General features: G+C 40.7%; 4 protein-coding genes across 4 annotated transcripts; 3 read left to right on the top strand and 1 right to left on the bottom strand.

Annotated features, from left to right (window-relative positions):
* Positions 1–6104: 6104 nt before the first annotated feature.
* On the bottom strand, positions 6105–13772 carry LOC123741790 (uncharacterized). Its single transcript, XM_045715999.2, has 2 exons — positions 13745–13772; positions 6105–8029 (listed from the first exon to the last, which is right to left on the bottom strand). Exons 1-2 carry the CDS (start codon positions 13770–13772, stop codon positions 6897–6899), a joined length of 1161 nt encoding a protein of 386 aa, XP_045571955.2. The 3' UTR covers positions 6105–6896.
* Positions 13773–28499: 14727 nt separating this feature from the next.
* On the top strand, positions 28500–37081 carry LOC106595160 (tripartite motif-containing protein 16). The gene is made up of 6 exons (XM_045715987.2): positions 28500–29216; positions 29649–29744; positions 34264–34497; positions 35821–35980; positions 36106–36165; positions 36397–37081. The coding sequence occupies exons 1-6, from the start codon at positions 28620–28622 to the stop codon at positions 36903–36905; spliced, it is 1656 nt and encodes a 551-aa protein (XP_045571943.1). The 5' UTR covers positions 28500–28619; the 3' UTR covers positions 36906–37081.
* Positions 37082–44966: 7885 nt separating this feature from the next.
* LOC145866970 (uncharacterized) lies at positions 44967–106430 on the top strand. Its single transcript, XM_082971024.1, has 2 exons — positions 44967–45012; positions 104252–106430. Exons 1-2 carry the CDS (start codon positions 44967–44969, stop codon positions 105238–105240), a joined length of 1035 nt encoding a protein of 344 aa, XP_082827150.1. The 3' UTR covers positions 105241–106430.
* A 24043-nt stretch (positions 106431–130473) lies between these two features.
* LOC123741793 (uncharacterized) lies at positions 130474–131527 on the top strand. Its single transcript, XM_082971025.1, has 2 exons — positions 130474–130477; positions 130572–131527. The coding sequence occupies exons 1-2, from the start codon at positions 130474–130476 to the stop codon at positions 131378–131380; spliced, it is 813 nt and encodes a 270-aa protein (XP_082827151.1). The 3' UTR covers positions 131381–131527.
* The last annotated feature ends 12652 nt before the right edge of the window (positions 131528–144179 follow it).

Below are 144179 nucleotides of genomic sequence, written 5' to 3' on the forward strand. Positions count from 1 at the left end.
CCAATACACACAAATCTAAGTATTTGAATCTAGGTTTCTCTGTAGACATGATCCATCCCACCAGATGGTGGAGGGGCACCTGTATCAGTGGTTTTGACCAGATAGACACCTGCAGACACACAGTGTAGTGCCTCCCATGTACTCTCCTAAGATTGGACTCTTCTATACCACGTATCACATGACTGTGTACAAAACTGCAAGGGGTATACAGTGCATTCATTAAGTATTCAGACCCCTTCACTTTTTAAACATTTAGTTACATTACAGCCTTATTCTAAAGTTGAATAATTTCATAATTGAATAATCAATACCCCATAATGCCATCACAATAACCCATAATGAGAAAACAAAATCATTTTTAAAAAACATTTTTCCAAATGTATTTACTTAAGTATTCAGACCCTTTGCTATGAGACTCGAAATTGAGCTCAGATGCATCCTGATTCAATTGATCTTCCTTGAAATGTTTCTACAACTTGATTGGAGTCCACTTGTGGTAAATTCAATTGATTAGACATGATTAGGAAAGGCACACAACTGTCTATATAAGATCCCACAGTTTACAGTGCATGTCAGAACAAAAACCGAGCCATGAGGTCAAAGGAATTGTCCATATTGCTCTGAGACAGGATTGTGTCGAGGCACAGATCTGGGAAAGGGTACCAAAAAATGTCTTCAGCATTGAAGGTCCCCAAGAACACAGTGGCCTCCATCATTCTTATATGGAAGAAGTTTGGAACCACCAAGATTCTTCCTAGAGCTGGCTGCCTGGCCAAACTGAGCAATCTGGGGAGAAGGGCCTTGGTCAAGGAGGTGACCAAGAACCCGATGTTCACTCCAGAGTTCCTCTGTGGAGATGGGAGAACCTTCCAGAAGGACAACCATCTCTGCAGCACTCCAGCAATCAGGCCTTAATGTAGCAATGATTAAATTGTCAAAATGTATTTCAATGGACAATTCAGTGAACTGTTCTGTGAAAGGTGTTGGCTAGAGATGACATGCAGGAGCTTGCAGGGATTTGTAGTCTTGCATGTCGTCTACTTTGATGCCAATTAGCATTTTAGATTCCAAGAGTAAAGAGACACAAATATATTGATAAAGTATTTGTATTTATTATGGATTCCCATTAGTTCCTGCCAAGTTAGGTCAGGGAGCGTGCCAGCCTGCCTGAACCGCCCCTGAATTAACAGGTATAAATGATGGATTATGAACTAACAGGTATAAATGATGGGTTATGAATTAACAGGTATAAATGATGGGTTATGAATTAACAGGTATAAATGATGGGTTATGAATTAACAGGTATAAATGATGGGTTATGAACTAACAGGTATAAATGATGGGTTATGAATTAACAGGTATAAATGATGGGTTATGAATGAACAGGTATAAATGATGGGTTATGAATTAACAGGTATAAATGATGGGTTATGAATTAACAGGTATAAATGATGGGTTATGAATTAACAGGTATAAATGATGGGTTATGAATTAACACATCCCCTGCGAGCCCAGGCATTTCAATACATTCAGGATTTCTTACGGTCCATGTGCAATGTATATGGTTATCTCTGTCTCTCTCTCCATCTCTTCTTTAACAAGCAGCCATGTTGTTGTCATTCCACTAGGGACCTGTTTTCAGCATTTTAAGTCTCCAGTCAATAACCAGTGCACTGGGATTATCCCTCTACACCCTTTACACATGTACTGCACTGGGATTATCCCTCAACACCCTTTACACATGTACTGCACTGGGATTATCCCTCTACACCCTTTACACATGTACTGTACTGGGATTATCCCTCAACACCCTTTACACATGTACTGCACTGGAAATATCCCTCTACACCCTTTACACATGTACTGCACTGGAATTATCCCTCAACACCCTTTACACATGTACTGCACTGGAAATATCCCTCTACACCCTTTACACATGTACTGCACTGGAATTATCCCTCAATACCCTTTACACATGTACTGCACTGGAATTATCCCTCAATACCCTTTACACATGTACTGCACTGGAATTATCCTTCTACACATGTACTGCACTGGAATTATCCTTCTACACATGTACTGTACTGGAAATATCCCTCAACACCCTTTACACATGTACTGCACTGGGATTATCCCTCAACACCCTTTACACATGTACTGCACTGGGATTATCCCTCTACACATGTACTGCACTGGAATTATCCCTCTACACCCTTTACACATGTACTGTACTGGAAATATCGCTCAACACCCTTTACACATGTACTGCACTGGGATTATCCCTCTACACCCTTTACACATGTACTGCACTGGGATTATCCCTCTACACCCTTTACACATGTACTGCACTGGAATTATCCTTCTACACATGTACTGCACTGGAATTATCCCTCAACACCCTTTACACATGTACTGCACAGGGATTATCCCTCTACACATGTACTGTACTGGGATTATCCCTCTACACCCTTTACACATGTAGTGCACTGGAATTATCCCTTTACACATGTACTGCACTGGAATTATCCTTTTACACATGTACTGCACTGGGATTATCCCTCTACACCCTTTACACATGTACTGTACTGGAATTATCCCTTTACAGTTAGAAGCACTTCCTTTAAGAGTGTGCTCCTAATCTCAGCTCGTTACCTGTATAAAAGACACCTGGGAGACAGAAATCTTTCTGATTGAGAGGGGGTCAAATACTTATTTCCCTCACTAAAATGCAAATCAATTTATAACATTTTTGACATGCATTTTTCTGGATTTTTTTTGTTGTTATTCTGTCTCTCACTGCTCAAATAAACCTACTATTAAAATTATAGACTGATTATTTCTTTGTAAGTGGGCAAATGTACAAAATCAGCAGGGGATCAAATACTTTTTCCCCCCACTGTACATCTACATGATGTATTGTTACACCATGTAGGAGCAGTATAGACCTAGTCTGTTCATTATATACATCTACATGATGTATTGTTACACCAAAAAAAAGGGAAATTATATTATTTTATACTAATACAATTGCTCAGAGAAAGAGATTTAGTTTAACATGTAATTCTCAAAAGGCAGGGGTCTGAATTATTGCTACCCATGTTTTCAATACTCCAGCACTCTCCCCTTGGGAGGATAATGACACTGAAATGTTTTATGAGATTAGAGAACACATTGGGTGGTATCTTAGACCATTCCTCCATACAGAATCTCTCCAGGTCCTTGATTTATTTAGTCTGTCTTGTGGACTGCCCTGTTCAATTCAAACCACAGGTTTTCAATGGAGTTCAAGTCTGAAGACTGAGATGGCCATAGAACATTTTTGATTTTGTGCCCAATTTACAGTTTCTTTGTTTTGCTGGAAGATCCACTTATGGCCAAGTTTCAGCCTCCTAGCAGAGAGGTAACCAGGTTTTGGGCTAAAATATCCTGGTAGTGGTTAAAGTTGATTTATTTTATACATTTTTGCTCATCTTTATCAAGGGTATTAATAACTAGGTGCTTATTTTGATATCTTGTTTTTTGACTGAGTCAGAAATACAGATGTGGAGTAGATGTAGAGTTTGTTTTAAATTCTCATAAAAATCTGAACTAATCAAACAACACTTGTTGCTCTTTATACGTGTTGATATAATATTCATATTTAATGGACAGAAAAAAACGTTTTCCTAAACTGCTTTATAATATTATAATTCAATGAAGAATAAAAATAGTTTTCCCTCCTCAACTGCGTTTCCTCCCTCCAGACAGCAGATGGCGATATGTGTCTTTCAGGCGATGTTTCTAGTGTGACGTATAATCTAGTGGACGGAACGCTTCTTCAACAACTGCAGCCACCTCGGTAGCTCGCTAGCCGACAAAGTCTGAACATTCAAGTTCTTTAGACACTTTCCTGGTTTAATTGTAACTGTGATTTAAACATACTTATGTGTAAACAACTAGCTACCCCATTTAATTTCATATTTACGTTGTAAGTCATCTAGCTGGCTGGTTAAGTTAGCACTAGCCTAGCTAGCTAACATCCCCGACCATGCGCTCACTAAGCTACTCTCCTCCTGCTAAAGAAGAGGACTGTTGGACGGAGAAAGAAGCTCTGGGGCTGAACATTGTCGTGAAAGAGGAGAAGGAAGAGGAGGATGTCACAATACAACAACAAGTAGAGGGTGAGGCTGTTACCGTGAAAGAAGAAGAGAAAGACGTTTCAGAGAAAGAAGAGAAAGACGCGTTCAGAGTGAAAGAGGAGGAGGATGTTACTGTGAAAGAAGAGGAGGAAGTGAAAGAAAATGAAGACGTTTTTGGAATGAAGGATGAAGAGGGGGAGATTACTGTCACATTAGAGGAGGACGAAGAAGAGAAGACTGGAGAACTGATTAACACCAGTAAATACAGTGAGTACTATCTTATAAAACAGGGACATTGATCTGATTAACACCAGTAAATACAGTGAGTACTATCTAATAAAACAGGGACATTGATCTGATTAACACCAGTAAATACAGTGAGTACTATCTAATAAAACAGGGACATTGATCTGATTAACACCAGTAAATACAGTGAGTACTATCTAATAAAACAGGGACATTGATCTGATTAACACCAGTAAATACAGTGAGGACTATCTAATAAAACAGGGACATTGATCTGATTAACACCAGTAAATACAGTGAGTACTATCTAATAAAACAGGGACATTGATCTGATTAACACCAGTAAATACAGTGAGTACTATCTTATAAAACAGGGACATTGATCTGATTAACACCAGTAAATACAGTGAGTACTATCTTATAAAACAGGGACATTGATCTGATTAACACCAGTAAATACAGTGAGTACTATCTAATAAAACAGGGACACAAACTCTGCAGTTGTTGAACTAATGTGTGATTTTTAAAAGGGCATTCTACACTTGAATATGTTTTTGTACGGTATGAATTGTTCATGACGTCCTCCAGTGATTTTGTAAAAAACTTTTCCCGTTGAAAAGTGATATAATAATAAATGAAAACAACGTAACTTTATTGACAACACCCAAATGGATACTGTCATTAACGCGGTTCTTCAATAATTACACATAATACTTAATACTGTAGCTGTTTAGTTACAGTCACATGTTAAACTATCATCAGCTGATACAGGAAATCATTTTCTGAATGACAGTCACATGACAAACATCGCATTTACATTTTAGTCATTTAGCAGACGCTCTTATCCAGAGCGACTTACAGTAGTGAATGCATACATTTCATTTTTTTTTTTTTTTCCGTACTGGTCCCCCGTGGGAATCGAACCCACAACCCTGGCGTTGCAAACACCATGCTCTACCATCTGAGCCACACGGGACACACGGCATGCAACAACAACCAAAGTGCTTTTTCATTCATTACTCTGGTAAAGACAGTTATGCCGTGCTCCACGTTGGATCCAACATCCCTAACAAATTGATGTTTATAATGCGTTATTGTCTGCTTGATTTACAGTAGGGTCTCGTTAGTCTGTTTGACACAGAGATACTTACCTCATAATGTGTAGAGAACTGTTCCTTGATGGATAGGCTACTGTACAACACACAGAGCTATTTTCCTTTATTCAGGACATTTAGAATGACAACACATTACAGAGTAGCCTAGTGGGATTATTCACAAAATGATCTGGTGATCAGGTTATGAAATGTCATTACAAAGACATTTTAGTTTCCATGTTTCACCTGAGATATTTAATATATAGTCCTAGGTCTATGTTATTGTTAGGTGAAGTTATGGGTCCTACAGTAGGTCTATGTTATTGTTAGGTGAAGTTATGGGTCCTACAGTAGGTATATGTTATTAGGTTAAGTTATGGGTCCTACAGTAGGTCTATGTTATTGTTAGGTGAAGTTATGGGTCCTACAGTAGGTCTATGTTGTTGTTAGGTGAAGTTATGGGTCCTACAGTAGGTCTATGTTGTTGTTAGGTGAAGTTATGGGTCCTACAGTAGGTCTATGTTGTTGTTAGGTGAAGTTATGGGTCCTACAGTAGGTCTATGTTGTTGTTAGGTGAAGTTATGGGTCCTACAGTAGGTCTATGTTGTTGTTAGGTGAAGTTATGGGTCCTACAGTAGGTCTATGTTGTTGTTAGGTGAAGTTATGGGTCCTACAGTAGGTCTATGTTGTTGTTAGGTGAAGTTATGGGTCCTACAGTAGGTCTATGTTGTTGTTAGGTGATGTTATGGGTCCTACAGTAGGTCTATGTTGTTGTTATGGGTCCTACAGTAGGTCTATATAAAGCCCTTCTTACATCAGCTGATATCTCAAAGTGCTGTACAGAAACCCAGCCTAAAACCCCAAACAGCAAGCAATGCAGGCGTAGAAGCACGGTGGCTAGGAAAAACTCCCTAGAAAGGCCAAAACCAAGGAAGAAACCAGGCTATGAGGGGTGGCCAGTCCTCTTCTGGCTGTGCCGGAAGGAGATTATAACTGAACATGGCCAAGATGTTCAAATGTTCATAGATGACCAGCAGGGTCAAATAATAATAATCACAGTGGTTGTCGAGGGTGCAACAGGTCAGCACCTCAGGAGTAAATGTCAGTTGGCTTTTCATAGCCGATCATTCAGAGTATCTCTACAACTTCCATTTCACGTAATCATCTACAAAGCTTCACCTTCTACAATATAAACATGGTGTCTACTGGCTACACGTATTTCTAAATAATAATATACAATCATACTTTTTTATCCTTTCTCTTTCTATAGAATCCTAAAACTCACTAGCTTCTAGAACTCTCGTCCCCTTGGAACGAGCCCAAACAAAACTCATCTCCAATACATTTATTGTATATATACAATACAGTGTGTTCTCTGGTGTAATGTCAGCTGACTAGATTGACCAAAACTCTTCCCACATTGATCACAGCTATAAGATTACTCCCCTGTGTGTGTTCTCTGGTGCACTGTCAGATTGCCAGATTGACAAAAACTCTTCCCACATTGACCACAACTATAAGGTTTCTCTCCTGTGTGTGTTCTCTGGTGTAATGTCAGCTGGCTAGATTGACCAAAACTCTTCCCACATTGACCACAGCTATAAGGTTTCTCTCCTGTGTGTATTCTCTGGTGTAAAGTCAGCTGGCTAGATGTAGTAAAACTCTTCCCACATTGATTACAGCTATAAGGTTTCTCTCCTGTGTGTATTCTCCGGTGTAAAGTCAGAGAGCCAGATGTAGTAAAACTATTCCCACACTGATCACAGCTGTAAGGTTTCTCTCCTGTGTGTATTCTCTGGTGTTGAGTCAGATGGCAAGATCGACCAAAACTCTTCCCACATTGATCACAGATATAAGATTTCTCTCCTGTGTGTGTTCTCTGGTGTAGATTCAGAGAGCCAGATGTAGTATAACTCATCCCACATTGATCACAGCTGTAAGGTTTCTCTCCTGTGTGTGTTCTCTGGTGCACTGTCAGCTGTCCAGAATGACCAAAACTCTTCCCACATTGACCACAGCTATAAGGTTTCTCTCCTGTGTGTATTCTCTGGTGCACTGTCAGCTCTCTAGATTGACCAAAACTCTTCCCACATTGATCACAGCTATAAGGTTTCTCTCCTGTGTGTATTCTCTGGTGTTGAGTCAGATGGCAAGATTGGCCAAAACTCTTCCCACATTGATCACAGCTATAAGGTTTCTCTCCTGTGTGTATTCTCTGGTGTTGAGTCAGATGGCAAGATTGACCAAAACTCTTCCCACATTGATCACAGCTATAAGGTTTCTCTCCTGTGTGTGTTCTCTGGTGTAGATTCAGAGAGCCAGATGAAGTAAAACTCTTCCCACATTGATCACAGCTGTAAGGTTTCTCTCCTGTGTGTGTTCTCTGATGAATTTTAATGCCTGATGAGGTGAATCTCTTCCCACAGTCAGAGCAGCAGTGAGTTCTCTTCCCTGTGGGTCTTTGCAGGTGTTTATTGAGGTGTTCTGATCTGGAGAGACTCTTCTCTGCCTCTTCAGCATCACGAGGTTGTTGAGGCTCCCCAGAGGATCCACGATAGTCACGTCTCTCTCCTGTGTGAACAACAAAGTCAGACAGATGATTAAAGGCCCACAACAGCGGAAATCCACTGTAAAAGGTGATGCCAACAGTGGAGCCATGATGTTGTACAACAATTGACGTCTGTAATGAATGTTAAAATTATTTGACAATTGTCTTAAAATGAGTAGGAATAGTCATATTTTGTCTTCTTTTCACATTAGTAGTGACATCGATGATTGTAGGCTAGAAATAAGTTATTCATGTTGTTGAAACTCTAAGCAGTGTGCCAGACGACTAATTGGTCTCCAATATAGGCCCCTTTCTGTGTTTGCTAAAATTGCAGCACGAGGGCAATTTGATTGCAGAAACTCCTCCCTGCTAATGAAGAAACCGATAGTTATGGATGTAGTATATCTGCCAGGAGCAAAAATGGTGAGCAAAGATTTTAGTTTTTCACAATGTATTCTGAATGTGAATGGGGGAGACTCAGGGGAGTAACCTCCATTTCCAGGTTGCTTATGAGTACATTTCACACTACTTTGGATTATAATTGTAAGGCTCATTTGAATGTCCTGTTTAATATAATATTTGCTACAGTATTATGAATTGTGTGTAATTATTGAAGAACCGTGTTAATGACAGTATCCATTTGGGTGTTGTCAATAAAGTTAAGATTTTATTTTTTATTTCACCTTTATTTAACCAGGTAGGCCAGTCGAGAACAAGTTCTCATTTACAACTGCGACCTGGCCAAGATAAAGCAAAGCAGTGCGACAAAAACACAACAGAGTTACACATGGGATAAACAAACGAACAGTCAATAACACAATAGAAAAATCTGGAGTACGGAGGAAAAGCAATAAATAGGCCATAGTAGCGAAGTAATTACAATTTAACACTGAAGTGATGGATGTGCAGATGATGATGTGCAAGTAGAAATACTGGTGTGCAAAAGAGCAGAGAAAGTAAATAAAAACATGGGGATGAGGTAGGCAGTTGGATGGGCTATTTACAGATGGGCTGTGTACAGCTGCAGCGATCGGTAAGCTGCTCAGATAGCTGATGCTTAAAGTTAGTGAGGGAGATATAAGTCTCCAACTTCAGAAATTTTTGCAATTCGTTCCAGTGATTGGCAGCAGAGAACTGGAAAGAAATGTGTCCAAAGTAGGTGTTGGCTTTGGGGATGACCAGTGAGATATACCTCCTGGAGCGCGTGCTATGGGTGGGTGTTGCTATGGTGACCAGTGAGCTGAGTTAAGGCGGCCTAGCAAAGACTTATAGATGACCTGGAGCCAGTGGGTTTGGCGACGAATATGTAGCGAGGGCTAGCCGACGAGAGCATACAGGTCCCAGTGGTGGGTGGTATATGGGGCTTTGGTGACAAAACGGATGGCACTGTGATAGACTGCATCCAGTTTGCTGAGTAGAGTGTTGGAGGCTATTTTGAAAATGACATCGCCAAAGTCAAGGATCGGTAGGATAGTCAGTTTTACGAGGGTATGTTTGGCAGCGTGAGTGAAAGAGGCTTTGTTGCGAAATAGGAAGCCAATTCTAGATTACATTTTGGATTGGAAATGCTTAATATTAGCCTGGAAGGAGAGTTTACAGTCTAGCAAGACACCTAGGTATTTATAGTTGTCCACATATTCTAAGTCAGAAACGTCCAGAGTAGTGATGCTGGACGGGCGGGTGCAGGCAGCGATCGGTAGAAGAGCATACATTTAGTTCTACTAGCGTTTAAGAGCAGTTGGAGGCCATGGAAGGAGTGTTGTATGGCATTGAAGCTCGTTTGGAGGTTTGCAAACACAGTGTAAACAGAATGGGCCAGATGTAAACAGAATGGTGTCTTCTGCGTAGAGGTTGATCAAAGAATCACCCGCAGCAAGAGCAACATCATTGGTATATACAGAGAAAAGAGTCGGTCCGAGAATTGAACCCGGTGGTACTCCCATAGAGACTGCCAGAGGTCCGGACAACAGGCCCTCCGATTTGACACACTGAACTCTGTCTGAGAAGTAGCTGGTGAACCAGGGGAGTCAGTCATTTGAGAAACCAAGGCTATTGAGTCTGCCGATAAGAATACGGTGATTGACAGAGTCGAAAGCCTTGGCCAGGTTGATGAAGACGGCTGCACAGTACTGTCTTTTATCGATGGCGGTTATGATATCATTTAGTACCTTGAGCGTGGCTGAGGTGCACCTGTGACTAGCTCGGAAACTGGATTGCACAGCGGAGTAGGTACGGTGGGATTCAAAATGGTCAGTGATCTGTTTGTTAACCTCTTATGGCTAGGGGGCAGTATTTTCACGGCTGGATAAAAAACGTACCCGATTTAATCTGATTATTAGTCCTGCCCAGAAACTAGAATATGCGTATAATTATTAGCTTTGGATAGAAAACACTCCAAAGTTTCTAAAACTGTTTGAATGGTGTCTGTGAGTATAACAGAACTCATTTGGCAGGCCAAAACGTGAGAAGATTCTGTACAGGAAGTACCCTGTCTGACCATTTCTTGAACTTGTTTGCCATCTCTATCCATTACAAATGATCTCTGCTCTAACGTGACACTTCCTACGGCTCACATGGTCTCTCAGAAGGCGGCAAAAAGCTGAATGACGTAATTCAAAGCCCTGGCTGAAACACAGGAGCGCTTTTGCTAAGTGGTCTATCAGAGGACAAAGGGCTTAGGCGCGAGCACTGGCCGCCCCCGCCTTTCTGTTTTTCCCTCTGTTTACAGTCACGCAGATTCCCGGTCGGAATATTATCGCTTTTCTATGAGATAAATTGCATAAAAATTGATTTTAAACAGCGGTTGACATGCTTCGAAGTACGGTAATGGAATATTTAGAATTTTTTTGTCACGAAATGCGCCATGCGCGCGACCCTGATTTACCATTCGGATAGTGTCTAGAACGCACGAACAAAACGCCGCTGTTGGACATAACGATGGATTATTTGGGACCAAACCAACATTTGTTATTGAAGTAGAAGTCCTGGGAGTGCATTCTGACGAAGAACAGGAAAGGTAAGACCATTTTTCTTATAGTAAATCTGATTTTGGTGAAGGCTAAACTTGCCGGGTGTCTAAATAGCTAGCCCTGTGATGGCCGGGCTATGTACTTAGAATATTGCAAAATGTGCTTTCACCAAAAAGCTATTTTAAAATCGGACATATCGAGTGCATAGAGGAGTTCTGTATCTATAATTCTTAAAATAATTGTAATGCTTTTTGTGAACGTTTATTGTGAGTAATTTAGTAAATTGTTAGTAAATTCCCCGGAAGTTTGCTAGTTCTGAACGTCACATGCTAATGTAAAAAGCTGGTTTTTGATATAAATATGAACTTTATTGAACAAAACATGCATGTATTGTATAACATAATGTCCTAGGTGTGTCATCTGATGAAGATCATCAAAGGTTAGTGCTGCATTTAGCTGTCTTCTGGGTTTTTGTGACATTATATGCTAGCTTGAAAAATGGGTGTCTGATTATTTCTGGCTGGGTACTCTGCTGACATAATCTAATGTTTTGCTTTCGCTGTAAAGCCTTTTTGAAATCGGACAGTGTGGTTAGATTAACGAGAGTCTTGTCTTTAAAATGGTGTAAAATAGTCATATGTTTGAAAAATGGAAGTTTTCGGATTTTAGAGGAATTTGTATTTCGCGCCACGCCCATCATTGGATATTGGAGCAGGTGTTCCGCTAGCGGAACGTCTAGATGTAAGAGGTTAACTTGACTTTCGAAGACTTTAGAAAGGCAGGGCAGGATGGATATAGGTCAGTAACAGTTTGGGTCTAGAGTGTCACCCCCTTTGAAGAGGGGGGATGACCGCGGAAGCGTTCCAATCTTTAGGAATCTCGGACGATACGAAAGAGAGGTTGAAAAGACTAGTAATAGGGGTTGCCACAATGGCGGCGGATAATTTTAGAAAGAGAGGGTCCAGATTATCAAGCCCAGCTGATTTGTACGGGTCCAAGTTTTGCAACTCTTTCAGAACATCAGCTATCTGAATTTCGGTGAAGGAGAAGCTGGGGAGGCTTGGGGAAGTAACTGCGGGGGGTGGGGAGCTGTTAGTGCAGTACGCCACAGGATGTTTTTGTGCTGGTCGAGTGGCAGTCAGGTCTGGAGTGAACCAAGGGCTATATCTGTTCTTAGTTCTACATTTTTTGAAAGGGGCATGCTTATTTAAGGTGGTGAGGAAATTATAATTAAAGAACAAGCAGGCATCCTCTACTGACGGGATGAGGTCAATATCCTTCCAGGAGACCAGGGCCAGGTTGATTAGGAAGGCCTGCTTGCAGAAGTGTTTTAGGGAGCGTTTGACAGTGATGAGGGGTGGTCGTTTGACCACGGACCCATAACGGATGCAGGCAATGAGGCATTGATCACTGAGATCCTGACTGAAAACAGCAGAGGTGTATTTGGAGGGCAAGTTGGTCAGGATAATATCTATGAGGGTGCCCATGTTTATGGATTTAGGGTTGTACCTGGTAGGTTCTTTGATTATCTGTGTGAGATTGAGGGCATCTAGCTTGGATTGTAGGATGGCCAGGGGTGTTAAGGATATGCCAGTTTAGGTCACCTAACAGAACGAATGCTGAAGATAGATGGGGGGCAATCAATTCACATATAGTGTCCAGGGTACAGCTGGGAGCTAATTTTTTTAATTAGAAGCTCGAACTGTTTGGGCATAGACCTGGAAAGTATGATAGAACTCTGCAGGCCATCTCTGCAGTAGATTGCAACTCCTCCCCCTTTGGCAGTTCTATCTTGACGGAAAATGTTGTAGCTGGGGATGGAAATTTCAGAATTTTTGGTGGCCTTCCAAAGCCAGGATTCAGACACGGCAAAGACATCAAGGTTGGTGGAGTGTGCTAAAGCAGTGAGTAAAACAAACTTAGGGAGGAGGCTTCTTATGTTAACATGCATGAAAACAAGGCTTCTACGGTTACAGAAGTCAACAAATGAGAGCGCCTGGGGGCACACAGGGCCTGGGTTAACCTCTTCATCACCCGAGGAACAGAGGAGTAGGATGAGGGTACGGCTAAAGGCTATCTGAACTGGTCGTCTAATGCGTTGTGAACAGAGAATAAAAGGAGCAGAATTCTGGGCGTGGTAGGATAGATTCAAGGCATAATGTACAGACAGGGGTATGGTAGGGTGCGGGTACAGTGGAGGTAAACCTAGGCGTTGAGTGATGATAAGAGAGGTTGCATCTCTGGAGGCACCAGTTACGCTAGGTGAGGTCACCGCATGTGTGGGAGGTCGGACAAAAGAGCTCTCTGAGGCATGTTGAGTGGGACTAGGGGCTCCGCAGTAAAATAAAACAATGATAACTACCCTAAACAACAGTATTCAAGGCATATTGACATTAGAGAGACAAAGCAAGGCATAAAGCAATCACAGGTGTTGATTGGGATAGCTAGCTAAGACAACAACGGGTAAGACAACAGTTAATCAGCTAAGACAACAACAACAGGTAAAGTGTCGATGAATGGGCAGAGAGGGTCAGTTAACTACACACAGGGCCTGAGTTCGAGGCTGGGGCCGACAGATAAACAAAACAGAGTACCGTGATTAATGAACAGTCCAGCAGGGATCAGCTATGTAGCCAAGTGATCATAGGGTCCAGTGAACAGCAATATATGAACCAGGGAAGCCGTTAGGTAGTCGTTACTATGCTAGCCGGGAGACGCGCCTGGCTTGAGGCTAACTGGTGCTAGCTTCGGGACAAGGGCGTCACCGACGTCTGGCAAAGGCCAGTTGAGGGCACATCGGACGGAATTACGTTGGCAGACCAGTCGTGATGGATCGTTGGGGCTCCATGTCAACAAAGGGTCCAGGCCAATTGGCAAAAGAGGTATTGTAGCTGGAGTAATTTTGTTTGCTAGCCGGGAGATGCACCTGGCTCAAGGCTAACTGGTGCTAGCTTCGGGACAAGGGTGTTAGCCACTATAGCCACTCCGGTGCAAAGGTCCAGAGCTTACGGCAGGAATCCGGTGATGTAGTGGCTTCTAGTTGTGTTAGTGAAGAGTCCAGGAGGCATCAGCTGTGTAGCCGAGTGATCATAGAGTCCACTGAGCAGGCCGGGAGATGGGCTGGGCCACTCGGTAGCAGCTAGCTAGCTGCGATTATCCGGTGTAATGGTCCGCTAGCAGTGGCTAACAAGGACTAAATAGCTAGTAGCTAATTAGCTGGTTAGCTTCTGATGGCTAGCTTCTGATGGAGGTTCTAGCTATAAGGTCTAAAAAAATAGCAGATCCGTATCACATTGGGTGAGGCGGGTTGCCAGAAGTAATATTTAATTTAAAAATGGAAAAAGAGATTGAAATATACATTTGAAGTCGGAAGTTTTCATAAACCTTAGCCAAATACATTTAAACTACATCTTTCACAATTCCTGACATTTAATCCTAGTAAATATTCCCTGTCTTAGCTCAGTTAGGTTCACCACTTTATTTTAAGAATGTGTAATGTCAGAATAATAGTAGAGAATTATTTATTTCAGGTTTTATTTCTTTCATCACATTCCCAGTGGGTGAGACGTAGGAAATACATTCAATTAGTATTTGGTAGCATTGCCTTTAAATTGTTTAACTTGGGTCAAACGTTTTGGGTAGCCTTCCACAAGCTTCCCACAATAAGTTGGGTGAATTTTGGCCCATTCCTCCTGACAGAGCTGGTGTAACTGAGTCAGGATGTAGGCCTTATAGCTCGCACACACTTTTTCAGTTCTGCCCACAAATTTTCTATAGGGTTGAGGTCAGGACTTTGTGATGGTCACTCCAATACCTTGACTTTGTTGTCCTTAAGCCATTTTGCCTCAACTTTGGAAGTATGCTTGGGGTCATTGTCCATTTGGAAGACCCATTTGTGACCAAGATTTAACTTCCTGACTGATGTCTTGAGATGTTGCTTCAATATATCCACATAATTCTCCTCCCTCATGATGCCATCTATTTTGTGAAGTGCACCAGTCCCTCCTGCAGCAAAGCACTACCACAAAATTGTTATACATTTTGTCAACGTTTATGAGTTCTTCTGTAAATTAATGTGCCCATTCACCGATAGTTATGGGGAGAAAACATTTTCTGAACGTCATGCACCAATGTAAAAATTGGGTTTTTGGATATAAATATGAACTTGATCGAACAAAAAATGCATGTATTGTGTAACATGATGTCCTAGGAGTGTCATCTGATAAAGATTGTCAAAGGTTAGTGCTTAATTTTAGCTGTATATCTGGTTTTGTGATGGCTATCCGTCTTTGGAAAATGGCTTTTTTTTGTTGCTAAGGTGCTATCCTACAATAATCTAATGTTTTGCTTTCACCGTAAAGCCTTTTTGAAATCGGACAATGTGGTTGGATTAACGAGTAGAGTATCTTTAAAATGCCGTATAATACTTGAATTTAAATTTTGAGAAATTTTTGGGGGGAATTTCGCGCCGTGCTATCTCACTGGTTGTTGTCCAACCAATCCCGTTAACCTCTCTAGGGTATGTGGGACGAAATCATCCCACCTACTCAACAGCCAGTGGAATCCCGTGGCGCGTTATTCAAATACCTTAGAAATGCTATTACTTCAATTTCTCAAACATATGACTATTTTACACCAATTTAAAGACAAGACTCTCGTTAATCTAACCACACTGTCCGATTTCAAAAAGGCTTTACAAAGAAAGCAAAACATTAGATTATGTCAGCAGAGTACCCAGCCAGAAATAATTAGACACCCATTTTTCAAGCTAGCATATAATGTCACATGAACCCAAACCACAGCTAAATGCAGCACTAACCTTTGATGATCTTCATCAGGTGACACTCCTAGGACATTATGTTATACAATACATGCATGTTTTGTTCAATCAAGTTCATATTTATATCAAAAACCAGCTTTTTATATTAGCATGTGACGTTCAGAACTAGCATACCCACCGCAAACTTCCGGTGAATTTACTAAATTACTCACGATAAACGTTCACAAAAAACATAACAATTATTTTAAGAATTATAGATACAAAACTCCTTTATGCAATCGCTATGTCCGATTTTAAAATAGCTTTTCGGCAAATGCACATTTTGCAATATTCTGAGTAGATAGCTCGCCGTCACGGGCTAGCTATTTTGACACCCACCAAGTTTGGCCCTCACCAAACTCAGATTTACTATTAGAAAAATGTGATTACCTTTGCTGTTCTTCGTCAGAATGCACTCCCAGGACTTCTACTTCAATAACAAATGTTGGTTTGGTTCAAAATAATCCATAGTTATATCCAAATAGCGGCGTTTTGTTCGTGCGTTCAAGACACTATCCAAGGGTGACGAAGGGTTACACGCCCGACGCGTTTCGTGACAAAAAAATTCTAAATATTCCATTACCGTACTTCGAAGCATGTCAACCGCTGTTTAAAATCAATTTTTATGCTATTTTTCTCGTAAAAAAGCGATAATATTCCGACCGGGAGTCGTTGTTTTCGTTCAAAGACGAAATAATAAAAACATGGGGTCGCCTCGTGCACGCGCCTCCAGTCTCTGTTCTCTGATCGACCACTATCAAAATGCGCTAATGTTTTTCAGCCAGGGCCTGCAATGCCACCATTCAGCTTTTTGCCGCCTTCTGAGTGCCTATGGGAGCCGTAGGAAGTGTCACGTAACAGCAGAGATCCCCTGTTTTGGATAGAGATGATCAAGAAGGCCAAGAAATGATCAGACAGGGTACTTCCTGTACAGAATCTTCTCAGGTTTTGGCCTGCCAAATGAGTTCTGTTATACTCACAGACACCATTCAAACAGTTTTAGAAACTTTAGGGTGTTTTCTATCCAAATCAAACAATTATATGCATATTCTAGTTACTAGGCAGGAGTAGTAACCAGATTAAATCGGGTACGTTTTTTATCCGGCCGTGCAAATACTGCCCCCTATCCCCAACAGGTTAAGCACCAGCTGTTAGAGCAGCTCACAGATCACTGCACCTGTACATAGCCCATCTATAATTTAGCCCAAACAACTACCGCTTCCCCTACTGTATTAATTTATTTATTTTGCTCCTTTGCACCCCATTATTTCTATTTCTACTTTGCACTTTCTTCCACTACAAATCTACCATTCCAGTGTTTTACTTGCTATATTGTATTTACTTCACCACCATGGCATTTGTTGCCTTACCTCCCTTATCTCACCTCATTTGCTCACATTGTATATAGACTTATTTTTCTACTGTATGTTTGTTTTACTCCATGTGTAACTCTGTGTTGTTGTATGTTGTCGAACTGCTTTGCTTTATCTTGGCCAGGTCGCAATTGTAAATGAGAACTTGTTCTCAACTAGTCTACCTGGTTAAATAAATGACTTGTTCTCAACTAGCCTACCTGGTTAATTAAAGGACTTGTTTTCAACTAGCCTACCTGGCTAATTAAAGGACTTGTTCTCAACTAGCCAACCTGGTTAATTAAAGGACTTGTTCTCAACTAGCCTACCTGGTTTAATAAAGGACTTGTTCTCAACTAGCCTACCTGGTTAAATAAAGGTGAAATAAATATAATGTCTCATCAGAGTAGGAGCTCTGACCTAGGAACAGATCCCACCTGTCCATCTAAAACTGATCTGAGACCAGCCTTCCTACTGAGACGCTTGATAAGAGTAGGAGCTCTGACCTAGGAACAGATCCCACCTGTCCATCTAAAACTGATCTGAGACCAGCCTTCCTACTGAGACGCTTGATAAGAGTAGGAGCTCTGACCTAGGAACAGATCCCACCTGTCCATCTAAAACTGATCTGAGACCAGCCTTCCTACTGAGACGGTTGATAAGAGTAGGAGCTCTGACCTAGGAACAGATCCCACCTGTCCATCTAAAACTGATCTGAGACCAGCCTTCCTACTGAGACGCTTGATAAATACAGCCTTCGGATGGGATTCCTTCTTCTACATGTCAGATGTTCTACAACAATAGATTTATGTCTGGATGAATGGCCGTGTTTGAGAGCATCAAAACTGATGTACCATGGGTAAATTGCGACTGACTGATGTACAAATAATATCGAGCAGTTATACACACGATGCAAGGTGATCAGTCAGTTGACTCAACTTTAAAAAATAAAAAAGTCGGCCGCCATGTCGAACGAACCCAATGTTAATCAACACAGTATGGACCCAACAGACCCATCAGAACAGGGTTTCCTGACCCTCTACTCAGGGACCAGAACCCAACGTTAATCAACACAGTATGGACCCAACAGACCCATCAGAACAGGGTTTCCTGACCCTCTACTCAGGGACCAGAACCCAACGTTAATCAACACAGTATGGACCCAACAGACCCATCAGAACAGGGTTTCCTGACCCTCTACTCAGGGACCAGAACCCAACGTTAATCAACACAGTATGGACCCAACAGACCCATCAGAACAGGGTTTCCTGACCCTCTACTCAGGGACCAGAACCAAATGTTAATCAACACAGTATGGACCCAACAGACTGGTTAAATAAAGGTGAAATAAAAAATAAATAAAATAAAAGATCAATGTCCCTGTTTTATTAGATAGTACTCACTGTATTTACTGGTGTTAATCAGATCAATGTCCCTGTTTTATTAGATAGTACTCACTGTATTTACTGGTGTTAATCAGATCAATGTCCCTGTTTTATAAGATAGTACTCACTGTATTTACTGGTGTTAATCAGATCAATGTCCCTGTTTTATTAGATATTACTCACTGTTTTTACTGGTGTTAATCAGATCAATGTCCCTGTTTTATTAGATAGTACTCACTGTATTTACTGGTGTTAATCAGTTCAACAGTCTTCTCTTCTTCGTCCTCCTCTAATGTGACAGTAATCTCCCCCTCTTCATCCTTCATTCCAAAAACGTCTTCATCTTCTTTCACTTCATCCTCCACTCCAAAAACTGCATCTTCCTCCTCTTCTTTCACAGTAATATCCTCCTCTTCTTTCACTGAAACGTCTTTCTCTTCTTCTTCTTTCACGGTAACAGCCTCACCCTCTACTTGTTTTTGTATTGTAACAGCCTCCTCCTCCTCTTTCACGAGAGCTTCTTTCTCCGTCCAACAGACCTCTTCTTTAGCAGGAGGAGAGTAACTTAGTGAGCGCATGGTCGGGGATGTTAGCTAGCTAGGCTAGTGCTAACTTAACCAGCCAGCTAGTTGACTTACAACGTAAATATTAAATGAAATGGGGTAGCTAGTTGTTTCCACATAAGTATGTTTAAATCACAGTGGCAATTAAACCACGAAATTGTCCAAACAGCTTGAATGTTCAGACTTTGTCGGCTAGCGAGCTACCGAGGTGGCTGCAGTTGCTGAAGAAGCGTCCCGTCCACTAGATTATACGTCACACTAGAAATATCGCCTGAAAGACACATATCGCCATCTGCTGTCTGGAGGGAGGAAACGCAGTTGAGGAGGGAAAACTATTTTTATTCTTCATTGAATTATAATATTATAAAGCAGTTTAGGGAAACGTTTTTTTCCTCTCCATTAAATATGAATATTATATCAACACGTATAAAGAGCAACAAGTGTTGTTTGATTAGTTCAGATTTTTTCTGAGAATTTAAAACAAACTCTACATCTACTCCACATCTGTATTTCTGATTCGGTCAAATAACTAGATATCAAAATAAGCACCTAGTTATTGATACCCTTGATAAAGATGAGCTAAAATTACTGTATGAAATAAATAAATTAACTTTACCCACTACCAGGATATTTTAGCCCAAAACCTGGTTACCTCTCTGCTAGGAGGCTGAAACTTGGCCATAAGTGGAACTTACAGCAAGACACATCAACATCCACAAAGAAATGGTCAATTGGGCACAAAATCAACATTTTCAATGGCCATCTCAGTCTTCGGACTTGAACTCCATTGAAAACCTGTGGTTTGAATTGAACAGGGCAGTCCATAAGACAGACTAAATTAAACAAAGACCTGGAGAGATTCTGTATGGAGGAATGGTCTAAGGTCCCACCCAATGTGTTCTCTAATCTCATAAAACATTTCAGTGTCGTTATCCTCCCAAGGGGAGGGTGCTGGAGTATTGAAAACATGGGTGGCAATAATTCAGACCCCTACATTTTGAGAATTACATGTTAAACTAAATCTCTTTCTCTGAGCAATTGTATTAGTATAAAATAATATAATTTCCCTTTATTTTTTGGTGTAACAATACATCATGTAGATGTATATAATTAACATTCTAGGTCTATACTGCTCCTACAAGGTGTAACAATACATCATGCAGATGTATATAATGAACAGACTAGGTCTATACTGCTCCTACATGGTGTAACAATACATCATGTAGATATATATAATGAACAGACTAGGTCTATACTGCTCCTACGTGGTGTAACAATACATCATGTAGATATATATAATGAACAGACCTAGGTCTATACTGCTCCTACATGGTGTAACAATACATCATGTAGATGTATATAATGAACAGACTAGGTCTATACTGCTCCTACATGGTGTAACAATACATCATGTAGATGTATATAATGAACAGACTAGGTCTATACTGCTCCTACATGGTGTAACAATACATCATGTAGATGTATATAATGAACAGACTAGGTCTATACTGCTCCTACATGGTGTAACAATACATCATGTAGATGTATATAATGAACAGACTAGGTCTATACTGCTCCTACATGGTGTAACAATACATCATGTAGATGTATATAATGAACAGACTAGGTCTATACTGCTCCTACATGGTGTAACAATACATCATGTAGATGTATATAATGAACAGACTAGGTCTATACTGCTGCTACATGGTGTAACAATACATCATGTAGATGTATATAATGAACAGACTAGGTCTATACTGCTCCTACATGGTGTAACAATACATCATGTAGATGTATATAATGAACAGACTAGGTCTATACTGCTCCTACATGGACTAACAATACATCATGTAGATGTATATAATGAACAGACTAGGTCTATACTGCTCCTACATGGTGGAACAATACATCATGTAGATGTATATAATGAACAGACTAGGTCTATACTGCTGCTACATGGTGTAACAATACATCATGTAGATGTATATAATGAACAGACTAGGTCTATACTGCTCCTACATGGTGTAACAATACATTTGTAAACAGTGTGCGGGCCTTCTTGTTCTTTAACAAAGCTTTTGTAAACAGTGTTTGTTGCATGCAGCAATTCAACCATGAAGGCCTGATTCATGAAGTCTCTGAACACACAGTCTCCTCTGAACAGTTGATGTTGAGATGTGTCTGTTACTTGAACTCTGTGAAGCATTTATTTGGGCTGCAATCTGAGGTGCAGTTAACTCTAATGAACGTATCTTCTGCAGCAGAGGGAACTCTGGGTCTTCCTTTCCTGTGGCGGTCCTCATGAGAGCAACCCATACCTTGTCACAACACAACTGATTGGCTCAAATGCATTAAGATGGAAAGAAATTCCACAAATTAACATTTAACACCTGTTAATTGAAATGAATTCCAGGTGACCACCTCATGAAGCTGGTTGAGAGAATGCCAAGAGTGTGCAAAGCTGTCATCAAGGCAAAGGGTGACTGCTTTAAAATATCTCAAATATAAAATACATTTTGATTTGTTTAATCCTTTTTTGCTTACTACATGATTCCATATGTGTTATTTCATAGTTTTGATGTCTTCACTAATACTCTACAATGTACAGAATAGTAAAAATAAAGAAAAACCATTGAATGAGTAGATGTGTATAAACTTTTGACTGGTACTGTATGTAAATGTGATATTTCAGTTGATGTTTTTGTTACATTTGAAACATTTATAAAAACCTGTTTTTGCTTTGTCATTATGGGGTATTGTGATGTCATTCTGGGGTATTGTGATGTCATTATGGGCTATTGTGATGTCATTATGGGCTATTGTGATGTCATTATGGGGTATTGTGTGTAGATTGAGGGTAAAATATTGATTTAATTCATTTTCGAATAACGGAGCAAAATGTGGAAAAAGTGAAGGGGTCTGAATACTTTCCGACTGCACTGTATATATAGGGGCAGTACTTAGTGACATCACTTCCTGAAACAGGAGGTACAAATATATAACATAGGTTCACAATATCAACATTCAATGTATCAAAATATATGACCAAGCTGGAAGTGTAAACGCCAGCTCAGCCACAATCCTAGAGGTTCACTGATGATCAACCTCCTCCTTCACATCTGACTCCTGATGATCAACCTCCTCCTTCACATCTGACTCCTGACGATCAACCTCCTCCTTCACATCTGACTGCTGATGATCAACCTCCTCCTTCACATCTGACTCCTGATGATCAACCTCCTCCTTCACATCTGACTCCTGATGATCAACCTCCTCCTTCACATCTGACCAGCTATCTATTTATCACTGTAAAAAACAAACTCCACATGCATTTGTAGGTAGCTAGCTAACAGCCATGGAGGAGGGTGAAAGGATAGCAGCCCCAACTGTCAGTGAGAGAGGAGGCTATTCTGGATAGGGCAGGTACTTTTGTGTAGTTCCTGTCCCTAGAAGTGAGGACGGAGATAATAGTAACATAATATTCCGTGTGGTGTAATTTGACTATAATGAAGTCTGTTTCTTGTGAGGTTTTCTGTCCTCAGATAAAGAGCTCTATGAAAGCCAGTCTACATATGAAGAGGTCCCAATGAAGAGCAGTGGTTCTCAGTCCTGGGGACTCAAAGAGGGGCACATTGTTGTTTTTGCCTTCACACTGCACAGCTGATTCAAATGATTCAAACTCATCATCAAGCTTCAAGTGGTATTTATGTATTCATTTGTGATGCCATCCTTGATATGATCCTGTTATTGTCACATGCTACACATGTACATATGTGTGCCCATGCATCTATCAATCCAATGTTATCATGATTTGTTATCAGGGATATTATACTTTAGTAATCCACAATGACCTGGTGATGTAACAGTCTAATAATTACATTGTCTTCCATATTCCTACAGATACCTTGTAACTGGAGATTCCTTCAAAACGATTGCCTACAGTTACCGTGTAGGGCACTGCAAGGTTGGGTGACCAAGGACCAGGAGGGGATCTGCAGCTCGCCGCCGTGTGCCAGAGGAGGAGTCTGCTGCTCTGCAGGATGTTTCAAGGATGGGGTCCAACAACGCAGCAAGAGAGGCAATCCGTGTGCAGGAGATCTTCACCTCCTACTTCTTCAAAGAGGGTGCTGTTCCCTGGCAACACCATAGACGTCACTATGCACAACCAAAAGCTCTTTTAAGAGCCATTCACATTGCAATAAGAGTATTCTTCTATTTACTGAGCTATGTCAACTGCAGTTATTCAATTCACAGTTTCTCTCCCTTTGATTTCTACTTCTCAGGTGAGGGTGCTGTTTAGGTAAGGGTGTGATGTCTGTGCAAAAACAAAACAGACTATTTTAAATCACCCATATTGAAAAAATGTAGAACAATTAGACACCCTATAACCCACACCTACACACTCATGAATCAATCTGATTGATGGATTGTGTTGTGCAGTAAGCAGGTTCAGGTGTATAACTGTGGCTCCTTCCACCTTCAAAGAATAGGCAAGAGGGCCAACCATGGAGAATAGTAAGACACTTCATTATTTCTATAACTACGCTGTATTGTTTGTCCTTGTTGGTCCGTTCATGTTTTTCAGCATAAAGTACTCTGCAGCCACTTAGTGTGGTGTGGACACCAGGTGAGGCCACACAGAGATTCCTGTTGAACACTGTCGCTTTAACTACCTTATTTTCTCAATAACAGTCTCTCCTTCACTTCATCCCTCTCTCCTCTTCTCCCTAAATCCTCTAGGTTATATCAGCTGTGTCGGTGAACCCCTCCTGCATCTGAACTGGCTACATAGAGGGCACAGCATGATCAGAGGTGAGAGGTCACTTGGTCAGGTCAACAGGAAGTATTATTAAAGAGATGCTTTACATTGAAATACAGATAGAGATGCAGTAGTCCCAGAGTTAATGATCCCAGGTCAGTTTATATTATACAGGAAGTATTAATAAAGAGATGCTTTACATTGAAATGCAGACAGAGATGCAGTAGTCCCAGAGTTAATGATCCAAGGTCAGTTTATATTATACAGGAAGTATTATTAAAGAGATGCTTTACATTGAAATACAGATAGAGATGCAGTAGTCCCAGAGTTAATGATCCCAGGTCAGTTTATATTATACAGGAAGTATTAATAAAGAGATGCTTTACATTGAAATACAGACAGAGATGCAGTAGTCCCAGAGTTAATGATCCAAGGTCAGTTTATATTATACAGGAAGTATTATTAAAGAGATGCTTTACATTGAAATACAGATAGAGATGCAGTAGTCCCAGAGTTAATGATCCAAGGTCAGTTTTACATTTCACCTCCTGATTGATGACTAACAATGTTAGAATAAAAAATAAAAACACAAGGTTTAAACATGCTCTCTCTCTCCATCTGTCTCTCGTCTGCAGGTATGTTTTGATGTGAGAGGATGCCAACCCCCAGTCCCATCATCACCACCTCACCTGCTTTTAAGAACCTTTGGGCCGACGAGAGACACTATTATGTAATTGTGATGAACTGAGAGAATATTTATGTAGCACTGTGATTCATTAATCATGTGCTGCCTTCCCTGCTCCTATGTGCTTACCTCTTTCCCTTTCTGTCTTTTACACCTCTCTCACCACCTCCTCTTTCTTCCTCTGTTTTTATAATGCACAACAGATGTGCATTGAAGTACAGATTGAACTTGTATTTATAACACTTGGATAATGAGCTTTTCAATAAAGCGTTTCACATTCTCTACTGGTTGAAATGAAGTGTAATGTGATGAAATACTCCACCTATCCTGTGTTTATCAGATCAATGGAGATGAAGAGCATTAGATGTTGAGATGAACCAGTGTTAGAGTATTTACATGATGCATAGGAAGTGTAGTGTTCTGTTTTTTAAATTATATTTCTGTATATATGAATTAACTAGTTAAATGCTGTTTCTAGTCTATTAGTTTATTAGTCTATTAGTATCAATCCCACTTTTCCAGCCTGCTGAAGGCGTGGTGGAGTGGTAAACACCACCCCCGGCTCTACCAGGGGCTTGAGGTGGTCTCCCACAGCTCTGATTATGTCATGTTCTGTGGCCTTGCTGTTCCATTTCTTGACTGCCCCTGTAACACAGAAATAAACACATTTAGTAATATACACTCCTCAAAAAAATAAAGGGAACACTTAAACAACACAATGTAACTCCAAGTCAATCACACTTCTGTGAAATCAAACTGTCCACTTAGGAAGCAACACTGATTGACAATAAATTTCACATGCTGTTGTGCAAATGGAATAGACAACAGATGGAAATTATAGGCAATTAGCAAGACACCCCCAATAAAGAAGTGGTTCTGCAGGTGGTGACCACAGACCACTTCTCAGTTCCTATGCTTCCTGGCTGATGTTTTGGTCACTTTTGAATGCTGGCGGTGCTTTCACTCTAGTGGTAGCATGAGACGGAGTCTACAACCCACACAAGTGGCTCAGGTAGTGCAGCTCATCCAGGATGGCACATCAATGCGAGCTGTGGCAAGAAGGTTTGCTGTGTCTGTCAGCGTAGTGTCCAGAGCATGGAGGCGCTACCAGGAGACAGGCCAGTACATCAGGAGACGTGGAGGAGGCCTTAGGACGGCAACAACTCAGCAGCAGGACCGCTACCTCCGCCTTTGTGCTAGGAGGAGCAGGAGGAGCACTGCAAGAGCCCTGCAAAATGACCTCCAGCAGGCCACAAATGTGCATGTGTCTGCTCAAACGGTCAGAAACAGACTCCATGAGGGTGGTATGAGCGCCCGACGTCCACAGGTGGGGGCTGTGCTTACAGCCCAACACCGTGCAGGACGTTTGGCATTTGCCAGAGAACACCAAGATTGGCAAATTCGCCACTGGCGCCCTATGCTCTTCACAGATGAAAGCAGGTTCACACTGAGCACATGTGACAGACATGACAGTCTGGAGACGCCGTGGAGAACGTTCTGCTGCCTGCAACATCCTCCAGCATGACCGGTTTGGCGGTGGGTCAGTCATGGTGTGGGATGGCATTTCTTTGGGGGGCTGCACAGCCCTCCATGTGCTCGCCAGAGGTAGCCTGACTGCCATTAGGTACCGAGATGAGATCCTCAGACCCCTTGTGAGACCATATGCTGGTGCGGTTGGCCCTGGGTTCCTCCTAATGCAAGACAATGCTAGACCTCATGTGGCTGGAGTGTGTCAGCAGTTCCTGCAAGAGGAAGGCATTGATGCTATGGACTGGCTCGCCCGTTCCCCAGACCTGAATCCAATTGAGCACATCTGGGACATCATGTCTCGTTCCATCCACCAACGCCACGTTGCACCACAGACTGTCCAGGAGTTGGCGGATGCTTTAGTCCAGGTCTGGGTGGAGATCCCTCAGGAGACCATCCGCCACCTCATCAGGAGCATGCCCAGGCGTTGTAGGGCGGTCATACAGGCACGTGGAGGCCACACACACTACTGAGCCTCATTTTGACTTGTTTTAAGGACATTACATCAAAGTTGGATCAGCCTGTAGTGTGGTTTTCCACTTTAATTTTGAGTGTGACTCCAAATCCAGACCTCCATGGGTTGATAAATTGGATTTCCATTGATTATTTTTGTGTGATTTTGTTGTCAGCACATTCATCTATGTAAAGAAAAAAGTATTTAATAAGATTATTTCATTCATTCAGATCTAGGATGTGTTATTTTAGTGTTCCCTTTATTTTTTTGAGCAGTGTATATTCTAGTCATGGTTCATCCTATATAACTACTGCTGTCCACTTCATATGTATATACTGTATTCTAGTCATGGTTCATCCTATATAACTACTGCTGTCCACTTCATATGTATATACTGTATTCTAGTGATGGTTCATCCTATATAACTACTGCTGTCTACTTCATATGTATATACTGTATTCTAGTCATGGTTCATCCTATATAACTACTGCTGTCCACTTCATATGTATATACTGTATTCTAGTCCTGGTTAATCCTATATAACTACTGCTGTCCACTTCATATGTATATACTGTATTCTAGTCATGGTTCATCCTATATAACTACTGCTGTCCACTTCATATGTATATACTGTATTCTAGTCATGGTTCATCCTATATAACTACTGCTGTCCACTTCATATGTATATACTGTATTCTAGTCATGGTTCATCCTATATAACTACTGCTGTCCACTTCATATGTATATACTGTATTCTAGTCCTGGTTCATCCTATATAACTACTGCTGTCCACTTCATATGTATATACTGTATTCTAGTCCTGGTTCATCCTATATAACTACTGCTGTCCACTTCATATGTATATACTGTATTCTAGTCCTGGTTCATCCTATATAACTACTGCTGTCCACTTCATATGTATATACTGTATTCTAGTCCTGGTTCATCCTATATAACTACTGCTGTCCACTTCATATGTATATACTGTATTCTAGTCATGGTTCATCCTATATAACTACTGCTGTCCACTTCATATGTATATACTGTATTCTAGTCCTGGTTCATCCTATATAACTACTGCTGTCTACTTCATATGTATATACTGTATTCCAGTCCTGGTTCATCCTATATAACTACTGCTGTCCACTTCATATGTATATACTGTATTCTAGTCCTGGTTCATCCTATATAACTACTGCTGTCCACTTCATATGTATATACTGTATTCTAGTCATGGTTCATCCTATATAACTACTGTTGTCCACTTCATATGTATATACTGTATTCTAGTCATGGTTCATCCTATATAACTACTACTGTACATCTACTATTCTTCAGATATACTACAGATGTACTCCAAATTGTCTATGCATCACATCACAGTACACAGTGTATATATATATATATATATATATATATATATATATCATTGCTTGTCCTAATATTTTCATTGACTTTTTAGATTTGCCCTCTGTGAGCTAGGAACACAAGCATTGTTAGATATTACTGCACTGTTGGAGCTGGGAACACAAGCATTGTTAGATATTACTGCACTGTTGGAGCCAGGAACACAAGCATTTCACTTCACCCACAATAACATCTGATAAATATGTGTATGAAACCAATAAAATAAAATGTGATTGTATTGTTGAAAGTGTTAGATAATTCTCAATCCGTGTTGTGTTTTGTCTAAGAACAGCCCTTAGCCGTGGTACTGTATAATAACCATATATCACACCTCCTCAGGACTTATTGATTTATAAGGCATTATAAAGGTCATTAAAATAATGATACATACGTACTTCATAGAAAACTGTTACCCTTCATATATTCTAACAACTCACATTTTAAGATTCATTATGTCATTTATTCCATGTTAAAGGCTCTAACATTGGAACAAAACTATTTGTCTCCCTCTTGATGTTGCATGCAGTTCCTCTCTCTCTTCCTGCATTCCTCTAACCCCTCCCTCCCTCTAACCCCACCCCTCTGGCAGAACCAGGAAGTCCATCCCCCTTCACAAACTCTCTTCTGAGGAAACGAAACTGATCTGAGTCTCTGTGTCGTCTGTCTGTGTGAGAGTGAACAACCGTCCAAATGGCTCAACAGGGAGTTCTGCTGGACCAGGACCAGTTCTGTTGTTCTGTCTGTCTGGATCTACTGAAGGAACCAGTCACCATCCCCTGTGGACACAGTTACTGTAGGAGCTGTATTGAGGGCTGCTGGGATCAGGATGTTCTGAAAGGGGTCTATAGCTGTCCTCAGTGCAGACAGACCTTCAGTCCGAGGCCTACGCTGAGTAAAAATAACATTTTGGCTGAGCTGGTGGAGAAACTGAAGAAGACAGGACTCCAGGCTGCTCCCCCTCCTGCTCTGTGCTATGTTGGACCTAGAGATGTGGCGTGTGATTTCTGCACTGGGACCAGAAAGCAGAAAGCCCTCATGTCCTGTCTGGTGTGTCTGGCCTCTTACTGTGAGACTCACCTCCAATCTCACTACGAATTTCCTGCTTTGAAGAGGCACAAGCTGGTCAAAGCCACCGCACAACTACAGGAGAAGATCTGCTCTCATCATGACAAACTGCTGGAGGTTTACTGTCGTACCGATCAGCAGTGTATCTGTTATCTGTGTACAATGGATGAACATAAAGGCCATGATACAGTGTCAGCTGCAGCAGAGAGGACTGAGAAACAGGTAAGACCAGAACAACTTGTTGGTGACTGTCTGATAAACAAAGAATTAAAGATACAGTAGGAACTAAGGCTGTTTGAATATGAGATCATTCAAATGAAATAGATCCTCAGCAGAACAAATATGAACACAAACCTTGAGTATATAGATATGTTAACCCAGATTCTCCAGATGTATCACCATTTTATAATGTCAAACACTATTATCATTCTGAATGCCCTTTTATGAGTCCAAAGTTCAGTCTCAACCCGTTGATACATGTAGTCCTACCATAAAAACTATAATCATTCACATAGCAACAAATAAATATCATTTAGTAAATGGACCATCCATTTTTTAGACCTTCCTCTCTATGGGCCCTATGTCACATTACTATACTATTGATCTACTGGACTAATAAAGCTTGATAGCTCATTGAAGAGTGATTCTCCACAGAGGCAGCTGGGGATGAGTCAGCAGAAGGTCCAGCAGAGATTCCAGGAGAGAGAGAAGGAGCTGAAGGAGCTCCAACAGGCTGTGGAGTCTCTCAAGGTGAGTATTGTTGACCAGAGGAGACACACCATTTCACCTGTCTCCTCCAGTCAGAGAGAGAGAGAGAGGTAGAGGGGCTCCTATCCAATCCCACTGACCCCACTGTTGGGAACAGGTTGTCACTGCTGAGGCAGTGAAGAAAGTAGAGGAGGATGGGTCAAGGCTGAGGGATCCTGAGAGGATCCCTGTGAGTAGTAGATCTGTGACAGCACAGAGGGATGGGCCAACGAGGGATATATGCTTCAGTAAGGTTGGCTTCTTAGTGTTCATAGCAAATGGGGTAGTGGGTTTTAATGAGTGTAGGGTTAGTTGGCCTGGTGCAGGAGCAGATAGGGTCAAAGTAGTGGAATGGGGTAGTGGGTTTTAATGAGTGTAGGGTTAGTTGGCCTGGTGCAGGAGCAGATAGGGTCAAAGTAGTGGAATGGGGGTAGTGGGTTTTAATGAGTGTAGGGTTAGTTGGCCTGGTGCAGGAGCAGATAGGGTCAAAGTAGTGGAATGGGGTAGTGGGTTTTAATGAGTGTAGGGTTAGTTGGCCTGGTGCAGGAGCAGATAGGGTCAAAGTAGTGGAATGGGGTAGTGGGTTTTAATGAGTGTAGGGTTAGTTAGAAGGGTGTTTTTTAGTATTATCATAATTTCCCCTTTTCCCATTTTGTATCCCAAAATATCATGGATTTATATTATAGTCCAGTTGAGGCAGGTGAGATGCCTTTGGATATACGACGTAATAAATTGTCATTAGCTTATTGGGTTGAAAGGCTGTGAGGTTGAGCATCCCACTGCTACTGTTCTAGATGACTGTTGGGAATATACTAGTAGACAAGGCAGTGGTTTTGGTTGGACAGTTGGAAAGCTTGCTGATGAGAGTAGTTTCAGGGAGTTGGAGGTTGGCCCTTTCTGTGGTGATAGGGGATGTTCCTCCATGGTTACTCCCAGATCCTGTTGTTGATCTAACCTTGGTAGACAAAAGGAAAGATTGGGTCAGAAGTCAGTGATAAAGGGAAACTGGTTGACAATTACATTGGTAGAAGTTGTTATGCTTTTTTACCTCTTTTCACAGATGGATCCAAGGGCCCAGATAGTGGGCCCACAGGAGCAGGTGTTTACCTTCCTGAATGTGATGTGCAGATATGTAGAAGACTAACAGATGAACTGTCAGTGTACTCAGTTGAACTGTTGGTGATAATAGTTGTCCTCCAGTGGGTGGAGGACGAACAACCTGTTAGAATTATAGTATCCTCAGATTCTCTGTCTGTATTGAATAGTTTATCATCTGGTAAATCTATTAGGAGTGACCTACTATTGGAGGTATTAATGTTATTATGGAGAATTGAGAGAATGGGTCTAGTAGTGAGATTATGCTGGGTCCCAGCACATTCAGGTGTGGAATGGAATGAAATTGTAGACTAGTTAGCTAAAATAACTTTAAAACAAGATATAATATATATTAATGTTCCACTGGGTAGAGGTGAGGACAAATGTGAGATCAGAGACATTTTGATAGATGTGTGGCAGAAGAGATGGGACTCTGAACACAAGGGACGGCATTTATATGTCCTCTAAAGAAAGGTCGGTGGACCAAGGTTCAAAGGTCAGATTAGGAAGGAAGAGGTGGTGTTTCCTCGATTGTGTTTAGGACATTGTACATTGAACTGGTCCTTCCATCTGGTTGGCGGCATGTGAATGGTTTGTGTCTGGAGGGTATTGTCAATGAAATGGTGGAGCATGTGTTGTTATATTGTTGTAAGGATGTTGAAGAGAGGGAAAGATTGAAGTGTAGGGTCATTGAGGTTGGATGGGGGGTTGGATGGGGGTTTGGAAGGGATTTGGGGGATGGGGGAGGGTCTATTAGAAGTTAGTAGGGATCTTTTTTATTTTCTCAGAAGTACTGAGTTAGGTAGGAGGATTTAGAAATGGTGTAAACCGTGATTGAACACACTCCAGCACAGTAGGTGGCGCCATGCTCCTTTAACGTTGGTTTGAGGACCGCCATTATACCATAGAAGAAGAAGAAGTTGGTAACGTGAGGTTTTGTCGTTCGTGAAGAGTGCAGCTATTCTTTTGCCTATTTTCCAAATGTATTTTGTCATGGTGGGAGGGTTTGTTTACCGGTTTCCGCTGTTTATCGGTTAGAGTTGAGGAGGGAGTAGGGTAGTTTGATGTCCTCAACCGAGTGGAGAAGAAACGCTGTCTCTTCAGGTGCGTTGTGGAGAATGGTGTGGAGGAATTATTGATCCTGGTCGGTGAACAGGTGGGAACATATACACTCTGTATCCAGAATGAACAAGGCGGTGGTTGTGGTAATGTAAAAGGTGAGTCTTGTTACCCGGCTAGTTACCAGTATGATTTATGTGAGGGGTTGTGTTGGTGCTGATTTCGACAAGAGTAGTGGTGTCTAATCTGCCTCCGTTTATTACCACTGAACAGATCCGTAAAGAGTTGGTTAGTTTTGCTAAATGTGGAAGTGTTTTTCTGAACGAAATTCAAGGTTAAACAGGGGAGGGGTGGTACACAGGGTTTGTTAGCACAGAGGAGCCCAGTGATATAATATTATATATATATAATATTACTATATGTCCCAGCTGTTTGCTGTGGTTTTGAAGTAATTCTCTTCCAGCCCACGTTAACCTTGTAGGTTTACCTCAGGTAACTGATTATTAACTATCCTTGTAGGTTTACCTCAGGTAACTTATTATTAACTATCCTTGTAGGTTTACCTCAGGTAACTTATTATTAACTATCCTTGTAGGTTTACCTCAGGTAACTTATTATTAACTATCCTTGTAGGTTTACCTCAGGTAACTTATTATTAACTATCCTTGTAGGTTTACCTCAGGTAACTTATTATTAACTATCCTTGTAGGTTTACCTCAGGTAACTTATTATTAACTAAACTTGTAGGTTTACCTCTGGTAACTTATTATTAACTATCCTTGTAGGTTTACCTCAGGTAACTTATTATTAACTAGGTTACAGCTACTTGGTGAGGAAGCTCACTGTTCACCTGGTTATTGATTGTAGTGACCTACAGGGATGGTTGGCGCAAAACTATCAAACGTTAAACATGTTCTGGTCATGGTTAACTGTATATATATATTTTTTTTATATATTAAAAGGTGTAAATTCTCAACAAATCGCATGTCCCTGTTCTCTTTTTCAAGATGTGTCCGATTTAAACAGTCAGAAGAAAGAATAAAAAGAAATAACCTTTTTTTATTTGTTTCTAAATGGCTGCTGGGTAATATGATAATCGTTGAAATCTGTTGGTTCGTAGACATCAAATAGAGAGAATGCTGCGCAGGTTCACTGAGTTGTAAACCTAATGGATAGGTGGAGATCATTGATTTGTAGCTCTGACTCAGTTGCTACCTCAGATTATGAGCCTATCAAGTGTGGTGAATGAGGTATGTAGTTCCCACAGAAGACCACAGGGAGGAGCAAGAGAGATATAAACCCATACAGTTTATCTCTTTAAATACCCTGAACCTAACAATCAATCTAATGTATTTATGAAGACCTTTTTACATCAGCAGATGTCACAAAGTGCTGTACAGAAACTCTAACCCTACGTATAACCTGTTTTATCCTGAACCCTAATTCTAGGGTAGGGTAGCCTAGAACCCCTTTAGAAACTATTATAGTAATAATATTATGTTAGTAAATACCATTATAGTACTAAATAGGTTCTATTGTTATTTTTTAAATAAAACCTATGTATAGTACTTAGCATTTAACTGTTTTTTGTTATTTTATTATATTTATTATTTAGAGGAGTCTGTCTAAATAATGAAAAGTTAAGTTATTGCCAGACTTTTTAATGAAACCTTTATTTAACCAGGCAGGTCAGTTAAGAACAAATTCTATTTACAATGACGGCCTCCTGGGGACCAGTGGGTTAACTGCCTTGTTCAGCGGCAGAACAACAGAGTTTTACCTTGTCAACTCTGAGGTCGTCCCATTGTCCTAAGAACAGGTTTTAGTGGTAAATTAAAAAGGGAGCCATTTTTTGGTGCCATTTATGGAAAACTGAATTGGGTTTGTGGCTGGATCAGCAGCTCTTCATCATGCGGCCGGAGAGACTCAATACAACAGGGGTCTCTGATTTCTATGCTGCAGTACTGAGGGCCTGGCAGCTGCTGAGACCCACACGAGAGGAGGGGGGGGTGGTGCCTGGGCCGTGGGTCTGGGAGGAACCACTGATCACTGGGTTTGGTGGACCTGGAGAGCAGGGTGGCAGCGTTCTGACTCAAAGCAGCACAGAGGCTACTGTACCGTACGGAGGTGGGCTTAGCGGGAGGGAAGGGGCATCAGAGGCAGGGGGTTGTGTATTAACTAACTGCTATCTCTCTCTGTCTCTCTCTCTCTGTCTCTCTCTCTCTCTCTGTCTCTCTCTCTCTGTCTCTCTCTGTCTGTCTCTCTCTCTCTCTCTCTCTGTCTCTCTGTCTCTCTCTCTCTCTCTCTCTGTCCCTCTCTCTCTCTCTCTCTCCTTCCTCTCTCTCTCTCTCTCTCTCTCTCTTAACAGCGCTCTGCACAGTCAGCAGTGGAGGACAGTGATCAGATCTTTACTGAGCTGATCCGCTCCATTGAGAGAAGGAGCTCTGAGGTGAAGGAGCTGATCAGAGCCCAAGAGAAGGATCAAGTGAGTGAAGCTGAAGGAGTCCTGGAGCAACTGAAGCAGGAGATAGCTGAGCTGAGGAAGAGAAGCACTGAGCTGGAGCAGCTCTCACACACAGAGGATCACATCCATTTCCTCCAGGTAACTAAACTGTCTTGTTACATGTGATATGAAATTAACTTCATGTGAAACTATTCATCTCAATCATTATGTTGTCCTCTCTATCCCTCTCTCTGTCTGTCTCTCTCTCTTCCTGTGTCTCTCTCTCTCCCTGTGTCTCTCTCTCTCCCTGTGTCTCTCTCTCTCCCTGTGTCTCTCTCTCTCCCTGTGTCTCTCTCTCTCCCTGTGTCTCTCTCTCTCCCTGTGTCTCTCTCTCTCCCTGTGTCTCTCTCTCTCCCTGTGTCTCTCTCACTCCCTGTGTCTCTCTCTCTCCCTCTCTGTATCTCTCTCTCTCTCTGTCCCTCCTCTCTCTCTCTGTATCTCTCTCTCTCTGTCCCTCTCTCTCTCTGTATCTCTCTCTCTCTGTATCTCTCTCTCTCTCTGTCCCTCCTCTCTTTCTCTGTGTCCCTCTCTCTCTCTCTCGCTCTCTCTCTCTCTGTGTCCCTCTCTCTCTCTCTGTCCCTCCTCTCTCTCTGTCCCTCTCTCTGTGTCCCCCCCTCGGTGTCCCCCTCTCTCTCTCTCTCTGTCCCCCTCTCTCTCTCTCTCTGTCCCCCTCTCTCTCTCTCTGTCCCCCTCTCTCTCTCTCCCTCTCTGTCCCCCCCTCTCTCTCTCCCTCTCTGTCCCCCTCTCTCTCTCTGTCCCCCTCTCTCTCTCCCTCTCTGTCCCCCCCTCTCTCTCTCTCTCTCTCTCTCTCTCTCTCTCTCTGTCCCCCTCTCTCTCTCTCTCTCTGTCCCCCTCTCTCTCTGTCCCCCTCTCTCTCTGTCCCCCTCTCTCTCTCTCTCTGTCCCCCTCTGTCTGTCCCCCTCTCTCTCTCTGTCCCTCTCTCTCTGTCTGTCCCCCCCTCTCTCTCTCTGTCCCTCTCTCTCTGTCCCTCTCTCTCTCTCTCTGTCCCTCTCTCTCTCTGTCCCCCTCTCTCTCTCTCTGTCCCTCCTCTCTCTCTCTCTCCCTCCTCTCTTTCCCTCTGTCCCTCTCTCTGTGTCCCCCCCTCTCTCTGTGTCCCCCCCTCTCTCTGTGTCCCTCTCTGTGTCCCTCTGTGTCTCTCTCTCTCTGTGTCTCTCTCTCTGTGTCCCTCTTTGTCTCTCTGTCCGTGTCCCCCTCTCTCTGGGTCTCGGTGTCCCTGTCTCTCTCTCTCTGTCTCTCTCACTCTCTCTGTGTCCCTCTCTCTCTCTCTCTCTCTCTCTGTGTCTCTCTCTCTGTGTCCCTCTCTCTCTCTGTCTCTCTCTGTCTCTCTCTGTCTCTCTCTCTCTCTGTGTCCCTCTCTCTCTCTGTCTCTCTCTCTCTCTCTGTCTCTCTCTCTCTCTCCAGAGTTATCAGTCTCTCTCCAGTATCAGTGTATCTTCAGACTTACCCAGCATCGTTGTCCGTCCTCTTCAGTACTTTGGAGATGTGAGTAAGACTGTGTCTGAACTGAGAGAGAAACTAGAAGACTTCCTTAAAGGAGAATGGACCAAGATCTCCACTACAGGTGTGTTGAAAACAATCAGAACATCAACTTTAGACCATTGAAAGTTCCCTACTAGTCATATACATGTGGAATATGGTATGATGATAACATTCCCTCTCTCTGTCAATGTGTTTGTGTGTCTGTAGTGAATATAGTGGAGGTTGTTCTGCCTCCAGAGACCAAGACCAGAGAACAGTTGTTACAATGTGAGTCTCTTTATTGTGAAGTAACTAACAGTCTCTTTTTACTGCCACTCCTAACAATCCCTCTAGAAATATATAGCAATAGTAGATCTAATCAAAGACTGGGTATCTATCTGACTCCTCATATTTCTCTGATTTGATCTCTGCTGTGCTCTAATCAAAGACAGGGTAGATACAGTATCTGACTTAACTTATTGTTCTGACACCCCTCATTGGTCTCTGCTCTTCTCCCAGATTCCTGTCAGCTCACACTGGACCCAAACACAGCAAACAGACGCCTCTCTCTGTCTGAAGGGAACAGAAAGGTGACCTATACACGCCAAGTCCAACCATATCCTGGTCATCCAGACAGATTCACCAACACGTTGCAGGTTCTGTGTAGAGAGGGTCTGACTGGGCGCTGTTACTGGGAGGTAGAGTGGAGTGGTAATGTTTATACAGCAGTCTCATATAAAGACATCAGCAGAACAGAGAGAGATAATATATTTGGATTCAATAACAAGTCCTGGAGTTTACAGTGCTATAGTGATGGTTATTATTTCAGACACAATAATGTTGTGACTAAAGTATCAGGCCCTCAGTCCTCCAGAGTAGGAGTGTACCTGGATCACAAGGCAGGTACTCTGTCCTTCTACAGTGTCTCTGACACAATGACCCTCCTCCACAGAGTCCAGACCACATTCACTCAGCCCCTCTATCCTGGGTTTAATCTCTTTGGTACTGCTGAGCTGGTTAAACTGTAGTAGGGTCCACATAGATACTAGTCGTGCTGGTGTAGTCTATAGCTGAGCTGGTTAAACTGTAGTAGGGTCCACATAGATACTAGTCATGCTGGTGTAGTCTATAGCTGAGCTGGTTAAACTGTAGTAGGGTCCACATAGATACTAGTCATGCTGGTGTAGTCTATAGCTGAGCTGGTTAAACTGTAGTAGGGTCCACATAGATACTAGTCATGCTGGTGTAGTCTATAGCTGAGCTGGTTAAACTGTAGTAGGGTCCACATAGATACTAGTCATGCTGGTGTAGTCTATAGCTGAGCTGGTTAAACTGTAGTAGGGTCCACATAGATACTAGTCATGCTGGTGTAGTCTATAGCTGAGCTGGTTAAACTGTAGTAGGGTCCACATAGATACTAGTCATGCTGGTGTAGTCTATAGCTGAGCTGGTTAAACTGTAGTAGGGTCCACATAGATACTAGTCATGCTGGTGTAGTCTATAGCTGAGCTGGTTAAACTGTAGTAGGGTCCACATAGATACTAGTCATGCAGGTGTAGTCTATAGCTGAGCTGGTTAAACTGTAGTAGGGTCCACATAGATACTAGTCATGCTGGTGTAGTCGATAGCTGAGCTGGTTAAACTGTAGTAGGGTCCACATAGATACTAGTCATGCTGATGTAGTCTATAGCTGAGCTGGTTAAACTGTAGTAGGATCCACATAGATACTAGTCATGCTGGTGTAGTCTATAGCTGAGCTGGTTAAACTGTAGTAGGGTCCACATAGATACTAGTCATGCTGGTGTAGTCTATAGCTGAGCTGGTTAAACTGTAGTAGGGTCCACATAGATACTAGTCATGCTGGTGTAGTCTATAGCTGAGCTGGTTAAACTGTAGTAGGGTCCACATAGATACTAGTCATGCTGGTGTAGTCTATAGCTGAGCTGGTTAAACTGTAGTAGGGTCCACATAGATACTAGTCATGCTGGTGTAGTCTATAGCTGAGCTGGTTAAACTGTAGTAGGGCCCACATAGATACTAGTCATGCTGGTGTAGTCTATAGCTGAGCTGGTTAAACTGTAGTAGGGTTCACATAGATACTAGTCATGCTGGTGTAGTCTATAGCTGAGCTGGTTAAACTGTAGTAGGGTCCACATAGATACTAGTCATGCTGGTGTAGTCTATAGCTGAGCTGGTTAAACTGTAGTAGGGTCCACGTAGATACTAGTCATGCTGGTGTAGTCTATAGCTGAGCTGGTTAAACTGTAGTAGGGTCCACATAGATACTAGTCATGCTGGTGTAGTCTATAGCTGAGCTGGTTAAACTGTAGTAGGGTCCATTTCCATGAATCATTATGTCTGGTGGTGATGTATATTGGTTGTCATTCAGAACCATTGATATGTTTTCTCAGTTAGTTCTCTGTCTCTATGTAATTCTCCTCAGTATCATTGATCAGCTCGGCCCTAATTGATGTTTCTCTGTCACCTGGAGCTGCATGGAAAATGGTCCAGGAACAAAAGGACAATTCAGGACTAGTCAGTCCACTACAAGCTGGTATCACTTACTTTCTACTAAACTATATGGACTGGTTTCCCAGACACAGATTAATCCTAGTCCTGGACTAAAAAGCGTGTTCAATGTAGATGTCCAGGAAACCGGCCCTAAATGTGTCATCTTTCATCCTCCCATACTGCTCAGTCCAGCAACATTAAACCTGTCCAGCAGGTGGTGCTATTGACCAAACAATAAAACCAGCAGATATCTGGACTTGCCACTCAGTATATCAGTAATGTTCAGAATAGGACTTTAATATCATTGGAGATTGATGGTCTTTTTAATCCACTATCCAGAGTCAGGAACAGATGAAGTTAGGTCTGCTACTGTTCAGTGATTAAATATGATTTATGGTGATGGGAAATAAAAAATCCAACACTAAACTTCATCTAGTAATAGTTTTCCTTTGTTATTTATTCCAAGGTGAGTCTTTAACTTGTAAATGGATTGTGTGGAGGTGAGCTAGTGGTGTGGCTGATAGAATAGAATGAAAAGGGAGGAAGAGGAAGAGGGGAGGAGTGAAGGGCTGTTCAACAAACCAGATGAGGAAGAGAAAGATATTCAGGGGAATTACTGGTCTCTGTTCCAAATGGTTCCCTATTCCCTACGTAGTGCACTACGGTGCTTCTGACCAGGTCTAAAGTAGTGTTCTACGTAGGGAATAGGGTGTAGATTTATTAGAATATCATGCTTTAGTGTTTGTCACAAAACAATATTAGATCTCCACCCACCCACACATTGTTATGTTGTCAAGTTGTTCCTCTGTGTTCCTGATTGAAAATCCATTAACAATGAATCACAAACTAATGATATTCCAGTTGTGTTTAGACATCTTCATGTCTGACGTCCCCCAGTTCTGTTCAGACCCATTGAACTGGGTCACATTGTAAATTGTACAATGTGTACAAGGGTACATATGAAGTTGTACTCTTGGCTGTAGTAGATGGCCTCTACTGTTTCCGTGTTGTCGATGTTGGTGCTTATGGGAAGTGATGGCGGGACCCTCCGGGACTCTGCCTTTGGCCAGGCACTTCAGGATGGCACCCTGGAGATTCCACCACCTGCATCACTCCCTGGGGCTGAAGACCTGGGACCTGTTCCTCACGTCGTCGTCGGCGACGAGGCCTTCCCTTTAAGACCCAACCTCATGAGGCCCTACGCTGGACGCCAGCTGCCATTGCCAAAGCCTGTAAGGATCTTTAACAAACGACTGTCCAGGGCAAGGTTAGTTGTTGAATGCGCCTTTGGGATTCTGGCAGCCCGGTGGAGAATGTATCGGAGAGTGCTTGGTCTCAGCCCCTCAAATGTCGATGCCTGCGTGAAGGCCACGTGTTCTCCACAACTACCTGCGGAGGTCATTCCAGGAGCCGCTCCGGATGGAGATGGGCACGCCAAATGGTCACCTACCTGATGTCACCAGGGCAGGTGCCAACAACGCCCCCAGACAGGCACTCCAGGTGAGGGAGAAGCTGGCCACCTACTTCTCATCGCCAGCAGGTGAAGTTCCATGGCAGTTTGCCGTGGAGGGAAACAGCTCTTTGAAGAGCCCAATAACACAAAGGTTATTTTAAGAACCATCCACCGTTGTCCATAAAATATCATTTTTTTCCCCAGATGACTTTATGTATCATTGTCTCTCTTCATTTGGAAGCTATATTTAAGTGACATTTGGGAGTAAAGACCACACCTTAAAACCCCTTCCCTCTCTCATTAACGTCAGTATTATACACACCTGGCATGGTACATCAGGTGAGCAGGACCACACCTTAACCCCTTCCCTCTCTCATTAACGTCAGTATTATACACACCTGGCATGGTACATCAGGTGAGCAGGACCACACCTTAACCCCTTCCCTCTCTCATTAACGTCAGTATTATACACACCTGGCATGGTACATCAGGTGAGCAGGACCACACCTTAACCCCTTCCCTCTCTCATTAACGTCAGTATTATACACACCTGGCATGGTACATCAGGTGAGCAGGACCACACCTTAACCCCTTCCCTCTCTCATTAACGTCAGTATTATACACACCTGGCATGGTACATCAGGTGAGCAGGACCACACCTTAACCCCTTCCCTCTCTCATTAACGTCAGTATTATACACACCTGGCATGGTACATCAGGTGAGCAGGACCACACCTTAACCCCTTCCCTCTCTCATTAACGTCAGTATTATACACACCTGGCATGGTACATCAGGTGAGCAGGACCACACCTTAAAACCCCTTCCCTCTCTCATTAACGTCAGTATTATACACACCTGGCATGGTACATCAGGTGAGCAGGACCACACCTTAACCCCTTCCCTCTCTCATTAACGTCAGTATTATACACACCTGGCATGGTACATCAGGTGAGCAGGACCACACCTTAAAACCCCTTCCCTCTCTCATTAACGTCAGTATTATACACACCTGGCATGGTACATCAGGTGAGCAGGACCACACCTTAACCCTTCCCTCTCTCATTAACGTCAGTATTATACACACCTGGCATGGTACATCAGGTGAGCAGGACCACACCTTAACCCCTTCCCTCTCTCATTAACGTCAGTATTATACACACCTGGCATGGTACATCAGGTGAGCAGGACCACACCTTAACCCCTTCCCTCTCTCATTAACATCAGTATTATACACACCTGGCATGGTACATCAGGTGAGCAGGACCACACCTTAACCCCTTCCCTCTCTCATTAACGTCAGTATTATACACACCTGGCATGGTACATCAGGTGAGCAGGACCACACCTTAACCCCTTCCCTCTCTCATTAACGTCAGTATTATACACACCTGGCATGGTACATCAGGTGAGCAGGACCACACCTTAACCCCTTCCCTCTCTCATTAACGTCAGTATTATACACACCTGGCATGGTACATCAGGTGAGCAGGACCACACCTTAACCCTTCCCTCTCTCATTAACGTCAGTATTATACACACCTGGCATGGTACATCAGGTGAGCAGGACCACACCTTAACCCCTTCCCTCTCTCATTAACGTCAGTATTATACACACCTGGCATGGTACATCAGGTGAGCAGGACCACACCTTAACCCCTTCCCTCTCTCATTAACGTCAGTATTATACACACCTGGCATGGTACATCAGGTGAGCAGGACCACACCTTAACCCCTTCCCTCTCTCATTAACGTCAGTATTATACACACCTGGCATGGTACATCAGGTGAGCAGGACCACACCTTAACCCCTTCCCTCTCTCATTAACGTCAGTATTATACACACCTGGCATGGTACATCAGGTGAGCAGGAGCACACCTTAACCCCTTCCCTCTCTCATTAACGTCAGTATTATACACACCTGGCATGGTACATCAGGTGAGCAGGAGCACACCTTAACCCCTTCCCTCTCTCATTAACGTCAGTATTATACACACCTGGCATGGTACATCAGGTGAGCAGGACCACACCTTAACCCTTCCCTCTCTCATTAACGTCAGTATTATACACACCTGGCATGGTACATCAGGTGAGCAGGACCACACCTTAAAACCCCTTCCCTCTCTCATTAACGTCAGTATTATACACACCTGGCATGGTACATCAGGTGAGCAGGAGCACTAATTAAGGTTATAGGACATACAGTTAGTATGATAACTAAGGGAAAGGGTAACCTAGGGTCCATACAAATAGTACAGTTTAACACCATGTTCACTGGCCTGACAAAATACAGGTGGGAAAAGAATGAATTAGGAAGAGAATGTGTTTTTACTTTCATCTTGTCTTAGATCTGCGAAGGTGTAGGGAAGAAATGAGCAGATTAAGTCTAAATGAGATATTAATAAACAACTGACTATGAAAACATAATTTAATAAGTATTCAAGTACAGGAAAGAACATGACCGGTAAGTGTAAAAAATGTTTAAAAAAATACAACTATTGAAAGAGGTGTGTGTGCGTGTAAACATTTCAAAAAGAGCATCTGTGAATTCTTCAGTGTTTGAGTTTCAATTCTGTCAATTCAGAAATCTATGTAACACTAATAATGAATGCTATCCCGAGACTTTATAAACTAATGACTATGAATTGACTGAATTTAAACGGAACGGACGTGTGTGAAAAGAAAGGTACAATGAGGGAGGTGAAAACAACAACCAGACAACTCCTCTCCTCTTCCTGTCCTTCCTGTGAGCTGCTCGGCTAAATGGACTCCATCTCTGGAAGGGAACAACAACCAGACAACTCCTCTCCTCTTCCTGTCCTTCCTGTGAGCTGCTCGGCTAAATGGACTCCATCTCTGGAAGGGAACAACAACCAGACAACTCCTCTCCTCTTCCTGTCCTTCCTGTGAGCTGCTCGGCTAAATGGACTCCATCTCTGGAAGGGAACAACAACCAGACAACTCCTCTCCTCTTCCTGTCCTTCCTGTGAGCTGCTCGGCTAAATGGACTCCATCTCTGGAAGGGAACAACAACCAGACAACTCCTCTCCTCTTCCTGTCCTTCCTGTGAGCTGCTCGGCTAAATGGACTCCATCTCTGGAAGGGAAGAGAAAAACAACACATACAAGCTTAACATAATAGAAAACCATAAAAGGTGAGATTTATGTTAACTAAATACTGCTTGTATAGTGTAGTTAGAGGCATAAATATTGGAACAGTGCAGTAAAGTTGGTAATACTTGCTGTTTACTCATGGAATTTGTATTTCAGAGATAAAGATGAATATGACAGGAAAATATTTAGACAGTAAACTGTTGTTTAGGGATATTTTCTAACCTAGAAACAACAGCTGTACATTTGCCTCATATTAATACTTTGATCTGAAATACCAATTAGCCTACATGAGTATACTGTAAAGAATGACCTACTTCACTGTGGCAACACTTATGACACTACCTGTGATGTGGAGAAGAAAAAAAACGTACCATTGAACTCGGCTTGGAAAAGCAGCTGATCCATTTTAACTTTGACTGCTGCTTTTCTTTGCTGAGGCAGCCTCTTCAGGGTTGTGGCACCAGGCTCATGGCAAAGAGAGTCTCTTCATCCTCCTTCCTGTGAGCATCAGGTTGGGCTGCATCCCTCTCGACGGCTTGGAGGAGCCTCTGCTGAAATGAGTTGAGTGGATCTGGAACCTTCGATGACGCCTGGTGTGACGTTGTTCCTCTTCGTTTCTCTCTCTGTTTGTCTCCACGGCCACATCCTGTTCAACGAGGTCCTCAGTGGTCACTTCCGTGAGGTTCATAATAATCTCAGGTGGTCCTAGATCCAGAGGTGCTTCCTCCATTTCATCGTCTTCCATGGCTGCACCGATGGTGGTCATACTCGTGGATGATGTAGACATTGTAGAGGGGTCTCGCTGCACCGATGGTGGTCATACTCGTGGATGATGTAGACATTGTAGAGGGGTCTCGCTGCACCGATGGTGGTGATACTCGTGGATGATGTAGACATTGTAGAGGGTCTCGCTGCACCGATGGTGGTCATACTTGTGGATGATGTAGACATTGTAGAGGGTCTCGCTGCACCGATGGTGGTGATACTTGTGGATGATGTAGACATTGTAGAGGGTCTCGCTGCAGCGATGGTGGTCATACTTGTGGATGATGTAGACATTGTAGAGGGGTCTCGCTGCACCGATGGTGGTCATACTTGTGGATGATGTAGACATTGTAGAGGGTCTCGCTGCAGCGGTGGAGGCGATGGTCGCAGTTGTAGGTGACATTGAGGGTCTTGATGCACCGGTGGGGACAACACTTGTGGATGATGTAGTAGAGGGTCTGGCTGTAAAATTGCCACTCGTTGCCCAAGGCACAATAAATGGATCCAGAAAAGAAAGAATGTGGCAGAAGCGCCAAGGCTGCTGGCCTGAAGCTGCTGACCCAGACCTCTTCTTCTCTTTCTCTGTCCTTCTCTCTCTCTGATACCTGTCCCTGAGTCCTCTCCACTTCCTCCTCCAGTCTTCTTCTACATAGACATGATAAGCCAAACCATTACCTAGCATACCTATAGTTATTAGATAGCTAGCATGGATATGTCACCTACTGTACACATAGACACACACACGGTTATCTGACCAAATTATCAGGGGTACAGTAGTATCTACCATTTCTAGGACTATTTATGACATACACACTCACTCTTTCAAACATGATTATTTGGTAAAGTTATCAGGGGTAGTAACTAGCATAATTTATTTGACTATTTATTTCACACACACACCTCATTGGCTAGGTTAGCAAGCTAGGTTAGCTAGCTAGCTAACTAGCCACATCTAGCACGTGCTCACTACTAAACTGACCTGGCAATCCTACTATTGTGGACACTTGTCTCCAAGCAGCATTTTTTGTGTTTATGTCCCTGTAGCTGTCAGCAGTTGTGTCAAAAAGACACGGTTTTGAGGATACTGCGAAAATGATTCTCTCCTCCATGTGTACAACCGCATGCGACCATCTGCAAAAGGTGCCTGCATCAGTATAGTTGCCTAGCTGCGCAAAATGTTACGTAGCAGTGATGCAATGACGCAGTCGGTGTGTTCGAAGCGTCAGTATAGTTGCGTAGCTGCGCAAAATGTTACGTAGCAGTGATGCAATGACGCAGTCGGTGTGTTCGAAGCGTAAGTGACCCGTTATACAAAATAAGAATTGTTCTTATCAGCCTGACTAGGGCTGGGCGATATATCGATATAAAAAAATATATCGATATATATTTTAAATGTGATATGAAATTAGACCATTTCGCATATATCGATATAGTTCAAATGTACGCTTTGATCCTTGCTCCAAGCAAGCTGCAGACCCGGAGCTCTCTGCGCTGCTCCCCGCGCCTCCTCTTTCATGCACAGAGGGCGGAGGGGCAGGAACAGACACTTCAACAAACATGGAGGAAGCAACAGCGTCTGCGGAGCGTTTTGACGAGGAATTGGTTAGTAAAAGAAAAAGCATTGGCTCAGTAATTTGGAGATGGTTCGGATTCAAAGTATCAGATGAGCAACAAAATCACGTTATATGTAGGCAGTGCCATAAAAAAAGTTACAGCCAGGGGTGGAAGCACTACCAATCTTTTTCACCACCTAAAACAGTGGCACAAACTGCAATACGAAGAGTGTGTGAAACTGCGCGCTGCAGAAGCCCCAGCCGCAAGCCGTCGACAACCCGAAAAAGCTCCAGCCCCGAAACAAAGCTCACTGCAAACTTCATTTTCCCGCAGTGAGCCTTTATGAAAAGAAAATTGGCAAGTGGTGTACTATAACTACAGCGGTGTCCTATCACATTGCTAAAGATATGGTCCCTGTTGCAACTGTGGAACAAGTCGGATTCAAAAAGCTACTGAAAACTATGGACCCGAGATATGAGCTTTCCAACTACTTTACACGAGAAGCACTGCCACAAATGTCCACTGAAGTCAGGCAGAGCCTTGCTGACCGGCTCGCTAACGGGACCCATTTTGGCGTTGACCAGCGATATGTGGGTCGAGCAGGACAATGTGAGCCTTACATGAAGCGTGACATGTTCACTTCATTCAACGACTGGGGGAGATGAAAACAGTCTCCAAAACAAGTTATTTCCCCCCAGGATCACACCGGTGAGCATATAGCTGAGGCCTCGCAGGACGCAAGCTGGGAAACTCCAAGAAAAGCATCCGGTTGCTATAACAACCACCAACGGGAGCGACGTCGTCAGAGCGGTGGAGCTGAACGATGAGGATGCAGTGCTTCGGTCAGACTACACTTGGCTATTGGGGAGTGCAGTGTTTTATTAAGGAGTATTCACATATTTTACTTTAAAGAAAAAAACATATTAAAATATTAGTTTTTTATTATTTTCCTTTGTGTCTGTCTGCAACTTGTTTTGTTTTATGCTGCTGTCTTGGCCAAAAATTGATTAATAAAACACAAAACATAAAGTGCTAAAAGTAAAATCACTTACAATACAGGATGGTAGATTTCAGAACCATATTTATTAGGTTATTGGATAAGAATTAGTGATGCATTGATGTGTTTACCACTTTAATGTTACAGCTGGTAAAGGTGAGGTAATTATGACTTTAAAATGCTGGTTAGCCTGTTGATATCATCAAGGTAACATATTTAGTTATTATGATAGACTATAGTTTTTTCTCTGGATTGAAGAGCCAACTGCAAAGTAACTAGAAACTAATGTTGACACGTAGGTAGGCCTAAACATTGTGGAGTTTTTAGTGGAGTAGAAATATGAAGTAGCATTAAATACTAAGCATAAATACTAAGAACAACAACAAGAACGAAACATCAGTAAATGTACATACAGTATAGTCATCATTTATAAATTATACACAAATAATAATACATAAAAATCACTTACAGGATTCAAATTCAGAAAATAAATGAATATAATATTTGATATTTATGATTAGGACTGGCGTTGATTTAAAAAAATAAACTATGAAACAAGAAAATATTAATGTAGAATATTTCTAAAGCTTGATTTTGGAAAGCACTTAGTTGTGTGAGTGTGTTAAAGTGAAAACAGAGTCAAATTTTCTCGCATAAGCACATTTGTTTAATAGTTTTTTTATGATTCTGACAGGACATGGCATGAATGACAAGCGCGTCACCCGGGCCATTTCTCTGTGCAAGAGAATTGTAAGCTGTTTTTGGTACAGCTGGAAGAAAAGGAGACATCTTGCTGAAGTCCAGATTCAGCTGGGTCTGCCAAGTCACCAACTCATAACCGAGTCTGCCACACGCTGGGGATCAAGGCAGCAGATGATAGAGAGAGTCCTGGAGCAGGAAGGAGCACTGGCCAAAGTCCTGTCTAATGACAAAAAGACCAGGCACCTTGTCCCTACCTGGCAGGACTTAGAGGTCCTAGAAGCAGTCCAAAAGGTCCTGAAACCTCTCCAGGACTTTACCGATGCTTTGTCAGGTGAGGAGTACGTCCCTCTATCATATGTAAAACCTGTGCTGCACCTTTTTAACCACAGTCTCCTGGCATGTGATAGCGAGCTTTGCAAATCGATCAAGACCAGCATTGTTGAGTACCTCAACCGCAAGTATTCTGACCCAGCCACTACTGACCTATTGGAGATGGCTTCATTTGTGGATCCACGCTTCAGGGCCACCTATATCCCAAGTGAAAAAGTTGATGCATTGAAGCACAGAGCTGTCTTGGAGGTGGAGACGCTACTGGCTGATCAGAGCAGCTGTCAACCGCCTCACCTACGTGTGCCAACTGTGCCTGAGCCTGCAGATGGAGAAGCAGCAGTGGCACCAAAAGCTAAGACACTGGCAAGCTTCTTCAAGCAGCGCACAGCCACCACCACTGCGCCACCAACCAAGAGGGAGGCTATTGAAAATGAACTGTCAAGTTACTTGCAGTCAGCAAGTGTGGAGAGTGACACTGATCCCCTCAAGTGGTGGAAGGATCATGAAGTTGTCTTTCCAGCTCTGAGCCACCTGGCAAAAAAAAGTATCTCTTGGTACCAGCTACCAGTTCACCCTCCGAAAGGGTTTTCAGCTGCAGTGGCAATATCGTGACCTGCCACAGAGCATCTCTGAAGCCGGATGCCGTTGACAGGCTGGTGTTTCTCGCACAAAATCTTTAAACGAAGGAGGACACGCTTGTCTTCTAATGTCTACCTCAAGACAGCATTACTGTTTATCAAAGTAAAAAAAAGAGGGGGAAAATGTTTATTGAGTTGATAGTCTGTTTGTTGTGCAACTGGTTGAGGCTGTTCAGATAAGAAATTGAGTTAACAAAAAGCAAATGGTAATCTCAGGCTGATGTTTAAAAAACATTTTCTCAAACTGAGCACTTTATTTTGTTCTTTATTTATATATAATTGCTGCCCTTACTAGGGTTTGTCATATTTTATTATTTTGTAATGTTCGTTATTTGCATCTGTGGATTTGTTAGAAAGGAGAAGAAATCTGTAATTTGATTTTAATAAGCCATTTAAAGTTGTCAAACTAAAAAAAAAGTGTACTTTTCTCATAAATATATATAATATTTATTTCAGAAAAAGATAGGCCTATTTTATTTTATAGGCTATTTTTTAATAAGATATTTGTATTTATTTAAATGTGCACCTTATGGAGCTTTGATTTTGAAAAAAAAAAGGTCGTCCTGTTGTTCTACAGTGTTTATGTTTACATGTTATTGTTATTTGAACAGCTGAGCATTTAATCTGAACCAGGTGAAGAGCCCTGTTTATTGTTTATTCATTTGATTTTTCAACTGTTCACTGAAATAGCCGCTTTCAATAAAACTACTTGAGACATGTCATATCTGGCTTTGACTTTGACTGAACATTTGCTCTCACTTTGCAGAAAAAATATCAGGATATAATCTTATATCGATATTCAGCCTAAATATATCACACACAGGAATACACACTGAGCCTGCACTTGCATGTTTTGCTCACCTCATTCTTAAAAAAAAACTAGGTTTGAGTTGTGGTATCCACTCAGATTAAAGGTGGGTTCATCTGCTCTGTTCCCCAAGTGTGGTCTCCCTCAGATCCCAAGTTAGAGGGATCCCTCGTGCACCATTTACCCAGGTCGTCAGGAGCCAGGTCATTTACCCAGGTCGTCAGGAGTCAGGTCATTTACCCAGGTCGTCAGGAGTCAGGTCATTTACCCAGGTCGTCAGGACCCAGGTCATTTACCCAGGTCGTCAGGAACCAGGTCATTTACCCAGGTCGTCAGGAGCCAGGTCATTTACCCTGGTCGTCAGGAGCCAGGTCATTTACCCAGGTTGTCAGGTCATTTACCCAGGTCATCAGGAGCCAGGTCATTTACCCAGGTCGTCAGGAGTCAGGTCATTTACCCAGGTCATCAGGAGTCAGGTCATTTACCCAGGTCGTCGGGTCATTTACCCAGGTCGTCAGGAGTCAGGTCATTTACCCAGGTCGTCAGGAGTCAGGTCATTTACCCAGGTCGTCAGGAGTCAGGTCATCAGGAGTCAGGTCATTTACCCAGGTCGTCAGGAGCCAGGTCATTTACCCAGGTCGTCAGGAGCCAGGTCATTTACCCAGGTCGTCAGGAGCCAGGTCATTTACCCAGGTCATCAGGAGTCAGGTCATTTACCCAGGTTGTCAGGTCATTTACCCAGGTCATCAGGAGCCAGGTCATTTACCCAGGTCATCAGGAGCCAGGTCATTTACCCAGGTCGTCAGGAGCCAGGTCATTTACCCAGGTCGTCAGGAGCCAGGTCATTTACCCAGGTCGTCAGGAGCCAGGCCATTTACCCAGGTCATCAGGAGCCAGGTCATCAGGAGTCAGGTCATTTACCCAGGTCGTCAGGAGCCAGGTCATTTACCCAGGTCGTCAGGAGCCAGGTCATTTACCCAGGTCGTCAGGAGCCAGGTCATTTACCCAGGTCATCAGGAGCCAGGTCATTTACCCAGGTCGTCAGGAGCCAGGTCATTTACCCAGGTCATCAGGAGCCAGGTCATTTACCCAGGTCGTCAGTCACCAAGTCAAGATTCACGTTCCCATCGCCAAATGTGGTTGTTAATTTCTTTAATATCAAATGAGACAAACTTATCACACATATCAGAGTTATAGTTAAACTAAATCTTCATTCACTTAATAATAAGGGAGCAGGTCAATACAACATACAATTATAAAGTGAATCAATTGAGTGCTCTACGATAATGATGGCTGGTCGACGAATCACTCCCAGATGATTCATTGAGAGCCATGAGACAAAAGTACCAAGGTCTTTTGCACCCCTTTCAACCTACATGACAAACAACAGATGTATAGAACGGGTCACAAGGTTAAGATTTGTATGAAAGATACTTATAATTCTCAGCAGACAGTATCTGCTGTAAAAACAGTACTCTTTGTGTAGAGACCAGGGTCTGGCCCTGAGGTCATCTCTCCCTGGTACCATATAGAACAGAAACATTAACTCATGTTCTGGAATGCGGTCTCTTTAGGTTTTATCACCCAAAAGACATTGTAAATCTCCTGTCAGTGTTTTCTCCCAGAGGCCCATCCTCAGTAGAACACAGACACAATAGTTCTAAGAACCTTCTATTCAGTTGCATAAAACAAACATTTGATGCAATAAAAGTACAATAACATAATCTTGCAATTTTGCTCTCAGTGTCCACTGAAAGTTGACTAGTAACAACAACTGGGACCTAAAAGACACCCACCATGAGACCCACTAAATCTGCCCAAGAAGAGGAAAACAAAAGAAAAACCCACACCAAACTTAAAGACAGGAAGTAAACCAAAAAGGTGGAGCAACTAAAGGTGTTGACTCTCCACATGTATCAAGACAACTGGAGCACTGGGCCAGACACTCTTAAATAGAACCTGGACCAGCTCAGGTGAAACACCTTCCCACTAACGAGATGGACAAGCCAGCACAGGTGTAACACATACTGACTAACGAGGTGACACCAATCAGTGCGTCCTACGTGCTACATTCCAAACCTCAAAACAAAAATAGAAAAACCAAAGACGGTAACACCTTAAGAGAATGCTTACCAACAACAGAAAAAAACTTCCTATTCACATTATAATCAACTACAATGCTTCACCAATATAAACATGGTGTCCACTGGCTGTCAACAATTCAAGACAATATATATACACTTCTAGAACTCTAGTCTTCCTAAAACTCACTAGCTTCTAGAACTCTCATCCCCTTGGAACGAGCCCAAACAAAACTCATCTCCAATAGGTAAAAACATGTAGTCAAAATAAATTGTGATCCATGGCAACTGGCTAAACACAAAACACTCAACTTTTTAACTGCCCACCCTTGAGACAATCAGCAACCAAGTTGTCCTCACCACGGACATGTCTGATTTCAAGAGGAAACTACTGCAATATCCATAGTAACTTTCCACCTCACTGCGGAGCTTCTCTCTCTTTTCAGGGTTCACTAGATAGGCATGTTGTTGGATCGGGGCCCAGTCCCCAATGTCATGCTCTAGTACATTTGGGTTGGCACATCTGAGAATGAACCCTGATATTCTAAAAGCAGGATAACAATGTCAATATAATAGTCAGTTGGTTACATAAATAATTATTACTAAATGTTCCATGAAATGTAAATATGAAATATTTGGTTGCATAGTCTTATTTTCAACAGCTTTTCAATTACATGTTGCTAGGTGGGATATCCCCAATGTCAAAACACAATTTTAACATGTCCAAATCTAAACATAAAATGTGCTATATACACAAACATCTGCCACAATAATCATATTACTTGTATTTTTTAAAACAAGCTCCTTATAAACTGCACAAGCACGAAAAACGCTGTTGTTTTGACAAGTAGCAATAAATCATTGATATCGATTAGGGGGGAAATCAGGTTGTACGTGCTGTTGAAACTAACACAACTAAAATAAACACATGGAAATGGGAGATATATTTTACCTCACTGATTAGAGGACAACCTGCAGAAGACAGTCAGCTACATTTTGGACTGATGCATTTAAATGTAGGGGTCGCTAAACAAAGGAACACAACACTTATTTGTCATAACTCATCGATATCATGTTGAAATCAATTGTGTGACAGAAGGGAGATGAGGTTGCGCGTCCTGTTAAAACTAACAGCTCAAAACCACACAGAATCTGGGAATAATGTGTATATCACTGGTTAGAGGACAACTTGTAGAAAACAGATCGCTACATTTTGAAGTGTTGCATTTTGATTCCAGTGGGTCACCAACGTGGTAAGTATAACACAGCTCTTTTTTTGTTAGTCACTTTTTGTTAAATCTCATAAATAGTAACTCTTTCAATTCAGAGCCTAGATTTTCCCCCTGAGGCTAATATCCATATCATGTTGAAATCAATAGAACAGGGGGCAAACGTTTAGGGTTCTACATTGTGACACTATTAAAATACTCCTTCTACAATGTTAAAACATTCTACATTGTGACATCACTAAAATACTCCTACTACAATGTTAAAACATTCTAAATTGTGACATCCTTAAAATACTCCTACTACAATGTTAAAACATTCTACATTGTGACATTATATCATTGATATCATGAAACAACTCCTTCATGTATTTTCTGATGTTTGATCAGATGTCTTTTACCGGAGAATCTCTTGTCACACTGATCACAGCTATAAGGTTTCTCTCCTGTGTGTGTTCTCTGGTGTCGAGTCAGACAGCCAGATGTAGTAAAACTCTTCCCACATTGACCAGAGCTTTAAGGTTTCTCTCCTGTGTCTTCTCTGGTGTCGAGTCAGAGAGCCAGATGCAGCAAAACTCTTCCCACATTGATCACAGCTATAAGATTTCTCTCCTGTGTGTGTTCTCTGGTGTAGAGTCAGATGGCTAGATGAAGTAAAACTCTTCCCACATTGAGTACAGCTATAAGGTTTCTCTCCTGTGTGGATTTTCTGGTGTGATATGAGGCTGGTTGAACTAGTAAAACTCTTCCCACATTGACCACAGCTAAAAGATTTCTCTCCTGTGTGGATTCTCTGATGAATTTTAATGCCTGATGAAGAGGTGAATTTCTTCCCACAGTCAGAGGAGCAGTGAATTCTCTTCCCTGTGGATCTCTGCAGGTGTTTCTTGAGGTGTTTTGATCTGGAGAGACAGCCAGATGTTGTAAAACTCTTCCCACATTGACCACAGCTAGAAGGTTTCTCTCCTGTGTGTCTTCTCTGGTGTCGAGTCAGATAGCCAGATGTAGTAAAACTCTTCCCACATTGACCACAACTATAAGATTTCTCTCCTGTGTGTGTTTTCTGGTGTAGAGTCAGAGAGCCAGATGCAGCAAAACTCTTCCCACATTGATCACAGCTATATTATTTCTCTCCTGTGTGTGTTCTCTGGTGTGATATCAGGCTGTCTGGCCGAGTAAAACTCTTCACACATTGATTACAGCTATAAGGTTTCTCTCCTGTGTGTACTCGCTGGTGTCTAGTCAGATGGCAAGATGAAATATAAGTCTTCCCACATTGATCACAACTATAAGATTTCTCTCCTGTGTGTATTCTCTGGTGTACAGTCAGGTAACTAGATTAAATAAAACTTTTCACACATTGATTACAACTAAAAGATTTCTCTCCTGTGTGTATCCTCTGGTGTGATAACAGGTTGCTTGACTGAGTAAAACTCTTCCCACATTGAGTACAGCTGTATAGTTTCTCTCCTGTGTGTGTTCTCTGGTGTAGAGTCAGAGAGAAAGATGTAGTAAAACTCCTCCCACATTGATCACAGCTGTAAGATTTCTCTCCAGTGTGAATTCTCAGGTGTACTTTTAGTGCTTTTAATCTTAAGTAACTCTTCCCACAATCAAAACAGTGGTGAGATTTCTCTCCTGTGTGTGTTCGCTGGTGTATTTTAAGTTCTGATGAAGATTTGCAATGTTTTCCACAGTCAGAGCAGCAGATAGATTTCTTCCCTGTGGGTCTCTGCTGGTGTTTCTTGAGGTGATAGAATCTGGACAGACTCTTCTCTGACTCGTTAGCATCATGATGTTGAGGATCCCCAGAGGATCCATGATAGTAACGTCTCTCTCCTGTGTGAACAAGTCAGACAGATAGTTAAAGGCTCACAACAGCAGAAATCCACTGAAAAAGGTGATGCCAACAGCGTAGCCATGATACTGTACAACAATTGACGTCTGTAATGAATGTTAAAATTACTTGACAATTGTCTTAAGACAGTCAAGTGAGCAACAATAGTCATATTTAGTCTTGTTTTCACATTAGTAGTAACTAGAAATAAGTAAAAGGTGTTGAACTCCTAAGCAGTGTGCCAGGCGACTTTTGTTCTCAAATATAGGCACCTTTCTGTGTTTGCTAAAATTGCGACAAGGGCGATGCACACACAATTTGATTGCAGAAACACCTCCCTGCTAATGCAGAAACCGCTAGTTATGGATGTAGTATATCTGCCTGGAGCAAAAATGGTGAGCAAGTGGCCTAAGCTGTGCCATTAGAGATTCTGGGTTCGAGTCCAAGCTCTGTTGCAGCCGGCCGCGACCGGGAGGCCCATGGGGCGATGCACAATTGGCCCACCGTCGTCCGGGTTAGGGGAGGGTTTGGCCGGCAGGGATATCCTTGTCTCATCGCGCACTAGCGACTCATGTGGCGGGCCGGGCGCAGTGCACACTGACCAGGTCGCCAGGTGTACGGTGTTTCCTCCGACACATTGGTGCTGCTGGCTTCCGGGTTGGATGGGCATTGTGTCAAGAACCAGCACGGCTAGGTTGGGTTGTGTTTCGGAGGACGCAGGGCTCTCGACCTTCGCCTCTCCAGAGTCCGTATGGGAGTTGCAGCGATGAGACAAGACTGTAAGTACCAATTGGGGAGAAAAAAGGGGTGAAAAAAAAAAATATATTTAAAAAATGGTGAGCAAAGATTAGTTTTCACAATGTATTCTGAATATTACAGCACTAGATCAGGAGTGCTACTCAAGGAAACTCACATTAAGCTCTGTGTCTATTCACTAATTCACCACCGTGGGGGAAAACTCAGGGGAGTTCTCATAGGCTGACAGCAAAAATAGCCTCCATTTCCAGGTTGATTATGATTATTATTATCATTTGACACTACTTTGGATTATAATTGTAAGGCTCGTTTGAATGTCCTGATTTAATATAATGTTTGTGTTATTGTCGAAAATGTACTACTTTATATTTAAAAACGACTTCAACCAGTAAAATGATCATTGGCTAGTTTTCCATCAGCCTGACATCAGCCTGACAATGAGGTTTTGTCCACTAAGTGTATGCCAAAATGGTCTATAATCTCACCTAACAATAACATAGACCTACTGTAGGACCCATAACTTCATCTAACAACAACATAGACCTAGGACTATAAATCATTTAATATTTTAGGTGAAACAAGGAGACTAAAATGTCTTTGTCATGACAATTCATAACCTGATCACCAGATAATTTTGTGAATAATCCCACTAGGCTACTCTGTAATGTGTTGTCATTCTAAATGTTCTGAATAAAGGAAAATAGCTCTGTGTGTTGTACAATAGCCTATCCATCAAGGAACAGTTCTCTACACATTATGAGCTAAGTATCTCCATTTCCAAATGGACTAACGAGACCCTACTGTAAATCAAGTAGACAATAACACATTATAAACATCAATTTGTTAGGGATGTTGGATCCAACGTGGAGCACGGCATAACTGTCTTTACCGGTGTAATGAATGAAGAACTACATTTGACTGGCATGCAGAAAATGATTTCCTGGATCAGCTGATGATAGTTGAACATGTGATTGTAACTAAAAGGCTACAGTATTAAGTATTATGCGTAATTATTTACGAACCGCATTAATGACAGTATCCATTTGGGTGTTGTCAATAAAGTTAAGGTGACTCTCGGTAAGAACCATTGGATTTAGTAAACTGAAATAATTTAGGATTTCTGTGCCCATGAAAACTGTTTTCCCAGCGTAACATAAGGAGACACTAAATGTCACGTAGTTAGAGAGCATTTCAGAGATCTGAATACAAAAAAACTGTCCGACAGCAAGATCCAGTATATAAGTTCATCATATTACAAGCCTAACGTTATGACTATAACTACTGTTCCCTGAAGGAGGGAAACTAGGTACAACATACTATTAAATCCTCATGTTATGACTATAACTACTGTTCCCTGAAGGAGGGAAACTAGGTACAACATACTCTTAAATCCACACGTTATGACTATAACTACTGTTCCCTGAAGGAGGGAAACTAGGTACAACATACTATTAAATCCACACGTTATGACTATAACTACTGTTCCCTGAAGGAGGGAAACTAGGTACAACATACTCTTAAATCCACACGTTATGACTATAACTACTGTTCCCTGAAGGAGGGAAACTAGGTACAATATACTATTAAATCCACACGTTATGACTATAACTACTGTTCCCTGAAGGAGGGAAACTAGGTACAACATACTATTAAATCCTCATGTTATGACTATAACTACTGTTCCCTGAAGGAGGGAAACTAGGTACAACATACTATTAACCTGTTGGGTCTAGGGGGCAGCATTTGCACGTCTGGATAAAAAAAATGTACCCGATTTAATCTGGTTACTAATCCTACCCAGTAACTAGAATATGCATATACTTATTATATATGGATAGAAAACACTCTAAAGTTTCCAAAACTGTTTGAATGGTGTCTGTGAGTATAACAGAACTCATTTGGCAGGCAAAACCCTGAGACATTTTCTGACAGGAAGTGGATACCTGATGTGTTGTATTGACTTTAAACCTATCCCATTGAAAAACACAGGGGTTTAGGAATATTTTGGCACTTCCTATTGCTTCCACTAGATGTCACCAGCCTTTACAAAGTGTTTTGAGTCTTCTGGAGGGAGATCTGACCGAACAAGAGCCATGGAACGGTGATGTCCCATTAGACACCTGGCGCGCTACTTCATGTTGGGTACCCTCGTTCCAATACGTTATAAAAGACTATGCATTCGTCCACCTTGAATATTATTCATGTTCTGGTTAAAAAAGGCCCTAATGATTTATGCTATACAACGTTTGACATGTTTGAACGAACGGAAATATATTTTTTCCCCTCGTTCATGACGAGAAGTCCGGCTGGCTTACATCATGTGCTAACGAGACGGAGATTTTTGGACATAAATGATGAGCTTTTTTGAACAAAACTACATTCGTTATGGACCTGTGATACCTGGAAGTGACATCTGATGAAGAGAATCAAAGGTAATGGATTATTTACATAGTATTTTCGATTTTAGATCTCCCCAACATGACGTCTAGTCTGTATCGCAACGCGTATTTTTCTGGGCACAGTGCTCAGATTATTGCAAAGTGTGATTTCCCAGTAAGGTTATTTTTAAATCTGGCAAGTTGATTGCGTTCAAAAGATGTAAATCTATAATTCTTTAAATGACAATATAATATTTTACCAATGTTTTCTAATTTTAATTATTTAATTTGTGACGCTGACTTGACTGCCGGTTATTGGAGGGAAACGATTTCCTCAACATCAATGCCATAGTAAAACGCTGTTTTTGGATATAAATATCAACTTGATAGAACTAAAAATGCATGCATTGTCTAACATAATGTCCTAGGAGTGTCATCTGATGGAGATTGTAAAAGGTTAGTGTATCATTTTAGCTGGTTTTATGGTTTTGGTGACCCTGTCTTTGACTTGACAAAACATTACACACAACTCTTGTAAATGTACTGTCCTAACATACTCTAAATTTATGCTTTCGCCGTAAAACCTTTTTGAAATCGTAAAACGTGGTTAGATTAAGGAGATGTTTATCTTTCAAATGGTGTAACATAGTTGTATTTTTGAAAAATTTGAATTTTGACATTTATTTGGATTCAAATTTGCCGCTCTTGAAATGCACCTGCTGTTGATGGAGTGCACCACGGGTGGCACGCTAGCGTCCCACCTAGCCCCAAGAGGTTAAATCCACACGTTATGACTATAACTGCTGTTCCCTGAAGGAGGGAAACTAGGTACAACATACTATTAAATCCACATGTTATGACTATAATTACTGTTCCCTGAAGGAGGGAAACTAGGTACAACATACTATTAAATCCACATGTTATGACTATAACTACTGTTCCCTGAAGGAGGGAAACTAGGTACAACATACTATTAAATCCACATGTTATGACTATAACTACTGTTCCCTGAAGGAGGGAAACAAGGTACAACATACTATTAAATCCACACCTCGCTGGAAGCCCCGCATTCCACAGGTGATGAGCGTGAGACTCGGATATATTCCTTAAATGATTTAATCCTTAAATTTAATACCTCACTTCACCGACCCAGGAAGTGGCGGAGCCAAACAGGTGTTGTAACTCGTTCATAACTGGCACGCAGATCGGTAGAAATGGTCAGATAAATTGGCACTTCAAACGGAAATGGAAAAAGTTTGCCTATTTTACCGGAAACTTCAGGAGCATAACGTCAGAATTAACGAAGGCCAGCAGCAGGTGGGGAATTGGTTATTTTCTTCTGGTTATATTGACCTCTGGCTTCCTCAAGTCATTTGTGTGTGTTAATTATTTAATCAAATACTTGAAGCATCAGTTCAGTTCAAGTTCTGCACATTCAGTTGATTTTATTAAACACATGGGGTGTGTCTATATGAACAAATACACGTCATAAAATTTCAACCAATCAATTGGTAGAAAGAATACAGTAGGTCATGCCAGTAGGTTACAGTAGGTTGTATCTCTCTAGGTCATGCCAGTAGGTTACAGTAGGTTGTAACTCTCTAGGTCATGCCAGTAGGTTACAGTAGGTTGTATCTCTCTAGGTCATGCCAGTAGGCTACAGTAGGTTGTAACTCTCTAGGTCATTCCAGTAGGTTACAGTAGGTTGTAACTCTCTAGGTCATGCCAGTAGGTTACAGTAGGTTGTAACTCTCTAGGTCATGCCAGTAGGTTACAGTAGGTTGTAACACTCTAGGTCATGCCAGTAGGTTACAGTAGGTTGTATCTCTCTAGGTCATGCCAGTAGGCTACAGTAGGTTGTATCTCTGTAGGTCATGCCAGTAGGCTACAGTAGGTTGTAACTCTCTAGGTCATGCCAGTAGGTTACAGTAGGTTGTATCTCTCTAGGTCATGCCAGTAGGTTACAGTAGGTTGTATCTCTCTAGGTCATGCCAGTAGGTTACAGTATGTTGTATCTCTCTAGGTCATGCCAGTAGGCTACAGTAGGTTGTATCTCTCTAGGTCATGCCAGTAGGTTACAGTTGGTTGTATCCAAGTGGAAACAATTATCAACCCAATGTGGAAAGTGTTGAATTTGGTCAACAACAAAATGAATGGCTTATTTGCTACGTGAGGTTTACTTGATCTAACAGAAGTTTCGTAATGATTAAGTTGTTACGTGGACACGTGACATACCGACAACTTTGATAAAAACACTATAGGAGTTGTCTTCAGATCGCTATGCATATTCATGCTAGTAGCTTAGCATCTCTCTCCATTGAATACAGGCGGTTGACGACAACAACCCTCATAGAATATAAACAATAGATTACAATAATAAGATGTATCCACCAATCCAAAGACAGGATAGGTGGGAGCGAGACAACCCACAGTGCAGCTTTGTGGACAACGACTCCCCTTGTCAGGACGGAGAGACATCTTGTCAGTATATCCATAATCTTTGGTGTAGCCAACCCAACTCTCACATGGCTCTATTGGGGGTCACGGTGTGTAGTAAAACATCACTACATTAAAATCACTACATGCCGTGGCCCCCAGTCTGCGGTCAGCAGATAGACCCTCCTCAAATATATATGTTAAGTCACTTTTTGATAACGGAACGGAGAAAACAAGGGGTAGCTTGTCTCTACGCCGTCTGATTCTAGACATATCAGTCATCATCCCAGGACCCTCCGTTGAAGAGGTATTGACGAGCCAACTCCGAATATCCAAAGTTAAAAACTAATTGAAGGCGGTACTTACTGGTGTTAATCAGATCTCCTATCTCCTCCTCTTCATCTTTCAATGTGACAGTAATCTCTCCTTCCTTCTTCACTCCAAACACTGCAACCTTCTCCTCTTTCACAGTAACATCCTCCTCTTTCCCTTCCTCATCTTCTTTCACATCATCCTCTTCTTTCACTCTGAACGCGTCTTTCTTTTCTTTCACTGAAACGTCTTTCTCTTATTCTTTCACAGTAACAGCCTCACCCTCTACTTCTTGTTTTACTGTAACATCCTCCTCTTCCTTCTCCTCTTTCACGACAATGTTCAGCCCCAGAGCTTCTTTCTCCGTCCAGCAGACCTCCTCTTCTTTAACAGGAGGGGAGTAGTTTAGGGAGCTCATGTTCGGGGATGTTAGCTAGCTAACTATCATTAGCGACTAGGCTAATGCTAACTTAACCAGCCAGCTACTATAGCTGACTAATAAACAATAACGTAATATTAAATTAAATAGGTTAACAAGTAGATACGACAGAAGTGTGTCTAAAACACAGTAGCTAATATAGACCGAAAGCGTATAAATAGCTTGAATCTTTCGGCTATTTTGGCTAGCAAGCTACCGAGGTGGTTGACGAGCTGTTTATGAAGAACCGTCCACTAGATTATACGTCACGCTGCAGCATCGCCTGAAAGACGCACATCGCCGTCTGCTGACTGGAGGGAAACGCTGTTCAGGATCACATTTTATTTTCAGACAAAGATTATTTTACATGGATTTAATTAAATAATACTATTATATTGAGACATACAAAGACAGGAATGTGGTGATTGATTAGTGAGAATAAAACATGTTTACCACAGAACATTTAAGGCAGTTTCATTCAGTCAAACAACATATAAATAAGAAGCCAGCTACTGTAGGTCTATACTGCTCCTACATGGTGTAACAATACATCATGTAGATGTATATAATGAACAGACTAGGTCTATACTGCTCCTACATGGTGTAACAATACATCATGTAGATGTATATAATGAACAGACTAGGTCTATACTGCTCCTACATGGTGTAACAATACAGCATGTAGATGTATATAATGAACAGACTAGGTCTATACTGCTCCTACATGGTGTAACAATACATCATGTAGATGAATATAATGAACAGACTAGGTCTATACTGCTCCTACATGGTGTAACAATACATCATGTAGATGAATATAATGAACAGACTAGGTCTATACTGCTCCTACATGGACTAACAATACATCATGTAGATGTATATAATGAACAGACTAGGTCTATACTGCTCCTACATGGTGTAACAATACATCATGTAGATGAATATAATGAACAGACTAGGTCTATACTGCTCCTACATGGTGTAACAATACAGTGCATTCAGAAAGTATTCAGACCCCTTCACTTTTTCCACATTTTGTTACATTACATCCTTATTCTAAAATGATTAACACTACCGTTCAAAAGGTTGGAGTCACTTAGAAATGTTCTTGTTTTTGAAAGAAAAACACTTTTTTTGTCCATTAAAATAACATCAAATTGATCTGAAATACAGTGTAGACATTGTTAATGTTGTAAATGACTATTGTAGCTGGAAACAGCTGATTGTTTATGGAATATCTACATAGGCGTATAGAGGCCCATTATCAGCAACCATCACTCCTGTGTTCCAATGGCACGTTGTGTTAGCTAATCCAAGTTTATCATTTTAAAAGGCTAATTGATCAGTAGAAAACCCTTTTGCAATTATGTTAGCACAGCTGAAAACTGTTGTGCTGATTTAACAAAGCTTTTGTAAACAGTGTTGTTGCATAACAATCAGGCAGTAGAACAACAATAATCATCACCCTCTTGACCAATCTTCCCTCCCCTTAACATTGGGTTGATTCAGACCCTGCCAGTGTACCAGGTGGACATTGGGTTGATTCAGACCCTGTCAGTGTACCAGGTGGACATTGGGTTTGATTCAGACCCTGTCAGTGTACCAGGTGGACATTGGGTTTGATTCAGACCCTGCCAGTGTACCAGGTGGACATTGGGTTTGATTCAGACCCTGTCAGTGTACCAGGTGGACATTCGGTTTGATTCAGACCCTGCCAGTGTACCAGGTGGACATTGGGTTTGATTCAGACCCTGCCAGCATGGCCAGAAATGTATTCCAAGGTCAGTAACTTATAACCACAGAACCACCCCAGACCTTTCATGGATGACTAAAAACACCTAAGTATTAGATTTACTGTCATGGTCTAGTATGTCATCGCCTCAGACACCAGTCACAATGCTGGCTGAGGTACGAGTAAAACATGACATATTATTTCCTAACCATTCACAATACTGGCTGAGGTACTAGTACAACATGACATATTATTTCCTAACCATTCACAATGCTGGCTGAGGTACTAGTAAAACATGACATATTATTTCATAATTGTCAAAAAATCCCCACTCCTTAATCAACTAGTCTCTCACTGTTTAACCGGAATAACGTGAGTTGTGACCTTCAGACTGTTAGACTGTTAGTCCATAATCAACTAGTCTCTCACTGAGACAGCTTTGATGGCCCAATAAAAAAAACAGTAAGTTTCTGCCAGCCAATGTGATAATTCCTGTACAGTACATGTGTAAAGGGTGTAGAGGGATAATCCCAGTACAGTACATGTGTAAAGGGTGTTGAGGGATAATCCCAGTGCAGTACATGTGTAAAGGGTGTTGAGGGATAATTCCAGTGCAGTACATGTGTAAAGGGTGTTGAGGGATAATCCCAGTACAGTACATGTGTAAAGGGTGTTGAGGGATAATCCCAGTGCAGTACATGTGTAAAGGGTGTTGAGGGATAATTCCAGTGCAGTACATGTGTAAAGGGTGTTGAGGGATAATCCCAGTACAGTACATGTGTAAAGGGTGTTGAGGGATAATCCCAGTGCAGTACATGTGTAAAGGGTGTTGAGGGATAATCCCAGTGCAGTACATGTGTAAAGGGTGTTGAGGGATAATCCCAGTGCAGTACATGTGTAAAGGGTGTTGAGGGATAATTCCAGTGCAGTACATGTGTAAAGGGTGTTGAGGGATTATTCCAGTGCAGTACATGTGTAAAGGGTGTTGAGGGATAATCCCAGTGCAGTACATGTGTAAAGGGTGTAGAGGGATAATTCCAGTGCAGTACATGTGTAAAGGGTGTAGAGGGATAATCCCAGTGCACTGGTTATTGACTGGAGACTTAAAATGCTGAAAACAGGTCCCTAGTGGAATGACAACAACATGGCTGCTTGTTAAAGAAGAGATGGAGAGAGAGACAGAGATAACCATATACATTGCACATGGACCGTAAGAAATCCTGAAGGTATTGAAATGTCTGGGCTCGCAGGGGATGTGTTAATTCATAACCCATCATATATACCTGTTAATTCATAACCCATCATTTATACCTGTTAGTTCATAACCCATCATTTATACCTGTTAGTTCATAACCCATCATTTATACCTGTTAATTCATAACCCATCATTTATACCTGTTAGTTCATAACCCATCATTTATACCTGTTAGTTCATAACCCATCATTTATACCTGTTAGTTCATAACCCATCATTTATACCTGTTAATTCATAACCCATCATTTATACCTGTTAGTTCATAACCCATCATTTATACCTGTTAATTCATAACCCATCATTTATACCTGTTAATTCATAACCCATCATTTATACCTGTTAATTCATAACCCATCATTTATACCTGTTAGTTCATAATCCATCATTTATACCTGTTAATTCAGGGGCGGTTCAGGCAGGCTGGCACGCTCCCTGACCTAACTTGGCAGGAACTAATGGGGATCCATAATAAACCCCAGGAAGAGTAGCTGCTGCCTTGACAGGAACTAATGGGGATCCATAATCAATACAAATACTTGTATCAATATATTTGTGTCTCTTTACTCTTGGATTCTAAAATGCTAATTAGCATCAAAGTAGACGACATGCAAGACTACAAATCCCTGCAACCTCCTGCATGTCATCTCTAGCCAACACCTTTCACAGAACAGTTCACTGAATTGTCCATTGAAATACATTTTGACACTTTAATCATTGCTACATTAAGGCCTGATTGGTGGAGTGCTGCAGAGATGGTTGTCCTTCTGGAAGGTTCTCCCATCTCCACAGAGGAACTCTGGAGCTCTGTCAGAGTGAACATCGGGTTCTTGTTCACCTCCCTGACCAAGGCCCTTCTCCCACGATTTCTCAGTTTGGCCGGGCGGCCAGCTCTAGGAAGAGTCTTGGTGGTTCCAAACTTCTTCCATTTAAGAATGATGGAGGCCACTGTGTTCAAGGGGACCTTCAATGCTGAAGATATTTTTTGGTTCCTTTCCCCAGATCTGTGCCTCGACACTATCCTGTCTCAGAGCTATATGGACAATTCCTTGACCTCATGGCTTGGTTTTTGCTCTGACATGCACTGTCAACTGTGGGACCTTATATAGACAGGTGTGTGCCTTTCCAAATCATGTCTAATCAATTGAATTTACCACAAGTCGACTCCAATCAAGTTGTAGAAACATCTCAAGGATGATCAATGGAATCAGGATGCATCTGAGCTCAATTTTGAGTCTCATTGCAAAGGGTCTGAATACTTAAGTTAATCAATTTGCAAAAATGTCAAACTGTTTTTGGTTTGTCATTATGGGGTATTTTGTGTAGATTGATGAGGGGGAAAAATTATACAATTTTAGAATAAGGCTGTAACGTAACAAAATGTTGAAAAAGTGAAGGGGTCGGAATACTTAATGAATGCTCTGTATATCACTGGCAGGGCTTTCTACCTCTGGCAGTGTTTTCTACCGCTGGGAGTGTTTTCTACCACTGGCAGTTTTGTACACAGTCATGTGATACGTGGTATAGAAAAGTCCAATCTTAGGAGAGTACATGGAGAGTACACGCACTATACAGTGTGTCTGCAGGTGTCTATCTGTCAAAACCACTGATACAGGAGCCCCTCCACCCTCTGGTGGGATGGATCATGTCTACAGAGAAACCTAGATTCAAATACTTAGATGTTTGTTTATTGGGTATATGTTGTGAAATAGTTAGATATTACTTGATAGATATTACTGCACTGTCGCAGCTAGAAACACAAGCATTTCGCTACACCCACAATAATATCTGCTAAACATGTGTATGTGACCAATAAAATGCGATTTGATTTGAAATAAACGTCCTATTTAACAAAGGTGCTTTTGGCTGGAGTCAAAATGACTCCAAAGGATTTGAATTAAAAGTCAATTTTGATAAAGAAACACTAAACCATGATTTATATATATTAAAAACAAGTTGTTTGACAAAGTCATTAAAAATTGGAATAATTGAATGAACCACATTTTGGCTATGATCAAAGATATGCCTCTGGGGTCAAAATGATCCATGTCAGAAGTATGGTTCAATGAAAATATGTAGTGGGTGTAAAGTTTGTATTAAATTCTCACTCATTAAAAACGAATCAATCAACACATGCTTCTCTTTGACCGATTTAATATAATATTAAACTTATATGAAATAAATGAAAAATAAACGTTTGGTTCCTCAACTGCGTTGCCCTCCAGTCAGCAGATGGCGATGTGCGTCTTTTAGGTTCAGGCGATGCTGCCAGTGTGACGTATAATCTAGTGGACGGGACGCTCCTTCAACAACAACAGCTAGTCAGACACCTCGGTAGCTTTCTAGCAAACATAGCTACAACATTCACGCTCTTTACACTGGTTTGGTGTATATTTGTCGCTGTGTATTAAACACACTTCTGTCGTATGTACTTGTTGGCCCATTTAATTATATATTTACGTTGTTTGTCAGCTAGCTGGTTTGCTAAGTTAGCTTAGAACTAAGCTAGTCGCTAATGCTAACTAACTAACATCTCGACCATGAGTTCTCTAAGCTACTCTCCTGCTAAAGAAGAGGAGGTCTGCTGGACGGAGAAAGAAACTCTCGTCAAAGAGGAGGAGGAAGAGAAAGATGTTACAATACAAAAACAAGAAGTAGAGGGTGAGGCTGTTACAGTGAAAGAAGAAGAAGACGCGTTCAGAGTGAAAGACGAGGAGGAAGAGAAAGAGGAGGCAGTTTTTGGAGTGAAAGAGGAGGAGGGGGAGATGACTGTTACATTGGAGGAAGAAGAGGAGGTTGGAGATCTGTTTAACACCAGTAAGTACCGTCTCTGCAGTCGTTGAACCAATATGCAGTAAAGGGGTTCTACACTTTAATGTTGTTCTGTAGGAATGGCTGAAGCTTCACTGTAACGTGTAGAACATCAAGAGTGGACCATCAACAAAACGTTAACAATTGATCAAATGCATCCAATGACAATGCCTGAAATACTGTAGTCCTCAATATCTCCTATTAGATTAGCCCAAGATGTTCTCTTAAAGGGGCAATCAGCAGTTGTTACATCCATTTTGGGACTTATACATTAATGATATGTACCCATTGTTTCTTGAAGAAATCACTTATAAATGCCTCATGAGCTTAGTTCAACTGTCATACCCCATCAGAACCCAAAATATAAGCTTTTATTCACTCCAATGTTTGTCAGTAAATATAAACAAACACTGTATATCCTCAAAACATGGTTAAAACTAGAATGTTGATATCATGAATGGTTACATTTCTCCAGCCCCATCCCTCAGCTTTTTACCGAAACGGGCAGGGAGTTCGCTTTGTTATTGTTTCTACTGCTGATTGCTGCCCCCGTTACTCCTCAAGGTCCAAGGACTGTATGTTATTTTCAGAGGTAGACTGGCTCTGGTAGCTAAAATAGTCAACTATTCCATCTAAATGTGAATCGATTCTCAATTAAGATACATTTCTAGAAGCATAAATTGATGTACTTTCATATCAATTCAGAATAATTTCACACAATATTTAAATATCACATCAAAATAATTTCACATAATACTTTCCGGACTAGTCTCCCAGTCCCTGCTGCTGAAAAACATCCCCACAGCATGATGCTGCCACCACCATGCTTCACCATAAGGATAGTGCCAGGTTTCCTCTAGACGTGACTCTTGGCAGTCAGGCCAATGAGTTCAATCTTGGTTTCATCAAGCCAGAGACTCTTGTTTCTCATGGTCTTAGAGTCTTAACCTCTCTAGTGTAGGGGGCAGTATTTGCACGGCCGGATAAAAAACGTACCTGATTTAATCTGGTTATTACTACTGCCCAGAAACTAGAATATGCATATAATTGTTTGATTTGGATAGAAAACACCCTAAAGTTTCTAAAACTGTTTGAATGGTGTCTGTGAGTATAACAGAACTCATATGGCAGACAAAAATCTGAGAAGATTCCAAACAGGAAGTACCCTCTCTGACCATTCCTTGGACTTCTTGGCTCTGTTTATTGAACATTTAGGATCTTTGCTGTAACGTGACACTTCCTACGGCTCCCATAGGTTCTCGGAAGGTGGCAGAACATTGAATGATGACTTTGCAGGCCATGGCTGAAAAACACTAGCGCATTTGGATAGTGGTCGCTCTGAGAACAATGAGACTGGGGGCGCGTGCACGAGCCGACACCATGTTTTTATTTTTTCGTCTTTGAACGAAAACAGGGTTTCCCGGTCGGAATATTATCGCTTTTTTTACGAGAAAAATGGCATAAAAATTGATTTTAAACAGCGGTTGACATGCTTCGAAGTACGGTAATGGAATATTTAGATTTTTTTTGTCACGAAACGCGTCGGGCGCGTCACCCTTCGTCACCCTTCGGATAGTGTCTTGAACGCACAAACAAAACAGAGGATATTTGAACATAACTATGGATTATTTTGAACCAAACCAACATTTGTTATTGAAGTAGAAGTCCTGGGAGTGCATTCTGACGAAGAACAGCAAAGGTAATCCAATTTTTCTTATAGTAAATCTGAGTTTGGTGAGGGCTAAACTTGGTGGGTGTCAAAATAGCTAGCCCGTGATGGCGAGCTATCTACTCAGAATATTGCAAAATGTGCTTTCACCGAAAAGCTATTTTAAAATCGGACATAGCGATTGCATAAAGGAGTTCTGTATCTATAATTCTTAAAATAATTGTTATGTTTTTTTGTGAACGTTTATCGTGAGTAATTTAGTAAATTCACCGGAAGTTTGCGGTGGGTATGCTAGTTCTGAACGTCACATGCTAATGTAAAAAGCTGGTTTTTGATATAAATATGAACTTGATTGAACAAAACATGCATGTATTGTATAACATAATGTCCTAGGAGTGTCATCTGATGAAGATCATCAAAGGTTAGTGCTGCATTTAGCTGTGGTTTGGGTTTATGTGACATTATATGCTAGTATGAAAAATGGGTGTCTGATTATTTCTGGCTGGGTACTCTGCTGGCATAATCTAATGTTTTGCTTTCGTTGTAAAGCCTTTTTGAAATCGGACAGTGTGGTTAGATTAACGAGAGTCTTGTCTTTAAAATGGTGTAAAATAGTCATATGTTTGAGAAATTGAAGTAATAGCATTTCTAATGTATTTGAATATCGCGCCACGGGATTCCACTGGCTGTTGAGTAGGTGGGACGATTTCGTCCCACATACCCTAGAGAGGTTAAGGTGCCTTTTGTCAAACTCCAAGCAGGCTGTCATATGCTTTATACTGAGGAGTGGCTTCTGTCTGGCCACTGTACCATAAAGGTCTGATTGGTGGAGTGCTGCAGAGATGGTTGTCCTTCTGGAAGGTTCTCCCATCTCCACAGAGGAACTCTGGAGCTCTGTCAGAGTAACCATCAGGTTTTTGGTCACCTCCCTGACCGAGGCCCTTCTCCCCTAATTGCTCAGTTTGGCCGGGTGACCAGCTCTAGGAAGAGTATTCCATTTAAGAATGATGGAGGCCACTGTGTTCTTGGGGACCCATCCCCAGATCTGTGCCTCGACACAATCCTGTCTCGGAGCTCTACAGACAATTCCTTCGACCTCATGGCTTGGTTTTTGCTCTGACATGCACTGTCAACTCTGGGACCTTATATAGACAGGTGGAAACAAGATGCACCTGAAAGCAATTTTGAGTCTCATAGCAAAGGGTCTGAATACTTCAGTAAATAAGGTATTTTTGTTTTTTACCTGTTTTCACTTTGTCATTATGGGCTATTGATGACACCCCTCTGAAATAAGAGCCTAACCATCAGAAAAAAACCTCTTCCTTAGCCTACTCCTCCCGCTGCTGCTTGCCTTCGTAAATGTTGATGTTATGCTCCTAACGTTTCTGGTGATGGTGATGCATTGTGCAGACCTCACTACCCTCTGGAGAGCCTTTCGGTTATGGGCGGAGCAGCTGCCATACCAGGCGGTGATACAGCCCGACAGGATGCTCTCGATTGTGCATCTGTAAAAGTTTGTGAGTGTTTTTGGTGACAAGCCGACCATTACACTGGATAATCGCAGCTAGCTAGCTGCTACCGAGTGGCCCAGCCTCGAAGCTAGCCTTGAGCCAGGCCCATCTCCCAGCCTGCTCAGTGGACCCTATGATCACTCGGCTACACAGCTGATTCCTCCCAGACTCTTCACTAAGACGACTAGAAGCCAATACATCACCGGATTCCTGCCGTAAGCTCTGGACCTTTGCACCAGATTGGCTATAGTGGCTAACGCCCTTGTCCCGAAGCTAGCACCAGTTAGCCTCGAGCCAGGTGCTTCTCCCGGCTAGCAAACAAAATTACTCCAGCTACAATAGCTATTTTGCCACTTGGCCTGTACCCTTTGTCAACACGGAGCTCCACCGATCCATCACGACTGGTCTGCCGACGTAATTCCGTCCGATGTGCCCTCAACCGGCCTTTGCCAGACGTCGGTGACGCCCTTGTCCCGAAGTTAGCTCCAGTTAGTCTCGAGCCAGGCGCATCTCCCGGCTAGCGTAGTAACGACTACCTAACTGCTTCCCTGTTTCATATATTCCTGTTCACTGGACCCTATGATCACTTGGCTACATAGCTGATGCCTGCTGGACTGTTCATTAATCACGGTACTCCATTTTGTTTGTTTTGTTTATCTGTCGGCCCCAGCCTCGAACTCAGGCCCTGTGTGTAGTTAACTGACCCTCTCTGCCCATTCATCACCATTTTACCTGTTGTTGTTGTCTTAGCTGATTAACTGTTGTCTTACCCGTTGTTGTCTTAGCTAGCTCTCCCAATAAACACTTGTGATTGCTTTTTGCCTCGCTTTATGTCTCTCTAATGTCAATATGCCTTGTATACTGTTGTTTAGGGTAGTTATCATTGTTTTATTTTACTGCGGAGCCCCTCGTCCCACTCAACATGCCTCAGAGAGCTCTTTTGTCCCACCTCCCACACATGCGGTGACCTCTGTGGTGGTTAATTTCTTTACTATCAAATGAGGAGAGACAAACTTCACACAAGTTAGAGTTATACTTAAACTAAATCTTTAATAATAAGATCTTTACAATAGCAATGACTTATCAACGATTCACCATTTTCTAATGATCCGTTGAGAGTGGCAAAACAAAAGTACAAATATCTTTTATAGCCAAGATACACCCCTTTCAACCTACATGACGAACAACAGATACATAGAATGGTCACAAGGTTAACATTTGTATGAAAGATATCTATAATACATAGCAGACAGCATCTGCTGTGTCAGCAGTTTTCATTGTAAAGACCAGTGTCTGGTCCTCCTACTCCAAACTGGAACCGTCTCTTCCTGGTACGGTATAGAATAGAACCATTAACTCATGTTCTCTGGAATGCTCTTTAGGTTTTATCACCCAAAGACATCGTAAATCTTCTGTCCGTGTTATCTCATAGAGGCCCATCCTCAGTAAAACACACACAATAGTTAACAAAATACTCTATTCTGTCAAATAAAACAACCATTATAATGCAATACAAGCATTATAACATAATCTTGCAATTTCCCTGACACCTCACCTAGCATAACTGGTGCCTCCAGAAATGCAACCTCTCTTATCGTCACTCAATGCCTAGGTTTACCTCCACTGTACTCGCACCCTACTATACCCGTCCGTACGTTATCCCTTGAATCTATCCTACCACGCCCAGAAATCTGCTCCTTTTATTCTCTGTTCAAAACGCACTAGATGACCAGTTCTGATAGCCTTTAACCATTCCCTCATCCTACTTCTCTGTTCCTCGGGTGATGTAGAGGTTAAGCCAGGCCCTGTGTGTCCCCAGGCGCTCTCATTTGTTGACTTCTGTAACCGTAAAAGCCTTGGTTTCATGCATGTTAACATCAGAAGCCTCCTCCCTAAGTTTGTTTTACTCACTGCTTTAGCACACTCCGCCAACCTTGATGTCCTTGCCGTGTCTGAATCCTGGCTTTGGAAGGCCACCAAAAATTCTGAAATTTCCATCCCCAACTACAACATTTTCCGTCAAGATAGAACTGCCAAAGGGGGAGGAATTGCAATCTACTGCAGAGATGGCCTGCAATGTTCTATCATACTTTCCAGGTCTAAGCCCAAACAGTTCGAGCTTCTAATTAAAAAAATGATTCTCTCCAGAAATAAGTCTCTCACTGTTGCCGCCTGTTACAGACCCCACTCAGCTCCCAGCTGTGTCCTGGACACCATATGTGAATTGATTGCCCCCCATCTATCTTCAGAGTTCATTCTGTTAGGTGACCTAAACTGGGATACCTGGTTGTTCTTTAAAAGTAATTTCCTCACCAGCTTAAATAAGCACGGCCCTTTCAAAAATGGTAAAACTAACAACAGATATAGCCCTTGGTTCACTCCAGACCTGACTGCCCTCGACCAGCACAAAAACATCCTGTTGCGTACTGCACTAGCATCGAATAGTCCCCGCGATATGCAACTTTTCAGAGAAGTCGGGAACCAATACACAGTCAGTTAGGAAAGCAAAAGCTAGCTTTTTCAAACAGAAATTTGCATCCTGTAGCTTTAACTCCAAAAATTTTGGGACACTGTAAAGTCCATGGAGAATAAGAGCACCTCATCCCAGCTGCCCACTGCACTGAGGCTAGGAAACACTGTCACCACCGATAAATCCACGATAATCGAGAATTTCAATAAGCATTTCTCTACGGCTGGCCATGCTTTCCTCCTGGCTACCCCAACCCCGGCCAACAGCTCCCCACCCCCCGAAGCTACTTCCCCAAGCCTCCCCAGCTTCTCCTTCACCCAAATCCAGATAGCAGATGTTCTGAAAGAGCTGCAAAACCTGGTCCCGTAAAAATCAGCTGAGATAGACAATCTGGACCCTCTCTTTCTAAAATGTTCCACTGCCATTGTGGCAACCCCTATTACTAGTCTGTTCAACCTCTCTTTCGTATCGTCCGAGATTCCTAAAGATTGTAACGCTTCCACGGTCATCCCCCTCTTCAAAGGGGGTGACACTCTAGACCCAAACTGTTACAGACCTATATCCATCCTGCCCTGCCTTTCTAAAGTCTTCAACATCCAAGTTAACAAACAGATCATTGACCATTTTGAATCTCACCGTACCTTCTCCGCTGTGCAATCCGGTTTCCGAGCTGGACACGGGTGCACCTCAGCCACACTCAAGGTACTAAACGATATCATAACCGCCATCGATAAAAGACAGTACTGTGCAGCCGTCTTCATCGACCTGGCCAAGGCTTTCGACTCTGTCAATCACTGTATTCTTATCGGCAGACTCAACAGCCTTGGTTTCTCAAATGACTGACTCGCCTGGTTCACCAACTACTTCTTAGATAGAGTTCAGTGTGTCAAATCAGAGGGCCTGTTGTCCAGACCTCTGGCAGTTTCTGTGGGGGTACCACAGGGTTCAATTCTCACACCGACTCTTTTCTCTGTATATACCAACGATGTTGCTCTTGCTGCGGGTGATTCCTTGATCCACCTCTACTCAGACGACACCATTCTGTATACATCTGGCCCTTCTTTGGACACTGTGTTAACCTCTTACATCTAGACGTTCCGCTAGCGGAACACCTGCTCCAATATCCAATGATAGGCGTGGCGCGAATTACAAATTCCTCAAAAATACAAAAACTTCAATTTTTCAAACATATGACTATTTTACACCATTTTAAAGACAAGACTCTCCTTTATCTAACCACACTGTCCGATTTCAAAAAGGCTTTACAGCGAAAGCAAAACATTAGATTATGTCAGCAGAGTACCCAGCCAGAAATAATCAGACACCCATTTTTCAAGCTAGCATATAAGGTCACAAAAAATAAAACCACAGCTAAATGCAGCACTAACCTTTGAAGATCTTCATCAGATGACACTCCTAGGACATTATGTTAAACAATACATGCATGTTTTGTTCAATCAAGTTCATATTTATATCAAAAACCAGCTTTTTACATTAGCATGTGACGTTCAGAACTAGCATTCCCACCGAAAACTTCCGGTGAATTTACTAAATTACTCACGATAAACGTTCACAAAAAACATAACAATTATTTTAAGAATTATATATACAGAACTCCTCTATGAACTCGCTATGTCCGATTTTAAAATAGCTTTTCGGTGAAAGCACATTTTGCAATATTCTAAGTTGATAGCCCGGCATCACAGGGCTAGCTATTTAGACACCCACCAAGTTTAGCCCTCACCAAAGTCAGATTTACTATAAGAAAAATGTTATTACCTTTGCTGTTCTTCGTCAGAATGCACTCCCAGGACTTCTACTTCAATAACAAATGTTGGTTTGGTTCAAAATAATCCATAGTTATATCCAAATAGCAGCGTTTTGTTTGTGCGTTCAAGACACTATCCAAGGGTGACGAAGGGTTACGCGCCCGACGCGTTTCGTGACAAAAAAAATTTAATATTCCATTACCGTACTTCGAAGCATGTCAACCGCTGTTTAAAATCAATTTTTATGCCATTTTTCTCGTAAAAAAAGCGATAATATTCTGACCGGGAGTGGTTGTTTTCGTTCAAAGAGAGAGAAAGTAAACATGGAGTCGACTCGTGCATGCGCCTCAGTCTCATAGTATTCTGACCGACCACTATCCAAACGCGCTAATGTTTTTCAGCCATGGCCTGCAAAGCCACCATTCAGCTTTTTGCCGCCTTCTGAGAGCCCATGGGAGCCGTAGGAAGTGTCACGTAACAGCAGAGATCCCCTGTTTTGGATAGAGATGATCAAGAAGGCCAAGAAATGGTCAGACATGGTACTTCCTGTACAGAATCTTCTCAGGTTTTGGCCTGCCAAATGAGTTCTGTTATACTCACAGACACCATTCAAACAGTTTTAGAAACTTTGGAGTGTTTTCTATCCAAAGCTAATAATTATATGCATATTCTAGTTTCTATAAATAAATAAAATCTTAACTTTATTGACAACACCCAAATGGATACTGTCATTAACGCAGTTCTTCAATAATTACACATAATTCTTAATGCTTTAGCAAACATTATATTAAACAGGACATTCAAATATCCTTACAATTTTTTATTTTTTTATTTATTTTTATTTCACCTTTATTTAACCAGGTAGGCAAGTTGAGAACAAGTTCTCATTTACAATTGCGACCTGGCCAAGATAAAGCAAAGCAGTTCGACAACATACAAAAACACAGAGTTACACTAGGAGTAAAACAACATACAATCAATGATACAGTACAAAAAAATAAGACTATATACAATGTGAGCAAATGATGTGAGATAAGGGAGGTAAAGGCAAAAAAGGCCATGGTGGCAAAGTAAATACAATATATCAAGTAAAACACTGGAATGGTAGATATGTTATTTGAAGAAAGTTCAAAGTTAAAATATAAATAATATGGTGCAAAGGAGCAAAATAAATAAATACAGTAGGGGAAGAGGTAGTAGTTTGGGCTAAATTATAGATGGGCTATGTACAGGTGCAGTGATCTGGGAGCTGCTCTGATAGCTGGTGCTTAAAGCTAGTGAGGGAGATAAGTGTTTCCAGTTTCAGAGATTTTTATAGTTCGTTCCAGTCATTGGCAGCAGAGAACTGGAAGGAGAGACGACCAAAGGAGGAGTTGGCTTTAGGGGTGACCAGAGAGATATACCTGCTTATAATCCAAGGTAGTGTGAAATGAACTCATAAGTCAAATTGCCCTCGTGCCACAATTTTAGCAAACACAGAATGGGGCCTATATTGGAGACCAAAAGTCGTCTGGCACACTGCTTAGAGTTTCAACAACATGAATAACTTATTTCTAGCCTACAATCATCGATGTTACTACTAATGTGAAAACAAGACAAAATATGACTATTCTTGCTCATTTTAAGACAAATGTCAAATAATTTTAACATGACATTACAGATGTCAATTGTTGTCCAACATCATGGCTCCGCTGTTGGCATCACCTTTTACAGTGGATTACCGCTGTTGTGGGCCTTTAATCATCTGTCTGACTTTGTTGTTCACACAGGAGAGATACGGGACTATCGTGGATCCTCTGGGGCGCCTCAACAACCTCTTGATGCTGAAGAGGCAGAGAAGAGCCTCTCCACATTAGAACACCTCAATAAACACCTGCAGAGATCCACAGGGAAGAGAACTCACTGCTGCTCTGACTGTGGGAAGAGATTCACCTCCCCATCAGGCATTAAAATTCATCAGAGAATCCACACAGGAGAGAAATCTTATAGCTGTACTCAATGTGGGAAGAGTTTTGGTCTATCTGGAAATCTGACTGCACACCAGAGAACACACACAGGAGAGAAATCTTATATCTGTGGTCAATGTGGGAAGAGGTTTGCGGCATCTTTCACTCTGACTCTACACCAGAGAACACACACAAGAGAGAAATCTTATAGCTGTGATCAATGTGGGAAGAGTTTTTGTCAATCTGGCCATCTGGTATCACACCAGAGAACACACACAGGAGAGAAACCTTATAGCTGTGATCAATGTGGGAAGAGTTTTTGTCAATCTGGCCATCTGGTATCACACCAGAGAACACACACAGGAGAGAAATCTTATAGCTGTGATCAATGTGGGAAGAGATACTTATATAAAAGTTATCTGATCAAACATCAGAAAATACATGAAGGAATTGTTTCATGATAGCAATGAATTAATGTCACAATGTAGAATGTTTTAACATTGTAGTAGGAATATTTTAATAGTGTCACAATGTAGAAACCTAAACGTTTGTCCCCTATTCTATTGATTTCAACATGATATGGATATCAGCCTTATGGAAAAATACAGGCTCTGAATTGAAAGAGTTACTATTTATGAGATTTAACAAAAAAGAGTTGTGTTACACTTACGTTGGTGACCCACTTGAATCAAAATGTATCTGGCTGTTTTCTACAAATTGTCCTCTAACCAGGGATGTACACATTATTCCCAGATTCTGTGTGGTTTTTGAGCTGTTAGTTTTAACAGGACGTGCAACCTCATCTCCCTCCTCTCTGCACAAAAGATATCTCCATGTGTTTTTTGTTTTGTTGTGTTAGTTTCAGGAGCAGATTCAACCTGATTTCCCCCCAAATGGATATAAGATTTGTGTTTTGCGTTTAGCCAGTGCGTTGCTATGGATCTTTATTTATTTTGACTGCACGTTTTTCCGTATTGGAGATGAGTTTTGTTTGGGCTCGTTCCAAGGGGACGAGAGTTCTAAAAGCTAGTGAGTTTTAGAAAGAGGAGAGTTCTAGAAGCTAGTGAGTTTTAGGAAGACGAGAGTTCTAGAAGCTAGTGAGTTTTAGGAAGACGAGAGTTCTAGAAGCTAGTGAGTTTTAGGAAGACGAGAGTTCTAGAATCTAGTGAGTTTTAGGAAGACGAGAGTTCTAGAAGCTAGTGGGATTTAGGAAGACGAGAGTTCTAGAAGCTAGTGAGTTTTAGGAAGACGAGAGTTCTAGAAGCTAGTGAGTTTTAGGAAGACGAGAGTTCTAGAAGCTAGTGGGATTTAGGATTCTATAGAAAGAAAAAGGAGAAACAAATAATACTATTGTAAATTATTATTTAGAAATACGTTTTTTTAATTGTTTTTAATTGTTGACATCCAGTAGACACCATGTTTATATTGGTGAAGGTGAAGCATTGTAGTTGATTATAATGTGAAATGGAAGTTGTTTTCTGTTGGTGGTGAGCAAACTTTTCCAACAAAAATATAGGATATATTTGTTGTCTTAAGGTGTTACAGGCTTTGGTTTTTCCATTTATGTTTTGAGGTTGGACTTTAGCACGTCTAGCTCGTTAGCACGTCTAGCTCGATAGCACGTCTAGCTCGTTAGCACGTCTCGCTCGTTAGCCCGTCTAGCCCGTTAGCCCGTCTAGCTCGTAGCACGTCTAGCTCGTTAGCCCGTCTAGCTCGTTAGCACGTAGGACGCACTGATTGGTGTCACCTCGTTAGTCAGTATGTGTTACACCTGTGCTGGCTTGTCCATCTCGTTAGTGGGAAGGTGTTTCACCTGAGCTGGTCCAGGTTCTATTTAAGAGTGTCTGGCCCAGTGCTCCAGTTGTCTTGATACATGTGGAGAGTCAACACCTTTAGTTGTTCCACCTTTTTGGTTTACTTCCTGTCTTTAAGTTTGGTGTGGGTTTTTCTTTTGTTTTCCTCTTCTTGGGCAGATTTAGTGGGTCTCATGGTGGGTATCTTTTAGGTCCCAGTTGTTGTTACTAGTCAACTTTCAGTGGACACTGAGAGAGCAAAACTGCAACATTGTTATAATACTTTTATTGCATCAAATGGTTGTTTTGTGCAACAGAATAGAGGGTTCTTAGAACTATTGTGTCTGTGTTCTACTGAGGATGGGCCTCTGGGAGAAAACACTGACAGGAGATTTACAATGTCTTTTGGGTGATAAAACCTAAAGAGACTGCATTCCAGAGCATGAGTTAATGTTTCTGTTCTATATGGTACCAGGGAGAGATGACCTCAGGGCCAGACCCTGGTCTCTCAATGAATCATCTGGGGGTGATTCGTCGACCAGCCATCATTATCGTAGGGCACCCAATCGATTCATTTTGTATGTGTGTTGTATTGATCTGCTCCCTTATTAATAAGTGAATAAAGATTTAGTTTAAGAATAACTCTGACTTGTGTGATAAGTTTCTCTTCTCATTTGATATTAAAGAAATTAACCACCACATTTGGCGATGTGAATCTTGACTTGGTGACCGCTCCTGACGACCTGGGTAAATGGTGCACCAGGGATCCCTATAACTTTGGTCATACCCAGTCAGCACATGACGTCCAAAGACGTCGAATTATGGTCGATATCAGGTCTGTCTGTTGTGGCCGCTATTTCACCCCAAAATAGTCATCCCAAATTGGTTTATATATGTATAACTATGTAAATGTCTCTCGGACCAGGTGACTTTTATCAATATACACTCTAAAAAGTAAAGGTTCCTGGAGTATCCTTTAGGGGTTCTTCAAACTGGAACTGTGGGGGAACCCCTAAAAGTTATTTGAAGAAACCCTTATCATGGTTCCTCAAAGAACCTTTTGGGGTTCATTTTTTAAACTCCCTGTCCACCCTCCCTCCTTATAAGAAATATTTTAATAATAATAATATTGACAATATGGATTTAAATAATGCATTGTTTATTTAGTGCCACCACAAATATGAATTAATATTTACAAAACAATTTACCAAACAAAACACATTACAATATTGCAACATTTCTGCAGACATGTCAGACCATAATATATAATACATTTCTTTGTATAGTGCTTTTCATGACATTTAAAATATATAAAATAATGATGTACAATAAAAACAACATTAAAGATGAATCATAGGTAAACTAACAGTATTGTAGACTTGATGCTAAATACAGATTTTTCAGCTTTAGTGTGTATACCCTGTCGTTCTCCACTAACATCAAGGCGGTGACCCGATCCTGTAGGTTCATGCTCTACAACATTCGCAGAGTACGACTCTGCCTCACACAGGAAGCGGCGCAGGTCCTAATCAGGCACTTGTCATCTCCCGTCTGGATTACTGCAACTCGCTGTTGGCTGGGCTCCCTGCCTGTGCCATTAAACCCCTACAACTCATCCAGAACGCCGCAGCCCGTCTGGTGTTCAACCTTCCCAAGTTCTCTCACGTCACCCCGCTCCTCCGCTCTCTCCACTGGCTTCCAGTTGGCTTCCAGTTGAAGCTCGCATCCGCTACAAGACCATGGTGATTGCCTACGGAGCTGTGAAGGGAACGGCACCTCCATACCTTCAGGCTCTGATCAGGCCCTACACCCAAACAAGGGCACTCCGTTCATCCACCTCTGGCCTGCTGGCCCCCCTACCTCTGAGGAAGCACAGTTCCCGCTCAGCCCAGTCAAAACTGTTCGCTGCTCTGGCACCCCAATGGTGGAACAAGCTCCCTCACGACGCCAGGACAGCGGAGTCAATCACCACCTTCTGGAGACACCTGAAACCCCACCTCTTTAAGGAATACCTGGGATAGGATAAAGTAATCCTTCTAACCCCCCCCCCCCCCCCCCTTAAAAGATTTAGATGCACTATTGTAAAGTGGTTGTTCCACTGGATATCATAAGGTGAATGCACCAATTTGTAAGTCGCTCTGGATAAGAGCGTCTGCTAAATGACTTAAATGTAAATGTAAATGTATATCATATCCACTTAGTTATGTTAGGAAGTTTTCCATCTTTATGACCGGCCCTGGTAACTTCACCCCAACTTCTCTGATCCCCAGAACACAGTAACTTAACAACATAAGTGTTTTTCTGACATTTTTGGGAAATTGAAGGGAAAATAAAAAATCCAGCCGTAGCAGAGCTCCAAGTCCCATGGGGACGTCCTCGAGGGCCTGGATGTTCTCCCCATCAAAGGCCAGCGGGATTTCACTCTCATGGTGAAATGGATTTCCACCGATGTGCAGTAAAGGAGTGAAGAGCGGTGAAATCTGTGTCAACAAAAGTAAGAAAAGATTAATACACATACAATTAACAAAGAACATAACAAATGTTCAGCTGTAGTTTTATATAAGCATGCACACCTATGTTTATGAAGAAACAGATGATTGGTGCATAGACATACCTTGTCACGGACATAAAGGCCACTCGGGTCCTCATTGAAGAGGTTGGGCAAGAGCAGAATCGCTGCTGTGGTCTCCAGTCCTAGTAAAGTAAAGCAATGATCTTACTACACTTGCTAATTTTATTACCAAATTCATTAGAGAAAGGGAAGGAATAAGAGCAGATACCTCTTCTGTATTGTCCTTCAGGGACTGTCAAAATAGCAGGATGATGTCCTCACCCCTGCCTCGCCTCTCTACCTCTGATAGTCCTTGAATTATCTTTTTGTCTATATCCATTCCATGGACTTGATTCATTTCTGAGAAGATCTCAAAAGATCATTTGCACACATTTGTATGCTAATAGATTTCAGTTTGTATTGACTGCTATGTAGGTTAAATGTACACTTCAAATGCAGCTGTCCTACAACATATCTGTACCTTCTTCTTGATCCCAATTGCATTGTGTCCATGTTCTGTCCTATAAGAATTTCAAAGGAAGAGAAAATGTGTCAAAGAATAGTCTTACAAGCATTAATATATATATATATATATCTATATATATATACTTTGTAATTTGTAAGTCGCTCTGGATAAGATCGTCTGCTAAATTACGTAATTGTAAATGTACTACATCAATATTTAAAGATAAATGTCATCGACATACAATGTAATGTAAAATAGAAGAACATATTGGAGAAAGCACTAGCCAATACAGTACTGCCATACAGTAACAGTACTGCCATACAGCCCTAATATCACATTTCAAGATATCTTTGTACACAAATTGTTCAATATTTTATCAGGCTGACTTGAAAGATTATATGCAACATTTTGCTGCGTGGCAATACTGTGTTTGGATTCTGAAGGGCATTTATACCAAAGAGGTAGTCTAGACACTGTATTAATACCATTATGCATTTGAATCCCATCTACAGCTACCATCAAGATATTAATTTCCCTCCACAAGGGGGCGGACATGTAACGTTTCCAAAATGGGATAGTATTGTACATGTAACGTTTCCCAAATGGGATAGTATTGTACATGTAACGTTTCCAAAATGGGGTAGTATTGGACATGTAACGTTTTCAAAATGGGATAGTATTGTACATGTAACGTTTCCAAAATAGGATAGTATTGTACATGTAACGTTTCCAAAATGGGATAGTATTGTCCATGTAACGTTTCCAAAATGGTATAGTATTGTACATGTAACGTTTCCAAAATGGGATAGTATTGTACATGTAACGTTTCCAAAATGGTATAGTATTGTACATGTAACGTTTCCAAAATGGGATAGTATTGTACATGTAACGTTTCCAAAATGGGATAGTATTGTACATGTAACGTTTCCAAAATGGGATAGTGTTGTACATGTAACGTTTCCAAAATGGGATAGTATTGTACATGTAACGTTTCCAAAATGGGATAGTATTGTCCATGTAACGTTTCCAAAATGGTATAGTATTGTACATGTAACGTTTCAAAAATGGGATAGTATTGTACATGTAATGTTTCCAAAATGGGATAGTATTGTACATGTAACGTTTCCAAAATGGGATAGTATTGTACATGTAATGTTTCCAAAATGGGATATTATTGTACATGTAACATTTCCAAAATGGGATAGTATTGTACATGTAACGTTTCCAAAATGGTATAGTATTGTACATGTAACGTTTCCAAAATGGGATAGTATTATCCATGTAACGTTTCCAAAATGGGATAGTATTGTACATGTAACGTTATGCCCCCTTGTGAGTTAATAGTATTGCATGCTGTAGCAGGCTATATAAAGAGGAAGACCTCCATTGACGATTCAGTTCGTTGTAACATCTCGTCTGGACAGGTCACCGTCCTTAGTTAGTTAGTTAACGAAGCTAACGTTAGTAGAAGCTGCTGCAGCTCCAATACAGTATGAGGTGAGACGGTGAACTGATGTTGAATTACACCTCTGTTGCTAGGCAGAACTTTAGTCACATGAGTTCTTCCTCACTTGACCTGACCTGACCTCAGCCTAAATTCCTCACTCCTCCCCACCTCACGGCTGTCCTGATGACTTGTTCCAGACTGTGGCCCTTCTCCTCCCCACCTCACGGCTGTCCTGTTGACTTGTTCCAGACTGTGGTCCTTCTCCTCCCCACCTCACGGCTGTCCTGTTGACTTGTTCCAGACTGTGGTCCTTCTCCTCCCCACCTCACGGCTGTCCTGTTGACTTGTTCCAGACTGTGGTCCTTCTCCTCCCCACCTCACGGCTGTCCTGTTGACTTGTTCCAGACTGTGGTCCTTCTCCTCCCCACCTCACGGCTGTCCTGTTGACTTGTTCCAGACTGTGGCCCTTCTCCTCCCCACCTCACGGCTGTCCTGTTGACTTGTTCCAGACTGTGGCCCTTCTCCTCCCCACCTCACGGCTGTCCTGTTGACTTGTTCCAGACTGTGGTCCTTCTCCTCCCCACCTCACGGCTGTCCTGTTGACTTGTTCCAGACTGTGGTCCTTCTCCTCCCCACCTCACGGCTGTCCTGTTGACTTGTTCCAGACTGTGGTCCTTCTCCTCCCCACCTCACGGCTGTCATGTTGACTTGTTCCAGACTGTGGCCCTTCTCCTTCCATAGGATCCCTGATGTCTAACAATAACACATTGTGACAGAATGTAAACGTTCTACATTCCCCTCAAACAGTGACATGAATAAGGATATTTCATATTTTCAAGTTCAGAACCCATCACCTGCTATGTAAAAGAGAGAAGAATGCACAATGGTCAATGCTATCTGGAATCCTTGGGACATCCCTATCCTAAACCCTAACCTTAACCCCTACCTTAACCATTTTAAATGTCAACTTCAACGGGCTAGGGACGTCCCAAGGATGTATCTCTACCTGAAAATACATGATCTAAGTGATTGATAGTTGGTATTCAGCAGTCATAAAGCCTTATTTACTTTAATGAACTACTAAAAATAGTGATTTTGTCAGACAGCAGCTCTACACTTTATTGACTGACTGATCCTTCCATCCCTCCTCAGCCTTCCTCTCCTCTGAAGACCCAGTGAGGGTGGAGCTCAGTCAGAGAGCTGTTGAGGGACTGGTTAGGAAGAACACTTCTACAGCCAGAGAGGTGAGAGGTCACACATGGTTTAGATGGTAAATATTTATGTCCCCTTAGCGGTTCATCACGTCAGCAAAAGGGAATATGTTCCATCATCTATGTTTATTTACATTAGTGCAAATTGTCCACTGATATTGGTGTAATTTCTCACCCCTTTTGGCTGTATGAAAGTTAATTTCCCCTCAGACACACATTTGTTCTTTGATATTATGAAGGTCATTTGTGTCAAATGTACCTTTCCCCACTCATTCACCCCATCTCTTTACATTGCTGATGCATAATCAGTGGCCTGACTGTGTCAAAGGCCCATCCTGGTAGATCTGAACCTAATGCAGCTTGGAGTGATCGGATGACAGAAGTCACATTTAGGTGCCAGGTGTAACTGAGGCCATAGATGCTCCATATCCATTACTTTGAGTGTTTTATATAATATGACTAAATGTGTTTCTGTGTTACAGGGGCAGTCAAGAAATGGAACAGCAAGGCCACAGAACATGACAAAAGCAGAGCTGTGGGAGACCACCTCAAGCCCCTGGTAGAGCCGGGGGTGGTGTTCAGCAGGCTGGAAAGGTGGGAATGATCCATTTGTTTGTTTCAGTTCTCAGTAGTTGAATCCTCTGATGTATTGTTGAGTTCAACATTTTTCATTTTCAACAAATGAACTGGGTTGGTTGAAAAGTGATACTAAACATGCATACCATTTGCACTATTTTGACAGTGGAAGATATATTGAATTTATACTAAGATGGACCAATATGTGTTGCTTTTGCACATATTTGTTCATTGGTTTTGCAAGAGTCTGTTGATTGATCGGTCATTGGGTTAATTTGTTTTACAATATGTTCAAATCAAATCAAGCTTTATTTATACAGCACATGTCAGACATGGATGCAACACAATGGCTTCACAGGAAAAAACTATGAACATAATCAGAAATATTTAGTACACATATGAGGATAAAAAACAATAATAACAACTGAAAAACTAATGAGCATTGTAAGGAAATGCCATTGATTAAAATATCAACAATATGATGCAATATCCAACCCAAAATATAACTTGTGTTTTTTAGGAGGGGCTCTGAAAGACACTATGGGGGTGTCCACTGGAAGTTGACTAGTAACAACAACTGGGACCTAAAAGACACCCACCATGAGACCCACTAAATCTGCCCAAGAAGAGACAAACAAAAGAAAAACCCACACCAAACTTAAAGACAGGAAGTAAACCAAAAAGGTGGAGCAACTAAAGGTGTTGACTCTCCACATGTATCAAGACAACTGGAGCACTGGGCCAGACACTCTTAAATAGAACCTGGACCAGCTCAGGTGAAACACCTTCCCACTAACGAGATGGACAAGCCAGCACAGGTGTAACACATACTGACTAACGAGGTGACACCAATCAGTGCGTCCTACGTGCTAACGAGCTAGACGTGCTAACGAGCTTGACGTGCTAACGAGCTTGACGTGCTAACGAGCTTGACGTGCTAACGAGCTTGACGTGCTAACGAGCTAGACGTGCTAACATCCAACCTCAAAACATAAATGGAAAAACCTCAAAACCAAAGCCTGTAACAACTTCCCCTTTAAGACAACAAATATATCCTATAGTTTGCTTACCAACAACAGAAAACAACTTCCATTTCACATTATAATCAACTACAATGCTTCACCTTCACCAATATAAACATGGTGTCTACTGGCTGTCAACAATTAAAAACAAGAAAAAAACACGTATTTCTAAATAATAATATACAATAGTATTATTTGTTTCTCCTTTTTCTTTCTATAGAATCCTAAAACTCACTAGCTTCTAGAACACTCGTCTTCCTAAATCCCACTAGCTTCTAGAACACTCGTCTTCCTAAAACTCACTAGCTTCTAGAACTCTCGTCTTCCTAAAACTCACTAGCTTCTAGAACTCTCGTCTTCCTAAAACTCACTAGCTTCTAGAACTCTCGTCTTCCTAAATCCCACTAGCTTCTAGAACTCTCGTCTTCCTAAAACTCACTGGCTTCTAGAACTCACTTCTTCCTAAAACTCACTAGCTTCTAGAACACTCGTCCCCTTGGAATGAGCCCAAACAAAACTCATCTCCAATACAGAAAAACGTGCAGTCAAAATACATTGTGATCCATGGCAACGCACTGTCTAAACACAAAACTTTTTAACTGCCCACCCTTGAGACAATCAGCAACCAAGTTGTCCTCACCACTGACATGTCTGATTTCAAGAGGAAACTCCTGCAATATCCATAGTAACTTTCCACCTCACTGCAGAGCTTCTCTCTCTTTTCAGGGTTCACTAGATAGGCATGTTGTTGGATCGGGGCCCAGTCCCCAATGTCATGCTCTAGTACATTTGGGTTGGCACATCTGAGAATGAACCCTGATATTTTAAAAGCAGGGCAACAATGTGAATATAATTGTACCAAAAATTGTCAGTTGGTTGCATGAATAAATATCATCAATAAATCGATTACTAAATCTGATCATGAAATGTAAATATGAAATATTTGGTTGCATAGTCATATTTTCAACGTCTTTTCAATGACATGTTGCTAGATGGGATATCCCCAATGTCAAAACACAGTTTTATCGTGTCCAAATCAATAACCAATATGCAGAAACAGTTTGTGATAAATTGAAAACCTAAACATAAAATGTGCTATATACACAAACATCTGCCACAATAATCATATTACTTGTATTTTTTAAACAAGCTCCTTATAAAACTGTACAAGCACCAAAAATGCTGTTGTTTTGACAAGTAGCAATAAATCACTGATATCGATTAGGGGGGAAATCAGGTTGTACGTGATGTTGAAACTAACAACTAAACAAAACACATGGAAATGGGAGATATATTTTACCTCACAGATTAGAGGACAACCTGCAGAAGACAGTCAGCTACATTTTGGAGTGAAACATTTAAATGTAGGGGTCGCTAAACAAAGGAACACAACATTTATGTCATCACTCATCGATATCATGTTGAAATCAATTTTGTGAGAGGAGGGAGATGAGGTTGCACGTCCTGTTAAACTAACAGCTCAAAATCCACATGGAATCTGGGAGTAATGTGTACATCCCTGGTTAGAGGACAATTTGTAGAAAACAGCTAGCTACATTTTGAAGTGTTGCATTTTGATTCCAGTGGGTCACCAACATGGTAAATGTAAAACTATTTTTGTGTTTGTCACTTTTTGTTAAATCACAAAAATAGTAACTCTTCCATTTCAGAGCCTGGATTTTCCCCCTGAGGCTAATATCCATATCATGTTGAAATCAATAGAACAGGGGACAAACATTTAGGGTTCTACATTGTGACATCATTAAAATACTCCTTCTACAATGTTAAAACATTCTACATTGTGACATTATATCATTGATATCATGAAACAACTCCTTCATGTATTTTCTGATGTTTGATCAGATGTCTTTTATCGGAGTATCTCTTGTTACATTGATCACAGCTATAAGGTTTTTCTCCCGTGTGTCTTCTCTGGTGCATCTTCAGTTCTCCAGATTGAACAAAACTCTTCCCACATTCATCACAGCTATAAGATTTCTCCCCTGTGTGTATTCTCTGGTGTGATATCAGGCTGCTTCGATGAGTAAAACTCTTCCCACATTGATCACAGCTAAAAGATTTCTCTCCTGTGCGTGTTCTCTGGTGTAATTTCAGGCTGGTTGAACGAGTAAAACTCTTCCCACATTCATCACAGCTATAAGATTTCTCTCCTGTGTGTGTTCTTTGGTGTACAATAAGATGGCTAGATGTATCAAAACTCTTCCCACATTGAGTACAGCAATAAGCTTTCTCTACTGTGTGGCTTCTCCGATGAATTTTAATGCCTGATGAGGTGAATCTCTTCCCACAGTCAGAGAGGTTAATTATCTTCCCTGTGGGTCTCTGCAGGTGTTTCTTGAGGTGTTCTGATCTGGAGAGACTCTTCTCTGCCTCGTCAGCATCATGAGGTTGTTGAGGCTCCCCAGAGGATCCACGATAGTCACGTCTCTCTCCTGTGTGAATGACAAAGTCATACAGATGGTTAAAGGCCCACAACAGCAGAAATCCACTGTAAAAGGTCATGCCAACAGCGTAGCCATGATGTTGTACAACAATTGACATCTGTAATGAATGTAATGATTACTTGACATTTGTCTTAAAATGAGCAACAATAGTCATATTTTGTCTTGTTTTCACATTAGTAGTAACATCTAAGATTGGAGGCCCTTTTCTATGTTTGCTGGTGAGAAAAGATTTTTGCTCAGGGGAGTAACCTCCATTACCAGGTTGCTAATGAGTTCATTTCACACTACTTTGGATTATAATTGTCAGGCTCGCTTGAATCTCCTGCTTAATATAATGTTTGTGTCGTCATCGCAAATCAACCGCTTTGTACTTAAAAAACACTTCAACCAGTAAAATGCTCTTTGGCTTTTCCATCAGCCTGACAATGAGGGTTTGTACACTGTTTGCCAAATTGGCCCATAACTTCACCTAACAACAACATAGACCTACTGTAGGACCCATAACTTCACCTAACAATAACATAGACCTACTGTAGGACCCATAACTTCACCTAACAATAACATAGACCTACTGTAGGATCCATAACTTCACCTAACAACAACATAGACCTACTGTAGGACCCATAACTTCACCTAACAATAACATAGACCTACTGTAGGACCCATAACTTCACCTAACAATAACATAGACCTACTGTAGGACCCATAACTACACCTAACAACAAATATAGGAAAATAGCTCTGTGTGTTGAACAATAGCCTATCCATCAAGGAACAGTTCTCTACACATTATGAGCTAAGTATCTCCGTTTCCAAACGGACTAACGAGACCCTACAGTAAATCAAGCAGACAATAACACATTATAAACATCAATTTGTTAGGGATGTTGGATCCAACGTGGAGCACGGCATAACTGTCTTTACCAGAGTAATGAATGAAGAAGCACTTTGGTTGTTGTTGCATGTCGTGATGTTTGTAATTTGACTGTCATTCAGAAAAGTATTTCCTGGATCTTCTGATAGTTGATCATGTGACTGTAACTAAACATCTACAGTATTAAGTATTATGTGTAATTATTGAAGAACTGCGTTAATGACAGTATCCATTTGAGTGTTGTCAATAAAGCTAAGATTAAAAAAAAAAAAAAATGTATTTCACCTTTATTTAACCAGGTAGGCTAGTTGAGAACAAGTTCTCATTTACAACTGCAACCTGGCCAAGATAAAGCAAAGCAGTGCGACAAAAACAACAGAGTTACACGTTGGATAAACAAACGAACAGTCAATAACACAATAGAAAAATCTATATATAGTGTGTGCAAATGGAGTACGGAGGTAAGGCAATAAATAGGCCATAGTAGTGAAGTAATTACAATTTAACACTGGAGTGATAGATGTTCAAGTAGAAATACTGGTGTGCAAAAGAGCAAAAAAACGTAAATAAAAACATGGGGATGAGGTAGGCAGTTGGATGGGCTATTTACAGATGGGCTATTTACAGATGGGCTGTGTACAGCTGCAGCGATCGGTAAGCTGCTCAGATAGCTGATGCTTAAAGTTAGTGAGGGAGATATATGTCTCCAACTTCAGCGATTTTTGCAATTCGTTGCAGTCATTGGCAGCAGAGAACTGGAAGGAAAGGCGGCCAAAGGAGGTGTTGGCTTTGGGGATGACCAGTGAGATATACCTCCTGGAGCGCGTGCTATGGGTGGGTGTTGCTATGGTGACCAGTGAGCTGAGTGAAGTCGGCCTAGCAAAGACTTATAGATGACCTGGAGCCAGTGGGTTTGGCGACGAATATGTATACCAGGTCGATTAGAAAGGCCTGCTCGCAGAAGTGTTCTAGGGAGCATGTGACAGTGATGAGGGGTGGCCGTTTGACCGCAAACCCATAACGGATGCAGGCGATGAGGCAGTGATCGCTGAGATCCTGATTGAAAACAGCAGAGGTGTATTTGGAGGGCAAGTTGGTCAGGATAATATCTATGAGGGTGCCCATGTTTACAGATTTAGGGGTTGTACCTGGTGGGTTCCTTGATAATTTGTGTGAGATTGAGGGCATCTAGCTTGAATTGTAGGACGGCCGGGGTGTTAACCTCACTAGGGTAGGGGGCACTGTTTTCACCTCCGGATGAAAAGCGTGCCAAAGTAAACTTGGTAGATTTGGATAGAAAACACTCTAAAGTTTCCAAAACAATGTCTGTGAGTATAACAGAACTGATATGACAGGCGAAAACCTGAGAAAAATACATCCAGGAAGTGGGATTTGTTGTTGTTGTAGTTTTCCATTGACTGCCTATACAGATTCCATTGACTTAGGTCTCAAATTGCACTTCCTAGGGCTTCCACTAGATGTCAACAGTCTTTAGAAATAGTTTCAGGCTTGCATCCTGAAAAATGAGAGTGTAAGACCACTCTGAATGAGTGGACCATTCAGTATCTCAGAGATTTTTCATGCGCGAGACCGAGAGCGCACCTTTCTTGTTTACCTTTTATATTGACGACGTTATTGTCCGGTTGAAATGTTATATATTATTTAGGCTAAAAACAACCTGAGGATTGATTATAAACATCGTTTGACATGTTTCTACGAACTTTACTGATACTTTTAGGATTTTTCGTCTGGCTGTTGTGATTGCCTTTGAGCCTGTGGATTACTGAACAAAACGCATGAACAAAACGGAGGTTTTTGGATATAAAGAGAGACTTTATCGAACAAAACAAACATTTATTGAGTAAATGGGAGTCTTGTGAGTTGCAACGATATGAAGATCATCAAAAGTAAGTGATTCATTTTATCGCTATTTCTGACTTGTGTAACTCCTCTACTTGGCTGGTAACTGTTACTAATGATTTGTCTGCTGGGCGCTGTTCTCAGATAATCGCATGGTATGCTTTCACGGTAAAGCCTTTTTGAAATCTGACACCGTGGTTTGATTAACAAAAAGTTAATCTTTAAACCGATGTATAACACTTGTATGTTTTATGAATTCTTATAGTGAGTATTTCTGTTTTTGAATTTGGTGCTCTGCAATTTCACTGGATGTTGGCCATGTGGGACGGTAGCGTCCCACACCCCCTAGAGAGGTTAAGCATATCCCAGTTTAGGTCACCTAACAGAACAAACTCTGAAGATAGATGGGGGCCAATCAATTCACATATGGTGTCCAGGGCACTGCTGGGAGCTGAGGGGGGTCAGTGAGACTAACCTAGTCAGGTTATAGTGATGACTGGCTCCCTCCAGTCAGGTTATAGTGATGACTGGCTCCCTCCCTCTAGTCAGGTTATAGTGATGACTGGCTCCCTCCCTCTAGTCAGGTTATACTGATGACTGGCTCCCTCCAGTCAGGTTATAGTGATGACTGGCTCCCTCCCTCTAGTCAGGTTATAGTGATGACTGGCTCCCTCTAGTCAGGTTATAGTGATGACTGGCTCCCTCCCTCTAGTCAGGTTATAGTGATGACTGGCTCCCTCTAGTCAGGTTATAGTGATGACTGGCTCCCTCCCTCTAGTCAGGTTATAATGATGACTGGCTCCCTCCCTCTAGTCAGGTTATAGTGATGACTGGCTCCCTCCCTCTAGTCAGGTTATAGTGATGACTGGCTCCCTCCCTCTAGTCAGGTTATAGTGATGACTGGCTCCCTCCCTCTAGTCAGGTTATAGTGATGACTGGCTCCCTCCCTCTAGTCAGGTTATAGTGATGACTGGCTCCCTCCCTCTAGTCAGGTTATAGTGATGACTGGCTCCCTCTAGTCAGGTTATAGTGATGACTGGCTCCCTCCCTCTAGTCAGGTTATAGTGATGACTGGCTCCCTCCCTCTAGTCAGGTTATAGTGATGACTGGCTCCCTCCCTCTAGTCAGGTTATAGTGATGACTGGCTCCCTCCCTCTAGTCAGGTTATAGTGATGACTGGCTCCCTCTAGTCAGGTTATAGTGATGACTGGCTCCCTCTAGTCAGGTTATAGTGATGACTGGCTCCCTCTAGTCAGGTTATAGTGATGACTGGCTCCCTCCCTCTAGTCAGGTTATAGTGATGACTGGCTCCCTCTAGTCAGGTTATAGTGATGACTGGCTCCTTCCAGTCAGGTTATGTTGACGACTGGCTCCCTCGTCATTTCTGTGTTTTAATTATTTAATGAAATAGCATGCTTAAAGCATCAGACAAGTTCAGTACATATAGTTGATTTTATTAAAACACATGGGGTGATTGGTAGAAAGAACAGATGACTCTTGGTTGACCAAGATGTATTTTAGTTGGGGACAGCACTAGAACATGATTTTGGGGCTCCCGAGTGGCGCAGCGGACACTGCATCTCAGTGCTTGAGGCATCACTACAGACACCCTGGTTCAAATCCAGGCTGTATCACAACCGGCCGTGATTTGGAGTCCCATAGGGCGGCGCACAACTGGCCCAGCGTCGTCAGTCATTGTAAATAAGAATTTTTTCTTAACTGACTTGCCTAGTTAAATAAAGGTTACGTTGAAATAAATTTAAAAAATTGTGTTTTATGACAAACCATTTTTTACAAATCCGGCAAGGCACCAACTTTGAGAAGGTTTCAAACCAATTCATGAATGTAATTGAATCTAGGTATGTCTTGCCTTTAATGTAATGGCATGAAAAAAAATTGGCTGAATTTTATACAATGACTTATCAACAGCTCTAACAATTTGCCCCCCACAGGAAATCTTCACTGGCAGTTATAGAATATACTATATAGCCTAGAAACCTGGTTAAACTATCATTATGACATCCTGGATGAATTCTAGAATATACTATATAGCCTAGAAACCTGGTTAAACTATCATTATGACATCATGGATGAATTCTAGAATATACTATATAGCCTAGAAACCTGGTTAAACTATCATTATGACATCATGGATGAATTCTAGAATATACTATATATCCTAGAAACCTGGTTAAACTATCATTATGACATCATGGATGAATTCTAGAATATACTATATAGCCTAGAAACCTGGTTAAACTATCATTATGACATCATGGATGGCCAGTCTTTGTATTCATAGTGTAGTGAATTCAGGGGGAGGCCCTGAGCTGAACTCAAACCTGGGTCCAGCGACTGTCATGCCAACACCTTATAACTGTTACGCCAAGATGTCTAAACTTCTTGAAGAGGTTGCTAGGTGTTGGGTTACGGTTTCTACAATAGCTTTCTCTATGAATTTGAGTGGTTACACTTCTTCCCCCATTCCTCAGCTGTTTACCAAACCAAGCCTCTGGGCAGCCATTTTGTTGCCATTTAAAAAACCCACACAACCCATCAATCTGCAGTTCAAACAATAACAAAGCTGTAATTCCACCACTGTTTTGGTAATAAGATGATTATGGGGTTGGAGAAATGTAACTACTTTCAAATTCATAGACAGACCTATGGATGCAAGGACTGACCATCCATGATATCAACATTATAGTTTTAACCATGTTGAGGGTATACAGTGTTGATTTACATTTCTTTACTCTAATGTTTAGAACCAAGCTTATTTGGGGATCTGATGGGGTACAACAGTTGAACTAAGCTCATGAGGCATGTGTTATATTCTTCAAGAATCAATGGCTATAAATAAATAATTTAAAAGTCCAAATATGGATGTAGCTATTGGATATTTCTGCTTTAACACCACACATCAGTTCAACAACTGCAGAGTTTGTGCCTCTGTATTTAAGACAGTACTTACTAGTGTTAATCAGGGAACGGTTTCTCAAAACCATCTTATGGCTAAGTTCACCGTTAGAACCATTGGACGCCTTAAGATGCGTTTGGGAAACCGGGCCCAGATGTCCAGTTTCCTCCTCTATCGATGTAACAGTCATCTCCCCCTCTTCCTCTTCATAAACTGCATCCTCCTCTTCTTTTACTGTAACATCCTCCTCCTCTTTCACTCTGAATGCATATTTTTCTTCTTTCACAGTAACGGCCTCACCCTCTACTTCTTGTTTTACTGTGATGTTCTCTTCATTAGCAGGAGAGTAGCTCAGTGACCGCATGGTCGGGGATGTTAGCTAGCTAGGCTAATGCTAACTTAACCAGCCCGCTAGCTGAATAATAACAACAACACCGTAAATATGAAATTAAATCTGATAACTAACTAGACGACAGAAGTGGGTTTAAAACACAGTGGCTAATATACACTAAAGCGTCTAATGAGCTTTATTGGTTCGGCTATTTTGTCTAGCAAGCTACCGAGGTGGCTGAATAGCTGTTGCTGCTGTTGAAAGAAGCGTTCCGTCCACTAGATTATACGTCACACCAACAGCATCGCCTTAAATTCCCACACCGCCATCTGCTGACTGGAGTGGGTAACGCAGTTGAGTAAAACGTTTATTTTATTTTCTGACAAAAAGTTAAAGGGTAGGAAGCGTTCGTTTTTACTCACCCGTGTAACAACACAGTGTGGTTAAAGACTTAGTAACTTAGTTGTAGTCACAATCTGGTTACCTATAAGTACAAAGAGTTATGTTTTTGCGTTGTTACATATTTCTTAAACTTATTTCCGGATATCTTCTAAACTACCCACAATGCACTATGTGCTACAGAGTTTGAGCTAGCTCGGTATCTAGCTCCAGCTTGTAAACGTCAGCCACACCTCATGCTTTCATATACTGTGTGGTTGTGTTATCTAGTGGGAACGCATTAGCACGGTAGACTCTGCTGCCTTGTTGTCAGTAGGGATGTTACTTTTGATACCGGAGCTACGAGGCCTGCGTCCAAATCGATAAGCAGTAAACTTCAAAGCAGTGTACCGATGCCTGTATCACTTTATCAGCAGCACGTCATCAATGACGTCTGAAGCTTCATTTCATCAAACAACCACCTGATTGGTTTGGTATTGGGCTTGTTCGACACTGCAGGCGACTGCAGACTGACTGATCTACAAATCGCCTGTTGCTGCTGTTGAAAGAAGCGTTCCGTCCACTACATTATACGTCACACTAACATCACCTTAAAGCCCCACATGATGTATTGTTACACCATGTAAGATCAGTATAGACCTAGTCTGTTCATTATATACATCTACATGATGTATAGTTACACCATGTAGGAGCAGTATAGACCTAGTCTGTTCATTATATACATCTACATGATGTATTGTTACACCATGTAGGAGCAGTATAGACCTAGTCTGTTCATTATATACATCTACATGATGTATTGTTACACCATGTAGGAGCAGTATAGACCTAGTCTGTTCATTATATACATCTACATGATGTATTGTTAGTCCATGTAGGAGCAGTATAGACCTAGTCTGTTCATTATATACATCTACATGATGTATTGTTACACCATGTAGCAGCAGTATAGACCTAGTCTGTTCATTATATACATCTACATGATGTATTGTTACACCATGTAGGATCAGTATAGACCTAGTCTGTTCATTATATCCATCTACATGATGTATTGTTACACCATGTAGGAGCAGTATAGACCTAGTCTGTTCATTATATACATCTACATGATGTATTGTTACACCATGTAGGAGCAGTATAGACCTAGTCTGTTCATTATATACATCTACATGATGTATTGTTACACCATGTAGGAGCAGTATAGACCTAGTCTGTTCATTATGTATATCTACATGATGTATTGTTACACCATGTAGGAGCAGTATAGACCTAGTCTGTTCATTATATACATCTACATGATGTATAGTTACACCATGTAGGAGCAGTATAGACCTAGTCTGTTCATTATATACATCTACATGATGTATTGTTACACCATGTAGGAGCAGTATAGACCTAGTCTGTTCATTATATACATCTACATGATGTATTGTTACACCATGTAGGAGCAGTATAGACCTAGTCTGTTCATTATATACATCTACATGATGTATTGTTAGTCCATGTAGGAGCAGTATAGACCTAGTCTGTTCATTATATACATCTACATGAAGTATTGTTACACCATGTAGCAGCAGTATAGACCTAGTCTGTTCATTATATACATCTACATGATGTATTGTTACACCATGTAGGATCAGTATAGACCTAGTCTGTTCATTATATCCATCTACATGATGTATTGTTACACCATGTAGGAGCAGTATAGACCTAGTCTGTTCATTATATACATCTACATGATGTATTGTTACACCATGTAGGAGCAGTATAGACCTAGTCTGTTCATTATATACATCTACATGATGTATTGTTACACCATGTAGGAGCAGTATAGACCTAGTCTGTTCATTATGTACATCTACATGATGTATTGTTACACCATGTAGGAGCAGTATAGACCTAGTCTGTTCATTATGTACATCTACATGATGTATTGTTACACCATGTAGGAGCAGTATAGACCTAGTCTGTTCATTATATACATCTACATGATGTATTGTTACACCATGTAGGAGCAGTATAGACCTAGTCTGTTCATTATATACATCTACATGATGTATTGTTACACCATGTAGGAGCAGTATAGACCTAGTCTGTTCATTATGTATAGTTGATGTATAGTTGATGTATATACATCTACATGATGTATTGTTAGTCCATGTAGGAGCAGTATAGACCTAGTCTGTTCATTATATACATCTACATGATGTATTGTTACACCATATAGGAGCAGTATAGACCTAGTCTGTTCATTATATACATCTACATGATGTATTGTTACACCATGTAGGAGCAGTATAGACCTAGTCTGTTCATTATATACATCTACATGATGTATTGTTAGTCCATGTAGGAGCAGTATAGACCTAGTCTGTTCATTATATACATCTACATGATGTATTGTTACACCATGTAGCAGCAGTATAGACCTAGTCTGTTCATTATATACATCTACATGATGTATTGTTACACCATGTAGGATCAGTATAGACCTAGTCTGTTCATTATATCCATCTACATGATGTATTGTTACACCATGTAGGAGCAGTATAGACCTAGTCTGTTCATTATATACATCTACATGATGTATTGTTACACCATGTAGGAGCAGTATAGACCTAGTCTGTTCATTATGTACATCTACATGATGTATTGTTACACCATGTAGGAGCAGTATAGACCTAGTCTGTTCATTATATACATCTACATGATGTATTGTTACACCATGTAGGAGCAGTATAGACCTAGTCTGTTCATTATATACATCTACATGATGTATTGTTACACCATGTAGGAGCAGTATAGACCTAGTCTGTTCATTATATACATCTACATGATGTATTGTTAGTCCATGTAGGAGCAGTATAGACCTAGTCTGTTCATTATATACATCTACATGATGTATTGTTACACCATGTAGCAGCAGTATAGACCTAGTCTGTTCATTATATACATCTACATGATGTATTGCTACACCATGTAGGATCAGTATAGACCTAGTCTGTTCATTATATCCATCTACATGATGTATTGTTACACCATGTAGGAGCAGTATAGACCTAGTCTGTTCATTATATACATCTACATGATGTATTGTTACACCATGTAGGAGCAGTATAGACCTAGTCTGTTCATTATGTATAGTTGATGTATAGTTGATGTATATACATCTACATGATGTATTGTTAGTCCATGTAGGAGCAGTATAGACCTAGTCTGTTCATTATATACATCTACATGATGTATTGTTACACCATGTAGGAGCAGTATAGACCTAGTCTGTTCATTATATACATCTACATGATGTATTGTTACACCATGTAGGAGCAGTATAGACCTAGTCTGTTCATTATATACATCTACATGATGTATTGTTAGTCCATGTAGGAGCAGTATAGACCTAGTCTGTTCATTATATACATCTACATGATGTATTGTTACACCATGTAGCAGCAGTATAGACCTAGTCTGTTCATTATATACATCTACATGATGTATTGTTACACCATGTAGGATCAGTATAGACCTAGTCTGTTCATTATATCCATCTACATGATGTATTGTTACACCATGTAGGAGCAGTATAGACCTAGTCTGTTCATTATATACATCTACATGATGTATTGTTACACCATGTAGGAGCAGTATAGACCTAGTCTGTTCATTATATACATCTACATGATGTATAGTTACACCATGTAGGAGCAGTATAGACCTAGTCTGTTCATTATATACATCTACATGATGTATTGTTACACCATGTAGGAGCAGTATAGACCTAGTCTGTTCATTATATACATCTACATGATGTATTGTTACACCATGTAGGAGCAGTATAGACCTAGTCTGTTCATTATATACATCTACATGATGTATTGTTAGTCCATGTAGGAGCAGTATAGACCTAGTCTGTTCATTATATACATCTACATGAAGTATTGTTACACCATGTAGCAGCAGTATAGACCTAGTCTGTTCATTATATACATCTACATGATGTATTGTTACACCATGTAGGATCAGTATAGACCTAGTCTGTTCATTATATCCATCTACATGATGTATTGTTACACCATGTAGGAGCAGTATAGACCTAGTCTGTTCATTATATACATCTACATGATGTATTGTTACACCATGTAGGAGCAGTATAGACCTAGTCTGTTCATTATATACATCTACATGATGTATTGTTACACCATGTAGGAGCAGTATAGACCTAGTCTGTTCATTATGTACATCTACATGATGTATTGTTACACCATGTAGGAGCAGTATAGACCTAGTCTGTTCATTATGTACATCTACATGATGTATTGTTACACCATGTAGGAGCAGTATAGACCTAGTCTGTTCATTATATACATCTACATGATGTATTGTTACACCATGTAGGAGCAGTATAGACCTAGTCTGTTCATTATATACATCTACATGATGTATTGTTACACCATGTAGGAGCAGTATAGACCTAGTCTGTTCATTATGTATAGTTGATGTATAGTTGATGTATATACATCTACATGATGTATTGTTAGTCCATGTAGGAGCAGTATAGACCTAGTCTGTTCATTATATACATCTACATGATGTATTGTTACACCATATAGGAGCAGTATAGACCTAGTCTGTTCATTATATACATCTACATGATGTATTGTTACACCATGTAGGAGCAGTATAGACCTAGTCTGTTCATTATATACATCTACATGATGTATTGTTAGTCCATGTAGGAGCAGTATAGACCTAGTCTGTTCATTATATACATCTACATGATGTATTGTTACACCATGTAGCAGCAGTATAGACCTAGTCTGTTCATTATATACATCTACATGATGTATTGTTACACCATGTAGGATCAGTATAGACCTAGTCTGTTCATTATATCCATCTACATGATGTATTGTTACACCATGTAGGAGCAGTATAGACCTAGTCTGTTCATTATATACATCTACATGATGTATTGTTACACCATGTAGGAGCAGTATAGACCTAGTCTGTTCATTATGTACATCTACATGATGTATTGTTACACCATGTAGGAGCAGTATAGACCTAGTCTGTTCATTATATACATCTACATGATGTATTGTTACACCATGTAGGAGCAGTATAGACCTAGTCTGTTCATTATATACATCTACATGATGTATTGTTACACCATGTAGGAGCAGTATAGACCTAGTCTGTTCATTATATACATCTACATGATGTATTGTTAGTCCATGTAGGAGCAGTATAGACCTAGTCTGTTCATTATATACATCTACATGATGTATTGTTACACCATGTAGCAGCAGTATAGACCTAGTCTGTTCATTATATACATCTACATGATGTATTGCTACACCATGTAGGATCAGTATAGACCTAGTCTGTTCATTATATCCATCTACATGATGTATTGTTACACCATGTAGGAGCAGTATAGACCTAGTCTGTTCATTATATACATCTACATGATGTATTGTTACACCATGTAGGAGCAGTATAGACCTAGTCTGTTCATTATGTATAGTTGATGTATAGTTGATGTATATACATCTACATGATGTATTGTTAGTCCATGTAGGAGCAGTATAGACCTAGTCTGTTCATTATATACATCTACATGATGTATTGTTACACCATGTAGGAGCAGTATAGACCTAGTCTGTTCATTATATACATCTACATGATGTATTGTTACACCATGTAGGAGCAGTATAGACCTAGTCTGTTCATTATATACATCTACATGATGTATTGTTAGTCCATGTAGGAGCAGTATAGACCTAGTCTGTTCATTATATACATCTACATGATGTATTGTTACACCATGTAGCAGCAGTATAGACCTAGTCTGTTCATTATATACATCTACATGATGTATTGTTACACCATGTAGGATCAGTATAGACCTAGTCTGTTCATTATATCCATCTACATGATGTATTGTTACACCATGTAGGAGCAGTATAGACCTAGTCTGTTCATTATATACATCTACATGATGTATTGTTACACCATGTAGGAGCAGTATAGACCTAGTCTGTTCATTATAGACATCTACATGATGTATTGTTACACCATGTAGCAGCAGTATGGAGGTCAGTGGGGGACAAAATTGTTGACACCCTTGATAAAGATGAGATAAACGACTCTATTAAATAAATAATTAAAATACTGAGCTATATTGTATGTAAAAAATACAGAAATTATATTATTTTATACTAATAGAATTGCTCAGAGAAAGAGATTTAGTTTATCATGTAATTCTCAAAAGGTAGGGGTCTGAATTATTGCCTCCCATGTTTTCAAAACTCCAGCACCCTCCCCTTGGGAGAATAACGACACTGAAATGTTTAATGAGATTAGAGAACACATTGGGTGGGACCTTAGACCCTTCCTCCATACAGAATCTCTCCAGGTCCTTGATTTATTTAGTCTGTCTTATGGACTGCCCTGTTCAATTCAAACCACAGGTTTTCAATGGAGTTCAAGTCCGAAGACTGAGTTGGCCATAGAACATTTTTGATTTTGTGCCCAATTTACAGTTTCTTTGTTTTGCTGGAAGATCCACTTATGGCCAAGTTTCAGCCTCCTAGCAGAGAGATAACCAGGTTTTGGGCTAAAATATCCTGGTAGTGGTTAAAGTTGATTTATTTTATACATTTTTGCTCATCTTTATCAAGGGTATTAATAACTAGGTGCTTATTTTGATATCTTGTTTTTTGACTGAGTCAAATAGGGACATTGATCTGATTAACACCAGTAAATACAGTGAGTACCATCTAATAAAACAGGGACATTGATCTGATTAACACCAGTAAATACAGTGGAGTAGATGTAGAGTTTGTTTTAAATTCTCATAAAAAACGGAATTAATCAAACAGCACTTGTTGCTTTTTGTACGTGTTGATATAATATTAATATTTAATGGAGAGAAAAAAACGTTTCCCTAAACTGCTTTATAATATTATAATTCAATGAAGAATAAAAATAGTTTTCCCTCCTCAACTGCGTTTCCTCCCTCCAGACAGCAGATGGCGATATGTGTCTTTCAGGCGATGTTTCTAGTGTGACGTATAATCTAGTGGACGGAACGCTTCTTCAACAACTGCAGCCACCTCGGTAGCTCGCTAGCCGACAAAGTCGGAACATTCAAGTTCTTTAGACAATTTCGTGGTTTATTTGTCACTTTGCTTTAAACATACTTATGTGGAAACAACTAGCTACCCCATTTAATTTAATATTTACGTTGTAAGTCAACTAGCTGGCTGGTTAAGTTAGCACTAGCCTAGCTAGCTAACATCCCCGACCATGAGTTCACTAAGCTACTCTCCTCCTGCTAAAGAAGAGGTCTGTTGGACGGAGAAAGAAGCTCTCGTGAAAGAGGAGGAGGAGGAGGAGGCTGTTACAATACAAAAACAAGTAGAGGGTGAGGCTGTTACCGTGAAAAAAGAAGAGAAAGACGTTACAGTGAAAGAAGAGGAAGACGCGTTCAGAGTGAAAGAGGAGGAGGATGTTACTGTGAAAGAAAAGGAGGAAGATGCAGTTTTTGGAGTGAAAGATGAAGAGGGGGAGATTACTGTCACATTAGAGGAGCACGAAGAAGAGAAGACTGGAGAACTGATTAACACCAGTAAATACAGTGAGTACTATCTTATAAAACAGGGACATTGATCTGGTTAACTCCAGTAAATACAGTGAGTACTATCTAATAAAACAGGGACATTGATCTGATTAACACCAGTAAATACAGTGAGTACTATCTAATAAAACAGGGACATTGATCTGGTTAACACCAGTAAATACAGTGAGTACTATCTAATAAAACAGGGACATTGATCTGATTAACACCAGTAAATACAGTGAGTACTATCTAATAAAACAGGGACATTGATCTGATTAACACCAGTAAATACAGTGAGTACTATCTAATAAAACAGGGACATTGATCTGATTAACACCAGTAAATACAGTGAGTACTATCTAATAAAACAGGGACATTGATCTGATTAACACCAGTAAATACAGTGAGTACTATCTAATAAAACAGGGACATTGATCTGATTAACACCAGTAAATACAGTGATTACTATCTAATAAAACAGGGACATTGATCTGATTAACACCAGTAAATACAGTGAGTACTATCTTATAAAACAGGGACACAAACTCTGCAGTTGTTGAACTAATGTGTGATTTTTAAAAGGGCATTCTACACTCAAATATGTTTTTGTACTGTATGAATTGTTCATGACGTCCTCCAGGGATTTTTAAACTTTTCCTGTTGAAAAGTGATATATAAATACAGTAAAGTATAAACACACTAATGGGAAACAAATAAATGTTTTGAGTAAAATAGTGTTTTTTTTAACAACTGCAAACTAGAAGGAGTGAATGATGTCATAGTAAGGCCTCCAAGGAGTTGGCTTGATGGGAAGTCGTGATGTCATCCAATAGGAGACTGATCTTCATGTGAATATTCATTATTCTTTTTAAAATCCTTCCTGTTCTGTCAAGTTGGTTGTTGATCATTGCTAGAAAGCCGTTTTCAAGTCTTGCTATAGACTTTCAAGACTATTTAAGTCCAAACTGTAACTAGGCCACTCAGGAACATTCAATGTCATCTTGGTAAGCTCCTCCAGTGTAGATTTGGCCTTGTGGTTTAGGTTATTGTCCTGTTAGGACAGTTTTTTGTATTCAGATCTCTGAAATGCTCTCTAACTACGTAACATTTAGTGTCTCCTTATGTTACGCTGGGAAAACAGTTTTCATGGGAACAGAAATCCTAAATCATTTCAGAGTTTACTAAATCCAATGGTTCTAACCGAGAGTCACCTTAACTTTATTGACAACACCCAAATGGATACTGTCATTAACGCAGTTCTTCAATAATTACACATCATTCTTAATACTGTAGCTGTTTAGTTACAGTCACATGTTCAACTATCATCAGCTGATCCAGGAAATCATTTTCTGAATGACAGTCACATGACAGAAGCCACAACATGCAACAACAACCAAAGTGCTTCTTCATTCATTACTCTGGTAAAGACAGTTATGCCGTTCTCCATGTTGGATCCAACATCCCTAACAAATGGATGTTTATAATGTGTTATTGTCTGGTTGATTTACAGTAGGGTCTCGTTAGTCTGTTTGGACACAGAGATACGCTCCACGTTGGATCCAACATCCCTACTTTGCTCATAATGTGTAGAGAAATGTTCCTTGATGGATAGGCTATTGTTCAACACACAGAGCTATTTTCCTATATTTGTTGTTATGGGCCCTACAGTAGGTCTATGTTGTTGTTAGGTGAAGTTATGGGTCCTACAGTAGGTCTATGTTGTTGTTAGGTGAAGTTATGGGTCCTACAGTAGGTCTATGTTGTTGTTAGGTGAAGTTATGGGTCCTACAGTAGGTCTATGTTGTTGTTAGGTGAAGTTATGGGTCCTACAGTAGGTCTATGTTGTTGTTAGGTGAAGTTATGGGTCCTACAGTAGGTCTATGTTGTTGTTAGGTGAAGTTATGGGTCCTACAGTAGGTCTATGTTGTTGTTAGGTGAAGTTATGGGTCCTACAGTAGGTCTATGTTATTGTTAGGTGAAGTTATGGGTCCAACAGTAGTTCTGTTATTGTTAGGGGAAGTTATGGGTCCTACAGTAGGTCTATGTTATTGTTATGGGTCCTAGAGGACACTATGTATGTCATGCAACAACAACCAAAGTGCTTCTTCGTTCATTACATAGGTATGATTGTTGTTAGGTGAAGTTATGGGCCAATTTGGCAAACAGTGTACAACCCCTCATTGTCAGGCTGATGGAAAAGCCAAAGAGCATTTTACTGGTTGAAGTGTTTTTTAAGTACAAAGCGGTTGATTTGCGATGACGACACAAACATTATATTAAGCAGGAAATTCAAACAAGCCTTACAATTATAATCCAAAGTAGTGTGAAATGAACTCATAAGCAACCTGGTAATGGAGGTTACTCCCCTGAGTTTTCCCCCATTCAGAATACATTGTGAAAAACTAAAATCTTTGCTCACCATTTCAGATATACTACATCCATAACTAGTGGTTTCCTCATTACCAGATATACTACATCCATAACTAGTGGTTTCCTCATTACCAGATATACCACATCCATAACTAGTGGTTTCCTCATTACCAGATATACTACATCCATAACTAGTGGTTTCCTCATTAGCAGATATACTACATCCATAACTAGTGGTTTCCTCATTACCAGATATACTACATCCATAACTAGTGGTTTCCTCATTAGCAGATATACTACATCCATAACTAGTGGTTTCCTCATTACCAGATATACTACATCCATAACTAGTGGTTTCCTCATTACCAGATATACTACATCCATAACTAGTGGTTTCCTCATTAGCAGATATACTACATCCATAACTAGTGGTTTCCTCATTACCAGATATACTACATCCATAACTAGTGGTTTCCTCATTACCAGATATACTACATCCATAACTAGTGGTTTCCTCATTACCAGATATTCTACATCCATAACTAGTGGTTTCCTCATTACTAGATATACTACATCCATAACTAGTGGTTTCCTCATTACCAGATATACTACATCCATAACTAGCGGTTTCCTCATTAGCAGGGAGGAGTTTATGCAATCAAATTGTGTGTGCATCGCCCTCGTGCCGCAATTTTATTAAACACAAAAAGGGGCCTACATTGGATACAAAGAGTTGTCTGGCACACTGCTTCGAGTTTCAACAACATGAATAACTTATTTCTAGCCTACCATCATCGATTTTACTACTAATGTGAAAACAAGACAAAATATGACTATTCTTGCTCATTTTAAGACAATTGTCAAATAATTTTAACATTCATTACAGACGTCAATTGTTGTACAACATCGTGGCTGCGCTGTTGGCAACACTTTTACAGTGGATTACCGCTGTTGTGGGCCTTTAACCATCTGTCTGTCTTTGTTGTTCACACAGGAGAGAGGCGGGACAGTTGTGGATCCTCTGGGGAGTCTCAACAACCTCTTGATGCTGAAGAGGCAGAGAAGAGTCTCTCCAGATCAGAACACCTCAATAAACACCTGCAGAGATCCACAGGGAAAAAATCTCACTGCTGCTCTGACTGTGGGAAGAGATTCACCTCATCAGGCATTAAAATTCATCAGAGAATCCACACAGGAGAGAGACCTTATAGCTGTACTCAATGTGGGAAGGGTTTTGCAGCATCTACCTATCTTACTCTACACCAGAGAATACACACAGGAGAGAAATCTTATAGCTGTGGTCAATGTGGGAAGAGTTTTAGTCAATCTGGCCATCTGACAGTGCACCAGAGAATACACACAGGAGAGAAATCTTATAGCTGTAATCAATGTGGGAAGAGTTTTACTACATCTGGCCAGCTGACTTTACACCAGAGAACGCACACAGGAGAGAAACCTTATAGCTGTGATCAATGTGGGAAGAGTTTTACTAGATCTGACCATCTGACTTTACACCAGAGAACGCACACAGGAGAGAAACCGTATAGCTGTGGTCAATGTGGGAAGGGTTTTGCGGCATCTACCTATCTTACTCTACACCAGAGAATACACACAGGAGAGAAATCTTATAGCTGTGGTCAATGTGGGAAGAGTTTTAGTCAATCTGGCCATCTGACAGTGCACCAGAGAACGCACACAGGAGAGAAATCTTATAGCTGTGATCAATGTGGGAAGAGTTTTACTAGATCTGACCATCTGACTTTACATCAGAGAACGCACACAGGAGAGAAACCGTATAGCTGTGGTCAATGTGGGAAGAGTTTTGTTAAATCTAGCCAGCTGACAGTACACCAGAGAACACACACAGGAGAGAAACTCTATAGCTGTGGTCAGTGTGGGAAGAGTTTTACTGAGTCTGGTGGTCTGACTAAACACCAGAGAACACACACAGGAGAGAAACCTCATACCTGTGACCAGAGATAATCTGATAAAAAAAATCTCTGATCAAATATCAGAAAATACATACATGAAGAAGTTGTTTCATGATATCTATGAATTAATGTCACAATGTAGAAAGTTTTAACATTGTAGTAGGAGTATTTTAATGATGTCACAATGTAGAATCCTAAACGTTTGTCCCCTGTTCTATTGATTTCAACATGATATGGATATTAGCCTCAGGGGGAAAATCCAGGCTCTGAAATGGAAGAGTTACTATTTATGTGATTTAACAAAAAATGACTAACAAAAAAAGAGTTGTGTTACACTTACCACGTTGGTGACCCACTTGAATCAAAATGCAACACTTCAAAATGTAGCTAGCAGCTTTCTACAAGTTGTCCTCTGACCAGGGATGTACACATTACTCCCAGATTCCATGTGGTTTTTCAGCTGTTCGTTTTAACAGGATGTGCAACCTCATGTCCCTCCTCTTGCATAATTGATTTCAACATGATATCGATGAGTGATGACAAATAAGTTCCTTTGTTTAGCGACCCCTACATTTAAATGTATCACTCCAAAATGTAGCTGACTGTCTTCTGCAGGTTGTCCTCTAACCAGTGAGGTAAAATATATCTCCCATTTCCATGTGTTTTTTAGTTGTGTTAGTTTCAACAGCAGTACAACCTGATTTCCCTCCTAATCGATATCAGTGATTTATTGCTACTTGTCAAAACAACAGCGTTTCTGGTGCAGTTTATAAGGTGCTTGTTTTAAAAAAATACAAGTAATATGATTATTGTGGCAGATGTTTGTGTATATAGCACATGTTATGTTTAGGTTTTCAATTCATCCCAAACTGTTTCTGCTTATTGGTTATTGATTTGGACACGTTTAAACTGTGTTTTGACATTGGGGATATCCCACCTAGCAACATGTAATTGAAAAGACGTTGAAAAGAAGACTATGCCAAGTTTTTTCAGTGACTTGAAAACAACTTAATTTCAACTTAGTTGCAGGTAGCCTAGTGGTTAGAGCGTTGGGCCGTCATTGAAAATCAGAATTTGTTCATAACTGACTTATTGACAATTATTGCCTACCGGGGAACAGAGGGTTAACTGCCATGTTCAGGTGCAGAACGACAGATTTACCTTGTCAGCTCGCGATTCAATCCAGCAACCTTTCGGTTACTGTTAAATGAAGGTTAAAATAAAGAAATAAATACACATGGACGCAGTATAATCATTTGGTCTGTAATCAATTTTATTAACAATCCTACATCACTCCAGTATTTCTTCACAACATTCAAGCGTTAATTGTCTTTATTCCACTACTGAAGAATCATGTCTCACATCACCTCATATTTCAAACATTCAGCCTGACAAAATATACGTTTTATTATTCCATGCCTCACCATTAAGTTAATTATTGCCAATACATATTAACCAAGGGGTGTACATTTGATCACAATTTATTTGGACTTTTTCCGTATTGGAGATGAGTTTTGTTTGGGCTCGTTCCAAGTGGACCAGAGTTCTAGAAGCTAGTGAGTTTTAGGAAGACGAGAGTTCTAGAAGCTAGTGAGTTTTAGGAAGACGAGAGTTCTAGAAGCTAGGGAGTTTTAGGAAGACGAGAGTTCTAGAAGCTAGTGAGTTTTAGGATTCTATAGAAAGAAGAGAAAAAGGAGAAAAAAATATTTCAATTGTATATTATTATTTAGAAATACGTGTGTTTTTCTTGTTTTTAATTGTTGACAGGAGGTGAAGCATTTTAGTTGATTTTAATATGAAATGGAAGTTGTTTTCTGTTGGTGGTGAGCAAACTTGTCCAACAAAAATATAGGATATATTTGTTGTCTTAAGGTGTTACAGGCTTTGGTTTTTCCATTTATGTTTTGAGGTTGGACTTTAGTACGTCTAGCTCGTTAGCACGTATAGCTCGTTAGCACGTCTAGCCCGTTAGCACGTCTGGCTCGTTAGCACGTCTAGCTCCGTCAGAGCGTCTAGCTCGTTAGCGCGTCTAGCTCGTTAGCACGTCTAGCTCCGTCAGCACGTCTAGCTCGTCAGCACGTCTAGCTCGTTAGCACGTAGGACGCACTGATTGGTGTCACCTCGTTAGTCAGTATGTGTTACACCTGTGCTGGCTTGTCCATCTCGTTAGTGGGAAGGTGTTTCACCTGAGCTGGTCCAGGTTCTATTTAAGAGTGTCTGGCCCAGTGCTCCAGTTGTCTTGATACATGTGGAGAGTCAACACCTTTAGTTGCTCCACCTTTTTGGTTTGCTTCCTGTCTTTAAGTTTGGTGTGGGTTTTTATGTTGTTTTCCTCTTCTTGGGCAGATTTAGTGGGTCTCATGGTGGGTGTCTTTTAGATCCCAGTTGTTGTTACTAGTCAACTTTCAGTGGACACCCCCATAGTGTCTTTCAGAACCCCTCCTAAAAAACAAGTTATATTTTGGGTTGGATGTTGCATCCAATTAATATTTTAGTCAATGTCATTTCCTTAGAATGTTCATTAGTCTTTCAGTTGTTAGTCTTCTGTTTGTTGTGTTCTAAATATTTTCATTTTTATTTATTTTTTCCTGTGAAGCCATTGTGTTGCATCCGTGTCTGAAATGTGCTGTATAAATAAAACTTAATTTGATTTCAACAAATGAACCCAATGACTGACCAATCAACAAACTCTTGGTCCCTCTTAGTATGAAAAACAGTATCAATCCCACTTTTCCAGCCTGCTGAAGGCGTGGTGGAGTGGTAAACACCACCCCCGGCTCTACCAGGGGCTTGAGGTGGTCTCCCACAGCTCTGCTTATGTCATGTTCTGTGGCCTTGCTGTTCCATTTCTTGACTGCCCCTGCAACACAGAAACACATTTAGTCATATTATATAAAACACAGAGCCGGTTTCACATAGAAGGCTTAAGCTTAGTCTCAGACTAAAATGCTTGTTTGAGCTGTCTTAACTCAAAGCGACTTGCACAGACTTATCTTAAAATAGTCGTAGATTTAGACTGTTCTGGACAAATCAAAGGCGATTGCAAGAGGGAGGATTAGAGCTACTCCAGGACTAAATGGAAGATTAAATGAATCTTTCAAAGAGGCAGGTTTAACTTCTACTTAGTGCTGTTTGTGAGGGAGCCTGGATGATGTGGAATGTCTAAAGGAAGACCAGCATGCACTACAGAGGCCAGACCAGTACTTGTGGATAGGAGGAATCCATTACATTACCTTGAGACCGCTTTCTTATGTACAAAGAAAATGCATTGGAGATCATATCTCTGCTTGAGCCTAGACTTTCCTCTCTGTCTCAAAGAGGAAGGCCTTTACCCAATTCTCTCCAAGTTCTGATCACTGTGAGATTTTTGGCATCTGGAATCTTTCATTGTGAAACTGGTGATTTGTGTCGGTGCCAGTGAAGCAACTGTGTGTTTAATAGTTCACAAAGTCTGCAGGAGGAGTCTTTACATCTAGTTTCCTGATGCTGCTGGTCAAGCCAACTATAAAGTCTGCAGGAGGAGTCTTTACATCTAGTTTCCTGATGCTGCTGGCCAAGCCAACTATAAAGTCTGCAGGAGGAATCTTTACATCTAGTTTCCTGATGCTGCTGGCCAAGCCAACTATAAAGTCTGCAGGAGGAGTCTTTACATCTAGTTTCCTGATGCTGCTGGTCAAGCCAACTATAAAGTCTGCAGGAGGAGTCTTTACATCTAGTTTCCTGATGCTGCTGGCCAAGCCAACTATAAAGTCTGCAGGAGGAGTCTTTACATCTAGTTTCCTGATGCTGCTGGCCAAGCCAACTATAAAGTCTGCAGGAGGAGTCTTTACATCTAGTTTCCTGATGCTGCTGGCCAAGCCAACTATAAAGTGCAATATGAATATCTGAATGTGGGCAGCTCCCAGGAGTGATTGGCTGGTTAGATGGATGTCATGTTCCCATCAAGTGTCCATCAACTCCTGATGCTGCGGGGTACCGTAACCATAACAACTGGTTTACCATCAACTCCTGATGCTGAGGAGTACCGTAACCATAACAACTGGTTTTCCATCAACTCCTGATGCTGCGGAGTACCGTAACCATAACAACTGGTTTTACATCAACTCCTGATGCTGAGGAGTACCGTAACCATAACAACTGGTTTACCATCAACTCCTGATGCGGAGGAGTACCGTAACCATAACAACTGGTTCTCCATCAACTCCTGATGCTGAGGAGTACCGTAACCATAACAACTGGTCAACCATCAATGTTCAGGGTGGATGCTAATCCTCATTTAGAGTTCTCAAACATTGTTGCCTGTTGGAAAGGTGCAACTCACCATTGAAGGATTTCCCTCAACTCTTCATTGGTCTCAGTTTCAGAGAGGACAACATAGTGGACTACTAGAGTAACTTTTTATTCACTCCAGACATAAATCCCACAACAGCTGAGCAGCAAAGATACAACAGACCTCATATCCACACGAGAGGGATGGTCCAGCGTGTGTTTGGCGTATGGAAAAATAGATTCCAGTGTTTTCGCAATACACTTGGTTTCAAGCCAAGAAGTTGCTGCAAGGTGATCATTGCTACAGCTGTGCTGCACAACTACCTGAAGCAGCATGGCTGTCCTGATCCTCCCATGATCAGCATCAAGCAGATGTACCCATGACTGTCCTGATCCTCCCATGATCAGCATCAAGCAGATGTTCCCATGACTGTCCTGATCCTCCCATGATCAGCATCAAGCAGATGTTCCCATGACTGTCCTGATCCTCCCATGATCAGCATCAAGCAGATGTACCCATGACTGTCCTGATCCTCCCATGATCAGCATCAAGCAGATGTACCCATGACTGTCCTGATCCTCCCATGATCAGCATCAAGCAGATGTTCCCATGACTGTCCTGATCCTCCCATGATCAGCATCAAGCAGATGTTCCCATGACTGAGGCAGATGTGATTGAGGCAGATGTGTCCATGACTGAGGCAGGCAATGACCAACGAGGACTTGCACAGTTGCACAGGGAGATGCTTCACATTGCAGCACTTCAACTAGATGAGATGCATTTAAATATGGAATGTATTCATTATGGATTATTTTTGCTTTGATAATGTTTGTTCTGTACACAATTCAAATAGTGTGGAGCAAAATGAAATGAGTGACTAAACCAAGGCTGGTTTAAAATGTAGTTTGTGGTGTTTAAAATACTCTCATGAATATCCAAATGACAAAACATGTATTGTTTTACATATCATATTGTTCACCATGGCTGGTCATCACTATTGTCTCATTACTGTCTCTTTGTTGGATCATACCTCTCTCTTCCAACTTCATATCCAATTCAACCTGGACAATTCTCATCTCATGTTCTTCCTTCAGATATTTCATTTTATGCTCATGGAATTCTTTGGTTAACGTTTCATGCCTGGTCATCTACTTTGTTCTCTGCTGAAAGGTGGTGGCAGCATCTTCTCTCAGGGATGTTATAGCAGATGTGGAGGGAACACACTCACTGTGTACTGGCTCTTCCAACCTGTTCACATTACACCCTCACTGTGTACTGGCTCTTCCAACCTGTTCACATTACACCCTCACTGTGTACTGGCTCTTCCAACCTGTTCACATTACACCCTCACTGTGTACTGGCTCTTCCAACCTGTTCACATTACACCCTCACTGTGTACTGGCTCTTCCAACCTGTTCACATTACACCCTCACTGTGTACTGGCTCTTCCAACCTGTTCACATTCCACCCTCACTGTGTGCTGGCTCTTCAAACCTGTTGGTCATCATCTGGTATACCATCCAGAGGTTGGTCATCATCTGGTATACCATCCAGAGGTTGGTCATCGTCTGGTATACCATCCAGAGGTTGGTCATCGTCTGGTATACCATCCAGAGGTTGGTCATCGTCTGGTATACCATCCAGAGGTTGGTCATCGTCTAGTATACCATCCAGAGGTTGGTCATCGTCTGGTATACCATCCAGAGGTTGGTCATCATCTGGTATACCGTCCAGAGGTTGGTCATCGTCTAGTATACCATCCAGAGGTTGGTCATCATCTGGTATACCATCCAGAGGTTGGTCATCATCTGGTATACCGTCCAGAGGTTGGTCATCGTCTAGTATACCATCCAGAGGTTGGTCATCATCTGGTATACCATCCAGAGGTTGCTGCTGCTCTATTTTTCCTGACAGGAAGTCAATTCATCAGTGTTGTCTTGTTTTGGTGGTCCACCACCAGTAGTAAATCTCTCTCTTCTGATCTCTGCTTTCTCTCTTTTTAAAGTCAGTTTAAGGTTCTTCCACAGTCTATAAAAGGCAGACATCATTTAATAATAAAAGTGATGTCACAAAAATATGAATATGAGAAATGTGTAATCCTGATAATAATGCAGATATCTCACCTCTAGCTGTTGTTTCTTCCTGTAATCCTGATAATAATGCAGATATCTCACCTCTAGTTGTTGTTTCTTCCTGTAATCCTGATAATAATGCAGATATCTCACCTCTAGTTGTTGTTACTTCCTGTAATCCTGATAATAATGCAGATATCTCACCTCTAGTTGTTGTTTCTTCTTGTAATCCTGATAATAATGCAGATATCTCACCTCTAGTTGTTGTTTCTTCCTGTAATCCTGATAATAATGCAGATATCTCACCTCTAGTTGTTGTTTCTTCCTGTAATCCTGATAATAATGCAGATATCTCACCTCTAGTTGTTGTTTCTTCCTGTAATCCTGATAATAATGCAGATATCTCACCTCTAGTTGTTGTTTCTTCCTGTAATCCTGATAATAATGCAGATATCTCACCTCTAGTTGTTGTTTCTTCCTGTAATCCTGATAATAATGCAGATATCTCACCTCTAGTTGTTGTTTCTTCCTGTAATCCTGATAATAATGCAGATATCTCACCTCTAGTTGTTGTTTCTTCCTGTAATCCTGATAATAATGCAGATATCTCACCTCTAGTTGTTGTTTCTTCCTGTAATCCTGATAATAATGCAGATATCTCACCTCTAGTTGTTGTTTCTTCCTGTAATCCTGATAATAATGCAGATATCTCACCTCTAGTTGTTGTTTCTTCCTGTAATCCTGATAATAATGCAGATATCTCACCTCTAGTTGTTGTTTCTTCCTGTAATCCTGATAATAATGCAGATATCTCACCTCTAGTTGTTGTTTCTTCCTGTAATCCTGATAATAATGCAGATATCTCACCTCTAGTCGTCGTCTCCTGTAATCCTGATAATAATGCAGATATCTCACCTCTAGTTGTTGTTTCTTCCTGTAATCCTGATAATAATGCAGATATCTCACCTCTAGTTGTTGTTTCTTCCTGTAATCCTGATAATAATGCAGATATCTCACCTCTAGTTGTTGTTTCTTCCTGTAATCCTGATAATAATGCAGATATCTCACCTCTAGTTGTTGTTTCTTCCTGTAATCCTGATAATAATGCAGATATCTCACCTCTAGTTGTTGTTTCTTCCTGTAATCCTGATAATAATGCAGATATCTCACCTCTAGTTGTTGTTCTTCCTGTAATCCTGATAATAATGCAGATATCTCACCTCTAGTTGTTGTTTCTTCCTGTAATCCTGATAATGATGCAGATATCTCACCTCTAGTTGTTGTTTCTTCTTGTAATCCTGATAATAATGCAGATATCTCACCTCTAGTTGTTGTTTCTTCCTGTAATCCTGATAATAATGCAGATATCTCACCTCTAGTTGTTGTTTCTTCCTGTAATCCTGATAATAATGCAGATATCTCACCTCTAGTTGTTGTTTCTCCTGTAATCCTGATAATAATGCAGATATCTCACCTCTAGTTGTTGTTTCTGCCTGTAATCCTGATAAACAATGCAGACATCTCACCTTCTAGTCAGTTGTTTCTTCCTGTAATCCTGATAATAACGACAGATATCTCACCTCTAGCTGTTGTTTCTTCCTCTGATGCTTAAAGTTAGTGAGGGAGATATATGTCTCCAACTTCAGCGATTTTTGCAATTTGTTCCAGTCATTGGCAGCAGAGAACTGGAAGGAAATGCGGCCAAAGTAGGTGTTGGCTTTGGGGATGACCAGTGAGATATACCTCCTGGAGCGTGTGCTATGGGTGGGTGTTGCTATGGTGACCAGTGAGCTGAGTTAAGGCGGAGCTTTACATAGCAAAGACTTATAGATGACCTGGAGCCAGTGGGTTTGGCGACGAATATGTAGCGAGGGCCAGCCGACGAGAGCGTACAGGTCGCAGTGGTGGGTGGTATATGGGGCATTGGTGACAAAACGGATGGCACTGTGATAGACTGCATCCAGTTTGCTGAGTAGAGTGTTGGAGGCTATTTTGAAAATGACATCGCCGAAGTTAACCTGTTAGGGCTAGGGGGCAGTATTGACACGGCTGGATAAAAAACATACCCGATTTAATCTGGTTACCACTCCTACCCAGTAACTAGAATATGCATATACTTATTACATATGGATAGAAAACACCCTACATTTTCTAAAACTGTTTGAATGGTGTCTGTGAGTATAACAGAACTCAAATGGCAGGTCAAAACCTGAGAGATTCCTTTACAGGAAGTGGCCTGTCTGACCATTTCTTGAACTTCTTTTCCATCTCTATCATTTACTAAGGATCTCTGCTCTAACGTGACACTTCCCACGTCGTCCATAGGCGCTCAGAGCCCGGGAAAAAACAGAATGTCGTCATTCCAGCCCCAGGCTGAAACACATTATCGCCTTTCTCAAGTGGCCGATCAAGGGACACTCGGCTTAGGCGCGTGACCCGACCGCCCCCGCCTTTGGGATTTTTTCCTCTGTTTGCCGAAAAGGAGATTCCCTGTCGGAATATTATCGCTTTTCTACGAGAAAAATGTCGTAAAAATTGATTTTAAACAGCGGTTGACATGCTTCGAAGTACGGTAATGGAATATTTAGAATTTTATTGTCACGAATTGCGCCATGCGCGCGACACTTCTTTACTATTTCGCATAGTGTCTGGAACGCACGAACAAAACGGCGCTATTCGGATATAACGATGGATTATTTTGGACCAAACCAACATTTGTTATTGAAGTAGCAGTCCTGGGTGTGCATTCTGACGAAGACAACAAAAGGTAATCAAACTTTTATAATAGTAAATATGATTATGGTGAGTGCTAAACTTGCCGGGTGTCTAAATAGCGAGCCCGTGATGCCTGGGCTATGTACTTAGAATATTGCAAAATGTGCTTTCACCAAAAAGCTATTTTAAAATCGGACATATCGAGTGCATAGAGGAGGTCTGTATCTATAATTCTTAAAATAATTGTTATGCTTTTTGTGAACGTTTATCGTGAGTAATTTAGTAAAATGTTAGCGAATTCCCCGGAAGTTTGCGGGGGGTATGCTAGTTCTGAACGTCACATGCTAATGTAAAAAGCTGGTTTTTGATATAAATATGAACTTGATTGAACAAAACAGGCATGTATTGTATAACATATTGTCCTAGGGTTGTCATCTGATGAAGATCATCAAAGGTGAGTGCTGCATTTAGCTGTCTTCTGGGTTTTGGTGACATTATATGCTGGCTTGAAAAATGGGTGTCTGATTATTTCTGGCTTGGTACTCTGCTGACAATCTAATGTTTTGCTTTCGTTGTAAAGCCTTTTTGAAATCGGACAGTGTGGTTAGATTAACGAGAGTCTTGTCTTTAAATAGCTGTAAAATAGTCATATGTTTGAGAAATTGAAGTAATAGGATTTTTTACGTTTTGAAAATCGCGCCACAGGCTGCCAGTGGCTGTTACGTAGGTGGGACGCAAGCGTCCCACCTAGCCCATAGAGGTTAACCTCTATGGGCTTTTTACATGCTAATGTAAAAAGCTGGTTTTTGATATAACTATGAACTTGATTGAACAAAACATGCATGTATTGTATAACATAATGTCCTAGGAGTGTCATCTGATGAAGATTATCAAAGGTTAGTGCTGCATTTAGCTGTGGTTTTGGTTTTTGTGACATATCAAACGCTGTTTAAAATCAATTTTTATGCTACTTTTCTCGTAAAATAGCGATAATATTACAACCGGGCAACGTTGTATTCATTCAAAGGCTGAAAGAAAAAAATTTGAATTCTCGTGAACGCGCATCTCAGTCTCACTGTCCCCAGGCTGACTGATCACAAACAGAGCTGCTGTACTTTGCCCAGAGACAGCAGACACCCCATTCCACTTTCTGGTGGCTTTAGAGAGCAAATGGAAGCCTTAGAAAGTGTCACGTTACAGCACAGATGCTGTAATGTCGATAGAGATGCAGAAGGACAACAAATTATCAGACAGGGCCTTCCTGTATGGAATCTTCTCAGGTTTTTGCCTGCCATATGAGTTATGTTATACTCACAGACACCATTCAAACAGTTTTAGAAACTTTAGAGTGTTTTCTATCCAAATCTACCAATTATATGCATATTCTAGTTTCTGGGCAGGAGTAGTAACCAGATTAAATCGGGTACGTTTTTTATCCGGACGTGAAAATACTGCCCCCTATCCCAAACAGGGTAAACTATCATTTTGACATCATGGATGAATTCTAGAATATAGTATATAGCCTAGAAACCTGGTTAAACTATCATTATGACATCATGGATGAATTCTAGAATATACTATATATCCTAGAAACCTGGTTAAACTATCATTATGACATCATGGATGAATTCTAGAATATACTATATAGCCTAGAAACCTGGTTAAACTATTATTATGACATCATGGATGAATTCTAGAATATACTATATATCCTAGAAACCTGGTTAAACTATCATTATGACATCATGGATGAATTCTAGAATATACTATATAGCCTAGAAACCTGGTTAAACTATCATTATGACATCATGGATGGCCAGTCCTTGTATTCATAGTGTAGTGAATTCAGGGGGAGGCCCTGAGCTGAACTCAAACCTGGGTCCAGTGACTGTCAAGCCAACACCTTATAACTGTTACGCCATGATTATCTGAACTTCTTGACGAGGTCCCTATGAATTTGAGAGTGGTTACACTTCTCCTTCCCCCATCCCTCAGCTGTTCACCAAACCAAGCCTCTGGGCAGCCATTTAGTTGATGTTTAAAACTAGGTCCCCCTTTAAAAAAGCCACACAATCAATCAACCAATCTGCAGTCCAAACAACAACAAAGCTGTAATTCCACCACTGTTTTGGTAATAAGATGATGGGGCTGGAGAAATGTAACTACTCTCAAATTCATAGATAGACCTATGGATGCAAGGACTGACCATCCATGATATCAACATTATAGTTTTAACCATGTTGAGGCTATACAGTGTTGATTTACATTGTTTCTAAACATTGGAGTAAAAAAAGCTTATTTGGGGTTCTGATGGGGTACAACAGTTGAACTAAGCTCATGAGGCATGTGTTATATTCTTCAAGAATCAATGGCTATAAATTAATAATTATAAAGTCACAATATGGATGTAGCTATTGCAGATTTCCCCTTTAACACCACACATCAGTTCAACAACTGCAGAGTTTGTGCCTCTGTATTTAAGACAGTACTTACTAGTGTTTATCAGGGCCCGTTCATCGTTAAAACCATTGGATGCCTTAACATGCCTTTGGGAAACCGGGCCCAGATATCCAGTTTCCTCCTCTTCTTCCTTTTTCGATGTGATAGTCATCTCCCCCTCCTCTTCCACTCCATAAACTGCATCTTCCTCCTCTTCTTTTACTGTAACATCCTCCTCCTCTTTCACTCTGAACGCATCTTCCTCTTCTTTTACTGAAACGTCTTTCTCTTCTTCTTTCACTGTAACAGCCTCACCCTCCACTTGTTTTTGTATTGTAACATCTTTCTCTTCCTCCTCCTCTTTCACAAGAGCTTCTTTCTCCGTCCAGCAGGCCTCTTCTTTAACAGGAGAGTAGCTCAGTGAACTCATGGTCGGAGATGTTAGCTAGCTAAGCTAATGCTAACTTAACCAGCCCGCTAGCTGAATAATAACAACAACACCGTAAATTTGAAATTAAATCGGATAACTAACTAGACGACAGAAGTGGGTTTAAAACACAGTGGCTAATATACACGAAAGCATCTAAAGAGCTTTATTGGTTTGGCTATTTTGTCTAGCAAGCTACCGAGGAGGCTTAATAACTGTTGCTGCTGTTGAAAGAAGCGTTCCGTCCACTACATTATACGTCACACCAACAGCATTACCTTAAATTCCCACACCGCCATCTGCTGACTGGAGTGGGTAACGCAGTTGAGTAAAATGTATATTATAATGTTCAGACAAAAAGTTAAACGGTAGGAACTTCCTGAATTGGAATTACCCCTCTACACATGTACTGCACTGGAATTATCCCATTGGCTGGCAGAAACGTGCAGTTTCGTTTTTATTGGGCCATCAAAGCTGTGTCAGGGATTTTTGTGATTGGTTCCATTTCAGTCACATGTGCATAAGGGAGAGGTGGTGTCTGATGTCTGCAGGTCAATGCAGCTGAGAAATATGATCCTTGTAACTATTCTCTGTGAATATCAGCAGTGGGAATGATTGTGAAATATGATCCTTGTAATTATTCTCTGTGAATATCAGCAGTGGGAATGATTGTGAAATATGATCCTTGTAATTATTCTCTGTGAATATCAGCAGTGGTAATGATTGTGAAATATGATCCTTGTAATTATTCTCTGTGAATATCAGCAGTGGGAATGATTGTGAAATATGATCCTTGTAATTATTCTCTGTGAATATCAGCAGTGGTAATGATTGTGAAATATTTAGTTCATTTCATCAGAGCAACATGATAATTAATGATTTCTGAACAACCATTTTTTATTTAATGTCTATTAAGAATATCTGATCAACTTTATTTCACTTGGTGATGTTTCATTATAGAGAACATAACATGACAATACATGACATCTACAGTGGTAATGTTTCATTATAGAGAACATAACATGACAATACATGACATCTACAGTGGTGATGTTTCATTATAGAGAACATAACATGACAATACATGACATCTACAGTGGTGATGTTTCATTATAGAGAACATAACATGACAATACATGACATCTACAGTGGTGATGTTTCATTATAGAGAACATAACATGACAATACATGACATCTACAGTGGTGATGTTTCATTATAGAGAACATAACATAACAATACATGACATCTACAGTGGTGATGTTTCATTATAGAGAACATAACATAACAATACATGACATCTACAGTGGTGATGTTTCATTATAGAGAACATGACATGACAATACATGACATCTACAGTGGTGATGTTTCATTATAGAGAACATGACATAACAATACATGACATCTACAGTGGTGATGTTTCATTATAGAGAACATAACATAACAATACATGACATCTACAGTGGTGATGTTTCATTATAGAGAACATGACATGACAATACATGACATCTACAGTGGTGATGTTTCATTATAGAGAACATGACATAACAATACATGACATCTACAGTGGTGATGTTTCATTATAGAGAACATAACATAACAATACATGACATCTACAGTGGTGATGTTTCATTATAGAGAACATAACAATACATGACATCTACAGTGGTGATGTTTCATTATAGAGAACATGACATAACAATACATGACATCTACAGTGGTGATGTTTCATTATAGAGAACATAACAATACATGACATCTACAGTGGTGATGTTTCATTATAGAGAACATAACATGACAATACATGACATCTACAGTGGTGATGTTTCATTATAGAGAACATAACATGACAATACATGACATCTACAGTGGTGATGTTTCATTATAGAGAACATAACATGACAATACATGACATCTACAGTGGTGATGTTTCATTATAGAGAACATAACAATACATGACATCTACAGTGGTGATGTTTCATTATAGAGAACATGACATGACAATATATGACATCTACAGTGGTGATGTTTCATTATAGAGAACATGACATGACAATACATGACATCTACAGTGGTGATGTTTCATTATAGAGAACATAACATAACAATACATGACATCTACAGTGGTGATGTTTCATTATAGAGAACATAACATGACAATACATGACATCTACAGTGGTGATGTTTCATTATAGAGAACATAACATAACAATACATGACATCTACAGTGGTGATGTTTCATTATAGAGAACATAACAATACATGACATCTACAGTGGTGATGTTTCATTATAGAGAACATGACATAACAATACATGACATCTACAGTGGTGATGTTTCATTATAGAGAACATGACAATACATGACATCTACAGTGGTGATGTTTCATTATAGAGAACATAACATAACAATACATGACATCTACAGTGGTGATGTTTCATTATAGAGAACATAACAATAACAATACATGACATCTACAGTGGTGATGTTTCATTATAGAGAACATAACATAACAATACATGACATCTACAGTGGTGATGTTTCATTATAGAGAACATGACATAACAATACATGACATCTACAGTGGTGATGTTTCATTATAGAGAACATGACAATACATGACATCTACAGTGGTGATGTTTCATTATAGAGAACATGACATAACAATACATGACATCTACAGTGGTGATGTTTCATTATAGAGAACATGACATGACAATACATGACATCTACAGTGGTGATGTTTCATTATAGAGAACATAACATGACAATACATGACATCTACAGTGGTGATGTTTCATTATAGAGAACATGACATAACAATACATGACATCTACAGTGGTGATGTTTCATTATAGAGAACATAACAATACATGACATCTACAGTGGTGATGTTTCATTATAGAGAACATAACATGACAATACATGACATCTACAGTGGTGATGTTTCATTATAGAGAACATGACATGACAATACATGACATCTACAGTGGTGATGTTTCATTATAGAGAACATGACATAACAATACATGACATCTACAGTGGTGATGTTTCATTATAGAGAACATAACATGACAATACATGACATCTACAGTGGTGATGTTTCATTATAGAGAACATAACATGACAATACATGACATCTACAGTGGTGATGTTTCATTATAGAGAACATGACAATACATGACATCTACAGTGGTGATATTTCATTATAGAGAACATGACAATACATGACATCTACAGTGGTGATGTTTCATTATAGAGAACATAACATAACAATACATGACATCTACAGTGGTGATGTTTCATTATAGAGAACATAACATGACAATACATGACATCTACAGTGGTGATGTTTCATTATAGAGAACATGACATGACAATACATGACATCTACAGTGGTGATGTTTCATTATAGAGAACATGACATAACAATACATGACATCTACAGTGGTGATGTTTCATTATAGAGAACATGACATGACAATACATGACATCTACAGTGGTGATGTTTCATTATAGAGAACATAACATGACAATACATGACATCTACAGTGGTGATGTGTCATTATAGAGAACATAACAATACATGACATCTACAGTGGTGATGTTTCATTATAGAGAACATAACAATACATGACATCTACAGTGGTGATGTTTCATTATAGAGAACATGACATAACAATACATGACATCTACAGTGGTGATGTGTCATTATAGAGAACATAACAATACATGACATCTACAGTGGTGATGTTTCATTATAGAGAACATAACATAACAATACATGACATCTACAGTGGTGATGTTTCATTATAGAGAACATAACAATACATGACATCTACAGTGGTGATGTTTCATTATAGAGAACATGACATGACAATACATGACATCTACAGTGGTGATGTTTCATTATAGAGAACATAACAATACATGACATCTACAGTGGTGATGTTTCATTATAGAGAACATGACATAACAATACATGACATCTACAGTGGTGATGTTTCATTATAGAGAACATAACAATACATGACATCTACAGTGGTGATGTTTCATTATAGACAACATGACAATACATGACATCTACAGTGGTGATGTTTCATTATAGAGAACATAACAATACATGACATCTACAGTGGTGATGTTTCATTATAAAGAACATGACATAACAATACATGACATCTACAGTGGTGATGTTTCATTATAGAGAACATAACATGACAATACATGACATCTACAGTGGTGATGTTTCATTATAGAGAACATGACATGACAATACATGACATCTACAGTGGTGATGTTTCATTATAGAGAACATAACAATACATGACATCTACAGTGGTGATGTTTCATTATAGAGAACATGACATGACAATACATGACATCTACAGTGGTGATGTTTCATTATAGAGAACATAACATAACAATACATGACATCTACAGTGGTGATGTTTCATTATAGAGAACATAACAATACATGACATCTACAGTGGTGATGTTTCATTATAGAGAACATAACAATACATGACATCTACAGTGGTGATGTTTCATTATAGAGAACATAACATGACAATACATGACATCTACAGTGGTGATGTTTCATTATAGAGAACATGACATAACAATACATGACATCTACAGTGGTGATGTTTCATTATAGAGAACATAACAATACATGACATCTACAGTGGTGATGTTTCATTATAGAGAACATAACATAACAATACATGACATCTACAGTGGTGATGTTTCATTATAGAGAACATGACAATACATGACATCTACAGTGGTGATGTTTCATTATAGAGAACATGACATGACAATACATGACATCTACAGTGGTGATGTTTCATTATAGAGAACATAACATGACAATACATGACATCTACAGTGGTGATGTTTCATTATAGAGAACATGACATAACAATACATGACATCTACAGTGGTGATGTTTCATTATAGAGAACATGACAATACATGACATCTACAGTGGTGATGTTTCATTATAGAGAACATAACAATACATGACATCTACAGTGGTGATGTTTCATTATAGAGAACATGACAATACATGACATCTACAGTGGTGATGTTTCATTATAGAGAACATGACATGACAATACATGACATCTACAGTGGTGATGTTTCATTATAGAGAACATGACATGACAATACATGACATCTACAGTGGTGATGTTTCATTATAGAGAACATAACATAACAATACATGACATCTACAGTGGTGATGTTTCATTATAGAGAACATAACAATACATGACATCTACAGTGGTGATGTTTCATTATAGAGAACATGACAATACATGACATCTACAGTGGTGATGTTTCATTATAGAGAACATGACATAACAATACATGACATCTACAGTGGTGATGTTTCATTATAGAGAACATGACATAACAATACATGACATCTACAGTGGTGATGTTTCATTATAGAGAACATGACAATACATGACATCTACAGTGGTGATGTTTCATTATAGAGAACATGACAATACATGACATCTACAGTGGTGATGTTTCATTATAGAGAACATAACAATACATGACATCTACAGTGGTGATGTTTCATTATAGAGAACATGACAATACATGACATCTACAGTGGTGATGTTTCATTATAGAGAACATAACATGACAATACATGACATCTACAGTGGTGATGTTTCATTATAGAGAACATGACAATACATGACATCTACAGTGGTGATGTTTCATTATAGAGAACATAACAATACATGACATCTACAGTGGTGATGTTTCATTATAGAGAACATAACATAACAATACATGACATCTACAGTGGTGATGTTTCATTATAGAGAACATAACATAACAATACATGACATCTACAGTGGTGATGTTTCATTATAGAGAACATAACAATACATGACATCTACAGTGGTGATGTTTCATTATAGAGAACATAACATAACAATACATGACATCTACAGTGGTGATGTTTCATTATAGAGAACATAACATGACAATACATGACATCTACAGTGGTGATGTTTCATTATAGAGAACATAACATGACAATACATGACATCTACAGTGGTGATGTTTCATTATAGAGAACATGACATAACAATACATGACATCTACAGTGGTGATGTTTCATTATAGAGAACATGACATAACAATACATGACATCTACAGTGGTGATGTTTCATTATAGAGAACATAACATAACAATACATGACATCTACAGTGGTGATGTTTCATTATAGAGAACATAACAATACATGACATCTACAGTGGTGATGTTTCATTATAGAGAACATGACAATACATGACATCTAAGTAGCTGAATATGATTATGGACTAACAGTTTGAAGGACACAACTCATGTTATTCTGGTTAAACAGAGAGAGACTAGTTGATTAAGGAGTGGGGATTTTTTTTACAATTAGGAAATAATATGTCATGTTTTACTTGTACCTCAGCCAGCATTGTGAATGGTTAGGAAATAATATGTCATGTTTTACTCGTACCTCAGCCAGCATTGTGAATGGTTAGGAAATAATATGTCATGTTTTACTCGTACCTCAGCCAGCATTGTGAATGGTTAGGAAATAATATGTCATGTTTTACTAGTACCTCAGCCAGCATTGTGAATGGTTAGGAAATAATATGTCATGTTTTACTCGTACCTCAGCCAGCATTGTGAATGGTTAGGAAATAATATGTCATGTTTTACTAGTACCTCAGCCAGCATTGTGACTGGTGTCTGATGCAGTGACGTACTAGACCATGACAGTAAATCTAATACTTAGGTGTTTTTAGTCATCCATGAAAGGTCTGGGGTGGTTCTGTGGTTATAAGTTACTGACCTTGGAATACATTTCTGGCCATGCTGGCAGGGTCTGAATCAAACCCAATGTCCACCTGGTACACTGACAGGGTCTGAATCAAACCCAATGTCCACCTGGTACACTGGCAGGGTCTGAATCAAACCCAATGTCCACCTGGTACACTGACAGGGTCTGAATCAACCCAATGTTAAGGGGAGGGTAGATTGGTCAAGAGGGTGATGATTATTGTTGTTCTACTGCCTGATTGTTATGCAACAACACTGTTTACAAAAGCTTTGATAAAGAACAAGTTGTTGTTTGTGTCGCACTGCTTTGCTTTATCTTGGCCAGGTCGCAGATGAAAATGAGAACTTGTTCTCAACTGGCCTACCTGGTTAAATAAAGGACTTGTTCTCAACTGGCCTACCTGGTTAAATAAAGGTGAATTTGTTTAATTTTTTTGTTTGTTAATTTTTTTACAACATTAACAATGTCTACACTGTATTTCTGATACATTTTATTATTATTTTAAAGGATGAAAAATGTGCTTTCTTTAAAAAAACAAGGACATTTCTAAGTGACCCATAGCTTTTGAACGGTAGTATATATCTACATGATGTATTGTTACACCATGTAGGAGCAGTATAGACCTAGTCTGTTCATTATATACATCTACATGATGTATTGTTACACCATGTAGGAGCAGTATAGACCTAGTCTGTTCATTATATACATCTACATGATGTATTGTTACACCATGTAGGAGCAGTATAGACCTAGTCTGTTCATTATATACATCTACATGATGTATTGTTAGTCCATGTAGGAGCAGTATAGACCTAGTCTGTTCATTATATACATCTACATGATGTATTGTTACACCATGTAGGAGCAGTATAGACCTAGTCTGTTCATTATATACATCTACATGATGTATTGTTACACCATATAGGAGCAGTATAGACCTAGTCTGTTCATTATATACATCTACATTATGTATTGTTACACCATGTAGGAGCAGTATAGACCTAGTCTGTTCATTATATACATCTACATGATGTATTGTTACACCATGTAGGAGCAGTATAGACCTAGTCCTATAGCAAGTCCTATATTATTTTAAACTAATACAATTGTTCAGAAAAATAGATTTAATTTAACATGTAATTCTCAAAAGGTAGGGTCTGAATTATTGCCACCCATGTTTTCAATACTCCAGCACCCTCCCCTTGGGAGGATAATGACACTGAAATGTTTTATGAGTCTGAAGACTGAGATGGCAATTGAAAATGTTGATTTTGTGCCTAATTAACCATTTCTTTGTGGATGTTGATGTGTCTTGCTGGAAGATCCACTTATGGCCAAGTTTCAGCCTCCTAGCAGAGAGGTAACCAGGTTTTGGGGTAAAATATCCTGGTAGTGGGTAAAGTTTATTTATTTATTTTTTACAGTAATTTTTGCTCATCTTTTTCAAGGGTATCAATAACTAGGTGCTTATTTTTGATATCTAGTTATTTGACTGAATCAGAAATACAGATGTGTAGTAGATGTAGTTTGTTTTAAATTCTCATAAAAAAATGAACTAATCAAACAACACTTGTTGCTCTTTGTACGTGTTGATATAATATTAATATTTAATGGAGAGGAAAAAAACGTTTCCCTAAACTGCTTTATAATATTATAATTCAATGAAGAATAAAAATAGTTTTCCCTCCTCAACTGCGTTTCCTCCCTCCAGACAGCAGATGGCGATATGTGTCTTTCAGGCGATGTTTCTAGTGTGACGTATAATCTAGTGGACGGAACTCTTCAACAACTGCAGCCACCTCGGTAGCTCGCTAGCCGACAAAGTCGGAACATTCAAGTTCTTTAGACAATTTCGTGGTTTATTTGTCACTATGATTTAAACATACTTATGTGGAAACAACTAGCTACCCCATTTAATTTAATATTTACGTTGTAAGTCAACTAGCTGGCTGGTTAAGTTAGCACTAGCCTAGTCGCTCATGATAGCTAGCTAGCTAACATCCCCGACCATGAGTTCACTAAGCTACTCTCCTCCTGCTAAAGAAGAGGAGGTCTGCTGGACGGAGAAAGAAGCTCTCGTGAAAGAGGAGGAGGAGGAGGAGGCTGTTACCGTGAAAAAAGAAGAGAAAGACGTTATAGTGAAAGAAGAGGAGGATGTTACTGTGAAAGAAGAGGAGGAAGATGCAGTTTTTGGAGTGGAGGATGAAGTGAAAGAAGATGAAGACGTTTTTGGAATGAAGGATGAAGAGGGGGAGATTACTGTCACATTAGAGGAGGACGAAGAATAGAAGACTGGAGAACTGATTAACACCAGTAAATACAGTGAGTACTATCTAATAAAACAGGAACATTGATCTGATTAACACCAGTAAATACAGTGAGTAATATCTTATAAAACAGGGACATTGATCTGATTAACACCAGTAAATACAGTGAGTACTATCTAATAAAACAGGGACATTGATCTGATTAACACCAGTAAATACAGTGAGTACTATCTAATAAAACAGGAACATTGATCTGATTAACACCAGTAAATACAGTGAGTACTATCTAATAAAACAGGGACATTGATCTGATTAACACCAGTAAATACAGTGAGTACTATCTAATAAAACAGGGACATTGATCTGATTAACACCAGTAAATACAGTGAGTACTATCTAATAAAACAGGGACATTGATCTGATTAACACCAGTAAATACAGTGAGTACTATCTAATAAAACAGGGACATTGATCTGATTAACACCAGTAAATACAGTGAGTACTATCTAATAAAACAGGGACATTGATCTGGTTAACACCAGTAAATACAGTGAGTACTATCTAATAAAACAGGGACACAAACTCTGCAGTTGTTGAACTAATGTGTGATTTTTAAAAGGGCATTCTACACTCAAATATGTTTTTGTACTGTATGAATTGTCCATGAAGTCCTCCAGGGATTTTTAAACTTTTCCTGTTGAAAAGTGATATATAAATACAGTAAAGTATAAACACACTAAAGGGAAACAAATACATGTTTTGAGCAAAATAGTGTTTTTTTAACAACTGCAAACTAGAAGGAGTGAGTGATGTCATAGTAAGGCCTTCAAGGAGTTGGCTTGATGGGAAGTCGTGATGTCATCCAATAGGAGGCTGATCTTCATGTGAATATTCATTATTCTTTTTAAAATCCTTCCTGTTCTGTCAAGTATGTTGTTGATCATTGCTAGAAAGCCATTTTCAAGTCTTGCTATAGACTTTCAAGACTATTTAAGTCCAAACTGTAACTAGGCCACTCAGGAACATTCAATGTCATCTTGGTAAGCTCCTCCAGTGTAGATTTGGCCTTGTGGTTTAGGTTATTGTCCTGTTAGGACAGTTTTTTGTATTCAGATCTCTGAAATGCTCTCTAACTACGTAACATTTAGTGTCTCCTTATGTTACGCTGGAAAAACAGTTTTCATGGGCACAGAAATCCTAAATCATTTCAGAGTTTGCTAAATCCAATGGTTCTAACCGAGTGTCACCTTAACTTTATTGACAACACCCAAATGGATACTGTCATTAACGTCGTTCTTCAATAATTACACATAATTCTTAATACTGTAGCTGTTTAGTTACAGTCACATGTTCAACTATCATCAGCTGATCCAGGAAATCATTTTCTGAATGACAGTCACATGACAAACATCACGACATGCAACAACAACCAAAGTGCTTCTTCATTCATTACTCTGGTAAAGACAGTTATGCCGTGCTCCACGTTGGATCCAACATCCCTAACAAATGGATGTTTATAATGTGTTATTGTCTGCTTGATTTACTGTAGGGTCTCATTAGTCTGTCTGGACACAGAGATACTTCGCTCATAATGTGTAGAGAACTGTTCCTTGATGGATAGGCTATTGTACAACACACAGAGCTATTTTCCTATATTCAGGACATTTAGAATGACAACACATTACAGAGTAGCCTAGTGGGATTATTCACAAAATTATCTGGTGATCAGGTTATGAAATGTCATGACAAAGACATTTTAGTTTCCATGTTTCACCTAAAATATTAAATTATTTATAGTCCTAGGTCTATGTTGTTGTTAGGTGAAGTTATGGGTCCTACAGTAGGTCTACGTTATTGTTAGGTGAAGTTATGGGTCCTACAGTAGGTCTATGTTATTGTTAGGTGAAGTTATGGGTCCTACAGTAGGTCTATGTTATTGTTAGGTGAAGTTATGGGTCCTACAGTAGGACTATGTTGTTGTTAGGTGAAGTTATGGGTCCTACAGTAGGTCTATGTTGTTGTTAGGTGAAGTTATGGGTCCTACAGTAGGTCTATGTTATTGTTAGGTGAAGTTATGGGTCCTACAGTAGGACTATGTTATTGTTAGGTGAAGTTATGGGTCCTACAGTAGGTCTATGTTGTTAGGTGAAGTTATGGGTCCTACAGTAGGTCTATGTTGTTGTTATGGGTCCTACAGTAGGTCTATGTTATTGTTATAGGTCCTAGAGGACACTATGTATGTCATGCAACAACAACCAAAGTGCTTCTTCGTTCATTACATAGGTATGTTTGTTGTTAGGTGAAGTTATGGGCCAATTTGGCAAACACTGTACAAACCCTCATTGTCAGGCTGATGGAAAAGCCAAAGAGCATTTTACTGGTTGAAGTGTTTTTTAAGTACAAAGTGGTTGATTTGTGATGATGACACAAACATTATATTAAATAGAACATTAAAACGAGCCTTACAATTATAATCCAAAGTAGTGTGAAATGAACTCATCATCAACCTGGAAATGGAGGTTACTCCCCTGAGTTTCCCCCATTCACATTCAGAATACATTGTGAAAAACTAAAATCTTTGCTCACCATTTTTGCTCCAGGCAGATATAGTACATCCATAACTAGTGGTTTCCTCATTACCAGATATACTACATCCATAACTAGTGGTTTCCTCATTAGCAGATATACTACATCCATAACTAGTGGTTTCCTCATTAGCAGATATACTACATCCATAACTAGTGGTTTCCTCATTACCAGATATACTACATACATAACTAGTGGTTTCCTCATTACCAGATATACTACATCCATAACTAGTGGTTTCCTCATTAGCAGATATACTACATCCATAACTAGTGGTTTCCTCATTACCAGATATACTACATCCATAACTAGTGGTTTCCTCATTACCAGATATACTACATCCATAACTAGTGGTTTCCTCATTAGCAGATATACTACATCCATAACTAGTGGTTTCCTCATTACCAGATATACTACATCCATAACTAGTGGTTTCCTCATTAGCAGATATACTACATCCATAACTAGTGGTTTCCTCATTACCAGATATACTACATCCATAACTAGTGGTTTCCTCATTACCAGATATACTACATCCATAACTAGTGGTTTCCTCATTACCAGATATACTACATCCATAACTAGTGGTTTCCTCATTACCAGATATACTACATCCATAACTAGTGGTTTCCTCATTACCAGATATACTACATCCATAACTAGTGGTTTCCTCATTAGCAGATATACTACATCCATAACTAGTGGTTTCCTCATTACCAGATATACTACATCCATAACTAGTGGTTTCCTCATTACCAGATATACTACATCCATAACTAGTGGTTTCCTCATTACCAGATATACTACATCCATAACTAGTGGTTTCCTCATTAGCAGATATACTACATCCATAACTAGTGGTTTCCTCATTACCAGATATACTACATCCATAACTAGTGGTTTCCTCATTAGCAGATATACTACATCCATAACTAGTGGTTTCCTCATTACCAGATATACTACATCCATAACTAGTGGTTTCCTCATTAGCAGATATACTACATCCATAACTAGTGGTTTCCTCATTACCAGATATACTACATCCATAACTAGTGGTTTCCTCATTACCAGATATACTACATCCATAACTAGTGGTTTCCTCATTACCAGATATACTACATCCATAACTAGTGGTTTCCTCATTAGCAGATATACTACATCCATAACTAGTGGTTTCCTCATTACCAGATATACTACATCCATAACTAGTGGTTTCCTCATTACCAGATATACTACATCCATAACTAGTGGTTTCCTCATTACCAGATATACTACATCCATAACTAGTGGTCTCCTCATTACCAGATATACTACATCCATAACTAGTGGTTTCCTCATTACCAGATATACTACATCCATAACCAGTAGTTTCCTCATTACCAGATATACTACATCCATAACTAGTGGTTTCCTCATTAGCAGGGAGGAGTTTCTGCAATCAAATTGCCCTCGTGCTGCAATTTTAGCAAACACAGAAAGGGGCCAATATTGGAGACCAAAAGTTGTCTGGCACACTGCTTAGAGTTTCAACAACTTGAATAACTTATTTCTAGCCTACAATCATCGATGTTACTACTAATGTGAAAACAAGACAAAATATGACTATTGTTGCTATCTTGACTGTCTTAATTTTCAAATTTAACAGATGACAATTGTTGTACAGTTTCATGGGTACGCTCTGGACATCACCCTTTACCTCAAATAAATAGTGGATTTCTGCTGTTGTGGGCCTTTAACCATCTGTCTGACTTTGTTGTTCACACAGGAGAGAGACGGGACTTTCGTGGATCCTCTGTGGAGCCTCAACAACATCATGATGCTGACGAGGCAGAGAGGAGTCTCTCCATATCAGAACTCCTCAAGAAACACCAGCAGAGATCCACAGGGAAGAGAACTCACTGCTGCTCTGACTGTGGGAAAAGATTCAACTCTTCATCAAACCTTAAAATACATCAAAGAATTCACACAGGAGAGAAATCTTATAGCTGTGATCAATGTGGGAAGAGTTTTACTACATCTAGCTATCTAACAATACACCAGAGAACACACACAGGAGAGAAACCTTACGGCTGTGATCAATGTGGGAAGAGATTTACTCAGCTAAGCAACCGGATAGTACACCAGCGGGGACACACAGGAGAGAAACCTTATAGCTGTAGTCAATGTGGGAAGAGTTTTACTCAGCTAAGCAACCGGATAGTACACCAGCGGGGACACACAGGAGAGAAACCTTATAGCTGTAGTCAATGTGGGAAGAGTTTTACTCAGCTAAACAGCCTGATAGTACACCAACGGACACACACAGGAGATAAACCTTATAGCTGTAGTCAATGTGGGAAGAGTTTTACTACATCTAGCTATCTAACTATACACCAGAGAACACACACAGGAGAGAAACCTTATGGCTGTGATCAATGTGGGAAGAGTTTTATTCGGCTACAAAACCTGAAATCACATCAGAGAATACACACAGGAGAGAAACCATATAGCTGTAATCAATGTGGGAAGAGTTTTAATCAGCTAAACAGCCTGATAGTACACCAGAGAACACACACAGGAGAGAAAAGATTTTAAATGTGATCAATGTGGGAAGAGTTTTGGTACATCTGGATGTCTGACGACACACCAGAGAACACACACAGGAGAGAAACCTTATAACTGTAGTCAATGTGGGAAGAGTTTTACTACATCTAGCCAGCTGACTTTGCACCAGAGAACACACACAGGACATAATCCTTATAGCTGTACTCAATGTGGGAAGACATACTCTGATAAAAGTTATCTGATCAAACATCAGAAAATACATGAAGGAGTTGTTTCATGATAATGAAATAATGTCACAATGTAGAATGTTTTAACATTGTAGTAGGAGTATTTTAGTGATGTCACAATGTAGAACCCTAAACGTTTGTCCCCTGTTCTATTGATTTCAGCATGATATGGATATTAGCCTCAGGGGGAAAATCCAGGCTCTGAAATGGAAGAGTTACTATTTATGTGATTTAACAAAAAGTGACTAACACAAAAAGAGTTGTGTTACACTTACCATGTTGGTGACCCACTGGAATCAAAATTCAACACTTCAAAATGTAGCTAGCTGTTTTCTACAAATTGTCCTCTAACCAGGGATGTACACATTATTCCCAGATTCCATGTGGTTTTTGAGCTGTTAGTTTTAACAGGACGTGCAACCTCATCTCCCTCCTCTCACCCAAATGATTTCAACATGATATCGATGAGTTATGACAAATAAGTGTTGTGTTCCTTTGTTTAGGGACCCCTACATTTAAATGCATCAGTCCAAAATGTAGCTGACTGTCTTCTTCAGGTTGTCCTCTAATCAGTGAGGTAAAATATATCTCCATTTCCATGTGTTTTTTGTTTTGTTGTGTTAGTTTCAAGAGCAGATTCAACCTGATTTCCCCCCAAATGGATATAAGATTTGTGTTTTGCGTTTAGCCAGTGCGTTGCTATGGATCTTTATTTATTTTGGCTGCATGTTTTTCCGTATTGGAGATGAGTTTTGTTTGGGCTCGTTCCAAGGGGACGAGAGTTCTAGAAGCTAGTGGGATTTAGAAAGAGGAGAGTTCTAGAATTTAGTGAGTTTTAGGAAGACGAGTGTTCTAGAAGCTAGTGGGATTTAGGAAGACGAGTGTTCTAGAAGCTAGTGGGATTTAGGAAGACGAGAGTTCTAGAAGCTAGTGGGATTTAGAAAGATGAGAGTTCTAGAATTTAGTGAGTTTTAGGAAGACGAGTGTTCTAGAAGCTAGTGGGATTTAGGAAGACGAGTGTTCTAGAAGCTAGTGGGATTTAGGAAGATGAGTGTTCTAGAAGCTAGTGAGTTTTAGGATTCTATAGAAAGAAAAAGGAGAAACAAATAATACTATTGTATATTATTATTTAGAAATACGTGTTTTTTCTTGTTTTTAATTGTTGACAGCCAGTAGACACCATGTTTTATTGGTGAAGGTGAAGCATTGTAGTTGATTATAATGTGAAATGGAAGTTGTTTTCTGTTGGTGGTGAGCAAATTTGTCCAAAAGAAATGTAGGATATATTTGTTGTCTTAAGGTGTTACAGGCTTTGGTTTTTCCATTTATGTTTTGAGGTTGGACTTTAACACGTCTAGCTCGTTAGCACGTCTAGCTCGTTAGCACGTCTAGCTCGTTAGCACGTCTAGCTCGTTAGCCCGTCTAGCTCTATTCCTGACAGGATGATCAGATTCAATAGCAGCCTCAGAGGATGTTGCCTTGTAGGCTGTTTCATATGTAAGGCACCTAGCATGTGGCCAAATGCTGAAGATTGTATAGATTAGAACAGGACTGTGCATTTTTGTGTTTTTTTTTTCTTTACTGTAATTGTGTTTTATTTTTACACATTTGGAACCAAAGGCCATGTATGTTGGATTTGTTGTTGATCACTGGCAGCAATTTCAGGTTGCTAAAAAAGCTTTTACTGAAGCAATTCTGTCACTTCCTGTTTGTTTCTACTGTACATTCTATAAAGTAAAGATGACTCATTTTGAATGGTGCCAAAGCAAACAAACAAAACAAACACAAAAATGCCACAACCAAACAATATGATGCATGGAGAGAGTCTTCAATGAATGGGGAAGTGGGGTATTTATCCCGGGACACACCCGAGCCAAGGTGTGTCCCATTTCGCTAACGACCCTCCAGGCTCCGCCCACCGACATCCTATTAAGGAAAACAAAGAGAAAAAATTCGGCAGACAGAGTGGGAGGGTCGTCACAGTATGTTGCCAAAAATGCACACATTCGACACTCAACACAAAAATCTAGAGTGGTTTACAGTAAAATCTAGAGTGGTTTACAGTAAAATCTAGAGTGGTTTACAGTAAAAGGAAACTGAATTATAAAAAACTATGGATTTTATATTGTCTATTGTCTGCAGGTAGAACTGAAACATGAAAAGTAATGCAGTTTTTGTAATGCCATCAACTGCCATCAATATGTTCCTCTTGGATAGAAAACATGTGTTAGTGTTTTGACAGAATGGACGTGGTCCATTCTGGACGTGGTCAAGTCAAATTCAATATATCAATATTCATATATTATACTTCTACATTTAACATTTCATATGATAATGTAATTGTATCATAGTTCCACTATAGTGTAGTGATCCTCTACATTTCATATGATAATGTAATTGTATCATAGTTCCTCTAAAGTGCAGTGATCCTCTACATTTCATATGATAATGTAATTGTATCATAGTTCCACTTTAATGTAGTGATCCTCTACATTTCATATGATAATGTAATTGTATCATAGCTCCACTAAAGTGCAGTGATCCTCGCTATATGAGCCACTTCACAATTCCAACCAAGTGACCCAATTGGTGCCAATGGCGCGATGCGTAGGTTGTTGGCCTTTTACATGTGCGACCTGGGTTCACTTCCCTGCCCAGCTGTTTGCTACATTGGTGTCAGAAGTGGTATGGTGTCTGTGAGGTCATCAGAATGGCCCGGATGTGTGAGGGGTCTGAGTAGTCGAAGCACGGGACTAATTAATCTAACCACACTGTCTGATTTCAAAAAGGCTTTACAACGAAAGCAAAACATTAGATTATGTCAGCAGAGTACCCAGCCAGAAATAATCAGACACCCATTTTTCAAGCTAGCATATAATGTCACAAAAACCAAAACCACAGCTAAATGCAGCACTAACCTTTGATGATCTTCATCAGATGACACTCCTAGGACATTATGTTATACAATACATGCATGTTTTGTTCAATCAAGTTCATATTTATATCAAAAACCAGCTTTTTACATTAGCATGTGACTAGCATGTGACTAGCATTCCCACGGAACACTTCCGGTGAATTTACTAAATTACTCACGATAAACGTTCACAAAAAACATAACAATTATTTTAAGAATTATAGATACAGAACTCCTTTATGCAATCGCGGTGTACGATTTTAAAATAGCTTTTCGGTGAAAGCACATTTTGCAATATTCTAAGTACATAGTCCAGCCATCACAGGCTAGCTATTTTGACACCCACCAAGTTTGCTACTCACCAAACTCAGATTTACTATAAGAAAAATTGGATTACCTTTGCTGTTCTTCATCAGAATGCACTCCCAGGACTTCTACTTCAATAACAAATATTGGTTTGGTTCCAAATAATCCATAGTTATATCCAAATAGCGGCGTTTTGTTCATGCGTTCAAGACACTATCCGAAGGGTAAAGAAGGGTGACGCGCCTGGCGCGTTTCGTGACAAAAAATGTCAAAATATTCCATTACCGTACTTCGAAGCATGTCAAACGCTGTTTAAAATCAATTTTTATGCGAGTTTTCTCGTAAAAAAGCGTTAATATTCCGACCGGGAGTCGTTGTTTTCGTTCAAAGACTGAACATGTAAACATGGTGTCGTCTCGTGCACCCGTGCGCCAGTCTCATTGTTCTCAGATCGACCACTTACCAAAAGCCCTACTGTTTTTCAGCCATGGCCTGCAAAGGCATCATTCAACGTTCTCCCGCCTTCTGAGAGCCTATGGGAGCGTTAGAAAATGTCACGTTATGCCAGAGATCCCCTGTTTTGGATAGAGATGATCAAGAAGGCCAATAAATGGTCAGAGAGGGCGCTTCCTGTTTGGAATCTTCTCAGGTTTTGGCCTGCCAAATGAGTTCTGTTATACTCACAGACACCATTCAAACAGTTTTAGAAACTTTAGGGTGTTTTCTATCCATATGTAATAAGTATATGCATATTCTAGTTACTGGGTAGGAGTGGTAACCAGATTAAATCGGGTACGTTTTTTATCCGGCGGTGTAAATACTGCCCCCTTGCCCTAACAGGTTAAGGAATACCTAGGATAGGATAAAGTAATCCTTCTAACCCCCCCCCCCCCCCTTAAAAGATTTAGATGCACTATTGTAAAGTGGTTGTTCCACTGGATATCATAAGGTGAATCCACCAATTTGTAAGTCGCTCTGGATAAAAGCGTCTGCTAAATGACTTAAATGTAAATGTAATGTAAATGTAATGTAAATGTACTACCTGGAATCTTTTAGTAAGTGGGGCATTACGTAGATGGAACCCCTTTCTATCCCCAACAATCTCTTATCATAGACTACCTGGAATCTTTTAGTAAGTGGGGCATTACGTAGATGGAACCCCTTTGTATCCCTAACAATCTCTTATCATAGACTTCCTGGAATCTTTTAGTAAGTGGGGCATTACGTAGATGGAACCCCTTTGTATCCCTAACAATCTCTTATCATAGACTGCCTGGAATCTTTTAGTAAGTGGGGCATTATGTAGATGGGATCTCTTTGTAGGAGGTCAACATTTCTAATTCACTATTCCGGTCGTTTATAAAACCCTTGACTAAGTGTGTGATTGATTCCAAGTCTACACGTGGGGCATTTTCATTGTTTTGCCTTTGGCTTTCAACACTACGTGATTGTTTTTAGTCCTAAAAGCATAGCTTTTGGGTCCACAGGATGACCACTATCATATGGTCACCATCTTCCAGTTCACTGGTTAAACCACCCAGATAGTTACTAAGAGGGGGGGATGACCACTATCATATGGTCACCATCTTCCAGTTCACTGGTTAAACCACCCAGATAGTTACTAAGAGGGGGGGATGACCACTATCATATGGTCACCATCTTCCAGTTCACTGGTTAAACCACCCAGATAGTTGCTAAGAGGAGGGGGGGTCCAATCACCAGGTTTCCTTACATAGACCACAGAGTCTGTGTCATGGTAAAGACCCCTCCTCTGCAGCTGCTCCATGAGGGTATATAGTCCATAGGCCGTGGTAGAAGCTGGTAGAACCCTCCTCTGCAGCTGCTCCATGAGGGTATATAGTCCATAGGCCGTGGTAGAAGCTGGTAGAACCCTCCTCTGCAGCTGCTCCATGAGGGTATATAGTCCATAGGCCGTGGTAGAAGCTGGTAGAACCCTCCTCTGCAGCTGCTCCATGAGGGTTTATAGTCCATAGGCCGTGGTAGAAGCTGGTAGAACCCTCCTCTGCAGCTGCTCCATGAGGGTATATAGTCCATAGGTCATGGTAGAAGCTGGTAGAACCCTCCTCTGCAGCTGCTCCATGAGGGCATATAGTCCATAGGCCGTGGTAGAAGCTGGTAGACCCCTCCTCTGCAGCTGCCCCATGAGGGAATATAGGCCGTGGTAGAAGCTGGTAGAACCCTCCTCTGCAGCTGCTCCATGAGGGTGTATAGTCCATAGGCCGTGGTAGAAGCTGGTAGAACCCTCCTCTGCAGCTGCTCCATGAGGGAATATAGTCCATAGGCCGTGGTAGAAGCTGGTAGAACCCTCCTCTGCAGCTGCTCCATGAGGGTATATAGTCCATAGACCGTGGTAGAAGCTGGTAGACCCCTCCTCTGCAGCTGCTCCATGAGGGTGTATAGGCCGTGGTAGAAGCTGGTAGACCCCTCCTCTGCAGCTGCTCCATGAGGGTGTATAGGCCGTGGTAGAAGCTGGTAGACCCCTCCTCTGCAGCTGCTCCATGAGGGTGTATAGGCCGTGGTAGAAGCTGGTAGACCCCTCCTCTGCAGCTGCTCCATGAGGGTTTATAGTCCATAGGCCGTGGTAGAAGCTGGTAGAACCCTCCTCTGCAGCTGCTCCATGAGGGTATATAGTCCATAGGTCATGGTAGAAGCTGGTAGAACCCTCCTCTGCAGCTGCTCCATGAGGGTATATAGTCCATAGGCCGTGGTAGAAGCTGGTAGAACCCTCCTCTGCAGCTGCTCCATGAGGGTGTATAGTCCATAGGCCATGGTAGAAGCTGGTAGACCCCTCCTCTGCAGCTGCTCCATGAGGGTGTATAGGCCGTGGTAGAAGCTGGTAGACCCCTCTTCTTGTTACGTCTCCATTACAACAGAGATATGTCTTGATTCTAGAACAAAAAATTAGAAATGTCATATTGGTCTGAAAAAAATGTATTCCAATAATTATTCGGGATCTTTAATGATAGATGTTAATATATTACTTCTCTGAGCAAATTCGCCCCACAAACTGTTCAAGAGAAGTTTACACACGTTTATTTTGGCTTTGGTGACCTCTATTCTGTCAGGGTCAAGACGTATGCCCTCTTTTCATGATAGTCCTGAATGTATCTGTCTTCGGTCTCTTGATCTGTGACTGATGTAGGATATCCTGAAGCCATTTGCTTGCCTCTCAAGAAGGTATTGATGTACTCTTTAAAAAGAGTGTCTTATTTCCTGGGAAAGTTCCACAATAAAAAGCTGTGGCCACACGATACGCCTTCTCTAAGCCTAATCTCATGGGAAAGAAACTTAAACAATGTACTTAAAAAAAATATATTTCACCTTTATTTAACCAGGTAGGCAAGTTGAGAACAAGTTCTCATTTACAATTGCGACCTGGCCAAGATAAAGCAAAGCAGTTCGACACATACAACAACACAGAGTTACACATGGAGTAAAACAAACATACAGTCAATAATACAGTAGTAGAATACGTCTATATACAATGTGAGCAAATGAGGTGAGATAAGGGAGGTAAAGGCAAAAAAAGGCCATGGTGGCAAAGTAAATACAATATAGCAAGTAAAACACTGGAATGGTAGATTTGTAGTGGAAGAAAGTGCAAAGTAGAAATATATATATAATGGGGTGCAAAGGAGCAAAATAAATAAATAAATACAGTAGGGGAAGGGGTAGTTGTTTGGGCTAAATTATAGATGGGCTATGTACAGGTGCAGTGATCTGTGAGCTGCTCTGACAGCTGGTGCTTAAAGCTAGTGAGGGAGATAAGTGTTTCCAGTTTCAGAGATTTTTGTAGTTCGTTCCAGTCATTGGCAGCAGAGAACTGGAAGGAGAGACGGCCAAAGGAGGAATTAGCTTTGGGGGTGACCAGAGAGATATACCTGCTGGAGCGCGTGCTACAGGTGGGTGCTGCTATGGTGACCAGTGAGCTGAGATAAGGGGGGACTTTACCTAGCAGGGTCTTGTAGATGACCTGGAGCCAATGTGTTTGGCGACGATTATGAAGTGAAGGCCAGCCAACGAGAGCATACAGGTCGCAGTGGTGGGTAGTGTATGGGGCTTTGGTGACCAAATGGATGGCACTGTGATAGACTGCATCCAGTTTGTTGAGTAGAGTGTTGGAGGCTATTTTATATATGACATCACCGAAGTCGAGGATCGGTAGGATGGTCAGTTTTACGAGGATGTGTTTGGCAGCATGAGTGAAGGATGCTTTGTTGCGATATAGGAAGCCGATTCTAGATTTAATTTTGGATTGGAGATGCTTAATGTGAGTCAGGAAGGAGAGTTTACAGTCTAACCAGACACCCAGGTATTTGTAGTTGTCCACGTATTCTAAGTCAGAACCGTCCAGAGTAGTGATGCTGGACGGGCGAGCAGGTGCGGGCAGTGATCGATTGAATAGCATGCATTTAGTTTTACCTGCGTTTAAGAGCAGTTGGAGGCCACGGAAGGAGAGTTGTATGGCATTGAAGCTCATCTGGAGATTTGTTAACACAGTGTCCAAGGAGGGGCCAGAAGTATACAGAATGGTGTCGTCTGCATAGAGGTGGATCAGAGAATCACCAGCAGCAAGAGCAACATCATTGATGTATACAGAGAAGAGAGTCGGCCCGAGAATTGAACCCTGTGGCACACCCATAGAGACTGCCAGAGGTCCGGACAACAGGCCCTCCGATTTGACACACTGAACTCGATCAGAGAAGTAGTTGGTAAACCAGGCGAGGCAATCATTTGAGAAACCAAGGCTGTCGAGTCTGCCAATAAGAATGTGGTGATTGACAGAGTCGAAAGCCTTGGCCAGGTCGATGAATACGGCTGCACAGTATTGTCTCTTATCGATGGCGGTTATGATGTCGTTTAGGACCTTGAGCGTGGCTGAGGTGCACCCATGACCAGCTCTGAAACCAGATTGCATAGCGGAGAAGGTATGGTGGGATTCAAAATGGTCAGTAATCTGTTTTGTTAACTTGGCTTTCGAAGACCTTAGAAAGACAGGGTAGGATAGATATAGGTCTGTAGCAGTTTGGGTCTAGAGTGTCACCCCCTTTGAAGAGGGGGATGACCGCGCCAGCTTTCCAATCTTTTTGAATCTCAGACGATACGAAAGAGAGGTTGAACAGGCTAGTAATAGGGGTTGCAACAATTTCGGCAGATCATTTTAGAAATAGAGGGTCCAGATTGTCTAGCCCGGCTGATTTGTATGGATCCAGATTTTTGCAGCTCTTTCAGAACATCAGCTATCTGGATTTGGGTGAAGGAGAAATGGTGGGGGCTTTGGCGGGTTGCTGTGGAGGGTGCCGGGCAGTTGACCGGGGTAGGAGCAGTTAGGTGGAAAGCATGGCCAGCCGTAGAGAAATGCTTATTGAAATTCTCAATTATAGTGGATTTATCAGTGGTAACAGTGTTTCCTAGCCTCAGAGCAGTGGGCAGCTGGGAGGAGGTGCTCTTATTCTTCATGGACTTTACAGTGTCCCAGAACTTTTTTGAGTTAGTACTACAGGATTCAAATTTCTGTTTGAAAAAGTTAGCCTTAGCTTTTCTAACTGCCTGCATATATTTGTTCCTAACTTCCCTGAAAAGTTGCATATCACGGGGGCTATTCGATGCTAATTCAGAACGCCACAGGATGTTTTTGTGCTGGTCAAGGGCAGACAGGTCTGGAGTGAACCAAGTACTATATCTATTCCTAGTTCTAAATGTTTTGAGTGGGGCATGCTTATTTAAGATGGTGAGGAAGGCACTTTTAAAGAATAGCCAGGCATCATCTACTGACGGGATGAGGTCAACATTCCAGGATACCCCGTACATATATGGATGAGCGATGGCCGAACGGCATAGGCAAGATGCAGTTGATGGTATAGAGTACAGTATATACATATGAGATGAGTAATGTAGGATATGTAAACATTATATAAAGTGGCATTGTTTAAAGTGACTAGTGATACATTTATCACATCCAATTTTTTATTATTAAAGTGGCTAGAGATTTGAGTCAGTATGTTGGCAGCACCCACTCAATGTTAGTGATGGCTGTTTAACAGTCTGATGGCCTTGAGACAGAAGCTGTTTTTCAGTCTCTCGGTCCCAGCTTTGATGCACCTGTACTGACCTCGCCTTCTGGATGATAGCGGGGTGAACAGGCAGTGGCTCAGGTGGTTGTTGTCCTTGATGATCTTTTTGGCCTTCCTGTGACATCGGGTGGTTTAGGTGTCCTGGAGGGCAGGTAGTTTCCCCCCCGGTGATGCGTTGTGCAGACCTCACTACCCTCGGGAGAGCCTTACAGTTATGGGCGGAGCAGGTGCCGTACCAGGTGGGGATACAGCCTGACAGGATGCTCTCAATTGTACACCTTTAAAAGTTTGTGAGGGTTTTAGGTGCCTAGACAAATTTCTTCAGCCTCCTGAGGTTGAAGAGTCACTGTTGCGCCTTCTACACCACGTTGTCTGTGTTTGGTGGACCATTTCAGTTTGTCAGTGATGTGTACGCCGAGGAACATGAAGTTTTCCACCTTCTCCACTGCGGTCTCATCGATGTGGATGGGGTGGTGCCCCCTCTGCCGTTTCCTGAAGTCCACGATCATCTCCTTTGTTTTGTTGACGTTTGGTGAGAGGTTATTTTCCTGGCACCACACTCCCAGGGCCACTGGGGGTGGCCCGTCAGGAAGTCCAGGACCCAGTTACACAGGGGTGGGTTCAGACCCAGGGCCTCAAGCTTAATGAAGAGCTTGGAGGGTACTATGGTGTTGAATGCTGAGCTATAGTCAAAGAACAGCATTCTTACATAGGTATTCCTCTTGTCCAAATGGGATAGGGCAGTGCAATGGTGATTGCATCATCTGTGGATTATAGAGGCGGTAAGCAAATTGAAGTGGGTCTAGGGTATCCGGTAAGGTAGAGGTGATATGATCCTTGACTAGTCTCTCAAAGCACTTCATGATGATGGAAGTGAGTGCTACGGGGCGATAGTCATTTAGATCAGTTACCTTTGCTTTCTGGGCTCCCGAGTGGCGCAACAGTTTACAGCACTGCATCTCAGTGCAAGATTCATCACTGCAGTCCCTGGTTCGAATCCAGGCTGAATCACATCCGGCCGTGATTGGGAGTCCCATAGGGCAGTGCACAATTGGCCCTGTGTCGTCTGGGTTTGGCCAGGGTAGGCCGTCATTGTAAATAAAGAATTTGTTCTTAACTGACTTGCCTAGTTAAATAAAGGTTAAATAATATATATATATATATATATATATATATATATATATATATATATATACAGTGCCTTGCGAAAGTATTCGGCCCCCTTGAACTTTTCGACCTTTTGCCACATTTCAGGCTTCAAACATAAAGATATAAAACTGTATTTTTTTGTGAAGAATCAACAACAAGTGGGACACAATTATGAAGTGGAACGAAATTTATTGGATATTTCAAACTTTTTTAACAAATAAAAAACTGAAAAATTGGCCGTGCAAAATTATTCAGCCCCTTTACTTTCAGTGCAGCAAACTCTCTCCAGAAGTTCAGTGAGGATCTCTGAATGATCCAATGTTGACCTAAATGACTAATGATGATAAATAGAATCCACCTGTGTGTAATCAAGTCTCCGTATAAATGCACCTGCTCTGTGATAGTCTCAGAGGTCCGTTTAAAGCGCAGAGAGCATCATGAAGAACAAGGAACACACCAGGCAGGCCCGAGATACTGTTGTGGAGAAGTTTAAAGCCGGATTTGGATACAAAAAGATTTCCCAAGCTTTAAACATCCCAAGGAGCACTGTGCAAGCGATAATATTGAAATGGAAGGAGTATCAGACCACTGCAAATCTACGAAGACCCGGCCGTCCCTCTAAACTTTCAGCTCATACAAGGAGAAGACTGATCAGAGATGCAGCCAAGAGGCCCATGATCACTCTGGATGAACTGCAGAGATCTACAGCTGAGGTGGGAGACTCTGTCCATAGGACAACAATCAGTCGTATACTGCACAAATCTGGCCTTTATGGAAGAGTGGCAAGAAGAAAGCCATTTCTTAAAGATATCCATAAAAAGTGTCGTTTAAAGTTTGCCACTAGCCACCTGGGAGACACATCAAACATGTGGAAGAAGGTGCTCTGGTCAGATGAAACCAAAATCGAACTTTTTGGCAACAATGCAAAACGTTATGTTTGGCGTAAAAGCAACACAGCTCATCACCCTGAACACACCATCCCCACTGTCAAACATGGTGGTGGCAGCATCATGGTTTTGGCCTGCTTTTCTTCAGCAGGGGCAGGGAAGATGGTTAAAATTGATGGGAAGATGGATGGAGCCAAATACAGGACCATTCTGGAAGAAAACCTGATGGAGTCTGCAAAAGACCTGAGACTGGGACGGAGATTTGTCTTCCAACAAGACAATGATCCAAAACATAAAGCAAAATCTACAATGGAATGGTTCACAAATAAACATATCCAGGTGTTAGAATGGCCAAGTCAAAGTCCAGACCTGAATCCAATCGAGAATCTGTGGAAAGAACTGAAAACTGCTGTTCACAAACGCTCTCCATCCAACCTCACTGAGCTCGAGCTGTTTTGCAAGGAGGAATGGGCAAAAATGTCAGTCTCTCGATGTGCAAAACTGATAGAGACATACCCCAAGCGACTTACAGCTGTAATCGCAGCAAAAGGTGGCGCTACAAAGTATTAACTTAAGGGGGCTGAATAATTTTGCACGCCCAATTTTTCAGTTTTTTATTTGTTAAAAAAGTTTGAAATATCCAATAAATTTCGTTCCACTTCATAATTGTGTCCCACTTGTTGTTGATTCTTCACAAAAAATTACAGTTTTATATCTTTATGTTTGAAGCCTGAAATGTGGCAAAAGGTCGAAAAGTTCAAGGGGGCCGAATACTTTCGCAAGGCACTGTATGTAAATAATATATATATATATATATCTATCTATTGGGTACAGGAACAATGGTGGACATCTTGAAGCATGTGGGGACAGTAGACTGGGATAGGGAGAGAATGAATATGTCCGTAATATGTCTCATGGCAAAGGGTCTGAATACTTATGTAAATAAGGTATTTCTGTTTTTTATTTGTAATCAATTTCCAATAATTTCTAAAAACCTGCTTTCACTTTGTCATTATTGGGTATTGTGTGTAGATTGATGACCAACATTTTCTATTTAATCCATTTTAGAATGAGGCTGAAACGTGACAAAATGTGGAAAAAGTCAAGGGGTCTGAATACTTTCCAAATGCGCTGTAAAGTAAAGTAAAAAAAAAAAAGGTAATTAAATACATTTAAAATTGACTTTATCTAAAAATGTAAAATTTCCTCAAATGCGTTTCCCTCCAGTCAGTAGACGGCGATGTGCGTCTT

Source organism: Salmo salar, unplaced genomic scaffold (assembly GCF_965601325.2).
Source record: "Salmo salar unplaced genomic scaffold, fSalSal1 ptg000152l, whole genome shotgun sequence".
Classification (NCBI taxonomy): Eukaryota; Metazoa; Chordata; class Actinopteri; order Salmoniformes; family Salmonidae; genus Salmo; species Salmo salar.

Coding starts and splice junctions, on each gene's coding strand:
- LOC106595160 (XM_045715987.2), top strand. CDS start 28,620: ATGGCTCAACAGGGAGTTCTGCTGGACCAGGACCAGTTCTGTTGTTCT. Junction 29,745..34,263: donor AGGCTGTGGAGTCTCTCAAG/GTGAGTATTGTT, acceptor CTCTCTTAACAG/CGCTCTGCACAGTCAGCAGT. Junction 35,981..36,105: donor GACCAAGATCTCCACTACAG/GTGTGTTGAAAA, acceptor GTGTGTCTGTAG/TGAATATAGTGGAGGTTGTT.
- LOC145866970 (XM_082971024.1), top strand. CDS start 44,967: ATGTTACGTAGCAGTGATGCAATGACGCAGTCGGTGTGTTCGAAGC. Junction 45,013..104,251: donor GCAGTCGGTGTGTTCGAAGC/GTAAGTGACCCG, acceptor TTGTTCACACAG/GAGAGAGGCGGGACAGTTGT.
- LOC123741790 (XM_045715999.2), bottom strand. CDS start 13,772: ATGTGCCCTCAACTGGCCTTTGCCAGAC. Junction 8,030..13,744: donor TCAACTGGCCTTTGCCAGAC/GTCGGTGACGCC, acceptor TTGTTCACACAG/GAGAGAGACGTGACTATCGT.